The 122774-nt window shown below is 31.5% G+C and overlaps 13 protein-coding genes, 2 long non-coding RNA genes and 2 pseudogenes across 23 annotated transcripts in view; 13 read left to right on the top strand and 4 right to left on the bottom strand.

Annotated features, from left to right (window-relative positions):
• Positions 1–4343: 4343 nt before the first annotated feature.
• On the bottom strand, positions 4344–7926 carry LOC100796699 (L-ascorbate oxidase homolog). 4 transcript variants are annotated; one of them, XM_003537320.5, is made up of 9 exons: positions 7699–7926; positions 7405–7544; positions 7211–7320; positions 6307–6577; positions 6040–6136; positions 5578–5929; positions 5114–5479; positions 4934–5012; positions 4344–4800 (listed from the first exon to the last, which is right to left on the bottom strand). In XM_003537320.5, the coding sequence occupies exons 2-9, from the start codon at positions 7537–7539 to the stop codon at positions 4597–4599; spliced, it is 1614 nt and encodes a 537-aa protein (XP_003537368.1). In that variant the 5' UTR covers positions 7540–7544; positions 7699–7926; the 3' UTR covers positions 4344–4596. The 4 variants fall into 4 exon arrangements, with proteins under 4 accessions (XP_003537368.1, XP_006590664.1, XP_040862544.1 ...); XM_006590601.4 differs by having other exon boundaries at positions 7405–7547; positions 7699–7923; XM_041006610.1 differs by having other exon boundaries at positions 7731–7749.
• Positions 7927–14112: 6186 nt separating this feature from the next.
• On the top strand, positions 14113–15484 carry LOC547494 (24 kDa seed maturation protein). Its single transcript, NM_001250373.2, has 4 exons — positions 14113–14218; positions 14329–14527; positions 14838–15049; positions 15130–15484. Exons 1-4 carry the CDS (start codon positions 14161–14163, stop codon positions 15297–15299), a joined length of 639 nt encoding a protein of 212 aa, NP_001237302.1. The 5' UTR covers positions 14113–14160; the 3' UTR covers positions 15300–15484.
• A 1688-nt stretch (positions 15485–17172) lies between these two features.
• On the top strand, positions 17173–21804 carry LOC100818393 (probable disease resistance protein At5g66900; annotated as a pseudogene).
• Positions 21805–24510: 2706 nt separating this feature from the next.
• LOC100817860 (probable disease resistance protein At5g66900) lies at positions 24511–29437 on the top strand. Its single transcript, XM_006590600.4, has 6 exons — positions 24511–24698; positions 24799–25467; positions 26070–26473; positions 26625–26995; positions 27913–28184; positions 28433–29437. The coding sequence occupies exons 2-6, from the start codon at positions 24843–24845 to the stop codon at positions 29266–29268; spliced, it is 2508 nt and encodes an 835-aa protein (XP_006590663.1). The 5' UTR covers positions 24511–24698; positions 24799–24842; the 3' UTR covers positions 29269–29437.
• Positions 29438–30139: 702 nt separating this feature from the next.
• On the bottom strand, positions 30140–36956 carry LOC100788440 (serine/threonine-protein kinase SRK2I). Of its 2 annotated transcripts, none has more exons than XM_003537314.5 (9): positions 36462–36956; positions 35210–35284; positions 35021–35122; positions 34887–34940; positions 34649–34741; positions 32666–32758; positions 31929–32033; positions 31743–31841; positions 30140–31151 (listed from the first exon to the last, which is right to left on the bottom strand). In XM_003537314.5, exons 1-9 carry the CDS (start codon positions 36630–36632, stop codon positions 30864–30866), a joined length of 1080 nt encoding a protein of 359 aa, XP_003537362.1. In that variant the 5' UTR covers positions 36633–36956; the 3' UTR covers positions 30140–30863. The 2 variants fall into 2 exon arrangements, with proteins under 2 accessions (XP_003537362.1, XP_014619344.1); XM_014763858.3 differs by having other exon boundaries at positions 30140–30398; positions 36462–36945.
• A 1214-nt stretch (positions 36957–38170) lies between these two features.
• Positions 38171–43607, top strand: LOC100786835 (upstream activation factor subunit spp27). Its single transcript, XM_003537312.5, has 6 exons — positions 38171–38788; positions 40149–40266; positions 40434–40608; positions 41047–41103; positions 41468–41646; positions 43125–43607. The coding sequence occupies exons 1-6, from the start codon at positions 38403–38405 to the stop codon at positions 43248–43250; spliced, it is 1041 nt and encodes a 346-aa protein (XP_003537360.1). The 5' UTR covers positions 38171–38402; the 3' UTR covers positions 43251–43607.
• An 11632-nt stretch (positions 43608–55239) lies between these two features.
• Positions 55240–57347, top strand: LOC100817326 (transcription factor HHO5). The gene is made up of 5 exons (XM_003538775.5): positions 55240–55545; positions 55638–55789; positions 55906–56215; positions 56490–56566; positions 56795–57347. Exons 1-5 carry the CDS (start codon positions 55356–55358, stop codon positions 57092–57094), a joined length of 1029 nt encoding a protein of 342 aa, XP_003538823.1. The 5' UTR covers positions 55240–55355; the 3' UTR covers positions 57095–57347.
• A 1570-nt stretch (positions 57348–58917) lies between these two features.
• LOC100782046 (protein misato homolog 1) lies at positions 58918–65908 on the top strand. Of its 4 annotated transcripts, none has more exons than XM_041006601.1 (11): positions 58919–59335; positions 59406–59486; positions 59864–59965; positions 60353–60398; positions 61163–61238; positions 61767–62130; positions 62499–62748; positions 63060–63302; positions 63376–63495; positions 64521–65009; positions 65743–65908. In XM_041006601.1, exons 2-10 carry the CDS (start codon positions 59415–59417, stop codon positions 64964–64966), a joined length of 1719 nt encoding a protein of 572 aa, XP_040862535.1. In that variant the 5' UTR covers positions 58919–59335; positions 59406–59414; the 3' UTR covers positions 64967–65009; positions 65743–65908. The 4 variants fall into 4 exon arrangements, with proteins under 4 accessions (XP_014619343.1, XP_040862535.1, XP_014619342.1 ...); XM_014763856.3 differs by lacking the exon at positions 65743–65908 and adding an exon at positions 65156–65285; XM_014763857.3 differs by lacking the exon at positions 65743–65908 and having other exon boundaries at positions 58918–59335; positions 59864–59951; positions 64521–65285.
• Positions 65909–69350: 3442 nt separating this feature from the next.
• LOC100816778 (LOB domain-containing protein 36) lies at positions 69351–73088 on the bottom strand. The gene is made up of 4 exons (XM_003538774.5): positions 72844–73088; positions 72217–72230; positions 71036–72079; positions 69351–69664 (listed from the first exon to the last, which is right to left on the bottom strand). The coding sequence occupies exon 3, from the start codon at positions 72020–72022 to the stop codon at positions 71096–71098; it is 927 nt and encodes a 308-aa protein (XP_003538822.1). The 5' UTR covers positions 72023–72079; positions 72217–72230; positions 72844–73088; the 3' UTR covers positions 69351–69664; positions 71036–71095.
• A 12266-nt stretch (positions 73089–85354) lies between these two features.
• Positions 85355–86023, top strand: LOC121173044 (uncharacterized). The gene is made up of 2 exons (XM_041006782.1): positions 85355–85806; positions 85969–86023. Exons 1-2 carry the CDS (start codon positions 85397–85399, stop codon positions 86021–86023), a joined length of 465 nt encoding a protein of 154 aa, XP_040862716.1. The 5' UTR covers positions 85355–85396.
• A 149-nt stretch (positions 86024–86172) lies between these two features.
• LOC100816259 (mitogen-activated protein kinase kinase kinase 5) lies at positions 86173–90149 on the top strand. The gene is made up of 11 exons (XM_041006781.1): positions 86173–86210; positions 86333–86929; positions 87034–87121; positions 87322–87384; positions 87481–87644; positions 87799–87874; positions 88351–88410; positions 88494–88619; positions 89170–89379; positions 89461–89555; positions 89703–90149. Exons 1-10 carry the CDS (start codon positions 86173–86175, stop codon positions 89536–89538), a joined length of 1500 nt encoding a protein of 499 aa, XP_040862715.1. The 3' UTR covers positions 89539–89555; positions 89703–90149.
• A 1940-nt stretch (positions 90150–92089) lies between these two features.
• On the top strand, positions 92090–92761 carry LOC106795160 (uncharacterized). Its single transcript, XR_001383438.3, has 2 exons — positions 92090–92406; positions 92501–92761. It is a non-coding gene; the product is annotated as an uncharacterized lncRNA (long non-coding RNA).
• A 3660-nt stretch (positions 92762–96421) lies between these two features.
• On the top strand, positions 96422–98633 carry LOC100815708 (peroxidase 10). The gene is made up of 4 exons (XM_003537297.5): positions 96422–97131; positions 97230–97421; positions 97796–97958; positions 98066–98633. The coding sequence occupies exons 1-4, from the start codon at positions 96913–96915 to the stop codon at positions 98473–98475; spliced, it is 984 nt and encodes a 327-aa protein (XP_003537345.2). The 5' UTR covers positions 96422–96912; the 3' UTR covers positions 98476–98633.
• An 8184-nt stretch (positions 98634–106817) lies between these two features.
• Positions 106818–112338, top strand: LOC100815721 (CDPK-related kinase 5). Its single transcript, XM_041006600.1, has 11 exons — positions 106818–107636; positions 108624–108754; positions 108927–108968; positions 109111–109219; positions 109726–109804; positions 109888–110184; positions 110254–110363; positions 110977–111084; positions 111164–111226; positions 111313–111480; positions 111704–112338. Exons 1-11 carry the CDS (start codon positions 107124–107126, stop codon positions 111839–111841), a joined length of 1758 nt encoding a protein of 585 aa, XP_040862534.1. The 5' UTR covers positions 106818–107123; the 3' UTR covers positions 111842–112338.
• A 602-nt stretch (positions 112339–112940) lies between these two features.
• On the top strand, positions 112941–115791 carry LOC100809286 (zinc finger CCCH domain-containing protein 62-like; annotated as a pseudogene). Its single transcript, XR_001383437.3, has 8 exons — positions 112941–113153; positions 113239–113356; positions 113704–113765; positions 113850–113901; positions 113991–114096; positions 114559–114657; positions 114751–114874; positions 114967–115791. The product of XR_001383437.3 is annotated as a zinc finger CCCH domain-containing protein 62-like (transcript).
• Positions 115792–118683: 2892 nt separating this feature from the next.
• Positions 118684–120973, bottom strand: LOC100815193 (very-long-chain 3-oxoacyl-CoA reductase). Its single transcript, XM_003538772.5, has 5 exons — positions 120461–120973; positions 120122–120390; positions 119608–119701; positions 119367–119481; positions 118684–119127 (listed from the first exon to the last, which is right to left on the bottom strand). Exons 1-5 carry the CDS (start codon positions 120600–120602, stop codon positions 118950–118952), a joined length of 798 nt encoding a protein of 265 aa, XP_003538820.1. The 5' UTR covers positions 120603–120973; the 3' UTR covers positions 118684–118949.
• Positions 120974–122694: 1721 nt separating this feature from the next.
• Positions 122695–122774, top strand: part of LOC106795159 (uncharacterized) — a 2246-nt gene continuing 2166 nt past the window's right edge. Inside the window, exon 1 of the long non-coding RNA XR_001383436.3 lies at positions 122695–122774. This exon is cut by the window's right edge and continues 330 nt beyond it. This is a non-coding gene — a long non-coding RNA (uncharacterized lncRNA).

The following is a 122774-nucleotide window of genomic DNA, read 5'->3' as shown; positions in this document are numbered from 1 at the left end:
CAAAATAAATTTTAATTAAGAAAAACTATATAACATGTGAAGGATGTCGATAACATATACCAAAAGTTCATGTGGAATTGTTAGGTAGAGGTATATATTCATAAACTAAGAGCGTACTTTTCTCGAAGTAATTTTTACCGGGTTCTTAAGCATAAAAATGAGTTTTTATCTGGATTCCAAGTTAAGGGAGACGACTGAGTCATAAGTCGTGGTATAAGAACCAATTTTTAATATTAAAATATATTTTTAGCACTATTCAAAGTCTGAATAGTGAGTAATACAAGAGATTCATTTTAAGTTTTTAAGTGGTTTCATTGTTGGAATAAAAAGTTGTTATGATCCTCAAATCTGATATGATATAATAAGACCAGCGAAAATGAAATAGGAATCAAAGAGGAAGTGCTTTGAAAATGTTCCAAGGGTAATCATAAATATATATATTTGTTTTTTTTTCTTTCTACCTCATTTTTTCTTCTTATCTCTCACTTCCTTATTCGGACTTGTTACATTTTTAGTTCCCTCTCTCTCTCTTACCTTTTCTTTATATCTCTTTCTTTCATCCACGTACATATCAATACAATGCAAATCACAAGTATTGAAGAACAAAAAACTATTTGAAAAAAACTATAAAAAAAATGAAAAAACCAAATTTTTATTATTAGACTGGATATTGAATTTTAGATATAATTTTGAAAAAATGATCTTAATTCTTATCCAATTTAAACTGACATTATGAATATGTATATAATTGTATTTGCGAATTTAACTTCTCATTAATACTTACAATATAATTATATATCTTATTATTTTAATATATTTATTAGTTTGGATAATATAAAGTTGCTCGATCTTGTGACTATTTTTTTATATAAATTTTCTGTTTAATATAATAATAAATTTGAATTAAAAAAGTGTGGACAAGATAATAAAATTGAATAAACATTTATCCGATTCCCTTCTAACTAAATTAATAAAAACAAAGATAAAAAAATTGAATAATCTAATTCAGTCTAAATTGCTTTTAATTAAATATTAAATCGATTGGATTGTATAATGTATTCAAAACAATTTAAAATAAAGCACGCTGTATTTTCATGATTGAATGAAATGATTTTTTTTAATCTAAAAAGCAGTTCAAATTAAACTACGAGCATCCATAATATTATGATATTGAAAAAAGAATAACAAGGTTTTGGCACGCCTGTGAGTGCATGCACTGGTGATGCACCCCATTAGAAAATAGAATAACAGAAAGAAAGAAAACGTTAATAAACGTGATTAATAATACAATAATAAAAAATAAATGAAAAATATAAAATAAATGTAAAGAATAGACGGTAAAACAATTATTAGGATTACCATGCAAGACTCACAATCGAGATTATTCTAAAATGAGATTTTCCGGGTCTAAAAGGCATAATCTATCAGTCTATACACACACACAACGGTTGATAGGTCAACCCAATTAAATTAACAAAAAAAAAAATCATCCGTTATATATGAAGTGTCGACCTGATTTACTCAGTTTAAAATTGAACAAAAATAACAAGTTACACCATTTAAATACCTGATTAACTCAAACTCGTTATTAAGGTATATGTGCAAGGTCTTGGCTATAAGTTTTGAGTTCTTAGACAAATCTTTTTAATTTATTTTAATTCCATTTTAATATGACTCATTAATTTTTTTTTAATCTTTTAATTTTATGAATTATATTTGCTCACTAAAATTTAAATTTACAGATGTGCACATATATATGATTAAACATTGCTAATTTTTATAATTTTTATTATATACAGAATTATATTATAATTAAAATTCTTATCAATTTTTTAAAAACATATAATTATATTATTATATCAAGTTATTTTTAATTATTAATAATTCATTTAAAAAATATTTGAATTCAACATAAAAACAAAGATGAAAAAGATGGATTATGCAATAAATATAATTAATTATTACTTTTTGTTAATTTTTGTTTTCTTTGAATCTATTTTTTCATTGTGCACCAATGAAAAAATTACAATGAAAGAGGAAAAAATTAACAAAAAAATTCCAAGAAAATTTCTTTAAAATGTTCTTATTAAAGAATAATTCTTAAAAATATTCTCCTTTAATATAATTATTCTACTTTATATTTAGAGATAGAGAATTTTTTTTATTATTTTCTAATAAGAAATTAAATATAAATAATATATAAAATTTATTATATAATAATTTAAAAATATTTTAAAATATATAAATAATCAAGAACTTAAAAAGGGTCTAAGATGATTATCTCATTGACCTTGTGCTAGTCAAGTTCCTGAACATATGACAACTAAAAGAATTTTTAAAAATGACCTAAAAGGATTGTCTGAAAAAATAGACCTAAAAGTTACTAACTCGTAATAACATGCAATTGAGTCATGTTATGCAGTAAATATCCATTATTAGTTTAGTTAGGATGGAATTATTGTTAGTCTAATTTTGGCGTATGAGTTAACCAAATTGTATTACAGATTATTTTTCATAAAATTTACGGAAAAAGTAGGGGATAAGTTAAGAGGAAAAAGAGATATTTTAGAAATATTAAAAAAAAAAGGGATGTAAAGAGGAAAAATTGTGACTAGATTGGGCCTAAGTGGGTGACTCATTCTGTGTAGTTGGAAGCCTGAAGCAGTACTTGATTGGCCCACGTGAACAACAAGAGACTCCTACATTTCTTGCAAAGTATGAACTGCTTCTATTAATTTGAACGAGCTTCATACTGATAAAAATAATAATAACTAGATTAATTCCCGTGGCACGGTAGACAATTCAATTTTTATGATAATAAAAGATATAAATGCAAAATAAAAAAAATTGAATGCTATAAAAAAAATCGTGAGAGACAGAGGAGTGCGTCCGTGTAATAAGCTTTTTAGTGTTTACACGGTAAAAGTTTACAGTTACATTAAAAAAAAAAAAAGTTACTATTCAGTGTCCAGCAACCAACACGTGGCAAAACACTGGATAATTTTAAAAAATATATAAGCAATAGACCTTCCAAGAATTATTAAAAAATTGGAGCCAGAAGAGTGAAAAATAGAAGCGTTTGAAATAGGAAATGACGTGTTTAATATCGGTGGAGCTGCATGATTAATTAGTAATTCTCCATGTAAATACAGCTTAATCTTTTTAGGCGCTTATGAGAAGAACATCAGGTACAGGAAGTGTACAGTATATAGTTGCCTTAGGACCTGCAAATCAAATTTGCAAATGTGTTAAGAATAATTCTTTCCCATCTATAGATGATAATATAAATCACTTGACTGCTGCTGACCTTGTCGCTTGAAATGTTTTATTTACACGTTAATAAACTTCTTTGCAAGAAGAAAATTAAAAGCTAAAATGAATTGATTTTTTTTTTATAAAATGATCTTATTCAAAAAAAATTGTAAAATAATATTTAAATAAACTCTTTTTTACAATCAGCTTTAGAAAATGAAAATAAGGTAAAATATATATATAAAAAATTATCCATAGAAAAAAAAAACTTTGTGGTTGGTCATGTACCAATCACCAATAAGAAGGGTGTAATATTCTCCTGCCGGGTTAGGATATGTGGATGGATTATGGATACGAGTATATGACTGACCCAAGGCCAATGTTGAGTCCCCTGAAACACAACAGAATTTGATTATATGCGAAAATTCTAACGTGATCTTTCTGCTGATGTTGGGAGGGATATGGGTATTGGTTCCCAAAGTTCCATCTTGCCATGAAGTTTATGAATGTTTATTTACGACGAAAAATGTAAATCTGAGGAATAGAACCACTAACCAACCATGTGATGAGTCCATCCATTTTGTTAATAACATTCACATGGATATTAATTGTCCTTAGTGACGGCCTCAATTGACGATTCTATGAAAGGTAGGTAATCTAAGCAACAGAATAAAAAAAAAAACAAAATAACCAACCTCTTGAGGAACACCAATAGAAATTGTTCCGTTTGTAAAACAAACAAGGGTCTTCTGCAAATGAATAATTACTAATAGTAATAAGGTTCTCCCAAACCAAATCAGCATAAAATCTCCTAATCCAATGATTGTGATTTCTCAATGTGCCAATTCAATTACAATAGTAGGAATTAGTTTAAGTATCACAAGATGGATCTGGCAACCTGACCTCCCATTTTATATTTTACTTTTAAGTATCACCAGAAGGTGTTTTTACAGGACTAGTTTCTGTTCAAATATACTACAAGTTAACCATGATTATAAGGTACTCGAATCTTAATATTGAACGTAGCATTCGGCCATGTCAAACTCAATTTGCTGGTTGATCAAGTTTTAAACGAATGAAACGTAACCTGGTTTCTTCACAACTTATAGCTATAAATAAATTAAGTATGAAATCAATTGTTAATACACAAACGAGCAATGAAAAATTAATAAAAATACTTTTTTTTTTCTCAAATATACTCGAGTCTATCCGAAATTTGGAGAAAGTAGCTTCTCATTGTCCTTTTTCATTTTTAAGAAAAAGGAAAAGGAATTCTAGTTGTAGTCAAGCCCTCATGACCAGAAAATACACCGATAAATAGGAGGCTGATAGTTGATATATGTTCTAAGGGTGATGCCCAACAGCTTTGCCGCAAAGCAGAACATTGTTGGGAATGTCATATTCATTAGCAAGGCTTTTCTGTGCATCCCACACTCTGAGATAGAACTGTTGCCCAAGATATTGCCTTTCCCATATTGCAGACCTCAAGTTCCACATGCCTTGGTTATCCAAAGACACCAATATAGTAGTCCAGGATTTTGGATACACCTACATTCATTTGAAGCACACCAGCTATGCATGTCAGAAACAAACAAACAAATAGCCACATTCTATTAATTATTATAAGGGTCTCTAAAGAAAACTCAAAATAAGGAATAGGGAACTTTCATGTTAAGTTTACCTGTGTAGTGTGTCTAGTCAGGGCATCCACTAGATTATATGTTTTCCTGCTGGCATCTGTCCACTGGCCGAAACCATGACTGCAATTGTGGCAATGATCAATCATTAAAACTTTCCTAAGCTAATTCTAAATTGTTTTGATAATAGAAACAAAACTTATAATTCAAGGAAGCTGACATACCCAATGACCCAAAAATCATAACCATCAAGATGCCAAGATTGCATGGTGTTTTCGTTGTTCTGGAAAATAACCTCAATAAAATCATGGAGAGAAGTTTGCAACACTGAGGTGCCTATGTATCCTGGACCATTTGAGGGAGAGTTTTGGAGTAAATTCACACTGAAGATTCCGGGAATGTTGAAGTAATCAGCAAGCTTGAGAGGGGTGTCAGGGTTAACATAGGAGACACTGTTAACAGCATAACGGAGCTTTCCATTGATCAAAGGTGCTGAATTGGCCAACTTAATTACTTTTGTAGGAGTAATCTTCCCATAATGGAATGACCCTTGTGGGTTAGGCCTAGCAGCATTTGCTGTCAGATTCCATCTGCAGGAATAATTCATTTTAAACAGATTAGAATTTATCAATAAATTAAAACAACTCAGGAAGTCTTTTTTTTTACTTTGTTTTTTTAGTGACCTTACCTGTAGGTTCTAGCTTGCTTCATGGACCAGTCAAAGTCATATTTATCAACAGGGGGAGCAGGCACGGGTCCCAATGCAGAGGAAAAAGAGTTTGCATAGTGTAGTACAGCAGTTGTAGTGAGAGGTGTCTCTGTAAATCTTGTTGAGGCAACAATATAGTAGTCCTTTGGAGGCTGGTTTAAGGTTACTAACACAGCAACCGATTGGCCAACATGGACATCAAGTGAATCGTAAAGGTTCTGAACAGTGTGTGATCCTTCAACCTCAACTAATTTTAGGGTGTGACCCTGAATTCTGAAGTTAATTGAGGTTGAAAAGCCTACATTTGAGATTCTGAACATATAGGTTTTCCCTGAAAGAAAAGTGCAAATACTGTTGGCAAAAACAATTTTAACAAAGTTGAACGTATGGCTTAAACTTTGTGCATATTTGAACTATATCCTTTAAAAAACACAGGCTTACCCGGGTTACCAGTGAAGGTTGAATGAGCCTGACCATTAATAAGGAGGCCATCAGGAAATGCAAGAGGTTTTCCAGATTCTAAAGTTTGCCTTAGCGTCTGTAAACAAGATGACAAAATGAATGAAGATAACTTGACAGGAAACATTACAATAGTGATTTTAATTTTCACTAAAATCTCAGATTTTTGGACGGAGGCAAACTTGTAAGTATCAAGGAATATTTTGCAATAGTATGTTTATGAGAGAGGGTATAAAAAATCTTATTTACCTTGTGGTTGGTTTTGTACCAATCACCAACGAGTAAAGTAAAATCTCCATCAGGGTTTGGATAAGGGATTGGGATGACAGATCTATGATAAACATTCAGTGCTCCAAACCCTCCAGCTGCTTTATGCAGTTGAGTTGATGGAAAGTATGTATATGTACCAATCTGATCCTTGGCCTGAAACTTGTATGTGTAATTTGAGTTTGGAGGAATGGGACAGTTGGTTCCCAAAACTCCATCTTGCCATGAATTCTTCCTTTGTTTAATACCGTTCCTGTTTTATGACAACAATGTTAAACCATGTTCTCAAAAGAAAATCTCACAACAAGATAACATTAACAAGAACAAAAAAAATCCAATCTGGTTGTTATGCTATTACCCTGTATTTTGAAGCAAGGCGAGAATTTTAAGAGCAAGAAAATAAAAACACAAAGATTAATAGATTACGACAACTATACTGGAAATCTAGTAGACAACAGAGCATCTCTTCTGGCTCCTTTAGGTAAATGTGTCTTCGCTTTTTTATAAATCTTGGGATATACCGTCAACATAGAGAATGTCATCAAAATCAAAATTATGAGAATGTGACTTTTGCCAAGTTAAAACCGCTATTGCGACAAAAAGGTGAACCAATGTAGCAATATTTGTGGAAGTTAAAACAGTAAGTGACAACAAAAATGACACCCTTTTTGTCCAACTCCGTTCATCCAAAATTTTGAAATAATAACAAGACCTACTACCACAATTAAGCAGCTAGAGACCACAGATTCCCTTCAGTTTCAAGCGGACAAATGAAAATCCATAAAAAGAAAACAAAAGTTGATGTATGTACAGAAGGGAATCAATGCAGAACATAAAGCACACAGATTTGAGTCAAGCAAGAGACACATAGAAAATAGAACCATACCAAGTGAGTAAAAATGGCTCGTCCAGCTTGTTGATAAGGTTGAGAATTACATTCTCATTAGTCACCAAGTCAAGTCTAGGCCCAGGAAACTGACCATTGATAAGAATAACCTTAAGAAAAAAGAAGCACCAAAAAGGTCAGAATCATAGTTCCAAAGATATCTTAGATCCAACAAAAACAGATTGGTTACACACCTGCTGGGGACTACCCAATGGAGAAATAGTTCCATAAGTCACCGTCCATGTGTAATACTTATACGCATCTTCTGCTTGCACACTTACTAAAGCAATGACAAGGCATAACAAATGTAACAAGCCAGTTCTTCGCATATTGTCTGCTGAAAATGACGACAGAGAAAAAAAAACACTGTTATTATTTCACAGCTCAAACATCACTCAAGAGAAAATAAAAAGGAATACTTGGAACTATGAACTCAAAATGAAACATTATCGTTCAGTTTCTATAAAAGGAAGCAATTTGTAAACTACCAGATCTGGGTTATGCAAGAAGAGTGACTCACTCCCAAGACTGACTTACACCCACTTGGGTCTGTGCCGCCTTAATATATACAAAAAATAAAATTAAACTAAAGAGTAAAGAGAGTAGAAAGCATGATTGGACTATAGCTAAGGTGAGAGTTATTTTAATAAAAAAAGTAAATTTTGTTTGTTTTATAAGGTGGCATATTGATCATCATATTCGGCGCGGTTAACGCGTTTCCGCGTTAGTTAGTAATAGTTGCTTCCAGCTAAAGAAAGAAAATACCATGCCTCCTAAGAATTTGTGTTTGATATATTTATCCCATTGTTAAATTAAATGAAACTTTCTCTCTTCCTTACTCCCTCTCTCTTTTCTTGTGGTGGTTTTTCACTCGCTAACGTGTGTAGTAGCTGCATTTTCTTCATCGTTCAGTTTGAACTTTGAACCCTGTCCTAAACTCGGTGCCTTCCTATCTACAAACTTGTAACAAATCATTTTTTTTAGTGATAATGTCAGACAAATAATATTATAATGTGAAAAAAAATTGTGTAGGTGTCAGAAGGAATACAACTTAAGGTAATCCACGCGGTTCTATCCTTGGGAACATAGACGAGTGTCCAAAAATTTCTTCCACAAATTTCTATCGAGTTTATACATACCCAAAAAAATGAAAAATAAACCATTCCATTAATTAAATACTTCCTCCATTTTTATATATAAGACTTAATTACATAATTTATTAAGATTATCAAAATAATTAATTTAATTGATAATAATAAATTTATTTTAAATTTATAATTTTTTTTAAAATTATCTTTGTTATCAATATATTTTTTTCTAATAAATTGTCGATATATTTTTTTTCTTTTCTTATTAAAACATATTTCTAGTCTAAAAATAAATAATATAAAAAATATTATAATTAAGTCTTATAAAAAAAAACAATAAGTATCATTTTAAACTTCTTATAAATAGGAACGAAGAAGTATAGACAAGTGATAATATAGATTTCTTGTAGTTAATGTAATTAACTAATCGTCAAAAGGAAAAGAAAAAGCAGCACCGACAAGACCATTAGTTTGAATTTCGTTCGGTGTGGTTTGACGAAAATGAATTTTATTTACAGTATTTAATAAATATACCAAACGTCCAAGTGAAGTTCGTAAAGGGTACAAAGAGCTTTAATGAGATATAAATTTTTTTAGCAACTTGAATTTAAAATGAAAAGAAAATATAAAAAATTAGGTTAAAACCACAAACAAAAACAACCAAAATGAAGAAAAACGAGCAATTATTTAGATATTACATATTTGATTTATTTTAAATCCTCAAGTTTGAACTTTAATTGATTTTTTATAGAAAACAAAATGTATCTTCAGTCGGTCTAGACCAGAAATTGAAGAGATACCATATCATGCTCGTGAGTGCAATTGCACTGTGAACTAACCAAGAGGCTAATAACACTTCAATCAAATTATGAACTATGCTTTTCCTTTTTAACTAAAAATGGACATTTTGGAAATTTATTTTAAAAATATAAAAAAAACATTATTTATCATTTTGAGATACATTTATCATGATTTTACTATTTTTCTTCTTGTCAAGTGTTTTCCATCATTGTAACCAAACTTAAAAAATAATTGTAAAATTTGTCTATCATGTGAGAATATATACTAAGTCAAGCACATTAAATAAGAAATTGTTCTACTCTAGCATGTATGTGACCCTAACTAATGTCAAAAAAAGGGGTGAGAGTTGATATTGTTGCTTTGAGATCGTTTGCAAAAGTGATGACTGTATGTAAATTGGACTGCACCAACAGAAAGTGAGAGAAATATTTTGTACTTTAAATAAGAGAGTGATATATAAGATTTTTTTAGTCAATATGTGATGCGTTTTTTGCTCTAAAAAATTAATAATAAATATTTTTTTATTAATGAATCTAAAGTTTAAGTTTTTATTGTTTTATCCTTAAATTTTGCATATAGGGCGTATATGCAAAGACTAAAAGGCCTAAGTCAGTAAATTGGTAGAGTGAATGGGTAGTTGTGGAGTAAGAATGTATTCAAAGAGGAAAGACAATGATACAAGAGTATGAGGGGTAGCATTAGAAAATCAAAGAGAATTAAAAAAATTAATTTGTCATTAAAGAAATGTGTCATGGGGTAAGGCTTCACAATACGCTGAATGCTTCCTACATACAAACAAGACTCATGTCTATTGTGAGAGGCAGTGAGGTTGTAGGTTGAAGGGATAAGGGGAGAAAGATATGGAAAATTTGAATTTCTTCCGTTAATAATAATTAATATTTACCCATTAAAAAATCCATGACCCAAGAAAATAGTATAGATTCTGGGATGGTGATCAACAAGTCAAAAAGTTTAGGGACGTGATCGTCTCAAAGCCACTATGGATAAGCATGGGATATGTATATAACATAAGTTGATTGCTCCGAATTTCGATGAGTGGAGGACTCAGCTTTTTTGGAGTGACTAAGGAACTCCCTCTCCTATTTATAAGCACAAATTTAAAAAGTTAAACAGTCGCAAGTGCGTCCATTGCTTGACATGTTGTAAGCGCTAATATTTTCTTTTTCATTGAGCCTTTAATTTGTTTTAATCTATTATGTCATTTCCTCTAGTTATAAAGTACAAAAGTAGATTCTAAAAGTGTTATATGTGTGTAACTATAGGTGTAAAAATGAGTATTTTTTCTAAAACGTAAATATTATGAAAGTTATTTAAATTTTACTTGTGCGTGGAGATCTAGGAACTCGGAGGCATTTGGAGATACAGTTTGGACTCTCTGGTTCACTATATCTGAGATTAAGTCCACTTTTGATATCATTCGAAACCTCTCTAAGAGGCAAGTGGGAGAATTCCTTCAAGCATGTTTTGAGGGAGGGTAACCAATGTGCGGTCTGGTTAGCTAAATTTGGGGTCTCTACACCTCACTCTTTGTTTTTGTGGGATACTTTTCTAATTTCTGTTTCTGCATCTTTATTAGTGGATGCAGTGGGTATTTTCTTTGCTTAGGAGTTAGTCTTTTCTAGCTTTCTGAATCATAAATAAAAAATTAAAAATATAGTTTGTGTCGTCCCTATCATTCATAGTGTTCAAGTTAGTAGTTAGTGATGAAATGTTGTTTCTATGACCATATGAACTTATTATTATTAATAAATACAGTTGTGTATTATTAAAATTTAAATTTATGCATTATGATATATTTAACTACATTTTTTATATATGCTGTAAATATGAAGAACTTATAAAAGAGTATTTTATTTAATTTTAATAAATATTATAGAATTATAATAGTACTATTTTGACGGCATTCAACCAAAATTTAATCATTAAACTTTAAAGCAGTGCCTAGATGAGTCGAATGGCCAGTACACTTTAAAAACACTGGGTTGCATGTTCTGAGCTCTATCGCTACGCTGCCTTCAAATAACAGTATGACGGAAAATTTAGAAAAAGTATGGAACATAGGTGGGTCAGGGACAGCTATGGATGGCACTCATACGATGAGACATAAGACATTGGAGAAAATTATTTTTGCACCATTTTTTTTTTTTACTATTTGCATACTTTTTTACACTATTTAAAACAAATTAATTTTAGAAGAACATTTAATATGTTTTAAAAAAATTAAAGGGAAATATTTTTGCACATTTTTTTACTATTCTTTTTTTCTGAGTTATTATTTTTTTTTTTACTATTCTCAACATTCTTTTATATTACTTTGATATTTTAAATATTAGAAGGGTATTTAACTTTTTTATGAAAATTTAATTCTGAAATGTAATAACTATTTTTTAATTTTTTTTAAAGATGATTTATAAATATTTTTTAAAAATAAGATAGAGTATTTAAGATATTTCTAAATTAAATTTTAAAAATATAAAAAAGTGATATGACTAGAAAAGATAATACAGGAGGTAATATTCAATATTGAAGTGTAAGTCACATCAACGAACAGGGCGAAAAGCCCATGTGCTGTATTTTTCAACTAAGCAATCATCAAATATTTTTTAATAATGTTACATATTATTCATATATATCAATATTTATTTTATTTTATTATTATCCCATCATATTATTTATTATATTCATATCTTCTTTCTTTGGGTCCATAGAGTATTTTCTTATATTTCTAGAGAGAGGTGAAAATATATTAAAAATGCTTATAGTGTATTTTGACTAGGAATAAAATAAAAAATATATATTATTTAAATGAATAAAAATTAAAAAAGTGGAAAATTTTTCTCTATTTATTTAAATGAGTAAAAAATATTTTGTTCTAATTAAAAATATTTTTAACAAAATTATTTTTTATATTATAATTTTTCAAATTTTTTACTTTAAAAAAAGAGAGATCACTCTGCCTATCCCATTTTATGTCAATTTGGAGGGAGAGAAAGGTTTTTCCACGGAGGTCTTAAAGATGGAAAATCCCCTTCTTTCATATTGTTCTTGTCAAACAAATTATGGAATCTGATATTGTTATCTTATCTTTAATTCCTTGTTTCAATTTCCTTTTTTTTATTTCTAAAGAAAAAAACATATATAGAGTTAGAGATGAGAAACCATTAAACTTATTTGAACCTGAATTAAAATTATAAATAATTTATTTTTTGAATTTAATGTTTTCGCCTAATTAACAGTCCACCAATTACCTACTGAGGCAGAGTAGTATAATATTTGGGATAAAATTTAAATACAGTTCTATAACAATTTACAGTAAATGTTAGTCCAGATTATCAAAGTGAAATTGTAATGTTGACTAGTATAACACCCAAAAATAAATCTTTATAGAAATGCGCATCAGTCTAAGTTTTGTCCTTCGATAAAAATAATTGTCCTAATATTTGACATAATGTTTTTTAAGTAATTTTTTTTATAAAAATTAATAAATTTATTATATATGTAATTGGATGCTAATGTTAGTACTTTGTACTCATTATTTATTAAAATGAAAATTAAACACTAAAGCTTACTAGATTTTCACTGTATAAAGTATAAACAAACATTAAATACATGTTTAAATATTATGAAACTTTTTCTTCCCTGATATTTTAAAGGTAAAATATATTTCGACACATCTAAAATTTTAAAAATATTAATTTTATCTTCATAATTTTTTTTATTAATTTGATCATGTAAAAATATAACTTTATTAGATACTTTTATGATGTAACTAACAAACTTAATTTGTTTCATTTTCTCTCTTAATCTCATCAGAAAATATGAAAAAATCACTTAAAAAATAAAATATGTAATTTTAGGAATATTTTCCCGTAAAAAGTTATTTAGTTCATTTGAGAATTTTAACCATCACAAATTATTTTATTCATTTGTAATCAAATTATAAAGTTAATCAATTCAAATTATCGTCTAATAAAATTATACTAAAAGTCAATAAAAATATATTTTACTTTTTAAAAACAAATTTATAAAAAAATTATAAAAATAAAATTAATACTTTTCAATTTTAGTATACTCCAAACCTATTTTACTTTTTTTAGATGAATTACAGTACATTGGATACTCAATTTCAACTATCTCGTACAATTTTTGTGCTTTCATTTTTTTGCAGTATAGTAGTACACATGTAAAATAATAAATATCATGTTTAATTCTCATGAAATGCCCTGGGTGACATTTAAAATCGTAATATTGCTCGCTCTGAATAATGGATCTTAACAGAAATATATATATATATATATATATATATATATATATATATATATATATATATATATATATATATATATATATATATGCAGATAAATATATGGCATATATACAACTGTTTACTGGAACAATGATCAAATTCTGCAAAGGATGCTATTGGGATGAAAGAACATACCATGTGACAATATTTCAAGTACTACTAGTTCGGCATGGCATTTAGTTCAACGTGTGGGGACATATATATGGCTGTAGATATGGTGCATAGCTTCAGATTGGTCAACTGTTAGAAACTTGTATATTCACACTTTGCCCATGTAATTGTAATTGTATGAATAATTGAATATGTGTAAATAACAAGGTTATAGCTACATCATTCCAACTGAACCAATAATAGTTTTTTCTTCTTCTTTTTTTTCCGCTGAATATCTGCTCACAAAGTTATACATTACTGATTACACCTTATGCATTATTATTGCTCAATTGTTGTTTTTTTTATTATTCTTGCTACACTAATCCTTTACCTACTTGCTATTTGTGCTTATCTCTACCAGTTTAATTAAAACGGCAACGTTACCCAAAAGAATGTTAAAGTAGATGGAAGTGCCACGAATGCTACAAGGTTTCCACGTCTCCTCAGAATCCTACACGTGTAAGTCAGACACAGAGTCACCCTGTTGGCTATCACCGAAACACCACTATATATTTGAAAATGTAAGTGGCTTTGCTTCCAAACACTTGAACATCATCTACATTTCATCACAATCTTCCTCAATCATGTCTTCAGAAACAAAAGCAGAAACACAAACTTTGACCACCCCCTCTTACTCCTCAGGTATAATTTATTTGATCATGCTCTATAATTATAAGCTTTACGTTGTGATGGTATCTAGAGATGGAAATTTAAAGCCCTTTTAACTTTGCACTTTGATTTTTGTGGTGTAGATGTTGACAATGGTATAGTGAAGGATGTAGTCCTATGGAGAAGAAAGAAAATAAATATAAGCGTTCTTGTTGCGGCAACAGCGGCATGGGTGTTGATGGAAGTGTTTGAATTCAACTTCCTCACTCTCATATCATGGGTGGCCATACTCGGTCTTGCTTCAATATTCCTCTATGCCAATATGCTTAGACTTTTGGGCAAGTGAGCACCCTTCTCTACATGCTCTTCTTCTAATGCAGAATTTTGTCTCATGGAAGATTCGTCATCATTACTTACACATAGTAACTAGCTTCTTTTGTTTTTTGTGTTTTCCCTTGTGATGATAAATTGATACATGGTCTATATATAGCACTACTCTTTACTTGTGACGCGTGATTGAATATTATTAATTTTTTCTTATAAACTACAAAAGTAATAATTAATTCTTTCTTATAAATTAAAAATCTTGTTTATACGCAGGTGGTTTAGAGCTATGTAATAATTGTTTCCTTGTGATTTTTATGAAATTTAGGGAACCACCGAACTTGTTGGGGTTGGAAGTGAGTGAAAAAACAACAACGAGAATAGCACACACAGTTCGAGCATGGATTGAAGAAGGAATAAGGTGGTTGTTCCTTGTGGGCGCAGAGAAAGAGTGGCCCGTGTTTGTGGGGGCTGTGGCTGGATTGTTATCACTATCTTATTTAGGAAGTTGCATGGACCTCCTAACACTAGTTTATATGGGTACGTACGTGGTTAAGTTATTTTACGAATCGTTTCTTTCTCGATCTCACTATTTGTTTAATTTTAATTTTGATGTGTAGGTACGTTAGTGGGAATGGCAGTTCCATTAACTTATGTGAAGAACGAGGACAAGATTAAGAGGTTTGTGGAGTGGTTGAGGGAGAAACACAAGAGATATTATCAGATTATTGACGAGAAGACCATTCAGAAGATTAAAAGCAGAATCGTAAAGGAGAAGAAAACAGAGTAATTAGCTTTTTAAGAGAAATGTGCACGGTTATGCTGTATTATTTAATGAATATTAAGAGTCTATTATTTGTTTCGTTATATTTCGGTAATGTTATGAATAGATTAGTATAACGTAAGAATTGTAACTTCGCCCTGAAAAGTTAAACTCTTAAGTTAATATTATTATTACGAGTGTTCATCAGCAAATGTGGACTATTACGAGTGTTAATCATCAGCAAATGTGGATCCGAGGCTCAATTGTAGTGGGTCTGACTCCAGATCAGAAGATTGCGTGTTAGATTCGCGGTCGGGTTCAATTCCCAAATTTTTGTCTTTTTTTTCGGTAGAGATAATCTAATCTCTAATTAGTTAGATAATAAATTGATATATCCAGATTCTTAGACTCACAGTTTTAGCATTCCAAATTCCAAATGGGTGTGTTATGGTGTTGCGAATCTCAAAATATCATTAAAAGACTAAGCATTTGTATGAGTTATATACCGGAATATAAAAATGATTAAGTTTTACGTTTATTCCTTCACTCTAAACTCTTTCACTTACTTGTTACTACATCCTGTTCTAGTAATTTATTGTTAAAAGTAGTTTCTATTTTTGTAAAAACAAAGAGAAATTTATTTATAGTAGCTTAGTTCTGTTTGGCTCCATTAAAATACGTCACTAAATTTATCATAAGATACTGTTATAAAAAATCATCATAAAAACAAACAAAAAAATCTAATGTGATAAAAGTGTGCGCCATACAATAATTTGTTGTCATTGTTAAGAGTTCTCGGTTATTCAAATTATACCTAGCAATTTAATCATTTAAGAGGTAAAGTCCCAGTCTCTTAGTCTTTTTTTTTTTAATTATAAAAAAGGTGAATTTAAATTACTTCACTTGGATTTCATGTAAGATTTTATTTATCGGAAACTGAAGCAGCTTGTTAAAAAATAGGTGAACCAAAAACACTATGTTGGCCCATGGATTAGGGTGATCAATTAAAAAAATCACTTTACTACCATAATGCATATATAGATTATAGATATATCATATATTTTATCCTTAATTATTTCATGATTATTTCTACAATTACAAATGACGCAACATTAGTTTAAATTTAAATGTTTAATTATTATAATATTTTGTTAGAGAAAAAATAAAATAATATTTCTATTTTTTTTAATTCCAGTGAGTCAACCTGATTAACTTGCAAATTAAACTAACTCACCTTTTAAACAACCCAAAATGAGCCAATTCAAGTGAGCCTCCAATTTTGACTACTAATGTTTCCTATTACTAGGAGTCCAAATATGCAAGGAAACAATTATTTTCACTACTTAAATTATTGGCACTTCTAGTCACACAGTAATTTGACAAATCTGTTTTTTTTTTTTTTTTCTACACCCCCAACCCTTTGCTCTCTCATTTTCCTATTCTTCTTTCACAACACACCAACCCTTCTCCACCTCTTCTCTTCTCTCTTGTTTCTATCAAATCACCCAACTTGGTATTTTTTTTTTACACAACAAAATCATAATTTCATATTTTTGTTTAATTTTTGTTTTGTAAAGTGCATAAAAAAAATATAACAATGAAAATATGTTTGTTATACATTGATAGTTACACAATAAAAATAAAAATATATTCCCGTTGTGAATATGAGAATGGCAAAAAAATTTCAAAAGCACACTTCCATTGTGTAACTATTAATGTACAATGGAAAAATATTCCCCTTTTGAAAATGGGGGTGTAAACAAATTAAAATGGAATCATAATTTTGATAGTTATTTTTTTTTTCTACCCCCATTTGCATAACCATGAAAAGGCAATTTTGGAATTACAAGTGTACAACAAAATTATAATGAATTATGGCAGGGGACAATTTTGGAATAGCATGAAAAGACAGCCACGTGGGTGGGTAGTGCCAATAGCAATATCCATCCTAGAATGTTGTAATTCTAACGTCTTGGGTTTGATTCACAGGACAAGGACAAGTCTGGGGATAGGAGTGAACACATTGACTATACTTGAGCCATGCATGGCCTACACAAAAGCGTACGTGTAGGTAGCGAGTCTGCATATTGGTCGGGAAACTAGAGAGAGGAATTGTTCAGCAAAGACATTTTTTGTGTAGACAGAATATATTAGTGTATGCATTAGCAGTGAAGAGAATAAAGTAAGATAACAGAAAGACCAAGTACCCATTAATCGTCAAAGGAAAAAACGCGGGTTCGGTGCGTGTTGTGAGTTGCACATACTACATATTTGATATTCCTCCCATTTGATTACAAATTCGTTTGTTCTCCGAGACAAGTCAATCTTGTGGTCATTCGCAAGGTTTGCGAGTTCAAAGCCACCCACGAAAGAAGCAGAGAAACCTTCAAGTCTCTGAGTCCAGAAGTAGAAAAGATTAAACAGTTGAGCTGGTAAAGAGCTTGTAGACAAGTACTCCAAAATTACTTGGTGGAGATTTTTCTGCTTCCCTTGTTACCAGTGCAAGGTTGAGGCCAATGCGGTTGATCTGACGAGACACACGACTACGATTGAGCCTGTTCACATTAGGCGCAACATCATGGAGATCCAGTCCGACATCAGAATCATGAAGGAGAAGGAGAATGCATGCGGAGCAATCGAAGAACCAGAGTGCATTGGAATGGATCAACATTTGAAGCAGTTGAAAATTGACCTGCTCAAGGATGGTGTGTCGGTCCTTGTCTTGACAGGTTTGGGTGAATCCGGCAAAACCACACTCGCTAAGAAGATCTGTTGGAACCCTCAAATTAAACGTAAACTTTCTTTTATTTTTTAGTATAAACTCGAGTTTAGAGCGATTCATTCATTCTCGTTGGTTTAGAAATAGAAAGCTACTGTATTATATATATATATATATATATATATATATATATATATATATATATATATATATATATTTACTTGTAGGCAAGTTCGGGGCAAACATCTTCTTTGTCACCGTCTCTGAAACGCCCAACTTGAAGAGCATTGTAGGGACAGTGTTTGAAGGCTGTGGACCTCCGGTGCCGGAGTTTCAAAGCGATGACGATGCAACAAGCCGATTGAGAGCTCTGCTGCGGAGTGTGGGGGAAAATGATTAAAAAACCAATGTTGTTGGTCTTGGATGATGTTTGGCCTGGCTCAGAAGCCCTTGTTGAGAAGGTTAAAATAGACATACCTGATTATAAGATCTTGGTAACTTCAAGGATTGAATATCCAAGATTTGGCACCAAGATCTTGTTGGGTCAACTTGATCACAATCAAGCAGTAGCCCTTTTCACTCATTATGCTAAACTAAATGAAAACAGCTTATACAGGCCTGAAGAAGATCTTTTACACGTGGTGCTTCTTCAAAAATCATTCACACTAGTGAGACAGAAATTTATGTTTGTTTGTCAGGGCTTATTCACTGATTTTACTATGTTGCTCTGAAACTAATATTAATTGCAGATTGTGAGACTTTTTGTATGGGTTCACCATTGGCGCTTAAGGTCACTGCTGATCACTCTGGGCAGCCTTTTGAGATGTGGGAAAAAAAAAAAAAGAAGGATCGTTTACAGAGTCAATCCATTCTGGATTTTTGTCATATTGGTTTGCTTCGTCATCTTCAAGAAAGTTAAGATACGTTGGAGGATGAACTCCCCACCAACGGAAAGGTGTGCTTCATGGATCTAGGGCTTTTCCCTCAAGACCAAAGGATCCATGTTCCTGCACTCATTGATATGTGGCCAGAACTGCATAACCTTAATAGTGATGGTAGCAACGCAATGGCCATCGTCCGTGATTTAACCACCAGGAATTTGATTAATTTCCTAGTTACAAGGAATGGAATATTTTCTTACTATAATATAATATGACTTCAAACATATGAATCAATCAAACTAAGAACTAGACACTTTTCTTTAAAAAAAAAAAAAACTAAAAACTAAAAACTTTAGTGAATGTGAAATAAATGAGGCATCTCGACTCATTTAATAAAGTGAGATAAATTTAATATTTAATCTTTGTTTGTTCAATTGATTTATAATTTAATTATCAATCTCTTTTTTAATTTTTTTTAACTTTATTTAGTAGGTACCTTTAGGCTAGAAAATAAGGTAAATAGAATTAAAAGGGCTTTTTGTTGCACTCTCATTAAACAAAAGTTTATGACCACCACTCAAAAAAAAATTGTGACCAAATAATAATAATAATAATATTTTTTTCAATATTTATTTATTAATCATCTTAATACTTTCTAAAAAATGTTCAATGAAAAAATAAATATATTTAATATCTTAAAAACATTTAATGCTTTAATTTTATACGAAGGAATAGCCAATAAAAAGCTTAGAAAAATATTAAAATAACTTTAACAAATATTTCAATTTGAACGTTATTATTATTTTAATTAAAACATCCTAAACTTTTGATTAGTTATGCTACTAGATAGGTACCATCATCATGCAAAAATTACTTCGGGATAAGCATGAAAATATTATAGGAGGATTTAGAATAATTTAAAAAATAATTCAAATTAAGCAAACTTCACTCCAAAAAACATGTATAAACATAGAAATAATACTGCCAAAAACTAATTATATCAGTGGCCTTATTGGTGAATTCACTAAATTGATCTTCTATGAAGGGGGTGTAAAACAAATGGTCTGAAAAAATTGAGTTGGATCAAATACCATATATATGTGTGGGCGAACGCTGAGATAAAATTAGTGGTCTAAGATTTAAATTAAATAAGTAAAGAATGTATGCATGGATATATATGAAACAAAAAAGTAAAATTGTTCATCTTGTTGACATTTTGGTTCTTCCCTGATTGTCTAGGAAAGTTGCAAAGGATGAAGACATGTACTACAATAACCACTTCGTTATTCTACATGATCTCCTTAGAGAGCTAGCAATCCGTCAAAGCAAAGAGAAACCATTTGAACAGAGAGAAAGACTGATTATTGACTCGAAGGGAGATGATCGTCCTAATAAATGGTAGGTAGGAGAAAATCTGCAAGGAATCATCGACCGAATATTCTCATTTTTCCCCAGAATGATAACACATAAACACTTAAAGGTTGGGTATTTCAGCTGGTATGTTTCTCTCTCTCCAAATTATGCATACGGATGCACATACGTACACAAACGAGAGAGGCTACTCCCATTTTCAAAAAAATTGTCTTCTAGGGCATGGCTGAAGTCGGGTTACGTAATGTTTAATAAAATAAACAAAAGATTATGAATTGGGTTTATGTTATCTTTCAGTTTATTTCTTTTATTTAAAAAAAAAATCATCAAATTGAATTTTTTTATTAGAAATGAAAATTTGCTCTTTTAAAGGAATATAAGTTCATTTGACTGCATTATCCTACCCTTGGAGTTTTTACGCAATGATTAAAAATAATTAACTATTCCCTATTTTAAAGGAATATAAGTTCATTTGACTGCATTATCCTTTTGCTCTGTTAATGATTTAAGGTGCTCTCATTCTACTTAATTGAGATTGAGATACAAGAGTAAAAGGTGGAAATTGGAAAAAAGTAATTAACGCCTTCTTAGTTGTATATAGTGACATATTTAGAATATAAAAAAAAAACTTTTTAAAGTCTCAATTATTTTGAAAAGGAGGGACAAATAAGAAATACACTTTGTTGTGTCACACTTCATCTTCCATTGTTGATGTCAAATATGATGCTTTTGCAGATGAAACGTTTAATTCAGATTGGATTGACATGAAACCTTTCAACACTGAGGTTCTGATTTTAAACCTTCAATGCCAATACACATTACCGCGGTTCACAAAGAAGATGAAAAAACTTAAAGTTCTGATAGTCACAAATTATGGTTTTGATCGTTCTGAGATAAAGAAGTTTGAGTTGCTTGGTTCTTTATCTAACTTGAAAAGAATCAGATTGGAAAAGGTTTCAGTCCCTTCCCTGTGCATATTGAAGAATTTGCAAAAATTGTCCCTTCGTATGTGTAATACAAGGCAAGCTTTTGAAAACTGTTCTATCCAAATATCAAATGCAATGCCAAATCTTGTGGAAATGAGCATTGACTATTGCAAGGATCTGATAACATTACCTGATGCACTGTGTAAGATTACCCCATTGAAGAAGCTTAGTATCACTAACTGCCACAACCTTTCTGTACTCCCACAAGATATTGGAAAACTTGAGAATCTGGAAGTTCTAAGGCTATGTTCCTGCTCTGATTTGGTAGAGATGCCAAATTCTGTTAAAGGGCTCAACAAGCTAAGCTGTCTTGACATCTCAGACTGTGTAAGTCTTACCAAATTACCAGATGATATTGGTGAGTTGAAGAAACTTAAGAAGCTGGTCATGAAGGGTTCAAAATTGAATTGCCATACTTCGTCGATAATTTTGTACAATTAAAACATAAAATAAATGTGATCTGTGACGAAGAAACGGCAACCTTATGGGAAAATTTTCGTGCCTTTCCCAATTTGAAGATAGAGATATTTAGAGGGGAGATTGACTTGAAATGGCTTCATGGAGTTCATTCCTGATACTTTGTTTCCTGAAACTGATTGTGACTCAGAAATATGTTGGGATTGGAGAACAATGTTCATGTAGTGAAGAGAACACGACTTTGTGTTATTTTATAATTAACTTTGGCATATATCTGCAGAACCTTACCAAAGTCTTTATTTTATAAAAAAATAAAAATGACATAATCTGATGGTCATGATTGCATGATACACCAGGTAAAGTCCTCAATGAGGTTATTAAGGGCAGAGTTTACATTTTGTTACCTGCAAGTTTTCAGATCTATTATTGCATTTCAACATCACTGGGAGAATATTAAATAAAAAAGATTAAATTGAAATTTTGGTTTTTTAATTTGTAATTTGTAATTTTTGTTCATTTATTTTTATTTTTATTTTTTATTTTATTTCTCATATTTAAAAAAACATAATTTTCTTTCAATCGTTAATTTTATATACATTTTTTTTAATTAATTAAATTATTTTTTGATGATACTTCAAATAAATATGTTAGGTCTAGGATTTGATTTGATCAAAATGAAAAAATATAACTTTTTTAAAATTTGAAAATTATGAATAAAATTAATTGAAAACTTAAAAATTATCTTACTAAATTAAAAGAATTTAGTAAGACTTAAATAGTTGAAAAGTATAAAATAACAGAAAAATAATAAAATCATTATTCATTTAAAAAGGTGACAAGGAAAATAAATAAATATAATAAAGATAAAAGTGTAAGAAAAAGTTAGAAGGTAGGTTTAAAAAAATGTTATTTCAAATAACATTTAAAAATAACGTTAGAAATTATTAAAAAAAATTACTTACAAAATAGTCAAGTGAATTTTTCAATTAGAAAAAAGATTAGAAACTAGTTGAAATATTTTGTCAAACATAACTATAATAGCAAAAGAAGATAAACGATAATATAAAATTATTTTATTTTATTATCACTGTATATGATAAGTTTGTTAACTTTTATAATAATAATTATTTTTAATTTATAATAGTCGTCTTAAAAATTATTTCAATTGTGATTAGATTGAAATATAAAATTTCATAATTTTTTCTCATAAATTTAATCACCATAAACTCATCATCGTTGTTAAAGTTATCGGTTTTTCAAGTTATAATTAAGGTAAATTTAAATTTTTGATAGAAATATTTTAAGACCAATTTTAGTGGATCACACTATAATTGATCATCCATCCTAATTTAGAAATTTAGATAGTCTTTGAGTTTCATATTTCTACTATCTACTTTAGTTTAAATATTTTATATATTTTTATCTTAATTTATTTTCACACTTATTTCATTGATTTAAATCAAAACTGATCGTTGAAATTACAAACTTTTATCCAAAGTAGTAATTTAGTGACTTAAGGGGGGCAAACAATAAAGTCTTGGTCTGGTTATTTTTTATTGGTTAAATTACTCATTTGGTTATAATTTCATGATTCTTACCTTTTTAGCTATTATAGTTTGAAAGTGATTTTTTTAGTCCTATAGGTTTACCTTTTAATTATCTTTTAGTTCCTATAATTTAAAAGTGTTCTTTTTAGTTCTTATAGTTCTTATAGTTTGTATTTTAATTCTCTTTTAGTCCATATAGTTTGAAAGTAATATTTTTAGTCCCTATAATTTGTATTTTAAATACCTTATAGTTCTTACTACAAAAAATATATAAAAATAATTAGTTACAAATTAGTTATAAATTATCAATTATTTTTTATTACAAATTATCTTGCTATAAATTAGTTACAAATTACTTGTTAATATTTTTGTAGTTAATTGTAATTGATAATAAGTTAAATTACTCATTTGGTCCCTATAGTTTCACAATTCTTACATTTTTAGTCCTTATAATTTGAAAGTGATTTTTTTAGTCCTTATAATTTATATTTTAATTCTCTTTTAGTCCTTATAGTTTAAAAGTGTTATTTTTTGTCCTAATATTTTATATTTTAATTGTTAGTCCTTATAGTTTGAAAGTGATCTTTTTAGTCCCTATAATTATATTTTAATTACCTTTTAGTCCTTACTACAAAAAAATATATAAAAGTAATTAACTATAAATTAATTATAAATTATCAACTATTTTTATGTTACAAATTATCTTGTGATAATTTAGTTACGGATTACTTGTTAATATTTTTGTAGTTAATTGTAATTGATAATATTACTCATATTTTGATGATAAGGACTAAAAAGAAATTAAAATATAAATTATAGGAACTAAAAAAATTAATTTCAAAAACTAGAATTAAAATGTAAACGATAGGAACTAAAAAAATCATTTTAAAATTATAAAGACAACAAAGGTAAGAATTGTGAAACTAGTAATTTAACCTATCTTATTTATGTAAAGCTTTGGTGAATAATTAAATTTGCTATTGAAAATGTTAAACGTTGATAAATTCATTATTAAAAGATAAAAATTTTCAATTTAATTCTTAAATGTAAAATAAAAATGTTATAAAATTAGTTTTAAACTTTAGAATTTACTATTAAATTAGTCATTAAAAATATTTTTTTCTTGTCAAATTAGTGATTAATTTAATAATAAAATAATCTTACAAATGTAAGAGTAATTTATCCTACTTTTCCTATATTCATAAACTAAATTTTTATTTTTTATTTTTCAATAATCAATTTATTATAATATCATTCTACAAATTTAACTATTTACTCTTGAAGTTTTTATTCTAGTTTATTCCTAACGAGAGTGATTCATTCAAACACTAAAATCCTTCCTTTCCTATTTCCTGTAAGTTGCTGGGCAAAGAGGTCGAAGACGTGAATTTGGTTTAGCCAAAGTTAATCATACTATAAAATTAAACACAGCGAGAGACCAAAAGCAACAACGAAAAATCGCGTTTGGCGATCGATAGCACCATCCTCACACTTCATTCAACTTGGTTTGGTTCTTATCTCAGACAACTGTTATCGTTTTCATCGTTTTCGTTTTCATTTGACAACAATTGTTGCATCTGTTGCGGTGTTTGACTTCGATTCCAGAGAGGAAAAAAGTTGAAAATTTTGTCATCTGGGTGTGGTTAGTGATGGCAGATCTGTTCAGTGGAGGTGCCGTGGGGGCAGTGATGGGGGAGTTGCTGAAAGGGGCAATTGCGACCATAAACAAAGGTCGAGACTTCGGACCCACCCTCGAGAGCAACATAGAAACCTTAAACTCTCTGGCTCCTCAAGTGGAGGAGATGAAGCGTTACAACAAGATGTTGGATCGCCCCATAGAGGAGATAGCGAGGTTGGAGTCTCAAATGCAAGCTGGCGAAGAGCTGGTTCGCAAGTGCTCCAAATTCGGTCGCTGGAGAATGCTCTCTTTCCCTTATTACCAGAGCAAGCTTAAGAGCAACGACGCGAATTTGAAGAGGCACTTTTCGGTCAACGTTCCGGCGGAGAACAAGAGGGACTTGATGGAGGTGGTGGCCAGTGTGAGACAGATTCTGGAAATTCTATCCAAGAAGGAGGATTTCAGGCACTCGTTCCATTTAAGGGGTCTAAGTGGGGCTCCCCAAGAACCTGAGTGCGTGGGAATGGATGTGCCTTTGAGCAAGTTGAGGATTGACTTGCTCAAGGATGGTGTTTCTGTTCTTGTCTTGACTGGTTTGGGGGGATCGGGGAAAAGCACGCTTGCTAAGAAGATCTGTTGGGACCCTCAAGTCAAAGGTAACTCTCTTCCCTCTCTTCTCATTCATCCGCATAAGACTTTGTTTGAATTGGTAGATTACATGGCTTTAAATTGCGGTCACGGTTGCTGTGGTGAACCAGAAAACCTTTATACTGCAGCTGATGCGGCCATATTTGTGGTCGCTGTGTGGTTGCATAGATTCAAAATACCTTGACGTTGTTGTCGCAATTGCGGTTGTGGACCGCTATTTAAAACCATCTGGAAGGTTTAATTGCTCATCTAGGTGCATAATCTTTACGCTTTAGTCTCTACACTAGTCGTTTTAGTCTTTACATATATACTTTTTAACTCAGTTTTAGTTCCTACACATGTACTTTTTAATCCATTTTAGTTACGGTAAAGACCAAAATAGACTAACGAGTAATTTCTAAATGTAGAAACTAAAACATAAAGATTGTACAAGTATAGCAACCAAACGAGTAATTAATTATCTTGATCATCTTATGAGGTGTTATTGATCTAAATTATTACTCTCCTGGTGAAATCACTAGCTCGTGTAGTGAGTGATGATGTATGGCATGCATTGTGGAATTGTATCTCAAATTCTCGTTGGTTTAGAAAGCTGTTTTGTTTTGAATAGGAAAGTTTGAGGGAAACATCTTCTTTGTCACCGTCTCAAAAACACCAAACTTGAAGTACATTGTAGAGACACTGTTTGAACACTGTGGTTGTCCGGTGCCTAAGTTTCAAAGTGACGAAGATGCAATCAACCGACTGGGAGTTCTGCTGAGGCTTGTTGGGAAAAATCCAATATTGTTGGTCTTGGATGATGTTTGGCCTAGCTCAGAAGCCCTTGTTGAGAAGTTTAAAATAGACATACCTGATTACAAGATCTTGGTGACTTCAAGGGTTTCATTTCCAAGATTTGGCACACCATGCCAATTGGATAAACTTGATCATGATCATGCGGTCGCCCTTTTCTGTCACTTTGCACAGCTGAATGGCAAGAGCTCATACATGCCTGATGAAAAACTTGTCGACGAGGTACATCTTTTACTTCTCCATAATACAGAAAATTTATGTTTGTTACTTTGTCATGTTCATCCTTGTGCATTAGGATATGAACAGCCTAGTTACCTGAGCCTTTTATCTTCATGTTCACTGATTTTACTATGTTGCGCTGAAAATAATGCAGATTGTGAGAGGTTGCAAGGGTTCACCGTTGGCGCTTAAGGTCACTGCAGGATCACTCTGTCAGCAGCCTTATGAGGTGTGGCAAAATATGAAGGATCGTTTGCAAAGTCAATCCATTCTGCTGGAGTCTAGTAGTTCTGATTTGCTTTTTCGTCTTCAACAAAGTTTGGATATATTGGAGGATAAGTTCAAAATCAACGAAAAGGTGTGCTTCATGGATCTGGGACTATTTCCTGAAGACCAAAGGATTCCTGTTGCTGCCCTTATTGATATGTGGGCAGAACTGCATAACCTTGATGAAAATGGTAGGAATGCAATGACCATCATCCATGATTTAACCATCAGGAATTTGATTAATGTCATAGTCACAAGGTATATATGGCTTCTCCCTGTTGGTCACTTCTAATGCTTGATTTAATTTAATTATAGCCTATATGGCTTGAAATAGGGATGCATATGAATCCATCAAGCTAATAACTTAGGTTTCACTGGTGGAAAACATGAGGCAACTCAAACCATTTAATTGAACAAGATAAATTTAAAATTTGAGCTTTGTTTGTTTAGTTGATTTATAATTTGATTATTTTCATTTTCTTTATCAATGATTTTTGAACTATTTTTTAAAGTTTATTTGGTATACATCTTTAGGCTAGAAAAATAAAGTAAAAATAGAAGTAGTAGAGCTTTTTTTCATCTCACTACGCAAAAGTTTATGACCAAATAATAATAATAATGATGATAATATATTCCCCTATAATATCTTTTTTACAAATTATCTCAATACTTTATAGAAAGTATTAAATAAAAAAGTAAAGTATTTAATATATTGAAGACTTCAAAAACATTTATAATCTTGACCATTCATCTATAGTTATATAGTTCAGATTTATAGTTCTCATTTTTTTACAGTAATGATTTCAAAGACTGTTCTTAAAGAACCTACAATGGGCCTTTACACCTATAAAGGATATAACCATCATTGGTTCAATATCTTAATCCATTTGTTTTAAAAAAATATGATGGAATAATAGTAATTGTTGATCCAATGCATTAATTGGGCGGATTATTAAGCATTTATGCATGGACAAATTGGTTGGTTAGTGGATGAAGTAATATAAGTTTAAATTGTTACGACTTCAGCATAATTGAAAAACTTAGTACATGCATAACAGCATAAGACGTTTTGGGATGAATTTAGTAGTTTAAATTCAAGAAGAATGGATGGATATATGTAACTTTTTGCTTGTCATTATGAAGCAAAGACATAAATTGTTCATCTTGTTGTCCAGGAAAGTAGCAAAGGATGCAGACATGTACTACAATAACCACTTTGTTATGCTGCATGATCTCCTTAGAGAGCTATCAATCTGTCAAAGCAAAGAGAAACCATTTGAACAGAGGGAAAGACTGATTATTGACTTAAATGGAGATAATCGTCCTGAATGGTGGATAGGACAGGATGAGCAAGGAGTCATTGGCCGGATGTCCTCATTCTTCCTCAGAATGTTGTATAGACAGAAACAGCTAAGAGTTGCTGCACGCATATTGTCTATTTCAACTGGTATGTTTCTCTTTGTCCAAATTTTAGGGAGTGCAAATACACAATGATTAAAAAAGTCATTATTGAGATATCAACAGATAAGAATAAAGGTAGTAAATAATTAATGCATGCTTAGTTGTATTAAGGTGACACATACTTTGGGGGGGGAATCGCAACTGTTTTGAAAATGTATGGACTAATAAGAAATACTCCTGCGATGTGCCATACTTCATCTTCCATTATTGATGTCAAATACGTTGCTTCTGCAGATGAAACATTTACTTCAGATTGGTGTGACATGCTACCTGATGAAGCTGAGGTTCTGGTTTTAAATCTCAACTCTAGCCAGTACTCATTACCAGAGTTCACAGAAAAGATGAGTAAACTTAGAGTTCTGTTAGTCACAAATTATGGTTTCCATCGTTCAGAATTAAACAAGTTTGAGCTACTTGGTTCTTTATTTAACTTGAAAAGAATTAGATTGGAAAAGGTTTCAGTCCCTTCCTTGTGCATATTGAAGAATCTGCAAAAATTGTCCCTTCATATGTGTAATACAAGGCAGGCTTTTGAAAACTGTTCTATCCAAATCTCAGATGCAATGCCAAATCTTGTGGAGATGAGCATTGACTATTGTAATGATCTGGTTAAATTGCCTGATGGGATGAGTAACATCACCCCGTTGAAGAAGCTTAGTATCACTAACTGTCACAGGCTATCTACACTGCCACAAGATATTGCAAAGCTCGAGAATTTGGAAGTTCTAAGGTTATGTTCTTGCTCTGGTTTGGTAGAGATGCCAGATTCTGTTAAAGGGCTTTACAAGCTAAGTTGTCTTGACATCTCAGATTGTGTAAGTCTGTCCAGATTACCAGACGACATTGGTGAGTTGAAGAAGCTTGAGAAGCTCTACTTGAAGGGTTGCTCAAAACTGAGTGAATTTCCGTACTCTGTCGTTAATTTTGGAAATTTAGAGCATGAAATATATGTGATCTGTGACGAAGAAATAGCTGCCTTGTGGGAAAACTTCCCCACCATGCCCAAGTTGAAGATAGAGATATCTACAATGGAGATTAACTTGAATTGGCTTCCAGGAGTTCATTCCTGAAACTTGTTTCCTGAAATTGATAGTGACTTAGAATCATGTTGAAATTGGACAATGATGTTCATGTAGATGTAATGAATAAAGTAGGAGTTTGTGTTAGTGATTTTGTAGATATAACACATCAATTTGGCTTGAAAGAACACTTTATGTGTAATTTTAGCATGTTCATTTATATTTGTGGCCAACTACGCAATATATTCTTATTTATTTGAAGAAAAAAAAGGAGATTGCCTTTAATTAATTTTGGTAGATATTCGCGAAACCAAAGTCTTTTATATATAATAAATAAATAAATGACATGGTCATGATAACATGATACACCAGGTAAGGGATACCTAAATGTGGTTATCAATGTTATATATATTATGTGTTTTGTTGCTTTTGCAAGAGTTATCGAGATCTATTCTTCCATTGCAGCTTCACTAATCGGCCACAAAATTGCATAAATATTACTGGATGAGTTGAATTTGCAATTGGCTTGCACACTAATGTGGAGCAAGTCCTTCTCATTTTTGTGTTGGAAAGCTAATATATTCACCGCATTTGAAAGGAGATGAATAACGGTTCTTCAATATAATTGTTCGCAGAGAGGAAGATTCATTGGAAAAAGTTTCAAACTAATCATCACAATTACAAATTAAACGTTACAAAAACATAATAATGAAAATAGACCAAGGAAACATTTCAAATAGTTTATTTAAGTTTATGAAAAGTAACATATGGTTCTTTATTAAGTTCTAATTAACTTATTTTAACAAGTTTCACTATCAAATTTATGAATAAAGTTTTATTTGATAAAAAAATTATTAAATATATACTTAATTAAACTGGTTAGATACTGTACCCGAAATTATTCCATGCGTAAAGCAAGAGATTGAATGAAAACATTTTATCATACACATAAAAATACCATTCCGAAGAAGGCAATTCAAGGAACAAAAAGATCAAAATATATATACCCCACATACAACGAGATGAATCACATTATTGTAGAATCCTAAGGCCGTCCACCCCATTCTAGTATTGTATAATCTTATCACATCCTTTTTAGTAGCATTCACAGCTTCGTGACTTGCATTGCAGCATAGAAGAGGACGAGGTACAACAATGTTCCATCGGAAATATGCAAAAAACTGAAATGGTGAACAGGAATGAGATGCTCTAGATCACAAGATAAACGCAAGAACTCCTAGAGGAATGGTAACAAGGAGTATGTGTACAAAACTACAAAAGCAGGTATATGCAAACAAGAATCCTGGCACTAATATAACTGACAGGAGACAACAAAAAGCCTAATGTGTGTATATATATATATATATATATAACAAGTATTCAACAGGAGAAGAGGGAAGGGTAGTTATGATTTCTAAGCCACCAAGCCTTCTAGAGAGTAAGAATCATGTTCCCTTCCTCGGCAGTTCCAAGAAGCATACAACATACAAATTAACATGATGAACTTTGTGTATCATCCAATCTTACAGGAAATACGATCTCCACAAATTTCTTTTTCCATGATTAAATTAAGGGAGATCGTCGTGTTGAATATTAAGATGCTGTACTTTCATTATGCTGTCTCTAAAATGCAGACGATGATTAAATTATATGGCATACACTATCTCCCCACTGCTATCTACATCAAGCTCAAAGTCGGAGTCTAATTCATCCATGTCATCATCTATTATGTTATCAGCCATAAACTGGTCTAAAGAATAGGTCCCTGCAGCGGGTATGGTAGCTTCTGAAATTATCTGCATGATCGTATCAATGCTCTGCATGGGCTGATCTGACTCTACAAATTGGTTACCCATGATCTTTTCATCCATCAAGTAAGGAGGAAGATTCTTCAGAAACCATTCATTTTGCAATATTTCAGGAATAGTGATTCTCTGTCAAATTAATGTCCAAAGGCATAAGGAATAAATCAATAAACTAGTGAGAGTGGAAGTTAATCCCTACCTTATACAATCAAGAGGTTTGATTCATAATATGCTATGAGCAATTTTCCTTGCTGTCTATGATCACAATTTCTTATTTTATATAGTATTGAATGTAGCTGTGCCTACAATATTCTTATCAATGCTAGATTTACAATATAAGCAGCGCAGGACCAAGAAAATGAAAGGTATAATATTAAGATGTGTCATAATGGTAGACATTCCTATTTGATGCTAGATATAAAACTTAAGTGGCTCAGGACCTAGAAAATGTGAAAGGCTATTTTATTTATTTCCATATATATATATATATAATATTATTTGTATTAAGAAAGATGCCAAACATGAAAGTTATCCTTCAAGAATCCAGATCATATAGTGCTTGAACTCGGGGGGGGGGGGGGGGGGGGGGGGGGAACTTCTACCAACACTTTCAAGTGGGAGGAAGGTAGTGGTAGTGTATAAAAATGCATCTACAGAACAAAACTCCTCAGGAATTGTATATACACAGAAGTAGTTGATTTATTAGAAAATAAAAATTACCTCTGCAGGGTCAAAAACAAAGATCCTTGAGATAAGGTGGCGACACTCAGGAGAAACTTGAACATTGTCTGGAATGGAATACTGGACACTGAGAACCCTCTGCAAGGAACCAACCAAAACAGGTTGTGCTCACGCAACCAGAGGCTTGTAAAGAAAACATGCAAATATCTTAAATATTAGATCAACCTGAATTGTCTTCCGGAAATCCTTTGGATCATTAGGATCTTCAAAAGGATATGATCCCACTAGCATCACAAACAAGGTTACTCCACATGACCAGACATCTGCAATCTGATATTAAGTGCATGACAACATAAAAAAATCCATTTAAGATACCCAACGTACACACTAGAAAAACAAAAAAATTTAAATGTTTGATCAAAGTGCAATCCAATTTCATCACATGGTTGAGACTCAAGAATGCACACTTATCTGTAGGTGCTTCATTAGTGTATGCACATTAAAAATATGAGAAATCCTACAATAACAATAACAACCACAAGTTCACAACAACAAAGCCATTTCCCATTAGGTGAGGTTAGTTACACGAATCAATTGACACCATAATGTTGCAATGTGAATCATGCTATGGCACAAATATTAGAACCAACAATTATCTGCTATTTTATAATTAATAAAACTAGAGATTTAAATAAATACTGTAAATTAAGTTGAGAAGTTCAATTAGTGCCAAGAAGACATGAACTATGTATAGAAGACAACCAGAATAACAACAATCTTTATCTAGAGAGCAGGCAAAAATTACAACTGGAGTCAGTGATGGCATATAGATTATCAAAAAAAAAATATTGCTTTAGCTCCTTATTCCAGGGTTTATAAGTCAATATAACTCACTAGCACACAAATTATCATGAGATTAATACAGAAAAAGAGCAAGACTATGAAACTAAAGAGTACTCTACCTTGCCATCATACTCTTGCTTCAGCAATACTTCTGGAGCAATATATGCTGGAGTTCCCACAGTTGACTTAGGTTGTGAATGAAGCACCGAAGACTGCCAATAACAAAATCTATTAGATTTGTAGGATATAGTAATTGATCAACTATTAATGGACCTTGATGTGTCATTACTTGTACATGGATGACCTCTATTTTAATTACAATATACCATAAAATATACAACACAGATACAAGTTGAATTATCTTAATTAACACTGCAAAGGTGTGCAACAACTAAATGATTAGATGCCTCAAGAACATCAGGAAACATTTCAGTTTTTTGTTGTCCTCCTGTACGTGAAACATTGAAACATAAATACAAGAAGAAAGTTCAAAGATCAGAACAGAGCAAGGGAATGCCAATGATCAACTTAAATTCAAATTTGGCTACTTTTAAATGGATTATCACCTTCACAAATGTAAATAAATCTTGTCAGAAAAACAATAACAAACAGCAGATCCACCTCTACAAATTCTTGAATCTTCTACTTTATACCAATCCAATATACATTACACAATATCCTTCTATGCATATTCATTCCTCAAGAACCCAAAATGTCCACCCATAGGAGTGAAATGGAATTCTTTCAAAAGTGAAGGGGGAAAAACAGAAGCTGAGGAATAAGGTGTTTCCAACCTGCCCTTAAGCAATAAAACATCCGTGTAAACTTAAGTACTGAACCCAAGTCTAGTGTTACAATCATCCAGTAAATTCTCAATAATTTGCTTCATCTCCAGATCAGCTGTACTTCATATTAGAGCTCTTTGCCTTGTTCGCATATTGGTGAAGAAATCAACACCAAGAATTCCCCTTCCTCGTGAATGCAGCACAAGGCATCTTCTTTGGTCTCCTTCAACAAATTAAACAAGTAGATGGTAGCACCATCCATGCTTAGCTTAGCCAACTTAACTTCAACGTCATCCAACGTAATTTGAACTTTGAAATAAGTCTCCACCCTAGTTATTCACCCAACAGGATCCATACCATCGATTAGGGGAAGTTCAACCTTATAAACCGCCATATGATACTCATCAATGGGGTCTTACACCAGAAACGAAGTTCCTCCTCCACTACCAAGGGTCACACCAACACCCCTATTGCTTCCACTACCTTGTTCATCATACGAGTATGGATCCAACATCTTTGAAGAAGTCATTGCTTAAATTACCATTGGAAACTTCATTGAATCCTCAAATACAACAACTTTGGCTTCCAACACTTCTACTTTATCCACCATCTTTGGGGGCATCAGTCAGCCTTCCACAAATGGAGTCTGAGCCATTTACAGCTTGCAGAGCATCAACTCCCAAGAGATTAAGAGATTTTCTCTATCTAAAACAAAACAAATATGCAAATCTAACTTCCACAGTTCCTCCATTTCCCTATATTCACCCCACACCCCAACCAACCAGCCAACTTAATGAACTTATCATTCTCCTAATCCTCTTCTCACTAGTTTTTCTCTTCTTATAAACATACACTTTCCAAATCCTGAGTGTTTCAGAATTCAAGCTTACATTCTGGTCTAGCACTCTATCACTTAGACTTGGGATAGGCCCAATTCTAATGAATGGATCAAGCACAAACTTAATTAATAATTCAGATAATCAAAATTCGCAATCATAGTTATGCACAATTGTCCCTTCCAATAACAAAAATGAATAAAATCACCTTTTAGTAACTCAAGGAGATAGTTACCCAAGTTCAATACAGTAGTCTATATTAGTAGAACAGAATAGCTTCATAAGAAAACTAAAGAACAACCTTATGGAGAAAGTAATTTGCAGATATGCTAGTTTTCGAAGGAGCCTGAGCTGCTATTAGAAAGGTGCAATTAAATATATGACAAAAATATCATTTAAAGGTAAACTTACTGAAACAGAGCTTACACATCCAGTAAAATATATAAGCATGGAACCCACACTATGAAGAAGAAACACTTACCTTGGAGTATCCAAAATCACATATCTTCAAATGAAGTGCCGGGCTTCCATCCAACAAAGTGTTTTCCAACTTCAGGTCCCGGTGACACACTTCCTTCATGAGGAGACATATTATGATACATAAGACTCATACATCACATCAGACATAATACTCAAGATTGACACATTGCCTATACTACATTCTGGCATAGGTTAAATACAATTTATATTAGATAGTGAGGGAGAAAGAGATCAGTTACCATTGCATGACAGTAGCTGACCCCAGATATGAGTTGTTGAAAGAAGAAACGAGCCTGTGACATATCAATGGGTTAATAGTTACACAGGAAATAGAAACCTAGCACAAGAAAAAGTAAACAAATTGTATAAGAACCTCATCCTCATTAAAATGCCCTGCATTGCAGATTTTCTCAAATAGCTCTCCACCAGATGCATATTCCATTACAATGGCCAGATGAGTAGGTGTTAAAATGACCTGAGTGAAATTTCAAAGAACATTTTCCCTGAATACGATTATTCCACCTCTGAACATAAAAATATATAAATATAAAAATATACCAACCTCCTTAAACCTGATAATGTTAGGATGTCTTAGAGACCTGTGATTAATGATTTCTCTTTTAACATTTTCATCAATCTGTGACACACAACGAATGATAGGGAAGAGATAAGTCTACTGCTTCATCAACAAGAAAAAGAAACTGGCAACAAATAAAAGTTGATCTTTGATCATACTTGAATCAAAATTATGATTTAGAATACCCAAAAAAAATTCCTTGTTTCACTATTTCTTTTGTGAATCTGTAAACCTAAAATTTACTTAAATCACATGATCTGGATTCACCACCTGAAGCAGTCCAACATTTGACTACACACCTCCTCACACAAAAACCCTTCTTGGCTTGAAGCATAGACACCCACTTTACCTTGCGCAGAAATTTATCTTTTATTTAGAAGAATGGGGTAATAAGGACCAACTACAGACCATATGATATAGAAGTTTCAATGCTATGTCATGAACCAACTATTCCAAAAGCTCGAGCTAATTGGTGAAAGCACATGAATGGCTTTATATCTAACATTATCCCAACAACTCAAGCTCACACAAGAATGATTTTATCAATTTATGTCTCACAGTCCATAAACTGCACTCTTAATCTAGTGCACAACAACAACAATCAAAAACAAGCCAGACAAACAATAAGCACCAGATCCCCACTTAAACTTTATAGCATCATTCCCTTATTTCTTCAGCAGCCTCTCCTCGTCAATGAAACTTATCTATCATCCATTAAGTCAGTTCAAAACATACATATATAAGATTTTATTTTATTTTTTCAAAAAATAATGACAAGAGAAAAATTTGTAATTAGAAAAAAGTTGGAAGATAAACTGAATTGCCACATGGATGACACTTCAATCACCAGTACCCAATTAGAAACCCGAAAAAGTGCATGATTAATTGATTATTAGCATTCTCTCTTTCCGTTTTCCCTACGCATCATTAACTGGCTCCAGTAGCCAGCTGAGCTACGCAAATTTCCCATATTCAGCAACCATATCCCTAGCAAACGTCACCCAAACTAACGAAACAGCCCCAAATAAATTAACGGCACAAAAAAAAAAATTCACAAGCACCGAAACAAAAATAGAAACCCAAACCATCTTACTACGAGGTAGCATCATACGTCGGCATCAATATCCAACCGACCACAATAAAAGAAAAACGAACATGTGAATTTTTTTTTCTTTCCTTTTCTCCTTTCACCCCAAAAAATAAAACCCTTTATTTTTTTTTGCTGATTAGCACTAACCTTATCTCCGCGTTCAATATACTTAACAGCAACAAGCTCTTGCGTCTGCTTATCCCTCATAAGCCTTGCGACGCCGAAATTCCCGGAGCCGATATCGCGAACGAAATCGTAGCGGTCGCTATCGTGCATGATCGGCATGTCCACGCCAGGTCCGGTCGCCGGCCGATCCATCGGTTGAAGAATCAAAGGCGGATACGGCGGAGGTTGCGGATGCGGAGAAAGATTCGGCGACCGGCGAGAGAGAGAGGGTGCAAGTGGGAAGGAAGACTTGTGACTTGTGAGAGACAGTGACGACGTCGTTTTGTGGATGACGCCGGTTAAGGTGGTTGCCTCGTAAGCAGCATTTTCGTGTTTGCCAGTATTATTTATTATATTGCGGAAATGCTGTGCCAACAATTTTCTTTACTGTGCCGTTTATTTTATTTAGTAGCAGTAAATGTTGCCTTGTCTCTTACTTCACTTGTAGTAATGTAATGTAAAGTGAAATTGTGCATTTATCTATCTGATCTAAATCTAGCAATGGATATTAATGGGATATAAACACTTAATCAAGTAGAATTTGTGAATGTTGAAATTTTTTTATATCAGTAGTTGATTTTATTTTTCTTTCTTTTTTTTTTGAAAAATGGGACAAAAGTATTCCCAAGTCCGTCTTGAGTTCCTAAATTTACTGATATCATGTTTAATTTTTATGGATAAAAAAAATCTAGCAATGGATGCGGGCTATTTTGTTGGGTTATTTCATGAAGCTATTTTGTTGATAAAATTGGGCTGGTTGAGTGTTGTTGTCAGGCCGCGGCCACAAAAGTGACAGCGGGGTCCCTTCATTGGATTGGATCAAGTCCATGTGGCACGGTCCATTCTCTTTGCTTTCGTGATTCTCACCAACTCAATTGTTATTGTTTTTTTCCTCACACTTCTTTCTTTTTTTAATTACTGCGGCTATCTGTCCAAATACACCTTTCAACGTAAATTTATAATTAAATTATAATATAAATAATACTTTTTCCGTTACTGCATACAAGACTCCATTACATAATCCATCATAATTAAAAAAAATGGTTAACAATAAATTTATCTTAAATTTATAAATTTTTTTAAAATTATTATTGTTATTAATATTTTTTTCTAATAATTTATTGATATATTTTCTTTCTTTTTTCTAATAAGAAATATTTTAAATTTAAAAATAATTAATATAAGAAACATTATAAATTAAACAATCATCATTTTAAATCTTATAAAAAAAACAAATCATCATTTTAATCTTGAGACTTATAAATAGGAAAGGAAAGAATATGTGTGTAACGTGGGAAGTGAACACAATGGCACACGAATGAAGGATGATCAGTAAGGTTAGTTAATTTTTTCGTATAAATTGTTAAAGGGAAATTCTAATTCAATTAAAAAACAAGGACAAAGAGTACTTGGCTTAATTTTGGTGCATAATTTCAACACTCAATATTTCAAATACTTAACTAACATATTATTTATTTATATTATTACATTGTATCACTTTTTTTTTTATCTCTTTATCGTTAGTTGTCTTATACTCCATTTTAGGTGTCCAAAACAATTACTAGTACTATTTTCCATAAAAATTGTAATAAAATATTAAGAAGAATTGGGCACGTGTGGCGCGAGCAAGTCGTAACTGCTTCCAGCTTATTCCTTAACTTAACGAGTAACGAGAAACGGGCAAGCGAGCGAAACAGAGAGAGAAAAGAGAAGTTTTAATTTATTTTATTTTATTACATTACTTGTAATTTGTTATTTCCACTTGTGTCCCCGGCTGAGGTATTCCTTTTTCTTTTCTTATTCCCTGCGGCCGAGTCATAGGTTGAGTCACCCGCTGCAAATCCAACTCGTGCATTTGAAGAAAGAAAAAAAAAAAGGGTTGGTTTTTGGTTTTGGTTTGGTTAACTCCTTCCACTTCCACCCATGGTCTCCGAATCCGAACTCATCGGCCGCCTCCGCGAGTTCCTCCGGAGCTCCGACCTCAACACCACCACCACCGCCACCGTCCGCCGCCAGTTGGAGGCCGATTTCGGAATCGACTTATCCGACCGCAAGGCATTCATTAGGGAACAGGTCGACTTGTTCCTCCAGACTGAGCACAACCAATCACAACAAGAAGAAGAAGAAAAGGAAGAAAAACACCAAAACGACCACGTAGAGGAACAAGAAGAGGATGCGCCTAATAATCCCGAACAAAGCCAACCCTCCGATTCCAAGGAAGTAACCGATGAAGACGAAGAAGAAGAAGACGAAGAAGAGGAAGAAGATAAACCTAAACACGCCAAAAAGGCCAAGAAGAATAAAGGACGGTTAGTCAGTTTTCCTTTTTCGCTTTCGATTGAAAACAAACATTTGCGTTTTTTTTCCTTTCAATTCTTCTGATTCTTTGAATTGGATTGGCGGTTACTGCGAGCGTAGATTCCATGCCATTTTGCTATCAATGGCGCCATCGCTGGATTTTCATTTTTGGGGGTTTTCCCTTTTTTCTTAAAAAAAAAAATTGACTCTTGTGTGATGTCACAGCCTCACAGGCACATGGTTTTCCGTTATTTTTAACAATTGGGGTCCACTCTCAGACTTTGCTGCGTTGCTCTCTATAAAAATTTGTGTGTTTTTCAAGTTATTGACGAGGTTACTTGCCTTGCAGGTTTACATGAACCAAAAGTGTTCAGTTTTAGTTTTTTTTTTTATGCACTTATTATGCATCTTCATGCCTTTGCTTTGCTTTGCCTAACAATCTAGTGTCCTTAAGCATGCTTTCTGCTACGGTAATGCCAATCACGGGTCAAATTTTAATTCTTTTTTGTCTCTCTTCATTTGTGAAGATTGCAATGAATAAACTTGTTCTCAATTACTGATCTATCACACTGCTATCAAATTAGCATTTCGGTGTACCTATTCCATAATTGTGGATTCGGGCCCCCATTTTTGTAATTGTTGATTGTGAAGTGATTTTTTTCTGTCATCTGACTCGTTTCCTTGGATTTAGGCAGTTCCTTTAGCAAGAAGTTCCTCAGAAACTTTTGATCATACAATGGGATGTTCCAATCCCTCTTAATATACAGTTAATCACTTTTGCTAATTGTTACTAAGGTTGGATCCCTGAAATACTGATACTCATACAATTGAATGATTGCTCGCTGGAGAATTGATCCATAGGTGGCCTTTTTAAGTTGTACCATCACCAAGTCAAATTCTTTCCCTTCCCCAAACTATAAATTTTTAAAAAAGTATGTAAAGCATTATTATATATTTGTCATTAATTAATACTTTGCTTATCTCCTAATATTTTTTAAGCAAACATGATCTGAATGCTGGTGTAACTCTATCAAGACCATTGGCCTTGGTTGTCTTTAGTCCAAAAGTAAGAAATATAGACTTGAACTGCAGTACAGTGTTTTTCTTGAACTATTATCTGCAAGCAACTATTAATTTTTATAGCTCTGGAGCCATGACAGTAAACCATTCTCAAAAAAAGGTTTCTAAATCACTCATGACAATTTTCTCTACAGAAAGTATCAAGATTCTAATTCTAACATGATACTCCATGTTAATATATACAAGTACCATTGGTGTTGCTACATAAAATATAGACAAGTACCTCAGTGTAAATATTTTCCATTGGTGATGTCCTTGTTTTAACAGCTTCTGTTTCATCTTGTGCTTCAGATCGAACACGTTAGGTGATGAGGTAGTAAAGAAAAGAGGTGGTGGTTTTTGCAAATTATGTAGCCTGTCTCCACAACTTCAGGAATTCATGGGAGCTCCAGAAATGGCCAGAACTGAGGTATACATTCTTTTTTTCATTTCTTTCTGTTATTTATGTAAAAATGGTAGTTAAGATAGATTACTCCACTACTACTAGTTAAGGTTACCTACAATTTCTATAAAAGTGTGTATGTGATGTAACTCTGTTTCTGGCCTTATAGCATCTATTTAAAATGTTGTCCTTAGGTTGTTAAGCAATTATGGGCCTATATTAGGGAGAAAAATTTGCAAGACCCGAACAACAGACGGAATATAATTTGCGATGAGCGATTGCGTTCCCTTTTTAATGTCAATTCCATCAACATGTTCCAAATGAATAAAGCATTGTCAAAGCATATCTGGCCATTGGATTCAGATGATGGTATGCTACTACAACCTTACCCTTTCTTGTTATTATGTTATTTCCAAATAGGGTGTTGAATATTCTTTTAGATTGTTATTTTTCATTGAGTTTTTTAGACCTAACATCCAATCTTTTAAATTCCTCCAAGTGACCTTATTGTGATTGTAGGGATTCTAATGCCTTAACATTGTAAAGTTTTCTTTTTGAGAGTTTCTTGTCAAAGTATTTTTTTGGGTCCCAATATTAGGCATGATAAAATTATACTACTGCTTTGTGCACCAAACCCCTTTACATATTTACATTAAAAAAAAAACTTCTATCATTTTATAATATATCCATTCTACTGATTGTTAACTTTTGATGAGACTGCAGACTTTTGCTTCCCAGTTTATTCTTCTAGTCAATATTTTGTAGATAACTAAAAAAAAATTGTTTAAATTGCATCTCTTGATATAGTTGTTCAGGTGAAGTCCACACCAAAGGAAAAGCAGAAGAAGCAAGAGAGAGATGATGGTATGTATAATGAATTCGGTTAATGTTCTATATTATTTGTCTACCTGATCACAGTCACTTCCATGCAAATTATAAACTCTTTCTCCTGCTTATTTTTATCCCTGTTTACATATTTTTATTTATATTTTCATTGTTCATAATATTCCTTTTTAATTTTTTGGAAAAAAAAGAGAAATAATTTGTGTATGTATATTTATATTGGAAATCATTTGAACACATGGCAACTGGATCAACTTTATTTGTTTTAGGGATTTAGGGATATTCATGGTATGTGGTACTAGTTTTTCTGTTCCTGTTCATGCATGTTGACAAGTTAATGTAATCAAATTACTTATACCATACTGCATCATAACCTCTATGACAGATTCAGATGAACCAAAAAAAAAGGAAAAACGGCAGAAGGGAGGAGGGAAATCAGGTTTTCTTGCTCCTCTTCAGCTATCCGATGCCCTTGTAAACTTCCTTGGTACTGGAGAGAGCGAGTTAGCGAGAACTGATGTCATAAAAAGAATGTGGGATTACATTAAAGGAAACAACCTTCAGGTTTGTCCTTGCTCTAAATTGTCTTGTGCCATATAGCTCTTATTTGTCTCCCCATGTGAAAAGCTTGAAAAGTTCTATTCCATTCAAACTAGTGTACATTTTGGTCGAATAAACTAATATCAGCTACACTTATCATAGCAATTTCAGATGGTGCACCTCAAGCAATATACTTTTCAGATTATAATTAGCTTGTGTTGTATGTGGTAATGTGAAAAAGCATTCCAAGATTTACAGTTATGTTTCAAGTTAGCTGTTAACCCAATCATAAAATATCCTATTAGGAAGTCTCACATCACCTGCCTTGGTTCTTGAGGTGTAGCTTATATATCTGTTGGACAATCTCACTTAGTGCCACTTGATTTTAATCTGAAATCTAACATAGTATCAGAATCTATAGCCCATCTTAGTTCTTGCCTATTCTAATAGGCTCAAATGTTCTGACAGGCATATGTGGAGAGGAGGGGGGTGTTAGGAAATCCTGCATTGACTGCCTCAATTTTTAGAGTGCAGCTTATATATTTGTTGGACAACTTCATTTAGTGTCAATTGGTTTTAAGCTGAAATATAACATATTCAATTCCCCACAAGCAACAAGCAAGTCCATTAGCACTTTGACTTTTCTGTAAGCCTTTGCCTCCGCCACACTAACCTTTGACTTTACTGACAGATGCCCATGGTCCCCTCTGTATACATTTATGTTCTTATCTGCTTGGTCTCTTTTCTGATTTCCCTTCCAAGTTGTAAACCTTCCAACTCCCCTTGACCGAGAAAATTGGTGCTATCTAACTCTATTGTGCCTTCTACTCCTCTGTTTATGCCTTGCATAAATGTCTTCACTATCAAACAATACATTCAGAGTATATTTTGGCCGCCAGCATAGAATACATTCTCATTGCATATGAATAAAATTGTAGAATTTCATAATTTGTTCAATGGGCATACTTGTTGAAGTGAAAATAGAAGGGAAGGAGGGGATAAAGATCAAATTTAATTGACAATGGACAATCCGTGCATCATGATTAAATAAATTATGAATCTTCACCTCTTTCCTTTTTGTTTCTACTACAAGGTACTTCACACACCATAGGTTTCATATTAGATTGTCAACCTTCCACAACCAGTTCTCTTATTAACAGCTATGTATGTGCAGAAATCATAAGAGACTTAAAATTTGAAATAAGTCAAAATGTTGTCCAGGTTCTTTCTTTGATCTATGATTATTTTTTCTTGACCATAAATGGAGCTCATTTCTGATTAATGAATTTTCAATCATCAACTTTCCCAAAAGCTTTACACTATTCGGTGAAAGTTCATGTATGGCTTCATTATATTTTTACTCTGCTCTATCATGCTAGAGGCCTAGAGCCCTTTGGGTTTGAGCTACTTTTAAGCTGCGGTTCTGAGCTTAGTATGGCTTTGTTGTGTGTTGTTCATGTTATAGCTAAAACACAAGTTAAATTTCTGATTGCTTTGTGAAGGATCCTTCTGACAAGAGGAAAATAATATGTGACGAGAAGCTGAAAGAACTCTTTGATGTCGACACCTTCACTGGCTTCACTGTTACAAAACTGCTGGCTCCTCATTTTATAAAGACAGAGCAGTGAGTTGCTTGTACATTGTTATTCGGTCAAGCATGGGAAGGTTGGGGAATTTTGTTTATCAAGTTAGTTTTTTAAGGTTCTTTTTGTGTCCTGTTGGCAATAGAAATTAGCAAAATGACACATTTTCAGTAAATTTTTCTCGAAGATTTTTTATGTTATGTGACCTTTTATTTTGTTTTAAATTATCCTGTTTTGCCACTTGGCAGTTGAAAATTTTGTATATTTGGTTCCTGAAGCTGCAAGCACAATATTGACTTCATATTCTACTCTGCTGTCATTTGGCAAAATAGGAGAATACTGATATTGTATGAAGAAACCATGTATTTTACTTTTGACTCAAAGTTTTAACATGTTTTACTATTTGATGTGTGTTTTTTATTAAAAATAAAATATAAAATTGTGTAAAAAAATAGGGGAGTTTAAATATGCTCTTGTTCCGGCAAAAATTATGAATTTTATAATTCATCCCTTTTATTTTTTTCCATTTCTAGTATTTATATTTAATCAAAATAGTGTTTTAAGGCGCTCACTAAGGAGCTATTGAGGACTAAAAATAAATTAAATAAATATTTATATAACAGTCAAAAATAACTATAGAAAGAAATTATCTATGCATTTTATATTTATTTTTTACTACCATAAAATAAATTGTTTTTTAATATACACTACGATAAAGGAAATGTTATATTTCCCAAATATTTTTATTGATTTTTAATGTATTCGAACCCAAATAATATGATTTTTAATTCACATTTTTAACGGGTATTCTTAATTCGATTGATTAGAGATTAATTTTGTTTGGCTAGAGAAATTTTACACAGTAAAAATGCTTAAATTAAGCATGGATTCTCTCGCTTTTTAATTCACACTTTAAAATAGTTTTCAAAGATTAAATCAAACTAAAGAAAAATGTATTTATATTATCACCTATTAAAATACATTTTTCCACTTTTTTTTTTCTTTTTTCAGGTTGCTTTTGAAATAAAAATCATGCAATAAGATTTTTTTAAAAAGGAGACGAATGAACAATGCAACACAGCGTCATTGTAAGGAAAGGTTATTTAAAATTTTGTAAAGTTAATTAATTTTTAATGATATTATACGTATCGTCTTCGTATGTAAATAATAGAAATATGTAATATTTTTCAAAGTAATAAATATCAGTATGCAAAATAACAGTTAAAATAAAGAAAATAAATACAGTTTTTAATTAAAAATGACACGCGTAATGGATGCTCACTTTTAGGAAAACTAATTTAATTAGTTAAAATAATGATAATTATGTTACGCTTTATATTAAGAAAATTTATTAATTTAATGAAACACAGCATTTCTATGTCTCGTCACTTGTTTGCTTAGTGAGATTTTTATTTTTTTTCCCTTTTGTTGAAAAAAGTTGGACTCCAAAATTGATTCTGGAATGTTTTTGATTTTTATTTTTACATAACTGGGATGTCTATTTTTTTTTTTAAGCAAAACTGGGATGTCTATTGAAAATACTCATAATAGATACTTCGTTTGATTCTTAGTTAATTTCAATATTTATATCTACAACTTATGAATTTAATATTTATATACTAGCAATAACAATGTAAACAGTTTTATATTATTATTTAATTATAAATTATCATTTAAATTATTTTAAAAGTTAATAAATTTATCATATATATAATGAAAATGAAATAAAATAATTGTATAATTTTTTTTACATTGATAGTATTAATCATTTTTCTCATAACTTTTATATGACTTTTACATGATTTCCACTGACGGCGGTTTTATATGATATTTACATTCAAAATAAAGGTTTTTTTTTTTAAAAGTTTAGAATACATGATTGTTAATATAAAATATATTTTTTATGAGATAATTATTTACAAGATAATAAATTTATATATTTTGTAATTAAATAATAGTATATTTCTTTAATATTGTTATTGTAGATATTATTTATTTATATATATTAAAAAAATTATAAAATTCTATAATTTCATCATATATTGAAAATTCATAATTATTAAATAATGTAAAAAGAATTATAATGTCAAAAAAACATTCTAATAATTATTTTTTTCAAAAGTACATGTTCATCAACAACAAATTTTATAATTACCAAAACCTGGTGCTATGGAGAAAAAGTTAGAAAAATTTAATAAATATTTTTTATATTGTAAAACATTAAATAATTTGGAACCTTTTTCTTTTCATAAAATCCCACTTATTTCAAATTGTAGGATGTATTATTTTATTTGGTATATTATTGTATTGTTTTAGGTATTTCAATAGCACAAAAGAAAATTTATTACTGTATTATAAAGTATTTTTAGACTGTAATCTAATTAGATTTTGTTAATTGTGATAATAATTATCTTAAATTTCTTTTCTCTTTAGTGAGAGTTTAATTTTAATATATATATATATATATATATATATATATATATATATATATATATATTATTTTCTGTCATCAACAAGAATAACACATTTTTTATTTTTTATTTTAGAATATTAAAATATAAAAATGATGTTATTTTTATCATTGTATGTGCCATCTTTTAAGAATACAAAATGAAAAAAAATAATAATAATTAATAATATTTTTAAAAAAATAATCATACCAAATAAATTCATGTCATATTTACAAATACAAGTGACTCTAGCCCAGTTTTTTTAACAAAAAGAAAAACACAAACTGCATCTATGTTTTTTGTTTTTTTTTTGGTAGCCAGGTAATTTGGGTTTACTCACATAACAACCTATACATTTAGAAAATAAAAAAGGTATTTTTTAAAACTATTTTAATTATAGTTTCTTCATAAGCTATTTAAGACTTCTGATTTTCTGAAACTCAAATGAATACAGTAAAAAAATAAAATCCAGAGTAACTTTTTAAAATATATGAGTGGTTTGTTTATAAAAAAAATGATAGAGATCATTGGATCGATGTGTGCGTGTTTTTTTCTTCAAGACCACACGAGCATCTGATTATCTTAACACATAAAGGTCGAATCCAAATCTTAATTTAAAGAGAATAAAACATATACTATTTTTATGATGTGCGCATCTTAATCTACTGTCGAGTTCTTTTTATATAAAAAATCTACTGTTGAGCTGTATAATATAATAAAATTTTATATAAGTATTCAATTACATCAATGTAGGTATTAAATTAAAAATATGTTAGTAAATAAAAATTCATATAAATTAGAAGAGGAGGGATTAAATTATATAAGTTTAATGAATATTATAATATTTTATAATTTTCGACTGGATAATATTTTTTTAAAATTATTTTATTGGATTAAAAGTTTTTTTTTTACACAAAATATATATACAAAATTTTATATTAATCTAAAATTATTTATCATCTTAATATAAATATTTTAAAATATAAATTATTTGATTATCTTTTTTATAATTATTTAATTTTTATAAAATTTGACATAAACAATTTTGATAATATATAAATATAATTTAATAATTAGATGAATAAAAATTATATTTTATATTAAGTTTTTAAAATAATATAATAATTATGAAAATTATATAAATATAATTTGATATCTTCTTAAATTAGAATATGTTTTATATGCTAGTATAATATAAAGATTTTGACATGTTTAGAAAGAAATGTGGATTAGATGCTTCTTGATGTATATCCCTAGTTTCTCTCACATGAAATCTGGTTGAGTTGAGCATCATATCTATCCGGATCTGTTTCAAAGGACGAAGAATCTGTCCTATCGCCATGTACCATGTTCATGACCAATGCCAAGAAAAACGAGAAAGAAGTATTAATTCCACCACGAGACCAAAACTATATATATACACGTCATGAAATTACCAGGATTTTTTCCTAATAAGACAAATCCAAATGGCTACCCATCAACAACACATGCTATAATATCAAATAATAATAATATTAAGAATATGAGTTATAAAATTGGTTGGATTATAAATAAATAAAATCGAAGGAAGGCAAAAGTTATAATTTGATTATTTTATTAATAAAAATTAATAATTAATAAAAAAAAATATTGAGGCTAAAGTGAAGGCAGAACCAATGGCTCCCCTTAATCGTCCTCTATTGATACGAATATGGATGAAATGAATACGAAAGGAAAAAGGAAAGAAGGCATCATCCTCATTGTGTTTTGTCCTTGCATAGCATAAACTACACCAAGCAAACCACATCCTTCACGAATCCTTATCTCTAACATTGGGTAGGGTTCAGATTATTATTGTTAATATTTTTGTTAAATAATACTACATAATAATTTAATTTAAATTCAATTATAACATTGTATAAATCATTTTTCTCATAAGATATTGTTTTTGCCTTGAAAAGATAAGTTTGATTTTTTTTAATATTTTATCTATAAATTATGAAAATTCCCATCATTTACCTATTGGAATATAACAAGAAAATAAATAAAAAACGGGTTGGATGGTACAACAAGAATTTATTAAGACGAAAACATAAAATTGATTTAATATTATTTTTTCAGGTAATTTAAAGCATTTAATAGATTATTTTTTTTGAGTCATCTCAATCATTAAACTGTAAAACATAATTTGTGAATGTATTATGTATTTGTTTGATGTTATAATGCAATTTGCTACTTTCCTATTCTATTACCTCCCTCTTTTACCAATAAAAAAAAATACCTCCCTCATTCTCTCTGTCGTAAATTCTATTGCGGGTCTTCCTTTTGACAAGAAAATATATAGTCTATTTAATGTTTTTATCCGTGTATTTATGGATGGACAATAAACAACCCCGTCACGTATTATTAAATGAAATTCACAAGTCCTATTTAGTAGTAGTATAGATTTTATTGCATATTCGTAAATGCATAGTGTAAAATTTTAAACATATTCAATTAAATATTTTTTTATCTATGAGAATTAAAGACAACTATCATATGGTTTACATAACTCACACGTTATCTAACCCATTGAGCTACACACCCTTTATTTAATTAAATGTTTTGTTTTGTTTTTAAAATTTTAATAATCATCAAATTAGTTTTGTAGTTTAATATTATAAATATTTTTTAATGGAAAACTTTCTATTTTTGACCTATTTTATCATGTGTTCATATACACGTATAAATGAACATCAAATGTATGGATAAAAAACACCAATTGAATTGAGTCGATCCAAAATCGAACAAAATCAAATTTTAAAAACAAAACCGTTTTGAGAAAGAAAATCGATTTCAGCCACTTTATAGAGCGGAACGGTACAATTCAATTTGATTCTGAGGGAGAAAAACGAAACATATATGAGTATGAAATGGATAATAAAAAATAAATAAATTGAATCATTTTGAAAAAAATAATAAAATGAAACCACTTTTATGAAAGCCATTTGGGTAACTGAACCATTTTAGTTCAGTTTAATTTTTAAAAAGAAATCCAAACTGTGCACAATCTTAGTTTCAACTTAATAAAAGTATTAGGTTTGAATCTTAATTATATATTTACATTAAACACTTAAAATGAAAGTTTTATCGTTCATAATATTTTTACCTTTCGAAATGAATTGTTTCTCATGAATGATACGTAATAATTATCTATACCAAAAAAACACAACTAAATTATATTACTTAAAAATAAAATTACAAAATATTGGAAATTATGTGCAGTATATAATGTCATTAATACATTAATGTTGGGGTACCTATAAAAACTTTAGTTTTTACTCACCAAATTTTCAAGGACGTTAGTTAAAAATCAATACTAAAAGTTATTATTAAAATTAGTTTATAGATTCATTGAAAAAAAAAGACATACATTAATAATATTATTTATTAAAAATGATTTTTAACTAATTTCATTAAGACACTAATAAGCACTTGTTGAACTTTTTATTTGTAACTTTCATAATTAAATACTCTTAAAACACTTGTCCGTAGGTGTGTTCATTAAAAGACTAGTGGCAAGTGTATATTATTTTGTTTGTCAGTTAATTTTACTGATAATTATTCTTCAATTGACAATTTATCATACTATCTTTAGTGAACTATTTTTTTCAATTATATTTGTTTACATGTAAGATTCAAATTTAAATTTTTTCTTAAAATAACTGAATGCAAAATCACTCATATCAATGTTATTTATGCTCGCAAACTTACTAAGTGTAAAACAAAAGTATTAAATGATTATCATGTTTTTAAGTTATCAAATGTACGTTTTTATAATTTAATATTTTCTTTATAAAATAATAAAATATTAGTTATGGGAGAATATTGTTAAACAATATTGTATATTATTTCAAATAAAAGTGAGCTTTAAGTTATCCATTCAAACAAACTCATATAAATCTTACTTGATAATAAACAGTAGTATTTTTTTAGAGACCAAATATACTCTTTATTAAACAATATGTTATAAATAGTGTGTGAAATAATGGAAAATAATCTTATGGCATTTTTCCGAGTCTACAAGACTACATGAATGTCTTTAATTGGATATAAACTATTTGAGTTAAGAATATATATTACTACATGGGAAATTTAAGTTTCTGCCAACTCAGTCATTAACTTTTAATTGCACTTTATTTTATAAAATACATTTGATTTCCTCACCTGTGAACAAACAAATCTCACTAGTAGCATTTTGAACTATTATATGGGCATGTGGAGAATTATGAGATGCTCCTGGAAAGCTAAGAAGCTGAAATCGTAGAATCCAAACTAGAAATGGAATCCCAAGTGTTGCAATCTCACGTTTCATTACGTGGATCGATCCAATTGAAAAATGAAAAATCTAGAAGCCACGAATCTTGTACTTCCGTATATCTTCGATCTTATAAGTAAAAAAATATTTTATATTTATTAAAAATAGTAATTAATTTTATTAAATTATGATATTTTTAATTAAAGTAAATATTTTTTAAACTATCTTTCATTGAAATTTGATATAAAAAATAAAGAAGTATTTAATCTAATTAAATGAAAAATATTAATAAAGCATAAACTATTAAAATTTGTATTTATATTAAGACAAAAAAAAAAAAAGAAATTTATTGTTGGTTATGTTTAGACCGAAAGAAGTAGTGGACGATGACAACCGCAGAAGAAAAGTTATTATTCGAAGCCACGTGTTGTTATGGCGTTGGAGGTGACAAGCGTTTTTTGTTATCTGCGAGATTCTTATTTGGAAGATACACTAACCACAACAAGGACCACTTTAGGTTTAGGTCGTTCATTATAGGTGTGGTGATGGCAGAGAGAAGAGAAATAGCCCATCAATCATCATCTTGATAAACATCAAATATTTATAACGTCTAAAGAATCTTGCACGTGACACACGTATCATGCTGCTTTTCATTTTTTGGAAAATATTCTAGTGGCATATAGCCCAATTCCATATCCTTCCAAAAAACAAACTTCCTTAATTTGTTGATTAATAGGTTAAAGTAGCTCAAAATAATTTGTTATTGGAAAAACAGTAAATTAAATTAAATATGATTGGGACATGGATCAATTTCTGTATTTTTTATTATTTGTATAAATTAAACTTAAATACTAAAAATTACAACAGCTCACTTAAGTTTAATCCCTTGGTAATTTGAATTCAAGTCTTAATATACAATTTCATAAAATATTATTTCAAAAAAAGTATTAAATATTTAAAGAAAAAGTTAAATTCACATGACAATCTTATATTTCAAAAGTATATTTGGCTAAAAATTTATCCTTTATGTTTATGTTGTGTTAATAATTTCATATTAAATTTTATTACATACTTACTTTCATCAAATCATTTTAATTTTATATTAAGGTAAAAGTTTTTAATCACAAGTCGTTTTAATTAATTTTGTAAAATCAAAAATTATTTATTTAACATCAGGTTTACCCATGCTTGTTCAAACACATATCATTAAATATTAAGAAAATCTAAGTCAATTAAATAAGATGTGTGAGTGTTATAAATATTTTTTTTTATACAGTGTACAATTTTTATTTATAAACAAACACATACAATCAAATGTTATGGTTATTTTATCACGTAAACAAAAGAATACAAATTAATTAAGGGTATTAATTAGTGTAATAACATAACCAATGAATTGACGTTGATCATTCATATCGATGATAGAAATACTATGTTTCTTATTTTACGTCGAGTTTCAACTACTTGAAATGTTATTAAAAGGTAAGTTGTTCCTATTTATATATTAGGCTTAGATTTCTAGCATAAAAAAGTTTGCACTGGTCCCAGGGAATATTACTAACAAATTTAAATTCAGGACAGCAAAATAAAGAGCAAGCTTTTCATCATCTAAGAGTCAACATCCATTGATTAAACATTTTATATCATATATAATAAAATATGCAAAACGTAAAGAATAATATTTTATATAAGGATGCCCACCAAAAATATTTTATACAAGCAGGTCTAAAACTAATTTTTATAAGGAGGTCTAACTAGGATAAAGAATGGGAAGGTGGGCTTGAAGGGAATCAAGTGACTTTGATGGAATTTAAACTCAGAAATAAGTAATCTCAAAAACTAATTTAATTTGTACCATTAGAACGTCATATTGGATTTGAAGAATACACTATTAATATTTACTTGAAAAATTCATTTTGGTGTTGAAATTCCGTATTATTACCCTCTAATTGATTATTGACTTTTACAGGTAAGAATGATAAAAAAAAAAACATAGTAATAAATAATTATAAATAAAGATGCTTGTACCATTAATTTTATTTTAATTGTTACATTAATGAATTTTGACAAAATCTATTTAATGTATTAACTTTTCCCATCAAATATTTTTTTATACGCGTGAATTAAATTCATAATTATAAGAAATAGGATTATCTATTAATCATATCACACATTATTATGATTTATTATATATATATATATATATAAGAAAGATTTTGTACTTTCCCCCCTCATTTTCTCTTATATATCATATAACTTTCAAAAAACATCACTTTTTATATTTTTTTTCTTTCCTTTTAATTTCATTATTTTTTACTTTCTCTCTCAAACCAAATGCACTTCAAAGTTAGTAGATTTTTGTCTCATGCGTATACTGAGTGTATTTTTGGTTTCATGTTTGATAATTGATTTTAGATAAAATTTTAGATGTTTATTTTAAGTTGAAGAATATTTTTAAAATTAATTTTGAGTTGAAACAATTTAAAATAATTTTTGTGTTAGATAAAAGGTTTATATTAAACTTTACTCTAACTTAAATTTATAATCAAAACATCCCAGCATAAATCATATTTATTCAAAATTTTAACTAAAATTAATTTTATTAAAAAAAAAATTATAAATGCTCATCCAATTTTATAGTGAATAATTGGTGTGTACTTCGTGCATGTACAAAGTGGCAGTTTTCTGTACCCTATTTGGAACCATTTTTTATATGATTTCTCTCTCTTATGGTTGTATTGTTTTACCACATCTGATTATTTGAAAAAGCAATTGCAAGTAAAATTCTCAAACTAACACATGAAATTGATGGAATACAAGCATCATATATTTTCATAAAAATAACCAAGCCACTTTATTAAACTATGGAATATTTCTTCTAAAAAAAACTATGGAATATTAAATGCTTTTTCAATTTTTCCCGTAATCTTTAACTTTATCACATTTAATATTACTCTACATTTTTTTGGTAAGTTCTTTTCACTTATCGTATCAATAGTTACTACTATATCACTGTAGCATATTAAAATTAATATGATATTAAAAAATTAATTAAAGTGGAGAGAGAAATTTATAAAATTAGTACATTTTAAACAAGATAATTTTAATTATACTGTGGATATTTTATGTTTAAATTAAGAATGATAACTGATTTAATTTAGCAATTTTTTTATTTATGTAAATTAATTAAAAATATTTTACAATAAATAACGGAAAAGTATTAAATTATCAATGTTAGTACAAAATTCAAATTTGGATTAGGAATGGAAAAGAAAAAAATTGTCAAACATTGGGTGCGGTAAAAAACGATCAGTCCATTGATCTGTGGTCGGCTATAACTGTATTTCTTTGCTTTTCTATCTATGTTTTCATATCTAAAAATGGTATATCTGACAAGGGTTTTATTAGGGTGGCAATGAAAATATCACAAAAATTTGACCAATGTAATAATGTATAGTAGAATGGTAGAAAATTGAAAAATGTAATCATGCCAAACACGAGAGAAGAGTGAGGGTCATGGATGTGGTGCTGTAGTCCCTACTTTTGATCAATGTGTCAGGTCAACCATACCTCGCTTTTCACACCACAATCACAACTCTGTGTAGCCATCCAAACAAAGAATCTTGGCCAAAAGCAGACCAACCCCCAAATACAATTTCACACACCAACGCAAATAATAAATCACATTTTCGCCGCGTTAAGTACGGAATCCAAAGATTCCCGCATGGACACAAGTCACACAACTTTTTATTTTTATTTTTTTCGTATCCACTTTCCTCACCTTGATATTCACCTCAATACCCCTCAAAGGGAAATTTTTGAATTAGTTTAAATAATTGATTTAATTTGAATTTTAATATTTTTTTTAATATAGATTTAAATATTAGGTTTAGACAAGTAGAGTCTAAATCAACTTAAGCTTATATTATTTTAAATATTCTTATTTTGGGTAAATTGACACATTTTTTTCATTCATCTTCAAAGAGTTTGAGATGATAACAATTATTTATTTATATTATTTTCCTAAGCTTATTTACTTGTTATCACATGTTAATTTACATGTAGATTCACTTTTCTTTTTTACTTTATCCCCTCTCATTTACTGTCCATTTTATTGGATTTGCATATTCATTGTGCAAGGTAATTTGGGGACATTTTCCTTTTTTATGTTATTATGATATTGGTTTATAATATTTATGGATTTGTTAATAGTTAATTTTTGCCAAAAAAAATTATTTAGTCATTGATAATAGATTTTCTTCTTCTTTTAATTGTGTTTTTTTTATTCACATGACTTAAATTGAATAAATTACTTAAGGGATTTAACTTAATTTCACTTAAAACCATGACAAGTTGGTATTAATAAACCCAATTGGTTAATTTGATCAACTTCAAATATGAATAAATTAGATGACACCTGTGTAAAATATTTATATAATTATCAATTATTATTTTCAGTTAAAAAATCTATTTAGCCACCTATAGTAAAATTTTACTTTTTTTTATCCATATAACTCAAATTCAGACATTACTTAATGATATAAAGTTTAGTTTCACTCAAACAACTAGGCAATCTAGTCAAATTCAAATATGATTAAATTATGTTAGTTCAGGTTATTAAACAAAATTTTCAGAAAAAAAACAAACTAAACCACCTTAGGATTATTAAATTTAATCAATTTAAATTAAATATATAATAAATACAATCCGATACCAGCCTAGTTGTCTATCATTAAGCGCGTATTTGAAATCCAATCCAAAACACACATATATTAGGAAAAATCACGTCCAAATTCAGTAAATAACGCATAAACGATAAGAAGTTGCTTTGTATTGATGTGTCTTAATTTATATGGAATTCGAACCAAACATGTTGTAAAATTGTATTCTATAGTTCCTCCTATTTTACTTGACGTTTAAGATTATTATACAAAATTAAGAAATATAATTAACATTTTAAATTTTGTAAAAATTGTTATGTAATTTTCCGACATTTTTCTTATCTTTCATATTAATTAGATTTTTTCATTAACATTTTTTTCTTCTCACCCATAATAAATAATTAAAGAATAAAAAAAAATTTTATTATTACTTCATTAATAAAAGTAGTAACAATAAAAATGGAGTAGTATTTAATTAAAATAAAAAAAAAAAAAATGGAGTAGTAAATTTTGTGGAGGAGCAGTAACTGTAACACACACTCGGTGGAGTTACCGAGGGGAACAAAGACGCGACGACCCGAATGCGGGCACCGAATCTTTTTGTCCTGAATCTGAATTTCTCTTTCCTTATATATAAAATGAATCTCTATCTTCTTCCCTCTTTACGCCTCCTTCGTTATCTGGGCATGATAGTTTGCGACTTCTGGGACCATAGTCTCGCTCTGAGTTAGAGAAAAACACCAAAACCACAAATACTACCATCATGGAGCTGAGTTTGGATTTGAGTTTAGGCTTTGTTCCCAAACCTCTTTCCCTGTTTTTCGCCGACGTTTCTGCGAACAGAGACAAAGTGGCCACACTCGATGGCTTCGTGCAGAGATTGGAGGAAGAATTGAAAAAGGTCGAGGCTTTCAAACGTGAGCTTCCTCTCTGCATTCTTCTCCTAAACGATGGTGCGTGCTTACCTTTTGAATTTCAATGTTATATCATTGCTGTGTGTGTGTGTGTGTGTGTTTTAGTAACGGTTTTTGTGTTGTGTGTGCAGCTATAGCTAGATTGAAGGAGGAAAAAGTGAAGTGTTCGGGAATGCAAGATCCGCCACTGAAAACCAGTTCTGGAGGAAACAAAAATGAAAGCTCTGAGAAGATGAATTGGATGAGTTCAGCGCAGCTTTGGAGCACTCAGAAAACCAAATCGGTAATTCTAAATTAATTTACCATTCTGGAATTTTTTTATTGTGTGTGTGTGTGTTTTTTTTTTTGTTTTTGTAGAATTGAGACAAGAAGTGTTTGTTTTTTTTTTTTTAACGGCAGAGAAATGAGGAAGATGATAGGTCTGTGCCAGCGAACCCAATTAATGGGAATTCGTGTGTCCTCGAGAAGGAGGGTTCCCAAGTTCCGAGGTTTGGTTTGATGGCTCGTGCTTCTGAACTGAGTCATAGCAATTCCAAGAGTGTTGGTGGAGATATTAGTTCTGGCTCCTCTTTGCTCCGTGTTGAGGTACAGAGTCAGCCACAACCGCCGCAACATATGCAACAGAATCCGAGGAAACAACGCCGCTGCTGGTCGCCGGAGCTTCACCGCCGCTTTGTGGACGCTCTTCAACAACTTGGTGGAGCACAAGGTAGACCTAGTTGACTCTTTTGTCTCATGAATTGTTTTAAAAAATGGTCTGTGACTGCAATTTGAACAGTAAAGTTGAGGTTTTTTTGGGATGTTTCATGTTTGATACCCATTTATTTGTATTTGTCCACAATTTCTTGTAATTTAAAAAGTTGCGGTAATTTAAAACCTTTAATTAAGAGAATTTGTTGCTTCTGCCATCTGAAATTGAAACTGGGGGTCTTGTCCTTTGTGGGATCAATGCGTGTACCTAATGTGTTTATTTTGTTTTGCAGTGGCCACTCCTAAACAGATTAGAGAACTGATGCAGGTGGAAGGCCTTACAAATGATGAAGTGAAAAGCCATTTGCAAGTGAGAGTTTTTTTCATTTTTTGTTTTTATTCTTTGGTATTTGATCATATTAGACCACCCACAGCACAATTAAAGAACATATGTTGAAACCTAGGTCTCCTAGTCTTTGGCTTCTAATTGGATTCACCCAAAACACAACCCATGATTATTAATTATCACGGTTAAGTATTTTATGCCTCTGGCCATTTTTTGTTGTCAAAAACTTATATGGGTCTGTGGTTTATGCAGAAGTACAGGCTTCACGTTAGGAGATTTCCAGTTTCTTCAACTGGCCAGGCTGATAATGGGTCATGGATGTCACAAGATGAATCTGGGGATAAATCAAAGGGAAACAACATGTCACAGTCTGGTTCTCCACAAGGTCCTCTCACACCTCTGATCCTAGGAGGAGGAGGAGGAGGATCTGCTAAGGGTCTCTCAAGCCCTGGACAGAACAGTGTGGATGGAGAAGATGAGCAATCTGATTGCCGGAATTGGAAAGGAGGGCTCCACCACCACCAGCTTGAAGCTGATAATCAATGCCTCTAATATTTTGCAGATAAATTATAATACAATACATAAATGATGAAGAGTTGAAGACCCAGAATTTGACAACATAAGAATAATAGATCTAACACATAGAAGAACTATAGGGATCAAGTTTTATGCTACCATTATTTTAAACTGTTTGGTAGAGAGCAACTGAGGTTTTACAAATTTTTCGGGTTTCTTCTTTTTTAAACTCGGTATAGTTGTATGGAGCTTAACTTTTACTGGGCAATTTTCATAGATTAATCCTCAATTATGCCATGTGCTTTAATTTGTGGTTGGTTTGGCTTTTGGATGTTGAATTTTATGCCAGATGCCACAAAGGTTTATTTCAGGATATTATGAACACATGCTCAAGCTTATCTGCTAGCTTTTGCATCATTAACGATAGTGTTAAATCAGTCTCTGCCATGATCGCATGAGAATATTGATGGACACTAAGTGTGCTTTTCAGCATTTTGGCTGGATCTTATTAAGGTTGACATAAAGTGTCAGGATTTTTCCAACAGCGTATCAGTTGTCAATATTCAAGAATGGCTTTTTCATACATCCAACTTAGTGGTAATCTTTCACGCGTAAATTGTCTCTCACAAACGTGGGTACGTTTAATCTTCACCTTGCTTTCTTCTTTTTTTCTTCGCATCGTGTACTATCAAGTATCAGCAGATTTCCTTGAGATTGAAAGGCTAAACAAGGCTACTTTTTGGGTAAGAATAAATTGCGGTTATTCTTTCACGAGCATCTATCCTCGTAAGTTACTTCAAAAAAATATATGCCTTTATTATACGAGATTAGATAACAAATGTGCTTAATCAAATCTGGTTCATTCAGCATAAAAAAAAACTGGTTCATTCCAAAAAAAATAACATGGTTCCATATACTTTTATTATACAATTTTATTGAAAATGATTATATGAAATATTTATATATTAAAAAAATACTTCATATTTATTAAATAGTTATATTACAAAATTAAACCAATGCATTTTAATTGCTCATCACATCCAAACAACCATTTTCAGGCTAACATATCTTTGACTCATACAAATATTGAGCTGACAACTAAACGTGCACATCCTACATGTTCATGGTGACAGTTTTGTCCCTCATTTAAAACCATATTTTTCATGGTTTCAAATGTTCTCCTTGACCGTATTCAATTATTTGGAGAACCAATTACAAATAATTTATCAAAGTTTTCAAATATTCTATTTGGCCCTATTTAATTATGTGGAGAAACTAACAAGTACAAATAATATATATATATATATATATGTATGTATATATAGTTTAACATATAGTAATTTTTATAAACACAAGAAGTATATAATAATATAAAGTACAAAAATAGAAAAGAATACATTAAATGAATAAAGTAATTTTTTAAAATTTTAAAGTATGATAGGAGTCATAAAATAACTATAACTTTATATAACTATGTAAAAAACTTCAAAATTTTGGGATGAACCTGACCTTAATGAGTCACCCCTTAACCCCTTCCCAACCTTGGTAAGAAGAATACTCATATGTTCACTCTCATATCTCTTGATAGAACTTGTTTGGAGGGCTGTTCAAGAAGAATTAATTGAAAGATGGAACAAAATTTTCCTTCTTCGAATACATGCAGCTTTTCTCTCTCACCCATTTTGTTGTCATTTTCATTAAGTGTAACTAAATTTCTCTTATACATAATTCTACTTTTTTTTTTAATTTTTCTATAATAATCCTCTTAAAGTTTGAAAACATTATTACACTAACACATTTGAAAACATTACACTACATCTTCTCAATATTTTTCTCAAATCTTACACTAACATTCTCTATAAGGGAGATGAATGTAATGATTAAAAACACACGGAATAAGTGTTTTCGTAATTATACCAAATGTCAAGAAATGTTGCTGTAATTTACTCAAATAAAAACAGGTTTGCGTAGAGAATATTTTGGTAAAAGAAATTCATTAAAAAGTTAGGGTGAACTTAGAAAAGGGGTTAGAAGAATAAAAAATCCCAGTGTTTACTGATGAGTTGGGCCTTCTCACCCGGTTAGAACCCATCCATAAAAATGACCCGTTTGGATATCCGAGCCGAGACGGAAAGGGAAAATCGAATTCTTCCGCCGTCCGCGGTGGAGAGTAACCATTTTCATATTTCAGTTCAGTGGCTTAAATTAAAAACTGAAAATATTTAGCATCACCCAAACACCAGAAGTTACCCTTTGGCGCCAAAAACGAAACCTTAGGTACGTTTCTGACTTTACTAAACTGCTTTGAGTTTGAAGCAATTAACTCATGCGATTCTGTGACTGACAGGAAGCGAAAATGAAAGAGATTGTGACTGTCCAAGTTGGTGATTTCGCCAACTTCGTTGGTTCTCACTTCTGGAACTTTCAGGTTTCCCTGCCTATTTTTGTTCCTTTTAATTAAATATCAAATATTGATCTTCTTCTACACATTTTGCTTTGTTTATTGAGTTTATTTTTTATGCGTTGTCAATGTAGAGTTGCTATATGTCTTTTAAAGTAGTTGTTATAAAAATCAACAAACTTATCATATACAGACAATTTGTAATCAGATGAAAGTGTAATATTTCTTTATACTATCACTGCATGCACTGTTTACTCTAGTTTGTTTATTTCGAATTGAGCTAAACCTTGTTTCCTTTTTTTCCCCTGTTGAAGTTGCTTGTCTATAACTGATAGTACTGTTAATTGAGCATGTTTATTGTTTAATCATGTAATGTAACGTTTAATTTGTGTTCAATCTGTAAGGATGAGTTGCTTGGGTTGGCTGAGGATCCCTTTGCTGATTCTTTCTTCAAGAATCAGGATCTTAACATGGATGTGCTTTATCGTACTGGTGAGACACAGCAGGTGCAATTTTCTGCAGTTGAACTATAATTCTTTTTTTTAAAAAAAATAAAAATAAATATCTTGTATTTAACATTGTAACTAGAACTAGAAGTATGTCATGGAAGATAGAATGAGAGGTTGTGTTTGGACTTTTCTGGTTGGTATACTGCTATCTAGTGTCTTCAGTTCATGTGCCATTTCCACATTACCTGTTGCACCAGTTCAAAGAGTAAAGTATGGTTTAATTTGTTTGTGTTACTATTAACTGATACTCTTATTGTCTAGTTGGCATGTTTTTGGTGGTGGCAAGGGAAAATAGGAACAAATGATTGAAATCTGTACTTCAGTAGATTAGAAGGATTAGATATTATTGTTATGCTTACACCATTTTTGGTTAAATATGTGCAGGGTATCCCTTCATATACTCCTCGCCTACTTTCAATAAACTTAAGAGGTATTTAATTTTTAAGTATTTAAATTATTGAAGAAAAATATCAGTTTTGTTCCTTTTTGGATTTTGTATAGGATCTATTTGCTTCCATCACTGTTCTTTGAGTTGATGCTGCTATGTGGCAGCAAAGGATTCATGGTTATTCTTACATTCAACTGAATTCTGAAAAAAGAATACTGATTAAAAATAATTAGTTAATTACTAATATGTAGTAGTACCTGTTTAGTGAGCATATAATGTAAAGGTTCATTAGTAATTGTTTAAATTTTATGATACTACTAGTCAACCAGTCTTTTATTTTTGGACATGGAAATCAGGACAGCATATCAAGTTGATAGGAAAATTGTACACCATATATAACAGCATATGTTGGTTGTAGACAGTAGATATTCAAGATTGTTGATTTTTCATCGAGGTCAATTCTAGATGTTCAGTTTCGATGTGATTCCCACATATTAAAACTTTTTATGCAACATTATAGCCTTTCCTTTTTGCCCTTAAAGAGCTGAAGAAAACACAATATCTTGTTTATGTGGTGTTTCCTTCTTGGACTTCAATTTTTGTTTCAAGATCCTTGCTACTTCCATTTATTCCATGTTAAATATTGTCTTCTTTTGATCTCATTATGTTAGAATGTTTCAATTTAAACTTTTTTCAGCCTTAGATTAATTATATAATTTCTTATCCCTTTATTTTTCTTTTGGTGCAAGCACAATTTGTACCCATCCTACTTGTAATCTATTTGTGGGATTTTTCAAACTTTTCAGGATCCCTTGGATCTATGAGTTCACGTGGTACATTGTATACGGAGGTTGCTTCCACAACACTAGATGTTGTCACCTGGTGAGAGCTTTTAGTCTATACTTTCATAATCATGGTTGAAGAAGGTTCTCTCTGAAATGGATGATATTGGGAATGCTGATTTCTGCTGTGTGAATATTCTTTGAGTTACTAGTTTTTTAGTGGATTCATTGCTTTTCTTTTGTAAATATTAGCAATATGGAGATATCATATAAGGTCAGTTTTGAATAGTTGACATATGAAATACCTGAAAACTGTAAGAGAGAGGGCAGTTCTTTGCTACTCAGAAACATACAAGAAAACTCAGATTTAAAAGTATGCATAAATATTTAAAACGGTAAATTTCCTCAAATATTTAACTTGCAAACATTCTAATGTTCTGTTTGCATGTATCTTCTATTTTTTTTGTTGAGCGTCAACTTTAAGCCTTTTAGGGTATTCAAAATTTGAAATTGTTTTGCCTGCCTCTTTTTATTGGGCATGGAACCTACTTCATCGGTTATATCTGTCATTGTCTCATGGTTTAAATTTATGTTGAAACGGACTGAATGCCCATACACCAATGTGCAGGACGGGTGGAGTTTCCACCCAAGCCTCTGAACCTTATAAAAGAAATTTGTTCTTACAAAGTCTTTATGAAGAAGAGGAAAACTTGAATATGATAAATGAGATCCGTGGTTCAAATAATGGTTCTCAAAGTGAGTATGAGGATAAGGATATAACTGAATGCCTAGAAAATGGTGTACAGTTTTGGACAGACTACTCAAAAGTACATTATCACCCCCGGAGTCTATATGAATTAAATGGAGTTTGGGCAGATGTTGAGGAATTTGACAATTATGGAATTGGAAGGGACTCCTTTGCTTGGGCTGCGCAAGGGGAAGAAATTAGTGACAGGCTTCGATTTTTTGTTGAAGAGTGTGACCATATACAGGTAACGATTGTTTGTGGAAGAAATTAATGATTTTTTGTATGGTCCTTTTTATATATGAAAATGCATTGCATATGCCTTGACATGAGTAATTTAGTTCAGTAAATATAAACTCTATGCCAGAAGTACAGTAATCTTGATTCTCTAAAATGCTTAACTAACATAATTTTGCAATTCACAATGTTACTTTTAAGACTAGATATCTTGCCGTTTTCTTGTGCAACTTTGTAAACTTTGGTGTGTTATTTTCAGATTGATGTTATTATATCTGTAACTTCAAACATAGGGCCTTTGTCCATTAAATTCTAAAAGAAATTTAATTTTCGTTTGATGTGCCCTGTACAATCTTTAAATTTTGGCAATTTTGACAGGGATTTCAATTTGTTGTTGATGACTCTGGAGGTTTCTCTGCTGTGGCTGCTGAATTTTTAGAGAATATTGTAGATGAATATACAAACATTCCTGTCTTACTGTATGCTGTCCAAGGTTCTGGTTCACGCACAAATCTTCAGAGCAGGAAGCATACAGTCTTAGAGGATCTTCATGATGCTGTATCATTTTCAAGATTATCATCCTTCTGTAAACTTATTGTGCCTGTTGGTCTGCCCTCCTTAAGTAAAAGTAACGATCTTCATCACATACAATTTATTATCTTAGACAACACAATAGTCAATACCCTTCCTTTGATAATAGGCAGCAAGTATTGGTGTTTGACATGCTGCTACTTTACTAATTTAAATGGCTGGATATCATTGATGGCATTGAATTGTGTTGTACTTTATTGTAATATTGATACAATTTCCCTTACTGATGTTAAATGTATTTGTGTTGGCCGGCAGATGTACAAATTATAGATTCCAATACTCTTATTCAATTTTACTAAAATTTCTTTTGATGTCATTGTAAGTTTCTTTTTTCATGTAATTTCATAGGTAAAGCTTCCAGATTCCTCCACATTGAAGATGCGAAGCATTACCACTCAAGTGCAGTTTATGCTGCAGCACTGCACTCCATTAGTCTACCTTTTCGAATGGTTCCAGTTGGGCCTACTTCAGATGCTTGTTCTGTTTCTGGTGCTGTAGATGTTCACGGAGTCGTACAAATGCTATCAGGACAAGGAAGGCAGAATATGGTGTCAGTTCTGGATGTTGCCATGCCAGCACCAGCTTTAACTGGTAAATGTGAATAATTCTTTTGGGTAAATCTTGATAAGAGATGTATTTGATTGGTCTTTCTCTTGAAATTCAGGGGTACAGAATGAATTGTCTCTGTTAGAGATTTTGCAGCCGTTGACCCCACAAATAGCAGAGGATGTTGAAGACATGCAGGCTATTGAACACATGACTGTCCATGGAGCTCTTGCATCAGGTATTGGCTACAGAGATTTAGCGATTACTATTTTTTTCATGTATGTTTTGCTTGTCTTTAAGGGGAGCCTTGTCTCAAAGTTAGAATTGTTGCCATGTGTGACTAGGAGGTCACAGGTTTGATTCGTTGAGTCAGCTTCTTGCAAATGCAAGATAAGGCTGCGTATAATTGATCCATAATGGGTCCATTCCCTCGACCGTGCCATTCTGGGAGTCTTCTAGCACCTGGTTGCCCTTTACGTTGTGCTTGTCTTAGTCTTCTAAACTTAATCAAACAGTCTCTCCACTTCAATGTTTTTGGTCCATATCTAATAAGCATATTGGTTTAATTTAGTGTATAGTATATTTTCTAAATTTCAACTTCACCATTGTGTAAGACTTATCATGAAAACAACAGATTTTGGGGTATCTATCTTTTATTAGTTATTGAATTATTGGAGGCAGCAAAGCAACATGTCTGTCCTAAAGATAAAATAAAAATATATACAAATACATGTTTCGTGGATGCAAAAGAACTCAAATATGTTAATAGAGGTTTGAAATGAAGACAACTACCAAATTTCTATCATGAAATGTTTGATAATACCATTGATTATATCTCTCTATTAATTCTGAATGAACCAAGTGATAAATTACTATATAGTTTTATGTTGTAGCATTATAGCATAGTATAACAAGTGATATTTGGTCCTCGGTTTTTGCTCTTTTATGAATCCACTATTTTTTTTTTTGTTATGGAACTCTCTTAAGTTAAATCGACATAGATTCATCAATACTTGTATTTAATTAGACAGATAAGCTCACTTATATTTTGAAGTTAAAAAAATGTGTTTCTTAGGTACTCAACCATTGGTTAGTTTAGGTAGGTTAGTGGGATGAAATAATTTAAGAAAGGTATGTTGCTTATCAACATGATTTGTTTTCCTTATTTAGCCTATTTTTCTATTCTGTTTCTTTCCTAAGTTCACTCCTTTGCATGATTGTTTTTGTCTCAAGTCTTAACCGTTCGCTGTTTTGGTTCTATAGAAGGTCATCGCGCTTCAGTTGGTCAGGTAAAGGATACCGTTGATGCTGCTTTTCTATGTGCCGATACAAGGCCAATGTTCTGCCATCTATCTGTTGCTCTTAGTCCCTTGCCAATCCCCTTGCCTTTTCCATCAATCTTTGGGAACAATGTTGGCCAGCACGGTGAATTAATGAGTGGTCAAATTACTAATTCTTCACCAAAAGGATCCCTTGTCATCCATTCCATTCCCATGGCTGCCAGATTACGATCTAGCAGTATTGTGTTACCATTCTTGGAGAGTAAGCTGCGAAATCTTCACCAGTATGGAATCCAACGACGAGCAGCGGGGGCAGAGTTACTTAGGACTTGGGGCTTTGGCCAGGAAGAATTGGTGGAAATGGAAGAGGTGTTGTCTAAAATGGTTGCGGCATTACATTCTCCTCATTTGTCATCAGATTCAGATTAGAATATATGCGTTGTTCTTCCCAAAAAAATAAAAATGAAGCCAGGTAAAAATTTGTAAGGTTACTACTTGTAACAAATTTGAAATTTGCACTGTGGTGCGCTGGCTGTTCATGTCTTTTGGCATTGTATGGGTTTCATGCTTTTTGTTGGTAAATTCCTCGAAGCCACATAGTTGATTTTTTCTTTACAGGTATAAGAAGTGGTATAAAAAATGACATCTGTGGTTTTGTTTCTTCTCATTCTTGGTAACTTGGGTGCTTGCCCGTGGTTTGAATATTCATCATGTAGTTATTGAAGTTGATTCGTGCGGTGGCTTTCTACTTCTTCCAATCTGGTTGCGACTCATGCCTTACTTTTTACCAAGACATTATTTACCCTAGATTGCTGATACTCAAGTTTTCTAGAATCTAGAGTTAGTCGTTAGTGTTGTTTTTTGGTCTTTGACCTGGTTTTGCATCACAAAACGTTTAGTTTTAATTATTATGATGCACAATGGTTTTCTATCTCCAAATTTAAATTGAATTAAATCCACTTTAAAAATGTAACGGGAAAAAATAGGTGTAAAGTTTTTATTTCTTGACGCATTAAAGAAAACCTTATTTCTTGAACGTGAAAATAAAAATTATTTTCGGCTGATGCGGGGTATAGAAAAGGAAAAAAAACTAAAAAAATCAACAGTGTGAATAACAAATAATGGTGTAAAAAGTATTAGCCTAATATTTACGTGAGTGTTGATTTCAGTTCTGTTTATTTAAGCCCTCATCTTTATGCTGGCAGGGGGAGCTTATTTAAAATGAACAATACACTAGACCTAGAGGCTATCTTCTGCATTTCGAGGAGTTATCAGCCTTCACACGATGTTTTATGTCTTTTATTTTAGAACTTATTGTATAGTTTGAGATTATGTAATTTTAACCAATTTCTATGGGACGCATTTTTTTTATTATTTAAAATATGATCATGTATAATATTGAGATTGATTGAGATAACGTAATTTCTCTAGGCCAAGCTATTTGTAACACAAAGTGGAAAAGTAGTGTTCGTTTTCTTTTTTGTTGGTTTGTTCTCCTCTCCTTCCAAACTTATAGTCTAGTACTTCAAGGATGAATAATGTATAAATATATATATAAGGAGCTAAAAATAATATCGGTGTCAGATCATGAGACCCCACGAAAAATGCTTTTGACAACTTTGATCGATCCACCTTGTGTTGTGTAAACGTGTAAGCTGTTATATATATATATATATATATATATATATATATATATATAATAATAATAATAATAATAATAATAATATGTAGTACTTATCACTCGAACCTGCCGAAGATTCCCAACACCAAGGCTATTCTTGATGCATAGGATATGAGTCTATGACCCTTGAGGTTGTGGGGCTACACTGTCAACGTACATGTTAGTGTTATGTTATTGTTATCATAAGGAATTTTATCATTCTTATATTTTTCACTCTTCAATCAAATTCATCCCTTTGACTATAGAATAAGACAATACATCAATCCGGAAACATAAGATCCCCCACTATTGTTTCCTTTATCCTATTATGCCATTCTCCCCAATTTGTTGACATCAGAATTCCCCTGGCAGAACCTCATAAGTCAACACGACGTCACCGTGTTCAGATTTTACAACAATATATAGTATATGATTTGGGTTTAATGGTGTAGTTCATCACTTACTATTTACCATTAATAAATTTATTCCCGTCATTCGATTTGCGTTTCTCTTGGCCAAACAAAAGCATGATAATATTTCATTGTAATTTCAGTACAATAACAGTTTGGTGAAATGAAAATTGAAAAGAACAATGCTATGAAATGCTTATGCAGTAGGGTATCCACTGCTTTATAATGCTATTTTTATTACTTTTATTAACATACGCTACTCTAAACCTTGTTCCAAGGGAAATCATTAAGGAGTTAAAAAATAAAGAACTTGTTTTTTTTTTTTATCAAAATTATGGGGGAAATGTATTAGTAACATTAAGTGTTATACTGTTTAGTGGATTTTTTTATTAAACCTTTTTAAATAATAATCTTAAATAAACCGTTTAAATATAATAAATTTTAGCTAATTTCATCATATTTAATGAAATTATATTAAAAGTATATTCTTGTATTCAAAATTTAATTCCAATAACTCCTTTGATTTTCCGTGATCTACTACATGACTTTCAAAATGCAGAAAGAGTATTCATGTTTGAAAAAACTCTTCTAAAATTGCAGTCTTTCATCAATTCACATGAAGGATAGTCTAGGGGATGAAATTCATTTTTTAATGAGATTAAGAAAACTAAATCAATTTATCTGAATTCTTAATTAGCATGAAATAGTTTTCTCACTCTTTATATTCAAGCCTAGAGTCGTATTTATTTTATAAAACCAGTATCAAATATTTTCTTTTCTATTTTCAATTTTTATAAAACTTTTTTAAGAAAAGTTTTTTCTCTCAACTAACTAATGTGTTAAAACACAAACTAACATTATAACAATCACACACTTCAAAAAAATTCAATTAAGTAGCATTTATATGTATCGTTTCCGTGTATTCATACAATCGGTTTTCATAAAAGATTCTATAAGTTCACCTTTTTTCTCCATTACATCATCATTTATCTTGTCACCCACTTTTCTTTCTTCTATTCCTATCTTTCTCCCTTGTTTAGAATTTATTGTAATACTTTGATGTACAAACAATATCACTCTTGTATTTTTTGGGCCCCAAGCGCATGCCGCATCAAAGTCAATTAACGAAATCGGTGAGCAGCAACCCACGGTACGTTGAGTGATACTTAACATATTGCAACACAGTATGAACAATATAAGTGGACTATTATATTGGACAAGAAGACACTTATTAATTGACTTCATGCAATCTTTGTGAAAAGAAGAACAAAAATCTATAATCTTTGTTTGGTCAACTTACCACGAAAACTTTCATCGCGAAAATTGTCGGTTGTGTACTAATCACTCCATTAATGTTGCGCATGCCGTGAAGCTGTATTTCTTTGAAGCGTTTATATCATTATATGTGCCATTTTTTACTTTATGATCTATTTATGAGCAATAATAATAATAATAAAATGTTTCCCGAAACCGTCGAAGATGCAGCAAAAGATTGCCATGACGAAATGAAATTAGAAATGTGGATTTTACAATACTTACAAAATTCGAATCCTGCACCAGAACTCTACATATATATTCCAGTGTGAAGACAGTACTGGTAATTATTTATAGCGTCTAAGCATATTTCTTGTGGGAGCTGAATACTTCTGCAAAACCTTAAGAAAGTTACGTGTTAGGGTGTTGTTTATTATTCTCTAACGTGACATTTTATGCCACTATCAGTCTTTATGTACAATATTTTTATTGCTAATTTACGAGTCGGTTGATGAACTTATACAGAATAATTTGCCGCACATGTCGTTTATATAATGTAATGGTGACGGCAGTAAATACTCTCGATCGCTTCTAGGTTTGAGTTTTAAATATAATGAAATATTATTGAGATACACACACGTTAATTTATGATAAAAAAGATAAATTAAAACCCATAGATAATACAAGCAACTGCTCAATGGGAAGAGCTTAGAATAACACTCGCTAATCTAATTCTGAAAATAGTTATTTTGCATGCAGAATCTTCTGAAAATTATAATACAGTGAAATTTGGAATAGTTAAAATCGGACCGGTCAGTGACATAAAGATGTAAAGTTTCTAAACATTCTTTTAAAAGTAAAAAAATTTAAGAAATTTAGAGAAAACCGATAAAAAAATGAGCTAGGTTGGATGAATTCAAAGCTTATTAAGTCTGTTTTTTTTTTTTTTTACCAAACTCAATCCGTTTTTATATTAATGCCTATCCAAACTAATGTTCAGCTCTACTGTTAATTCTTAGATGTAAAATTAACAATTTTTAAGGTTGGTTACGAATTAGAAATGGTAAAACTTAATTATTTATAATTCTAGAAAATCGTTATGAAATTATAATTTTAAATATACAATTTATAATTAATTAATGGAATGATTTTATTTTTTAAATTCTAATTACATGATGAATTCCAGACATCAAACAAACAGTTATATATATTTTTTCCAATACATTATTTGTTAGAGAATGAACTCGATAAATATATCATGAAACGCATTGCATAATGCAAAATAGGCAAATTTTACTCAAACGTATGGCATAGCTAGTGTGTTACAAATCTTTCTTCCACACCGAAACGACAATAATAGCGTATTTGGATTTTTATCCAGCTTTGAAGTAAATCACAAAGAAAAAATTAGTTGCTATATTGGTGTACCGTGATGTAAAATTTTGATCAAATGTAAATCACATATACTAATCTAAACACGGATGAATTGACAAACACGACAGATTTAAGGGTTTTAAAAGCATTCTGAATTCTGATTTACAATTTAGTTTTTGACGAAAAGAAAATAGGTAAAATGTAGCTACTGCTTTTAATTTTGTTTAAGAGGAAACAAAAAGGAACAGCAGATCTTCAAGATCGGTGAAGATCTTACTTTTGCAATTGTCTCTAGCTAGCTTGGTTGTCTCCTTTCAAAGCCAAGCAAACCGAAGCGGATTAATGAATCTAGCTCTCGCACGTGCGCTTCATTGACCCCTCTGTCTCTCTCTCTCTCTTTGTTATCCGTTTGTATCCGGCAGGTAAGAACTGAAGAAGAGGGCCAGAAAAGAATTATTTAGAGATGTCTAGTGTATAAAATGTTATTTGATGCCCTGCAAATTCTATTTGAGGGATTACAATTTACAATAGTCGCTGAAGACTATGCAATATAATTATAGTCAAATAGTGATGCAACAACTATTTACATGCATGTTTGAAAATCTTTTAAATCAGTGCATGGCACATAAACATTAATGTGATCTCTAATATAATCCATTTGCTCAAAAGCAATTATGGCAAATCAAGATAAACTGTTTTTCATTCTTATTATTGAAGCACTCAAGATATAAAACGCGAGTGTGTTGTGATTACTATTTAAGGATGCCAGAAAAGCAGACCAAACCTATTGCCGGGAAATAGGATGTATCTTGTATTAAATACCAACTTAATTTTCAGCTGGCATGTCGGCTTCCACAAATTACCTTTCAGAAGATTAGCTTGTAATCTCTTTCATTAGGTAAAAATCAGCAATCACAAGGAGGCTAATGCAAACAAAATGCTAGAATAGCCATTCTGATTGCAAATGCCAAGGACTTGGATTGAGAGATTGCCAAATTCCAGTAACACCCCCACAGATACCTTATAGCTTCAGAGCACAACATAGGCTTTTTGGAACATTTCCAACCTAGATATGCAAACTTTATTTTGTTATTCAGCATAATGTTTTGACCCGACCACCGTGGAACGACAAATTGAAGGTGTTGGTTGGTTGAGGAAAATATATTTTATTTTCAAAAGTTTGTATAAAAATATAATCATTTTATTATTTCATACATTTAAAAAAAAAATCATAACAAGAATATTTTTTATAATTAAAAATAAAGCATATAATACAAAAAAAGTGTTAAAGCAAATAGCTTTGACCTGAATAATTATATTTATAACTTCATTCTTTCATCTTTCATCTACTTTATTTATTTTCCTCTTATGTCTCTCCCCTCATTTTGCATCAGATTTCACGTCTATCACTATCTTTCTCATCCTTCCCCTACTTGTCTAGACTTAACATTTGCTTACTGTTCTGAGTTCTCTCATAATTGATGAACCAGATCACACGCCTCTCACTTTGAAAAGACCATTCCCCTAACCGACCCTCTGTTTCCTACCTCGAGGACTGATATTCGCTTTCTCCTGCTACCTAACTAGATTGCCCTCGTAATGAAAAAGCTAGCTAATAATTACAATCCCACACAGAAAAGCATAGAAATAATCATCATTCATAAACACATATCAGTTCACCAAAGTTATTAAAAAAAAACCCCACGTGAACGGACCTACATCAAGAGCCATAATAAATTAACAGCAGAAGAAGGGAGCTAAAAGAAACCAAAAATAGAAGAGAAGAAAAGAAAAACATACCTAGGGTGAAAATTGTTGGACTCAAAAACACAAAAGGCGCAGAGCTGCAAAATTGGAAAATCAACAAGATGGACCAACACTCCTACACTCCTCGCTCTCAGAATGTTGCCGGTGAAGGGGAAGTTGTGACTCATGATGGGTTTGTTGCTTCTGCTGCGGAGGGAGAAGTAGCTGAGCCGCAAGAGGAATGTGATGAGGATGATGATGGTGGTGAGGTTCCCCTTGCTGTGGTTGCTGTTGCATGTGGTAAGCGTTATCGAATGATCCCAAAGCCAAAGAAGGAGACAACTGATCAGCAGAACCAGCAGCTGGGGACACCTGGCTGAACCCACCAGCAGAAGAAGCCGAACCCATATCGAACCCACCACCACTGAACCGTAGAAACTCCTGCTGCTGTTGGTGTTCATAACTTCTGAACATCTCTTGCTGTTCCCTCGCCGCCACAGCAGCAGCCAACTGTTGCGCCTCCAAGATCTGCTGCTGGTGATGGTGGTGGTGGTGAGGCACCGGCTGCGCGTCGCGAATCACCAACTGCCCGCCGTGAACGGAGGCCGTCGCAGTCGGCATGTTCCCATACATGGCACCGGGAAAAGGGTTGTTAGGGTGTTGTTGGAGCATGGGAGCGGGAATTCCTTGTAGTGCTTGGGGACCAATATAATTTGCGAGTTCTTTCTTTGCATTGCTGAGTTCGACCTGGATCTGCCGGAGCTTGTGCTGGAGGACGGAGATGAGGCCCACGCAGCCGTAGACGGGGTCCCGGAGACGAGCCTCGGCCTCGTACGCGAGGGACTTAACGGCGTCGTCTCGCTGCGCCGCACTGAGCTCGTTGAGCAGCTTCGCCACGTTGCTGGCGCCGAAAACCTTGTGTACGTAAGCGAACCTCTGAGGATTGTCCGGCGGAAAGTACGGCGCGAACACGCACTCCTGTGTGCACTTTCGCCTCAGAAACTTGCACGCCGCGCACGGCGAATTCGATGATGATGACATCTTTTCCGATCTCTCTCCTTTTCTCTTTCTCTCGTCCCTCACACACCAAGGCAGCTTCTGCGATTAATTAAATCGTGAAACCATATTATATTAGATGAAATCTCTAATAAAAAAGAGTACTAGTACTATGGTTTGTTTCTCTTTCTTCGAATCAGCGATCTAATTAGTATCTAGCTTTCACAACCCTGCAGTACCTGATTTTGATTTTCTACACAAACAAACAAGAGAGAGAGTCAACAATGATAACAATAATAATTAAATCGTAATAGCTGTAAAAAAAAAAAAATAGAAGGCATGGAAATTGAGGAATCATTGAGAAAAACAAAATGGGTTATTATTCAACGAAGCTTCATGTTCCGATTTGTGATCGCAGATTTTAAAAACAGATTTCAAACGTGATATTATTAAACTAATCAAGGTCATTAAAAGCGTCTCCTAATCCTTCCTCTTTCTTTATTTTTTTCCCTCAAGAAATTAACCGACACGAAAACGATTCAATCCAGGAAGGAGAAAATAATCTGAAGCGAAAATCAATAGCATTGGCGCAACAAGAAGAAGAACGTCGAAATCTTGAAAGACGAAAACCTCAGCAGTTTTCTTTGAAAAAAAAAAGAAGAATGAAAAGTTGCACCAGTAGATCTGGATATGGCGTTGTTTGCGTGGTGGTGAAGTTTAAAGACACGAAAGACACGCCGAAGGGTTTTGCCGGAGAAAAGAGGGGATGAGATGAGATCCATCAGTGGCTCATAATCGAAATTTGTGTGATTTTGGAAACAAAAACGGTGAATATATAACAAGAGAGAGAGAGAGAGAGAACTTACTGCGATCTGTGATTAGATGGAGCGGCGCAAAGGAAGATAGAAATTGAGACGAGGCTGTGATGGCTGAGAAATGAGAGAGAGAAACAACGAAGACGAAACGAAAGAGAAGAGAGGGGAATGATATATAGAGAGGGAGGGTTTTGTTTGTTTGTTTGTTTGTTTGTTTTCTTTCTAGTTTCTTGAGCACTACTGCCACAAGCGCAAGAGCTTTCAAGACCAGCTACCCTTCCCTTCTTCATAAATCTATCTTAATAAATCCTATTTCGTCCTACCCTATATATGTCTTTTACTATCATTGTTATTTACAGTCACTATCATTATTTTCTTAACTGCCTTCTCTTTTTTAGCAATACTTCATTATTTATTTATTATATATCTTATCTTTAACAAATTTAGACTTCCACATTTAATATTTGTTAATATCACTGAGAGACCAACTCACAATAAACAAAACGCATATTTTTTACTAGGATTTTTCTGCCTTCCGCTAACATATCGTCATCAAATTCTTGATGAGATAATATAGTTCTACGAGCAAATGATTTGTAGCTTTTTGTGATGTTGATCGTATTCAAGACTTTCATATAACCTTACCTAGATCTGTTGTGGTGTTCATTGTTCAATTTTTGCGACAATTAATCGTCATGCATGTGTGTCATAAATCTTAAATGACAGTGGTGTACTAGCATAGGCATTGAATTTGTAGTTCCCAAATTTGACAAACTCAATGCATATCAGTTTGAAAATAAGATTACTGATATATATAGCTGTTGTCTTATGGTTTATATTTAGTACTACTATAACAGTTTCTTCCCAGCTCCATCTCGGCGCTTTTTTCTAATTTAGTTTAGAACGTGGAATTGACTAGTTAATCTATATTTTTTTATTCTCCTCAGGCATAGATATCAATCGGACTCAAACTCAATATCTTATAGACATTGTGATAGGACAATTAATTACTCTAAGAACCAAGGACCCCGATACTAGTAGATCTATATACATATTGTTTTGTAGAACCTTCTCTTCTTCAGATAATAATTAAGTATGAAAACAAGTGTTTTAAAGTTGCACAAAGCTTTGTTTCCCCTCAATTCTTATTTTAGAATTTTTCAATTTTTCGATTAAAATTTAGTTAAAAGGAAGAATGCCGATCCATGTCATGACTTGGTGCATTTTTCTCATACCAAATAGCACCACTTAATTTTTATATTTCATTTTGACGTTTTAACATTATGAAGACTTCAAGTGAACATACATATTAAAGAAATGTCGGTCACTGGTTGCAAGCTAAACTCTTTTTAAGTTGTGTTATGTGAAAGTTGTTTTCACAAGCCTATCAAGTGTTTGTAATTGAGTCACCCTTATTAAAAAATAATTTCTATTGTGGCCAAGTGTGTAAATGGTGAACTATAGTAGTACTGGCATTGGGTGAGAAAGAAATAAAGAAGCATTTGAATCCTAAGGTCCCGGACAATGTAAAAAAAGTGAAAAATATAGTAAAACAAAGAGTGGGGGGAGGGGGAAAGTTTGATAGTTAAGTTGAAGATCAGGCTTTTGCTGCGAAACGCAATGATGATTGTATTTTCTTTCTTTATGAACTGCAGACTGCAGCACACGTCCGTGTACCGTGCGCGTCAACCCTATTGTCACCGCTCGCTCCCGTATCCTCTCTCCACCACGCAACGCACAGGGACATTTCTGTAATCTCAAATTGAAACCCTTCCTTGCACGAGGAACGAGGGGGGTAAGGGGGGTTTGAGTGTGACCTGCTATTCCCGGTCAAATTGGATCCGTACCCAAAAAGAACAGTGGCTATTCTCCATTCCTCTCTTCCACCCCCGTTCTTGACTACTGCGCACATGCTGCACAGTCGTTTTGATTGACCTGTTACCAGCTTTTGGTATTTTCACTCATTCATTCACTTTCCTGAAGTGACTAAACCTTAAGCTTCCTCCCCCGCAAATAACTGTTCTGTTCGAACGCATTCCCCTCCCAACTCAGCCGTCACTGCTCAGGTTTTTTCCTTTTCCTTTTCAACTCTCACCATCCCCAAACATTACAGTGCAATTAGGGCATCAGCTTCAATTTAATACCACTTTAATATAAGTATTCAGCATATTAAATATCATATTCTGTACTCCAAATTATATTTGCTTTATTGCCACTTCCAAGTAAAAAAATTTCACGTACTACTACGGCCATGTGCCCATGTGTGTGAGTGTAATATAAATGTTGTTAGGTTTATATAACACAACCCATGCTCCATTTTATTCTCAAACTTTAATTGATTGTTCAAATGCCGTGCCAATGATCCAGCTTTTAATTTCGTGGTCCAACGGACACTAATTAATCTCAATAACTCGTACTCCATCCTCTCTCAATTATAAGTAAAAGAAAAAAAAAAGACATATTTCACATTTATTAAAAAAATTAATTAACTCTATTAAATTATGTTTAATATTTTTTAAAATTATCTTTTATTAAATCTTAATATCAAATATAAAAAAGTCTTTGACCTCGTTAAATAAAAATATTTTGAAAAACATGTTATTAAATAAGACATAATAATTAAAATTTACTTATATTTAAAATAATAAGATAAAAAAAATAAGAAACTATTATTGTTTATATCTGCAACAAAGAGGGAGTAACTTTTTTTTTTTCAAATGTACGTACAATAGTAATTCGCAAACTTTTGGTCGAATCACCAGCAATATTCTTGAGTGCAATTTTAATTATAGATGTGTAGACGTGTAGCTTATAATTTTAATTGTAATTTGTATTATGTGTTTTTATTTATCCGTATCAAAGACAGGTAGAAGGTTTTAAATAAATTGCTAATTCACACATTCTATTTAATCAATTGAACAATTAGATTCCTCTAATTATGTATGTATGAGAATTGATTTACGTTACTCAATAATTATATGATTTTTTTATTTAAGTTTGAAAAGAATAAATATTGAACATTAAATTATATATAAAGGGTTAAACCTATAAAAGGAATAAAATAGGCGAGTTTATAAAAAGAAAAATCTCAATAAGCATGAAACATTGAAAAAAGGAATGTAAGCAACACTTTTTCTTACATTCTCTTGCTGACATTATATCTATAATTAGATACAATTTATTGTAAATCATTAATTTGGTTGAACTAAACTTGTTATCTAATGATTTTCTCTCTTAATTTAGAAATGAAATTCACCAAAATTTATGATTTTCAATAATTTATAGTTAATCATGAAGAGAGTGTAAAAGAGAATGACACTAACATTCCTAAATTACAAAATACAAAAATAAAATGAGAGATATTGATTGACTATCTTTTCAACTTTATCCACAACATTATTCTATCAAAGACAAACTATTTGGTATTTGTTCCTTTTTTTTTTTCACAAACTACAAATGTTTTCAATGCACGGAATCAAAAATTAATTTCACTTGTGGTACCTGAAAAATGAAAGATGTTGATTGACTATCTTTTCAACTTTGCCCTCCACATTATTCTATCAAAGACAAACTACTTGGTATTTGCTCGTTATTTTTTCTGGAATAGAAATTATGAATGTTTTTCAATATATTGAGTCAAAAATTAATTTTACTCCTAATAGAAGTAAAGAAATTTTACATACTGAAAAAATACAGATTATCTCAATAATAGAATATTTTCCCATATATAAATCTAGTTATATTTTATACTATTGCATCATTCCTTTGAGTTTGTGAATTGTTTATTTAAAAACCAAAAAATAATCATTTCAAGTGACATGTGCACCAAATTAACCTTCGTATGTACAAAATGTAGTGGTGTTTTAAAAAGTCGTGTGTTTTATACACACACGAAGCGTATCACGTGGGAGGAATAAATTTTAAATGTACAATTAAAATTAATTATTAAAACTAAGATTAACTAAAATGATCCATGTATAGTTTTATAACTCTTCTCACCTTACACTCTTGCTATATATATATAACACATGTTTATAGACGTACAAATGGTACATTTCTAATTATATTATAAGAAAATTATGGGTAAGCTAATATAATGCAATAAATTGCACTTCAGCACCATGTAAGCTTGCGTTCCGTGTCTATTTGTATGCAACTTGCATTACTTAAATTACATTTTGTTTCGTACACCACCACTAGTTCAAACTTCAAACTATTCATTGTTTAAGATAACGTACACATAAAGAATATTAATTGCACACATTTGAAGAAAATCACTATGATAAAAGAATTTGGATAACAAGTTTTTATTTTTAAACCCATGAACCTATTACCCTAGCCATTGTTGCGACATTTTTTGATTTTTTAAATTATTAGTTGTATATTTATTGTATTTATTTATTTAATTATTATTCATATTTTTTAAAATAAAAGGATTTTTAATCTTTTGGACCTGATAACTCTATTGCAAATCGACACATCATTGATGGAGTTTGTTTATTTTGGATTGAATAGAAAGATGTGCAAATTCAACCCAGCTAAAACTAAAATATTTTAATTAGTTTAAGTAATGGATTTAGTCCAACTTGTCTCAAAATTAACTTGTGTACACTTGTAAAGGTATTAAATGTTTTTTCACGAATGCCTTTGGAAAAAAAACTAATTACTAATTTTTTAATGAATATGATAGAAGTATTATATTATTATATTACTAAGTTATGTTAACTTGGTGAGAAAGGAGCCTTTATTTTCTCTTTAGCTTTCCCAGGCTTGAAGTTTCAATCTTCGATCTGGTTATACGTCAGGGCCGGCGAGATCCCATATAATGCTGATATCATGCCACGTGCAAGTTACTTTATAATACCCCTTCTTGCACCTACCCATGTAATGCAGTATACTACTGCGAATATGAACATGAATATGATATCAAAGTTCATTGTTTTAACGCTTATATTGAGTGCAAATGCAATAGTAACGCAATTTATGATTATGCATAGAAATTCACGCGTAAAGAAAATGACAATGCCATCCCTATAATTTGAAAACCAACATTACTTTTTTTCAGCTTTCCCTCGTAAATCGGAATACATAACACTTCCTAATCCTGTGAATTGTGATCAACTGGTCGTTTTTTCAATACTTGTATCATAAGGTTTCGATCAATAGGTGAATTTCCGCTTGTTTGATATAATTATTTATTCATTTTATCTCATTTCTGTCTATTTCTGTTGAGAGTCCTACATCGCATATTTAACAAATTTGATGAATGTTTATATAGTTAGGTAGATTTTTTCGGATGTCTTTATTGGTTTTTAAGGAGACCTTTCGAATATCTTTGTTGTATTATAAATTTAATGCTTATATCACTTTAAAGAAAAAGTTGTTTGACTTTTTCAGTTATTTAAAATTTTAAATATCATTTAATATTAATTTTCAATTATATGTTTATTGTAGATCGAGATATAGCAGTGTATAAAATATTAATATAGTAAATAAAAAAATAATGTACTAAAAAATTAGAAATAATATTAATGAAACAAGGAGATTTATAATTCTTCTTACAAAATAATCTAGGAATACTCTTTGGTTGCAGGACTAATACGAAATTTTATTTAATAACAAAAATATTTAAGTATCATGATATTTTGTTAAAAGCTACAAAATAAAATCCATTTTGTTTTAATTTTTTTATATGTTAATTACTTTTTTATTATGTTACTGGTTTAAAATAATTATCGACTTTATTGAGTGGATTTTTTCTCTCAATTAGAATTACATTTTTTTTTCATTTGAATTAGAGATTTTATTTAATAATTCTAAGTTAAATTTCAGTCAAACTAATGATATGTTAGTTCTATATATTGTATGAATAAAATTGACTGTGGTGTGTTATCTAAAGTCTAAACACATTGTAAACGAAGGTATCAACGAACAAAAGGTAACACAATGTATAATATTGTTTAAGAAAAAGGGATAGAAGAACCGACACAACATGTGTTCTTGATTGTTAATACTTATTAGGGATACAGCAACAAAGATCGAAGTAATCATACATTTTGAACGGGGGATAAGGCCATGGTGATGTTGCTTAATTATATGTTTTGTGAGGTAATAAAGAAATATAGAAAGGAAAGAGCGATAGGTGAAAAGAAAAAAAAAAAGAAGAAGAAGAAGAAAGATCCCTGCAGGGCAGGGGGCAAAAGGGTGGGAGAATGATGGTGGTAAGTCACAGTGACTGCAGGAGCAGGATGAGCAGACCAGAGTGATGCAGTGACTCAGTGTGTTGGTGAGCAATTGCGTACAGAGGGACTCTTCTCATTAATGTATTCTCTCTCTCTCTCTCTCTCTCTCTCTCTCTCTCTCTCTCTCTCTCAGGTACATTTTTTGTTTCTTTGGTTCATACTCACTTCGGATCATTGTCTTTTCATCTTTTCCTTTCGTCCTTCTCTGTTCCCCCTCTCTTTCCTTTTCTCTTTCAGAACCCCATTAATTATGTTTTATCCACCCCACAATAATCGCCAACCTCAATCAATGTAATTACTCTAACATACAATTCAAGTGTTACTTTGTTACTACCTTAAATTCATGCCTACTTTTTATTTATTTATTATTATTATTAATTACATACAGACACATTGAAGTTTATATATCCAATTCAAAAATGGGCATTTCATGCCTATTTTTTAACTTTCTTTTGGGAGTTTCACTCAACACTCAAGACTCAAGACTCAGCTATCATATCAAAATATGGAACTGTTTTTACTGTTAATTAGGGGTATATTATGGGTTTAAATATTTTGAGTGCGAGTAAAATTAAATCTGCATCAATCATTTTTTTTTACTTATGGTCTATTTTATATAAATTTTTTAGGTTTTAAATAATGTACGGTAAAATACTTTTGTTCTTTAATGATTAATTATTTCTTTCATTTAAAGTTTAACTTTTGTACAGTTAGGAGTTATCACTTTACATATTTAATTGATTTCTTTATCAAAAATGTGGTTAAAAAATTACACCGTAAATGCGACCAAATTATGACACTTGATAAGAATTAAGATCATGGGAAGATCAAAATGAATGAAAAAGATAGAGAATATAGTTATATAATTGAGTTATCGAATTAATTCAGATTTAAAAATATAAATATAATAACAAAACCAAGTATAACTAATTTAGTTTAAATTTAAAATTTTAAAAATCGATTAATTGAACCGATCCAAACTTATTTCTTTATTTTGAATTATCGGAAGTCATGATTCGACAACACCCCGCTCCATTAAGTACAATAATTAATCAGCTACATCCACAAATGCTCTATAATGGATGCTTTTTCGATCAACAAGGTCAATCCGCGGTACACACAATTGTGTACAGGTCAGTGAAAAAAAAGCTAAATATAAGAGTTTACAAAGCAAAAAAAAGGCTGCAGAAATTTAGCTTTTTGCGTTAAATACTGTACAATATTGTTATAAAGAAGCAATAAAATATAAACATCTAAAAACTATAATTATTTAATTGATATCTCTCACTGTTTTTTCTTCTATCTTCTTTTCTTTTTGGCACATTATATCACCTATTACATTATCACTTCTTTCTCTTCTATCTTATTCCCTCTCAATGTGTAAATTAACATTGACTATCCACAAATCTTTATTCATTGTAAAGGTTTATTGGTCGGATTGGCTAAATAAAAATGATAAGTGTCCATACTTTTTAAGCTCAATATTTGAAGAGTTATGGACAAGGACAACCCAATTTGACAACAATAAGGGTTAACCCATTAGAAATATTTAGTAGAATTAACTCTAATAATATGATCTAGGGAGTAAGGCAAATACAACACTCAAGCCGAGGGCATTTCTACGCCTGTCTCAGACATGATTGAGGTGTAATAAGCAACACCCTCTCCTCACATGCGAGAAAGGTAAGATACACATTAGACCCCATGAAAAGGTGAGAATCGCTATGTATGGGCCAAATTAAAGGACACACTTCATAAATAGGCTTAATCCTGTAGACTGTAGTTACACCAACTTACGCATAATAACAAAGGCCCATTAGGGTTGTTTGAGTTCATATATCAAGCTTTAGAACTCCCTAACAAGTGTGTTCTCTAGCGTAAGCGGGTTAGTAGCTTGATGATAAAATTAAAGTAATATTTTTTCGTACAAAAATTATTGGTAAATGAGTATAATGCAATTTTTTTGAAGAAGGGTATAGTGTAATTATAGTTAGAGGAATGTTATTTTTTCATAAACGTTTGGATTTATGTTGAATTATTTAAAATTTCATTTAAACATTAAATAATGTGATTTTGATTAAATGTTCACATATTTTATACTATATGTTGATTGATGAATTGATTTTGGATCTGAAATTCATTTTGAGTTGAAATAATTTTAAAAAATATTTTGTGTTAAATAAAAAATTATATTAAATTGCATTACTAACTTACTTTTACAATAATAAAAACATTCAGATACAAAATACTTTCGTTTCAAAATCAATCACTAAAATACACATTACACCAATGATCGTTTACAAAAAAAGAATACAAAAGATAGTACTATTAATTAACCAACCGTACTAAATGAGAAATAAACATGGATAAAGGAAATGTCAGTTTCAAGTTTTAAATGTCGAGAGTACACGTTCAATTCGTCACCTCAATTTGTATATTTATATAAGGGTATAATATTATTTAAAAAATTAATTTATATTTTAAAATGATAAATAAAAAATTTGAGAAAAATATTTTCCAAAAAGAACATCATCTAAAAATGAAAAGGTAGGAAGGAAGGAGTAGATGTGATATGTGTGATGAATTAGTTGCATGAGAATTGACCAGGTGACCCTGCAGCAACATTCACTCAAAGCACTGGGTTTTGTCTCATATGGGTGGAACTCAATTATTTCCCAACCCTCCAAAACTTGAATTCTCCTTCCTTGTCATTTCCTTTTTCCTAATGCTTTTTGTCGCTGTTGACTTAGAAAATGGGAGGAGAACTGGGGAGTCCATCACGTGCATGGATTTGACATGATGGAATGAATACCAAGGAAACTTTATTGTCATTATTACTATTAAATGGATGACATGAATATTCTGATGCCATCAATAACGTCCCCTGCTCTGCTCTGCTGTGTTGTCTGATTTTACTACCTTTTTGTCCTCTCAGCCAACCAATACCCCACTCCATCTCTTTACCTATGCCCCCAAAGGGAACCCTAACCTTCTTCTTGTTGGTAACTGAGATTTTACCTTGTTTGAGAGAATCATTTTATTTTCACCGCACCGTCATGTTTTTTTTTTTCCCAATTAAATTCCTGTAAATTTATCACATTACTATAATGATGAGATTTCCTGTAGTGTCTGAACATATAAAACGCTCATACAATAAAAAAGGACATATAGAACGCCATGTTAGACTTTATGAAAGCATATTTGTCAAACATATCAATAGGGTATGGTGAGTTTGGGAAACAACTTCACTAATCATACACGCCACTAGGAAAGAGGGACCAACCAGACCCAGCAACACGTTTAAAGTCGAACAACATGTTAACAATATATAATGCAATTCTTGGCTCACAAAGCCAAAATGTTTGATAGAATCTTGAGGCGCTGCTTGCAATCATCTAAAAGTTGTACCTCTAAGAAGCGACATTTTTTTTTATGAGCACGGGAATGATCGTTAAATTTGAGCCTTCTTATAAAGTTCAATTCTACTAATAAACAACAATTTCCACTGCAAATAATGACCATCCAAGGCCTAGCCATTCAAATCCAAAAATGCATGGACCACTATTTTATTGAGATCTTATGCAATTTTAATGGAAACAACCTGTTACACGTACGGTGCAGTTAACAATTAGTTTCAACTTATAAATTAATACTAACTAGTATAAAATAATTCAGACATTACCGCATGAGTATTTATTTTCATTTGTCTTTACACTGTTGTCTTTACAGCTTTGTTTATGACTTTACCGCATTTCAGTTTATACCTTTACTTTTCGCTCTATCCATACTTTCAACTACTTTAGTCGATTAGGGAAGTTGCTTAAGAACCTACAATTAATAAAATAAACCTTCCTTAATACAATTGGCTAATTAACAAGAATTCACAATGTTTTTCTGTCAAATGATTCGTTTAACTACTTAACTGATACATTTAGCTAATAAAATAATAAAAACATTAACTGCAACAATTTTTTGTCACTGCTAATTTATTCTTCAACAAATTTAGGTGTGTTTGCTAAATTAAAATAATTTTTAAGTATTTTTTTCTTGAGGGAAAATAAATTAAGTATTTAACTATTAAGTAATTGACACTGTATATATAAATGTTTTTATTTTACAGAAACATTTATTCTATAAATGAATTTAGAATTAAAAAATATAAAAATATATTTCATTTTAGTTGATTTTTTGTCTTATTAAAATACAAGAAAAGCTTTCCAACAAAAGCACAAGAAAAAAAGAAAAAAAAAAAAAAAACACACACCGCATACCGTGGAAAAGCTCGTAGCTAAAAAAACAAAATGAAGCATCCCCAATGGCCACCAGAAAGTTATTTGGGCTGAAAGCAACTGCAGCTTAGAAGACAGAAAAAGGCATTATTAGCCTATTAGGGTAAAAAGAGCAATCGAGTTTTAAGAGGGTGGTGGGCTTTCACAGTCATTGTCAAAATGATTCCACCCTTCAAAAGTTTAAAAAGTACAAAATAATGCACACATAAGAATAAGATGTTGATATCGCACATTAGAAGGTGTTAATAGTGAAAATTATATTTATTTTTGAAAGAAAAATATTTTTAAGATAATATAGAATTTTTTATTAAATGATTCTTTTAATAAATAAATATTTAAAAGTGAGATATAAAATTTATTTTTGATTGAGTTTTTTTAGTCAGACAAACAAATTAATGATAGAGAATTATTTAATATTTAATGCAAATTACGATAATAATTTTGATAAATATATTTATTTTAGTTATAATAAAGTTGTAATTTATAAGAAAATAGAATAATTTTTTTATAATTTTAGTACCTTGATGATTTTTAAATTTTCATTTCTTACAATTAATCAATATTAAAAGATTATTTCTTAATATTTCATCGAACATCATATCTTAATAACAATATTAAGAGAAGAAAAGTAGACAAGTTAGGCCGTCCTTTTAAAAAAAAAAAAAAGAAAAACCACTCTTCCTATTTCTCTGTCTCCTTCTTTAGAGGGTCATAAACAAAAGGTCATTATTGCTCTGCAAGCAAAAGATTTTGGAGTTTTCGCATGGCACGCACGGTAGCGTGTGCGGCGGGTGCTAGTACGAAATGAATAATCGGCATTACCATTAGTGAGCATTCCACTTTTTTTTTAACACATACAGATAAACTGTAGTTCCAACATAAACCTAAGCTTTGAAACCAAGCTTTTCTTTTTGTCATTATTACCAGTTTGTTAATAAACAACAGATAAAACTACTCGAAGGAAATGTTAATTATGTGAAACCGGGCGTTACTTTAGGTCCAAGTGAGGTCCAGTTTGAAAGGCCCAAAATGATTGGCCTGGAAAATGGTGATAGTTCAAGGCCCTGGAGCCTTAAGCCCAAAATTTCTATTTATTGGACAGCCGCTGATATTATAATAAATCATAGCAAGGCTTCTTACCACAGGGTCCAAGATAGTGCAGTGGTAAATTCTTTTGCCTTTTGATTGACGTAGAAGGGCTTTTCCCCGATTTGTATTTGAAATTTTGGAGGATGCTATTTATGTAATTCATTTTGAGAAATACATGGTTCCAGTTAACTGAAATATTGATTGATTGTTATTATTTTTTTTTTATCGGTGGAATAAAAAACGAATAAAAAATTACAATAACTCATATATTTTGTTCGGTGAAGTGAAATGAACTTCCTTTGGTGATTGATTGTCCTTTATCATGTTGTATTATATGAGGATATTCAAATAAATTACTTGAGAAACATTGTTTCCTACTATTTTGTTCCGTTCTCCTTCCATTTTTCCACAAAGTTGTTTTTTGGTTTAAATGGATAAGAAGTTTCGGATGAATGCATGATTAAAGTTATGTTTAAGAAATTTTTTCGTTAGTTTTCTTCCCAGCAAAGTTAACTAATAGTTGGTAGGTATAATTGATTGGAATAAAAGTATTTTTATAAAACTAATATAAATTTTCATCATATTTATAAGTTTGTCTCTCTCCTTTGTTTTTCTTCCAAAAATGGGGTGTAAGATTTTTGGTTTTAGAATAATAATAGAGCATACAGGTATTAACATGATGCATGATGGAAAAAGAGAATAGAGTTAGAGGCCTGAATACGTATGTATTAATCTTGTGATGATGGGTCAGCATTATAGAGAGAAAAGGTAGGAAGGGTTGCACATCTGGCAGCACCCGGATTTGGCGTTGGTAAAACCGCTTCCTTGTCTGCAGAAGCATGGGCACATAACAGATTCAACAATAATAACGCAGCTGAAAGACAAATCTATCCATGATCTAATTTCTTAATTCCCTCTCCTCTGCATGCACAACAATGGCTATCATATACGCACAATGAAGCATTGTAGAATATATCCATCGCCATGCGTTGGTTCCCTACCCTCATCTTCTCCCATTCTCATTCTCAGTCTAATTCATCAACATCAACTTCGTCCTCATCTTCTTCGGCGACTCTAAAGTCTTCCCCTTCGACGTCCTCTGCCTCCGAACCCAGGAAGAACAGCCGCTCCGCCTGGTTCTTCGGGAAAAGGTCGACGTCGACGCGTTCCAGGAAGCTAACCCACATCGCCGACTTAGACGCCCTTGTCGTGCCCCCCTTGTCTCGCTCCCCCAGCACCTTCGATCGTTCCTCCACCTCATGCGTTCAGCCTCAGCCTTTGCCCTTGCCCAGAGACGCTGATTACCGTTTTCCCTCGCCCAAAGATGCCGCCGTCGACAGACCTGACGCCGCCGCCGTCGATGTCACCCTCAGCCCTGGTTTTCGAATGCGCAGGTAATATAAAATAACCTGATTCCCATTTCATTTGGTGCATGCATGATGCATGGTTTCCGGTTTCATTATGTAACTAGTAGGTCGTTATTAAAATCATTTTTCATGTTTTCGTATTTAAATGTTTATTAATTGTGCTTGTGTGCAATGTAACCAATTCTGCAGGTTTGTAGTCAAGTACTTTATTTCTCCATCCTTTCAACCAATTGGTCAATTATGAGGAAAAAAATTGGTGTACAAGACGACAAAGAAATAAATTAAGAGAGAAATATAGATCTAAAAAAGTAATATGATACTACATTAATTAGAAGAGAGACAAAAAAAAAATGTATATATATATATATATATATTTGTAATACAGAGGTATTTATGAATATTAGGATTGGTGTGGGAGGATTTGGTAGCTTGTACAAGGTTTTGAGTTAATTTATTTGAAAAGAGTATGTTTATTTCAAGGGCCATAAAGCTTTATTGTTGGTTTGAAATTATAATTTTATTGGGTGATTGGTGGGTGGATTTGTGTGTACAGTGTTTTTGCGAGGCAAGAGGCAGTGAAAAGTGTGGAGCAGGCGGAGACAAGCAGTCAAGGAGATGGGTGCTGGTTCCCTGCAAGAAGTGCTCCAACGAGTCCTTTCGCCAGTCCGAAAACTTGCATTAAGAAAAACGATGATTTTGTTCCATACCATTACGTCTCACCCAAAGGAAACCAGTTCTGGTCAGCACCAGAGATGCCCACATTCGACACTTCCCACCCACCTCCCGCTTTCTTTGATTTATCAGCATTACGCACCGATAAAATTCTTTCTCCCCACCAAAGCCCACCCGGAAAAAGCCTCGCTGCCCCACATCCAAAAAGCCCAACTGGCCCTTCTTCTTCTCTATCCATCCCCCCCAGGTTATCCCTTGACACCTCCATAGCACGTCGTGAAACCAATGCTCTTCTCACTGTTCACCCCTTACCTTTGCCTCCTTGGGCTGGGCCTGGGGCCCCCATGCTTTCCCCATCTTCTTCTACCTTTTCCCCTCCCTTGGCTAAGACTGAACCCATGCCCATGAAAAACCAGTGGCAAAAAGGGAAACTTCTTGGCCGTGGTACTTTTGGAACTGTTTATGCTGCCACCAATAGGTATGCTATGTTATCTAGTACAAGTTTCATAAGCATTAATGCTATTTCCATTCTCTCTTTCTTGGAATTGAAGCTCATTTAGGACTCCTTTTTTTTCCTCACAGAAAAACTGGAGCATTGTGTGCAATGAAGGAAGCGGAAATATTTTCTGATGATCCAAAGTCTGCAGAGTGCATAAAGCAGTTAGAGCAGGTTATTCATCTCAATAGTTAATGGAGTATATACAACTGTTTATTTATTAACTGTGTAAAATACACTAACTTCCATGTTGTATTTTTAATTAAGATTGTCTCACCTTAGCTATATGAAGTGTTTTATTTACCCAAAATTATTTCCTTTCTATAATTCACTTTATACATCCTCATTACCAATTTCTACCTTTTTTTTTCCAGGAAATTAAAGTTCTTAGCCATCTGCAACATCCAAACATTGTGCAGTATTATGGTAGCGAAATAGTAAGGAAGAATTCCTATTCATGGTGATTAGTTGCCTAAAATTATTCATTATTTATAGAACTTCTTACTAATATCTTTGGGTTGTGTTTTAACTAGGTAGAAGACAGGTTTTATATTTATTTGGAATATGTCCATCCCGGTTCAATGAATAAATATGTTCGTGAACATTGTGGTGCAATAACAGAATGTGTTGTTCGGAATTTCACGCGCCATATTCTATCAGGCTTGGCTTACTTGCATAGCAAAAAAACAATTCATAGGTACTGTTCACGTGCATGAGAAATATCTACCAGATATTTGCGTAACCATTATAAAAATTATTAGTTTTTTTTTCATTCTTTCAGATATTACTAATTCAATTTGGAACTAGAACATCTGATGTCATTATCTTTTTCATTTGTTGCATGTGTGCAGGGACATCAAAGGAGCTAACTTGCTAGTTGATTCTGCTGGTGTTGTTAAGCTTGCTGACTTTGGGATGGCCAAGCACGTGAGTTGTAGAATTCCCCTTCTAAAGATAATCATATTCATATCCCGAGAGAGAATGGTTCTCTCGTTGTACTACTATTTTGGATTTCTACGTATGATCAATATGATTATCTTTTCACTGTTAAAAAGATTCCTGAGGGAATTTGCATTACAAAATGCAGGCACTAAGTTACAAGTACCAAATTTTTTGTTTTGGAAATTTCTTATCTTAGAATTTTATTTACCCATTACAGCCATTGCGGAATATCGGGTACATCTGCTAATTTCTATTGGCTGAATATGTATCTTGTGCTTTAGTGCTTACTTGTAAATTTGTGACATGTACAAAAGTGGTGTGTCTCCAAGTTCTATATATGCATGCGTTATATAATTTGAATTTTTTTATGACATATATATAATTATGGTTTCTCCAATATACCATTGCCACTAGTAGCTTTTGTGTCCCCAATAATACTTTTGGGATGTCTATGTCCACAGCTAACTGGACATGTTGCAGATCTTTCTTTGAAGGGAAGTCCATATTGGATGGCTCCAGAGGTATATACTAATTAAGTTTATAACTCTATTACTCCACGATGTCTCATGCGTTCTCTATAGACACTTATTCCTCATACATGCAGCTTTTTCAAGCGGTTGTGCAAAAAGATAACAGCTCTGACCTTGCTTTCGCTGTTGATATTTGGAGTTTGGGTTGTACAATTATTGAAATGTTCACGGGGAAGCCTCCTTGGAGTGAGTACGAAGGAGTAAGTACCTGCAAACAAAATTTCTTGTCTTTTATCAGTCTGCTATTCAGGGCACTTCAGCCTCGTGTAACATAATTATAATTCTCTTTCTAATAGACTCTCTTCTGATATTGGTTAAAATTTATTTGAATTCCACTAGTTTAAAAGGAGATGCACCAAATGAGAAATGAGTCTCATTTAGTGAGACCTACATCAATTTCACCAAATAAAAGAGTGTGTCAAAAGGTGTTAGAGAATATAATGTTATTATTTCCTTCTCAATATTGGTATAAGAACCCCAATATTCATTAAAAGAACATTCTTGATTGTTTCAATAACTTCATATCTAGACATGGTTATACAAGCTTAAGTGAGATGCTGAAGTTTTCTAATGGATATTATAATGCACATAAACTTTTTATATTGCTAAAGTTTGGTTTAACAACCAGCTTAAAGCATATTTATACAATTTTTTTCGTTTGTTACAGCTTGTGGATTCAGTATAGATGCTATATGTATACATGTCCAATTCATTTTCTAACTAGGGGTGAATTCTCATCTAATTATGCAGGCCGCAGCTATGTTTAAGGTTATGAAGGATACCCCTCCTATACCAGAAACATTGTCAGCAGAGGGTAAAGATTTCCTAAGACTTTGCTTTATAAGAAATCCAGCAGAGCGACCAACTGCTTCAATGTTATTAGAACATCGATTTCTGAAAAACTTGCAACAGCCAGATGTTTCATCTTCCATGCAGCTGTATAATGGAACAAACTTGATGGTAATATAAATGTTGTGACTCTTATACAGTAGTATTTGTCATATTATGGTATTTGGTATTAAATTCATCTAATGTTGGCAGGATATCCATAGTCCCAGTGAGTTGTCTGAAAATAAACTTGATCAAATTTCTATTCAAAGTGCACATATTCCTAAATGAAAATTGGTCACTGAGAGGTGAGAATTTCTCACTATTTCTTCCATAGATTAGGCAAATATCTTCCTGCATATTTCATTTTAAACAATGAATTCATGATCCATCCATTTCATGTGCTGAGATTAGGCAAATATTTAATATCTAACAAAATAACTTCTATCTGACAGTGGCATTGCAGTGCCCTTCTCGCTCTACTATTGAAGTACTTCCTTTCCTCACTCTCTAAGTCTAAAAACTCGCCTGCAACACTCTCAATGAGATTTCTTTGTCTCTGTCAAATATGGCAATAGCAAAAAATGGTATTTAATTTGAAATGATTGCGCTGGGAGAAGTTCTCACACATTATGCCAATGGCTTGAGTTCATACGGACTTTGTTTTAGGTGACTTGCACTTGCACTTGCACCTGGAGATGTTGCAGGTTGTTTCCCGGAATCATCATTGATGCCCCTTTAAGTGACAGGCTTGTTCACTGTGGAGTTTACCGCACGAGAATATAGAAGCAGATTTTGTATAATATTAGAGTGATCCAGCAGCCACACGAGTCCAGTACAAAAAATTAACGACAATAACATCATTCTTTTTTCCATTAGATTGGTTCATTATTCGTTACACACTGATCGAATAACAACATTGTATTTCGTTTTTTAACAAAATTTCCGTATAAGAAAACCTAATGACACATGTAATTAGGTTTTCAATTTTCATGCATATAATGTTAAACTGAATTAGATTAACCAGGGGTTTACTTTTCTAGCTGAATTGTTTGAACAAAATGTATGAGTAGATATAAGTTCCTTAGGCTACAATTCAATTAGATTATATTGATCCCTGTTTTAAATGAGGCAAGAAATAAAAAATGGCTAATAATAAATTGAAAAAAACTGAAACTTTCCTTTCAAATAACTGTTACTACAACAAATAATCCTTAGCAACATTTTTTTGTCAAACACTTATTAAAAATATTATATAGATATAGGCTATATATAATATTTAATAAAATATCACGAAAATATATTAGTAATTTTATTTATATTTGATAATATTTTTTAAATGTTACAAAAAGCTTGTAGCAACATTTTTAATAAGTATTAGAAAAAAAATGTTACTAAAAGTCTTATGTGCAATAATGTGTGATAATCAATAGACATGTGTAAATCTTCAATAAGAATTTTTTTTTATTGTTAAAACTAATGGTGAATAAATCTTCAATATTTGTGGTTTCAGATATTCTTATAATTTTTTAGTTATAAAATAAAGAAAATATCTCTTATATTGTTCAAATATTAGGAGATTTCTAGAGAAGATAAATGTGTTTGATAAAATATTTTAGTTAGTTTTTATATTTTTTTATTTGGTATTTTAAAAAACATACGAAATATTTATGATTTAATAAAATAGAGTTTTAACTTTTAGCTACAATTAACTTTTCAATTTTCATTGATTTTCTAGCTAATTTTGTCTAATAGACATTTAAAAAAAGCATAATAAATAGGTATATTCAATGACGATTGTTCCCACTAGAAAGTATAATGTATTCTTAATCAAATCTACTTGTAATGTCAAATATTTCACGTCATAAATGGCTATTTCGGTATAAAAAAGAAAGTTTACCTAAGCAATATCTTCGATAGTTCCACAAATATACCTACACATATATCTGATCAAAGATTTTTTTTAAAAATCAATATAAGATTTTCGTCCCTTGAAGCCAAAGTATTTTAAGAATTACATGCCCTTCATTCCCTGTTTTGCGGCCTCTTGTTCAGCAGATTGTGGGATCATTATTTGGTCATAACATCAAAAGTCAAAACCACAAACTACTAGGTTTGTTTTCTCCAAATTAGTGCAACAATTTAGTAATTTATTCCTTTTTTTTTTTGGAAAATCCTATTTGTTACGCAAGCAGATTTCATAATAAGTGCACAAGTTATTCCCATAAATTTTCCTATTACATATTTTTAAATATTTTTAATCAATATTTATTTTAAAAAATCACCACCATCCATTTTTACATTCGCGTATAATTGTGATTTTTCTTTTGTAACAATTAACATATTCCCTCTGTCATGTTGATAGGCATTTGTATTAAGCTATACTAGAATGCGATTCCTCTTATGAGAAATCTGAAATCTAAATATAGACCATTAAATCATATTAAATGACTAAGACTAAAAAAATGCTCATTTTTAGGTGATTATCAATATATGATTTTGTGTTAAAAAAATCAATATATGATTGTATAATCCGAATTTAAAGGTTTCATTTATCATCATAATAAAATATTTTCATGAGAGTAGCCCCAGCTATATTATATGTCTATTTTTTTTTTACTGGAAAAGATCTCATATATGTGTCTATTCTTTTAAATATTACTAAAGTAAATTTTAAGTCATAAAACATAACTTAAATTCATATGTTTAAATGAATTTCACTTTCCAATTTGACATTAAAATAATGTATTTCATATAACATGTAAAATTGACTCTACGTACCTCTCTAAACTGGACAGACACTAATATTCTCTTAATAAACATTTTAAAAAACAGAATTAAGTAGTAAATATTAATAACACTGTATTTGTCTGGTACTATATCATAGAAATGGATTTGGGCTTGGGCATATCATTGATTAAGAATGGCATTTGATTCTTTTGTCTTTTGTAACGGCGTGACCTGGTGACAAATAGGCGTGTTCACGTGCATTTATTTCACTTTCTGTGTCCAACTTTACTTGTCAATATTCCATTAGTGCCAGAGAGAGAGAGAGAAGGTGAATTGAGCCATGGAACCTCCTCCATCACAATCCATTGAAATTTCTGGCCACGGATACCAAGCTGGGGATGATACACAAGACAAGGTCATCAATGAATGGTATTCTTCTTTTTCTTTATAAAATTTGATGTGATGTGAGATATAATATGTCTGATTATTGAAATACTTTAACTTTTGTTTTCTGGATATGTAGTTGCTCTTGTTGCTATGACTGTACACAGGGTCTCTTCGATTTCTTGTGCTGCAACTTTTGTTAGAAGTCTTTAGATTAAATTTCAGTGTTATTACTTAATACCAGCAATATGTAAAGTCATTGGGACATAGGTATATCGAGAAGTTCTTTTCCCATCCCCTTTATTACCATAGAATTGATGGATGATCAGAATTAACTAAGAAAAAGTTGTGATTTTTAGTTATTGTGACTTTTAGTATGAATATTCTTCGTTTCTCTGTCTTTTGGGATGCCTTTACTTTACCAACTGAATTTGAGTTTGATACTATCCAAACCGCGTTGGGAATTTCAGTAATTTTTTTACTAGCAGAGGACCCTTTTACCAAAAAGTAAAGTGGGCCTGCAAAACTCCTTTTCTCCTTTTACATGTTTGATGAATGAAGTTATTTTATCTGAATCACAATACGCTTTCTGGATAGTAAAAATGAACAAGTACCAAATACTCAAATAGTATAATATTAACTGTAACAATTGTTCATGGTGCTAGTGGGATTCAAGTAATGTAATTCCAAACAAATTTTTGAACTATATTCGAAGAATTAATCGGTTCACTGTAACATTTATGAATAATGGGCATTTGACGCTAAAAGAAAAGAAAAAAAAAAACATTCTCAAAGCGAATTGTGTAAAACATTTTGAATTCAGTTGTGATGCAATCTGTCAGAATGAGACCAGTTCTTATGTTTTGGGCTGAATAAGACCTACACTTCATAGTTTATTAGGCTTGGCTAAGGAGATGCTGATTCTATAATGACAAGGAACGCGTTTTGCATGTTAAGGTGTGAGGATCCTTGAAAGCGAATAAGCATATCCTTGAATTTAATTATTGGGAGTTAAGTAAAACAAAGGGATTATGTGATAAAGTATTAGAAAAAAAAATACATGACTTTAATAAATGTTATTAAATATATTTATACATCACCACCGAATATGAAAATCAAACTGATATGAAATTATTGAAACTTAACTAAAATTTTTGAGTTGAAATTATATATATATATAATTTTTAATATGCGTCAAATATTCATATTTAAAATCTTGTCCCTTAAATTTTACTTAGGAATCTACGGATGATGTGTAGCTAAAAAATTATTATTCTGGAAAGGCGTAAGTATATTTTTTATTCTTAATAAATAATTGATGTTTGTGTTTGTTTCTTAATAATTCTTTGTTTTGTGTTGAATTTAATAAAACAAAATTTTTGTTTTTTCTCTCTAATAAATTATGAAATTTTGTGTTTGTTTCCTTATAATTTTTTTCATTTGTTATTTGTTGAGTCTAAAAAAATTATTAATTTATTAAAGAATAAATGTAAAATTCATTAATTTATCAAAGACTAAAATGAAATATTAAGGACCAACAACAAAATTGTTATGTTAGTAGAGGTTGGGTGCAAAGCAAAATTTATTAAGAAACAAATAAAAAATTAAATATTTATTAGGGATCAAAAACATATTTAAGTGTTGAGTAAAAAAAATGTTATGGAAGCAATTATTGAAAATTGAAATAAACATAATGTTCAAGTGCAACAAAATCTTTTGATAACAAGGGAAGTTTGTTTCGTAAAATCTTTTTTCATTGTTAAGAATATTATTTCTAGAAATATAATATGAAAATATTATTCATGGATATTTTAAGAAAATATGTTTGATTATATTTCAATATTCTTGAGAATATCTTTTAAAATTAAAAACAATTCAAATGAAAAATACATAAAAAAATTAATAATATTTTAGGAAATAATTTTCCTTATTCCCGTGAGAATATGTCATTCTCATCTCTCATCATCATGGAAATAAAAATGTAAAAAATTATGATAAATTTATAATAAACATGGGTATATAATATTTCCATATTAAATTCTCATGAATGAACTTTTATTACGTGAAACAAGGCATTCTAAGAGAGTGGAATATTCCCTTGTGCTTGTGTGTAAAAGGGAATTTATAAAAATATAGACGAGTTTGTTGAAATAAATATTTATTTTACAATAAATATTTATTTTAATAAAATAAATATTTTTTTTGTTTTTTTAGTGTATTTATTTAAACAACTTCTGCTTAAGAAATTTAATTATTTTCTATCTATTTTAAGAAACAAATCCCATCTGTTTTATAAATAAAAACTTATATAAAAATTATTTTAAAGCTTTTGTATAATTTAAACGAACTCATTCATGATTGATAAAGATTATATACCAAAAAAATGTAACAAAAAATAAAGAATAGAAGACGGACCGTCAAGGGGCAGGCTATGAGCTGAATGTGGACTATCGACTATTGATATTCAATTTAATTAAAGGGACATCCATTCTATAAACCCCACTATTCTTCACTGGAATCCAGGTCGGAAATCAAAGATTAAAATTTCTTTTTTTAAGTGCGTCCACGATAATAAGGCGATTGGTCTAATCCAATTTAGTATCATTATCTAGTATTTTGCGTGCATGAGTTGATTAATTTATTTTATGTCAATTAGTTCAACTCGCAAGGATTATCAAACTTTGTTTTTTCAAGTGCATGGTATATATGTTTTAATTCCCCGTTGGTGAACATCCATCAAGATATCTTTGGATATTTAATGGTGAATGTATTAAAATAGATGGATAAAGCAAATTGAAGTCTAACAAAATGAAATAGAAATATATAATAGAGTTAATATTTCAATATGCTCTATCAAGCTCAAAGAGAGGAGAGTGATTACATACATATCTCGCAATTAAAGAGACTGAGGTGATCTTCCAATGGTGATTTCCTGTGCTCTGTATCAGTAGGGTATACTTGCAATGAGTTTAGCACTTAAGTCGTGGATTAGGGAAAAGAGGAAAACATATATTTATTATGTTAAACTTAACTTATTTTAAGAGCATATTTATCAGTAAGGTTTTATTGTTAAACAACCTGCTTGTGGAGTTGCACGATTGGTAATGAAGTGGCAGACAAAGAGAGTGAGGGAGAGAGTTGTTTCTATAAGCAACTGCCATATCACACAATCATCCATACATACAATTTGCAAGTGAAATAAAATTCTACAATCCAATAGCGTTTCAGAGATAAAAGTGCTCTAATTAAAAAATATTACGTTTGACTAGCTTAAACTAATTAAACAACATATATATCTCACATAATAGCAGTTACGTGAACTTGATCATGTCATTTCCCACAGAATGCATGGTTATTATTTCCTGTTTTGCTAGCTTTTATCATGACTGTACACACATAGTCCACCACATGACACACACAGTCAAATGTAACGCACTTTCGGTATATATCTATGATTTCTGCCTTCAAAATTCTCCTCCTATTCCCTCAATGCATACGACTTATCCTCAAAGTGCAAACTTCGCAGTGTTGGGACAAGTAGGAAAAAAGAAAACAAGACACACAGAGCACGCTGATAGTGATTATACTCTTTGTGGGAGAAGTATAAAGTCTCACACAATAGGTAAATAAAGACAAACATAAGTGTATATAAATATAGAGAGGTTAGGTCTAATTAGTTTGCATTTTTTGGACGATATAGCTCCTATGCTTGATACAAATTCATTCCAATTTACACAAACTCCGTTGGACCTGTGTGAAAATTCTAACATAGTATCCGAGACTAATAACAGTTCATAACAATCCTACCAAAATAAATTAAAAAGAAAAGAAAAAAAAGACTCAAAGTCTCAAGAAGCACAAGCTTAGACAAATTAAAAAAAGAACAATATGAAAAACAAGCCCAGGCAATAAAAAAGTAGCTACAACCTAACTAAAAAAAAGTAGTCCAAGGCTAAGATGGTACCTAAGTTACAACTGGGCAATAAACAAACCAACCTAATTAGACTTAAAGAAGTGTTAGAGAACTATAAAGTCACATATCGGTTAATAAAGACAATCAAAAGTCTCTATATTCCTCTCGTGCTTGATACTATTTTAGTATAGTCCACACTCACTCTGTATTGGACTTGTGTGAAAATTTGAACCCTTGCAAGGCCCCTATTTTCTTCATAGGGAGACGTAATGTGTCAACTATGCAGTGTACTTTATTGAATGTAGTCTTAAAGCTGTAAATTTTTTTTATCAGATATATATCATACTACATCATCTTGCCACTTAGAGCAATTGTTAACTTCATGAAGTGGGTCTACGCAAGTTCTTCACTCCATTAACGACTTGTTACACCAAAACAAAAATAGCAGACAATTTGGATTTGTACCAAACTAGAGTGATAGGGACATGGATAGTGGCTCTGCCACTCTCCAATAATACCAAGATAGTAAATGTTTTATTTTTTCCTATAAATGGTTTTAGTTTACAGCTTATTGTCACAAGCAATTCCAATTGAGTTGTTAGCTAATTTCTCTCGTTGTCATATTCTAGTTTCAACTTATGGAGTTTACCTCTAATAATATGCTTCCTTTTGTTTCAATGTTTTGGCTTGTGTTCCTAAGTCCTTTAGTGAACTGTCAACTTTATTATAATTTCTATGACTCAACTTGTCCAAACCTGACCGGAATTGTTCGATCCAACGTGTGGTCAGCTATGGCCAAGGATGCAAGAATTGCTGCTTCTCTCTTGCGCCTTCATTTCCATGATTGTTTTGTCATTGTAAATATATAAGCTGTCTCAATTTTAGTTATTCTTTTAGTTGGGATAATTTTATAGATTTTTTACATGTGCTGCTTCTTTCATTTTTTGTTACAAAGGGATGTGATGCATCTGTGCTACTTGATGATACGGGCACTTTAAAGGGGGAGAAAAACGCACTGCCTAATAAAAATTCACTCAGAGGATTTGAGGTCATTGACACAATCAAGTCTGCATTGGAGAAGGCTTGTCCATCCACTGTGTCATGTGCTGATATACTTGCTCTAGCGGCAAGAGAAGCTGTTAATCTTGTAAGACACCAATTTTTAACTATTTGGAATATAGTATTTAATATATGATATTAGAAATGCATGGATGCAGTTGCAACAACTTTCCTGTTTATCGTTTAAAACGTTCTATTTTGATCCTATAGTTAGAATTATTTTTACCTTTTAGTTCTACCCGTCTAATGAATGTGACACAACTCATGTAATTTGCATTCATCTCAAACAACATTAGACGGGACTAAAAGATAAAGAGGGGTAATTGTAGAGATCAAATGATAGAGTAATTAAACAAACAAAAAAAATATTTAATAGTTGGTTATTTGATTTTGGTCATAGTTTAATCATATTGAATGTATACATCAAATCAAACATATTAAAACCTTTGGTAATATTTTCAGAGTAAAGGTACATTTTGGTATGTGCCTCTGGGTCGTAGAGATGGTACAACAGCAAGTGAGAGCGAGGCAAATAACTTGCCATCACCCTTTGAACCTATAGAAAACATTACCGCCAAGTTTATATCCAAGGGTCTTGAAAAGAAGGATGTGGCAGTACTCTCAGGTTGGCTAATTAATACTTCCTTCACATTTATATTATATGCTTCAGTCTTGCAGGCTAATCATAAGACCAAGTTTACAAATATTCATGTCTATGTAACGAATGTATAGGTGCACACACTCTTGGCTTTGCTCAATGCTTCACGTTCAAGCCTAGGCTCTTCGACTTTGGTGGCTCTGGTAAATCTGATCCAGCACTTGATGTTTCACTCCTACAAAATTTAGTGAAACTGTGTCCAAATCAAGCTGACTCTGACACCAATTTGGCTCCCTTGGATCCCGTCACCACCAACACATTTGATAACATGTATTACAAAAACATTGTGAACAATTCGGGGCTGCTTCAGTCAGACCAGGCTCTTTTGGGTGACAGCACCACTGCTTCACTGGTCAACACGTATAGCAAGTGGCCTCTTATGTTCTTCAGAGACTTTGGAATATCTATGGAGAAAATGGGTCGCATAGGTGTACTCACAGGATCACAGGGGCAAATAAGAACAAACTGTAGGGCTGTTAACTAGATATATATCCGGCCATTTGCATTTGCTCTTTGTTGGCTTTTAGAAAACTTTGCAGAATGCAGACTTCTATTATATAAATGTATAATAATATGCTAGGGCCTAGGAGCATGTTTGTGTGTTTCGATAATTAATGGATGCAACTAGATTTAATTATCAAATACTGTATTTTTCTTTCTGTCGTGAAAAAGTTAAGTTTAAAGAAAAAATACCTCCTCTTATAAATCTCTCACTGATGTACAAATATTATTGTTACAACGTTATTATTTGACAGCAGAACCTAAAATAAATAAAAAAATCTGAGACTAAAATAAAAACATAAAGAATTAAAATAAAAAATATAGCAAAAAATTATGAGTAAATTGCACAGAATTCCTAAGATTATCTCATATTACACTATGATACTTTTCTATTTTATAACGATACTTTGAGCCTCTTCTTGAGTTGGTATGATATTTTTTTTATGGCCAGGAGGGTATTCAATGTAATAAAGGCTCAAAGATTAATAGTCTGTTTGGATGAAACAATTTAATAGGAGAATTCATTATTTTTTAAAGAATTTAAAATGATTCATGATAAAATAACTTGTTTGGATAGAATATTTGAAAAGAGATTTAATTTTTGATATTTTTATGAATAATTTTAATTGACTAAAACAGAGAGATTTCAAATTCTCTCAAAAAATATAGAATTTGAAATTCTTTTTTTGGATATGTTCACTCTAACTCACGTTTTTGCTCACGACTCTTTTTCGCTCAACACTCACAACTACGGGTGACTAAAGTTTTTACGGCCGATATCGACATAAGTTGTTTTTCACTGACGTTGGCCGATGTTATTTCGGTCAGAATTTTTTTGTATGATGTCAACCAAAACTATTTTTTGTTGATATCGGCTAAGTTTTTTTTAGATGATGTTGGTTAGGGTTATTTTCTCATTGACATCAGTCATGGGAAAATTTTGCTAACGTCAGCCAAGGATTTTTTGGGTCGTTATCATCCAGGTTTTTTCAGTTGATGTTGATCAATTATTTGTTTGGTTGACGTTGGCTAGATTTTTTCTATTGACATTGGTCATGACTAACTTTTGAGTAAACACCAGTTAGGATTTTTCAATCGACGTCAGTTAGGTTTTTTCAGTCAACATTAGTCAAAGCTATTTTTTAGTCAATATTGGCTAGGGTTATTTTTTAGCTGATGTTAGCTAGGATGTTTTGACTGATGTCAACTAAATTTTCTTAGCCGACGTCGGTTAAGATTTTTTTGCTGATATCGACTAGGATTTTGTATCTGACATCAACCAGAGTTATTTCTTAACCACATTAACTAGGTTTTTTTGTTGATGTTGACTAGGGTTTTTTCTACTAATACTAGCTAGGTATTTTTGATCGACATCGGACATGACTATTTTTAGTCGACATCAACTAGGTTCTTACAATCGACATCCACTAGAATTTTTTTGGTTGGCATCGGTCAGAGCTATTTTTTAGCCAACATCAGCCAAGGCTATTTTATAGCCGATGTTGAGTAGGATTTTTTGTCCGACATTGGTCAGGGCTATTTTTGAGCCGACATCGGATAAGTTCTATTGGTTGACATCGACCAAGCTATCTTGTAGTCAATATTGGATAGATTTTTTTGTCAACGTCTGCTAGGATTTTGTAGGCCGACGTTGGCTAAAAATAGTCTTGGTCAATGTCATTCGAAAAAGACCTTAGCCGGTATTATCCAAACAAACCCTAGCCGACGTTGGTAAAAAAATCTAGCCAACATCAACTTAAAAATAGACTTAACCAACGTTAGCCAAAAAATAGCCCCAACTGACATCAGCTGACAAATATTCCCGACATACTTTGACAAAAAAAATTCTATTTGACGTTGACTAAAAAATAGTCTTGGTTGATGTCGTTTTAAAAACATCACTGGTTGTGGTTAGACAAAACAACCCTAATTAAAATTATCAATATTTTGTATTTATAAACCCGCGTAAGCGTTTTCACTCAGCGCATGCCCCTCCGGATAGAAAAGAAAGCCACGAATCATATGTCTTCTTTCAAAGACTACTTGCGGGGAATATCCGTCCGCCACAAGTGCGGCCTCTATGTGCCTTTCGATTGCAAGTTGACTCCGGAATTATTAAAAATTGAAAATATTTTTTAATTAATATTTCAAAATTAGATTGTGTTTATTTTCTATAAAGTTTAATATTAAAATTTTATCTATTTAAAATGTAAAATTGAAGTTTTGCATATAGAAGAAATTAAATTGCCCTATCTAAATAAAGAATTTAAAATGAAAGAAATTTGAATTGATTTATTCAAACAAAACATTTGAAAAATAAAAAAAAATTAAAATCAAAGCAATTCAAATTCTAAATATTTTAAATTCTTTGAAATTTTAAAATTTCTTATCCAAATACAAGATAAAAGATTTTCGGTAGGATTCAAAATCGGAGAAGTATGGAATATAATAAAGGCAAATTTCAAGAGGAGTGGCTTAATTTTCTCAAAGGTCATTTAAGCCTAAATATAACATAGTTGTATTAAGGATAGTTCAATAACTTGTGGTGCACCAAAATAAATAATGAGTTGCTTTAAAGAATTACCTCTGATTTTTTAGGTTGTTCCCCGTTATTTTTTTTTATCAAATGAGGGCCATAACAGCAAATTAACTATTGCATATCCATTGGGAGGGTAAGCCCATACAATAATAATCACACCCAGAGAAAAACATGGGTTCCAACCCAGATGTCACGGGCAGCATTGGCCAACCAATCGACAACGAAAGGGCTACATCTCCCTTGTTCCTACTTTTGTTTCCTTTAAACTTCGGTACGATGCATCCTCTATGATCCATCGGACTCGAGCTAGTTTCCTTTCTTCTTTTTTGTTCCTACTTTTGTTTTACCCAGTATTAAATTAAAAACAAAGCCTTTGATGCATATGTAGTGTTTTTTAATACATTGAATTATTGGTATGTTGTAGCTCAAAAGTTAAATTCCTATTTAAGATATTTTCTGTCCCGGCCTATAGAATTAAACTCACATGTGATTTTACTTACTTTTGTGAATTTCTGACGCTGATTTATCACATGAAGGAATTGGAATTAATCGGATGAATACAAACAAAGAACTAATCTTCATTTCGCTTTCTATCTTTTCTTTACCTGCAGTTTCAAATTAATACACATTTCTTATGTTTTGGTTAGGGTAGGAATGAAGGAAAATGACCCTGACAAAGAAAGATAGATAGAAAAAATGGGCGAATATTTGTTTTTTTTTTCTTTTCTTGTTTGTTGGGGACAAGGAGGGTAAGCATGCGCATCAATAGTGGGGCTCTCTGATATGAAAATTCTGAGGTAGGTAGTCATCAATGCGTGAACCACCATGTCTTCTTCGTGCATGTTCAGCCTTTTTTTCTCACTCTCCCCATCATCATCACTACTTTCCGTTGAGGTTCCCTCTTTGACTTTCATTAAAAACTCCTTCGTGTTTCGATTCTTAGTAACATGATTACCAAACCCTTTTACTTACATGCCTCATTATTGTTTGAGGAAGTCAAACTTTCCATTGTAAATCGAATTAAACTTTAAAATTGTTTGATGCTATCCTCTCTAGACAAGTTAAACCATGTCACGAAAACGAAGAATTTGAACTTTGACAAAGTATAAAATGCATCTGAGTTTAATTTATGATGTATTATCTAGCTAGGAATCAATTACCTTAACTTCCCTTTTATGGGCATACCAAAAATCACGGATTGGTGTGTGAATGTGAATATCTGAAGTACCGATTTGTTGCAACTTTCTTTCAAGTGTAATGAAGAAAGTGATTTTTGAACAATGCAATCAATTAGTGACAAGGAAACTAGCTATCAAAATGTTGCATTAATTAGGAATGATTTGTTTTATCCATTATGTGCATCTTAAGTCATATCACATCACGATAACTGGTCTCTATTTTGTCTGTGTTAAAAAAATGAATAATTAAACTCTTAAGACAAGAGGCAAATTCTGTCATTTGTGGAAGTTGTTGATTTTTGGACGGAAGTTCTTAACACTATTCTATCCAATTTGAATTTTATCAAGATACTATAGTTCGTTTGTTTTTCTTTTTTTTGCTCGACTCCTACTTATTTCCAAAACACTGGCATACAAGGAGTGCCAATAATTACCACAGGATTTGGCGCCAAATGCCTAGCCCATTTCAGGAAGTCATCATGTCAGCTTCCAGCATCATCAATATAAAACACAAGTCAAAACAAGAAATCAAGTGCAGCAAATAACATAATCATAATAATGGACAGGATTTTAGAATTAAGTATGATAGTGTACTGTATGTGTGTTTCTAAATATATACTAGTATATGACAATTGTGTTTCAAGTGAGTCCAACTTAAATGATTCTATTCAACATAAAACACTAAAATAATCTTAATTTGGATGCCAAATACTCTAATTATATATATATATATATATATATATATATATATATATATATATATTCTTAACTAAGTTTATTTCCTGTTACAACATTGCTGAGGTGATTATCAGAAGGTAACTTGTCGCTATTAAATTTCTAATAGAAGGAATTAATGATTAGATACAGTTGACTAAGTTTCTATAAATGACGCACAGTGTTACTTCATCTTTAATTAATCAACCTCTTAATTATACTAATATCAATTAACCTCCTGTAATGACTAATCAGTGGGTGCCAAGGGAATATAGCATATAATTCAGCAAAAATGATCAGGTGCCGATAAAGAAAGTAATACTACTAGGCTACTAGCTAGCTGAATCTGATCATCAAGTGCTGAAACATAAAATACGGGTCAGGATCAGAAGTGTGGGCTATGTACTTTTCTGCTTTTAAGGCGGCAAAGTAAAATGAAGTTGCAGAGGAACATTTTACGTACGTGGGGAGCTGAATCATGTTGATGGCGTAGTGAGTGGGCAGCAAGAACAACATAATGAATCTATATTAAGTCTTCGGATGAGGTTCCAATTCAAAACCAAGACAACAGAACACAAAATATAATGATCCTAATAATAATAGGACTAAACTTCAATTAGGTGTGATGTTTATTATCAATAATACTATGAGAGTGTGGACTGTGAGAATGGAATATAACAATAGTAAACAAGAAAAATGGAATAAAACTCCATTAATAATGTTCTAAAGACAATAATTAAAGACACCTTATCGTAAGAATCTCTCGAACAGTAGTCTCTTAATATCAGTTAAATTTGAAGAGACATGTAGAAGAACTTTGTAAGGACAATAATAATACATCTTTTTTTATTTGAAAGGCCAATAATAATACATCTTATATATCCTTCAACCATATGATAAATGCAATGTTACTTTTTGGTGTGTAAATAAGCTTCTTCCATGTTTTAATTTAAATTATCTCATACTTTAAGTTTATACATATCTTCGTATATAAATAAATTAGTTATTATGAACATTTTCATCATCAAATTTGTCATTAGTATTATAGATCTAGTTACAGTTGGTATTAGACTTAGTATTATAGATCTAGTTACAGTTGGTATTAGAGTCAAAGTCGCAAGAGAGGCTTAGATATTGATATTACTAGTGTTCACGACTTCTTAGTTTCGTATATTTTAATCTTTTTTGTGTTGAGTGTAGCACATGAAGGTGTTTAATCAGGTGTAGGTAAGCTTTCTCTATCTAGTGGTCCTGGTAGAAAATCTAGAAGGATGATAAATTTATTGGTTAGATAGATTAGGAATAAAGATAGTCGATATTGTCGTATAAAATTCAGAGCTAGATTTTTTTTAATGATAAATTCAGAGAAAGATTTTAAATTTATAGATTTTATTGATCTTATATTTAATAATAATAATAATAATAATAAATAATAATAATAATTTGATTATTTTAGTAAGGGTCACCTATTTTATATGAGAAACAATTTTACTTGAGTCAATTAAAGTAATTATGAATAATAAAATTCATCATTTAATAAATTATATCCCACGTTAATTTATGCGCTTGATGATAATAATAAGAGTTAATATGTTTTTGTTTTATGTAAATTAGTGCTTTTTATTTTGGTCCCAATAAGTTTTTTTTTTTTAAATTATTCTTTATAAATTAAAGTTTTTTAATTTTGATTTCTGTAATTTTTATTATTATTTTTAATTCTTATAAGATTTTAATTTTTTCATTTATAGTCTTCATAAGTTTGCACTTACAGGAATCAATTTTTTTTTAAAAAAAACAAACTTACAAGAATTAAAAATAAATAAAATATCTTATAAAAATCAAAATCAAAAAAATACAAACTTATAAAAACTAAAATTAGAAAAACAAAACAACTAAAAAAACACTAAACTTAAAAAAAATATTTAAGCCTAATAATAAACCTAATGCGTAACCTTGTTTGATAACTTTTCTTTGTAATAAAGTAATGTTTATATTTGAAACTTTTGGAAGCATAAGTGGGATTGAATGGATTCTTCTGTTTGGGATTTATACTAAAAGGGTGATTCATTCCAAAGAATATCAGACACAAGACGACAAGATAGGTATAAATTTCATTGAAGATGTTAAGTTACACGAATGAAAGCGCTTATATGAGAAAAATCATATATATTGCATTGTTAGTAATTGTTCGAACTATTATTTTCTAAAATTTACTGATATAGTGTATTTGGTTACCTCGTTCAATAAATTTTGACCCCTAAAATTATGATAGAAAATAAAAAAAAAATTGAAGCAATTATTTGTTACTTTAAACTTGATTTTAGAAATGATTTTGACTGAAAGTTAATTCAAACACAAACTAAATTCATTAATACCATGCATGTCCTTCTTTGTATTTTTGTATGGAATATTGGTTTTTTTCACAGGAGGTAATTTTACTTAAATTGAACAACAAAATTTTCTTACCAAATATACATAATAAAATTTGTTTAACCAAAACATTCAAAGGAATGCTATAATAAAATTCCAAATTGATAAAATCAAGTAAAAAAAAGTTAAATCAGTGTAATTTTTTTTATTATACCATCTTATAATTTTTGTTATGTTAACTATTTTTTATACAAAAAATCAAAATAAAAGTAATATTTTACATAATTAAATATTTGGTAAATAAAAAAATGTTTGATACATTATAGATCTTATGTGCACTACCAAATAGTTGCAAAATATTTTTCTTCTCTATTTTAACCGTAAACTATGAAATTTATTGTGTATTTTACAGGTATTTAAATTTAAGTAAAATTAAAGATAAAACTAAAAATATTTAATAAAATTATTATTGTTCTTACATAATGGTAACATCATAAATAAAATGCAATAACCGATATTTTTTATAATATATTGGATTTTATTTTATGAAATAAGAAAAAATTAAGGAGATGAAATTTTTAGAATTGAAAAAATATTATAAAAAAATTATTTAAATTCATTTTCATATTCTAAAGTTTTTTTTACCTATAAATTTGATTTTTGTATTTAATAATTAGGCTATAGATGCATACAAAAATTAACGAAAATTAAATATTCAATAGTCAATAGATGCATACAAAACGTTGAAGGAAAACACGGGAAGATAAAAAGCATTGGTCTTTTGCTTTCTTTCTCTCGCGAGGTTAAAATATGTTCAGATTGTAATTTACAAATAATGTTCAACAGAAAAGTATTTTTTACATGAAAATTTTACATGGCCTTTTGTATATTATTGCTTTATTTTGGATTGAAATTCTTACATGGATAAAATTTGCTTACGTCAATTACTTAAGTTTGAGTTCCACCACATTGTTTAACCTTTTACTTAATAACAAAGGAAAAATCAAGGTACAGAACTAAAAGTGAAAAAAAAAGGTAATGTCCTTCCTAATTTTAATTTTTGAATTATAATTATATTAATAATAAAAATGATCAAATAGAATAGTCTAATATTGCACCAAAACTAATTATAAGAATCTAATATTAATAATATAAATTCAAAAGAAGGTCGAAAATTATTGTTTTAAAAGGCTATCTAGTTAGGATGATAAAATAGAATAATCAGATAAGATGTAAATCAGTGTGGAAATGCTGACCTTTTTTTTATTAACTATATATAAAAATTAATAATCTTTTATAATTTATTTTATTTGTATATTTTATTTAAATTTATAAATAAGTGTGTAAATCATACCATGAGGACCACTGTATTTTAACCCACCACAGCTTGCTTTTATTATTCCATTCCATGTCAGAAAATTTACGGCATCATTAATCAGACCATAAGTGTGTAATCTACGCGTTCTAAATTATTTTTTTTGGCATCATTAATTACAAAGTTTATACTCCCATCAAAGATTAATTGAAAAAGAAAACCGAAAGTTTCGGCATTTCATTTTCTTTTGTACGAAACGCACTCTCTTCTTCTTCTTCTTCCTCACACCATTGTTAAACAAACACTCCCCACGATCAACTAACCCAACCAACCTACCTTAATTCTCGCAAACTCCACATTTCAATTCCACTTAAGATCTCTGCAGGAAGAGCTTCTCACTTTTCAATTCAACCTCATCCACGATCCATTCACTAGCATTATTACTTATTGCATGCAATGCTTTGACCTTCAGCCACTGCACCAAATCACGTGTCTTAGTCGCAAAGCAAAACCGAATGGGTCTCTGCACTTCGAAACCCACTCATTACTCTCCTCAATCCGCCACTCGCTCCCCCGCGGCACCTTCTCAAAACGACGCCGTCACACTCACTCTCAGCGCCGAACCTCACGCCAATGGCGAAAACCAAAACCCTAAGGAGCCCGAGAACAGCGGTACGAGATCTCCGTTTTTCCCATTCTATAGTCCCAGTCCGGGCCGCTACGTGTTCCCGGTCTCTCCGCGGCGCTTCTTCAAGCGCCCGTTTCCGCCGCCGTCGCCTGCCAAGCATATAAAGGCGGCACTGGCGCGTCGGCACGGCTCGGTGAAGCCCAATGAGGCTGCCATACCGGAGGCCGAGGCGGTCGCCGGACTCGACAAGAACTTCGGATTCTCCAAGCATTTCGGAAATAAATATGAACTTGGAGGTGAGGTTGGGAGAGGGCATTTTGGGTACACCTGTGTTGCGAAGGTGAAGAAAGGAGAGCTGAAGGGACAGCAAGTGGCCGTTAAAGTCATTCCAAAAGCCAAGGTTTCCACCAACATTCACAATCACATGCATGGCATAATTAGTTATTAAGTTATTGTTTTATCCCGAATGATTTTCTGTTAGTTTTTGAAAATTGTGGTTGAATTGTCACTCCTAACTAAGATTTTAAATTTTGGTTGCGGTTTTGTCACTATCCTTGAGAATGGGGGAAATTGCGGACAAATACGGCCAATGCAGTTGCAATTGCAATTTTTGTTGTTCCAAAACACCCGAGTACAAATGCGGCCAATGCAGTTGCAATTGCAGTTGTAGAGTCCAGAAACCTTGATGTTGTGGCCGAAATCATAAACCTTCCTGCCAACTGTTGTTAGTTTTCTTGATGTTTGAACTGTGATTGGGAGATTTCATTTGGCTTGTTAGTATTGTGGAGTTGATTGGATGCGTTGGGCTTTCCAATTGTGCTGCACATGCATTTCTGCTTTGCAATAGGGAAAATTGTGTCATGGAACGATGATGTATCAGTTTATGCTGTCTAAAATTAAAATAGTACTGATTTCTGAACAAATATAGCAAAATGTTTAGGCAAATAAAATGACCAGCTGAAATTATCCTAATATAGTCAAGTATGGATCTGTTGTTTTGTTTCATTTGTAATTGAGTGAAGTTTTTACATTTTTGTTATGGTTGTCTTGATTTTAGTATTTTCCTTTAAGCTACTTTATTACAACACAGTTCCATTGTTGGATCTTTAATAGTACTGGATCTAGGCATGAAACAAGTGGGGCTTTATCAAATTTGTGAATATTTATGAAAAGAGAAGTAGACATAAAATCTATTACGAAAATCTAACACATTATTGTTGTCTATACCAGTATACCTTGTAATTTATTTATTTAAACCCCTCTAGCCTCTTTGAATTTTATAATAATTTTTTTTTTGAGAATAAAGCAAAGTCACATGTATTAACTTATTTATTTACTTATTAAATGTTTGCAATAATTTATTTTAATTTGTATCTATGAATTGTAGATGACCACTGCAATTGCTATCGAGGATGTGAGAAGGGAAGTAAAAATATTGAAAGCTTTGACTGGACACAAGAATCTAGTACAATTCTATGATGCATATGAAGACCACGATAATGTCTATATAGTAATGGAGTATGCTTCAATTATGTTGCTTGGTGAAGTTAAATGCTATAGTTCATTTTTTGTGGCAATTTGATTTATAATATCAAGATAATTTGTCCTTTTTTTTTGGATAATTAAGTAAGGAAAAGTGTAATGAGTTTTATAAATAACAGCTTTTCTTAAACTATTTTGCATGTTCTAGGTTGTGTGAAGGAGGAGAGCTGTTAGACAGAATATTATCAAGGTATTTATTTATTTTTAAAATATACAATGTCTGAATGTTTAAAATTTGAATGCCACTGATGGAAATTGGGGATAAATGGAAGTGACTGGAAGATGCAAAATTGTGTGCTTAACAACTATAAGATATCTCTTTGCTCTTTCAGAGGAGGGAAGTACACAGAGGAAGATGCAAAAGCTGTCCTGAGACAAATACTGAATGTAGTTGCCTTTTGCCATTTACAGGGTGTTGTGCATCGTGATCTTAAACCTGAGGTGAAGTATATGTGCAGTTTTTAGAGATTTCTTCTCCCCCAACCCACCCTATTTTTGTTTCATACTTTCATAATATTGAACTCAGCTGCTTAGCTTAAGTAGTCAGAGAGTCAAATGTTAGAAGTATCTTTTGCATTAAAGAAAGACCTTTTCCTTTTATGTTTGAAAATTTATTTATCTTTTGGGGAAAAAGGGGTAGAAAAAAACAAAATGGAAGCTATGGAAAAAATATTGTTGTCTTTAAATGGAATTTTTTACTCTTTTATTTTGTGTGTTTGGTTAAAGATTTCAACCTATGCAAAAGGGAAAAACACAATTTTTGATGTGCCATTCCCAGCTTTTGGATGGCATTTATGAGAAGGAACATACTTTTCCTTTTAATCAACATAAGTTTTTGTTCACAATCATCTAATACGAACAGGCTATAAGATGATTGTGATTTTGATTGATTTGTCTTCTAATTATTATCAAGTACAATTTTTGAAGATGGCTAGTTTTTGGATCAGAACTTCTTGTTCGCATCCAAGGATGAGAGCTCAAAGCTGAAGGCCATAGACTTTGGGTTGTCAGATTTTGTTAAACTAGGTATATTTTGATTCCTTTTACACTGTGTGCTATTTATTATCTTGGAGTTGCTTTATTTTTTTACCTTTCATTGTCCTTTACAGATGAAAGACTTAATGATATTGTTGGCAGTGCATACTACGTGGCTCCCGAAGTTCTACATAGAGCTTACAGTACAGAGGCTGATGTCTGGAGTATTGGAGTGATTGCATATATTTTATTATGTGGTAGCCGTCCCTTTTGGGCCCGAACCGAGTCTGGTATCTTTCGTGCGGTATTGAAAGCTGACCCAATTTTTGATGAACCTCCTTGGCCTTCTCTGTCAGATGAGGCAACCAATTTTGTTAAGCGATTACTAAATAAAGATCCACGGAAAAGAATGTCTGCAGCACAGGCGTTAAGTGAGTTTTCTCAGCAATGATTGCTAGCTCTTGTGCTTATATTTGTTACTTACAATTTGCATACTGCAGGTCATCCATGGATTAGAAACAAGGATGTAAAATTACCTCTGGATATTCTAATATTCAAGCTCATGAAGGCATATATGTGTTCCTCATCTCTACGAAAAGCAGCTTTAAGGGTATGTCTATCTATGTAGAATTTTGTCTGCTTTTAAAAACCTGATATTGATGGGAAAGACATTTTGATGAACTGTATGCCTTTTATCCTTTGATATCATCTCTCTTGATTTTTGCTACTACAACTGTGGTCTCCATTGGTCTCATATTCTTCAATTATTAATAGTTATGAGAAGTGCTATCAATACACTATTTGACACACTTTTAAACACTCTAATATTGCTTTAGAATTTGTTGAAAACTACAAAATTTTGAGTAAGACTCATTAAATAAGTTGTGGGTCCAACAAAGTATTTTGATCTTCAATAAATTTCTTCCATCAGTAAAGAATTGTGCTGCATTTCTCTAATAGGTATACTAAATTACTACTTATCCAATTTATTTTAAAGTAAATGTTTCTGGCTAAGTGAGCTAATTGTTGCCCAAATCATCTCAGTAGCTACTGTGTTGAATATTTTATAGTTTTTCTAACCAGGCAGACTCATGTTTGTTGTTACTGGAGCATTGGTTCTTTCTGTTATTTTGATTATTCCTGCTGCCTTTACTTTATTGATCACACTATATTTGCTTCTCAATAACTTAATGGATTTTTTTTTTTCGTGGGCATTGGGGCAGGCTCTGTCTAAGACGCTAACTGTTGATGAGCTATTTTATTTGAGGGAGCAGTTTGCACTTTTAGAGCCAAGCAAAAATGGCACCATTAACTTGGAAAATATCAAAGTGGTTGGTTTTGTTTCAATTTATTTTTATTTAAGATATTAAGAGGAAGGTGTTTGTCATCTCACAACTTTGAGCTGGTTAGGTCTTGATGGTAAATGCAACAGATGCTATGAAGGAGTCACGCATACCTGACTTTTTGGCATCAGTAAGTGTTATGATTTAACCATAGAAATTATGCAAATGGCATTTTGTACCCGTAGTGGTTATTAATACAAATAATTTGGGTGGCAGCTTAATGCATTACAATATAGAAGGATGGATTTTGACGAGTTCTGTGCAGCTGCCCTTAGTGTTCATCAACTTGAAACACTTGACCAGTGGGAGCAAAATGCACGTTGTGCCTATGACTTTTTTGAAAAGGATGGAAACAAGGCTATAGTCATTGACGAACTAGCTTCGGTATGGTTGATCTGACTGATGACTTGATGACAGTTTATGTATACATGCCTTTATAAATCTTTATACTGAGAATATTACTGTGCTGATTATTATATAAATGAAGATATCTACCCATTTTAACTTTCATGTTGTTGCATTGTGATATTAATATATTGATTTTCTTCATTATTTCATAGTGCCTAGTTACATTTCCTTATATTATTTGTTTTAACTAAATAACCAGGAGCTTGGGCTTGGTCCATCTGTCCCTGTTCATGCTGTTCTCCATGATTGGATTCGGCACACTGATGGAAAATTAAGTTTCCTTGGATTTGTCAAACTGTTGCATGGCCCATCTAGAAGTCTTGCAAAAGCTCTATAGACCTCAGAAGCTCGATAGAATATCCAAGAGTGCTTGACTAAACTATATGATGATCTATATGTGGCTTAAAAATTGCTAACAGAATCATCACAACCCTATCATCAAGTGATTGTCTTTCACATTGTGCCTCGGCGTATACGCTTTTAGAATGATCTCGTTCTTTAACAACTTGGAGCAGGAAGCAAACCTGCTACAGGAGTTTGCATTTTCCACTGTAAAGCTGTAGTGTATTAAAAGGGTACACTCAATACTGTAACATGTTAGAAGGTTCACAATTGAGGTGCATCATTCTTGTAATCTTGTCCACATGCAAATTCATTGCTTTGTAGTTTGTATCCAGAGGGTTTGGGGGCACTTTTGTGCTTTCAGGATTATTGTAGCTTTTGGGAATTTGTAATTTGATTTTTCTTGGATGATTTTCTCATCATTTAAAGGTGCTGATTATGTTGATAATTGGCCCGAGGCAGGAAATGTGAAGTATCTATATCCCACCTCAATTCTGCACAATTCTAATCCCTATTTGATTGTTGCAGTATAATTGTAGATGTTGCTAAACGTCTGGTATTTTACAAAAATCAGATAGACAATGGAAATGGAAAAAATTGCATACTAATAAGAATCTGTATTGTAAGGTTAATTTTTTATTTGAATAAAAATTTAAAAATATAAGTTAAAATAAAACTATGTACAATTACAATATTTTTTAATAATTAGTTTAAATAAAGAAGAGAATTAGTTTTGATTTAAAAGAATCTTTTTTTTATTTGAAAAGTTGATTATAAATAGTTGAGATTTTAGACCAAAAAAAATATATAAGATATTAAAAATAATTAAAGTTGATATATGAAAAAAAATTAATTAATTAAAAATAGAAAATATTTTTGCATCTACAATTTTAAAACATTTTTTAAAAAAATATATCATTTCACTTGTTTTTCTCAAAAAATATAAAATAATAGTTTTTAACTTCAAAAAAGAAAAATCTGTCGTTGAGAATTGAGATAGTTGGAAATTCGGCCCAAAAGTGTCGAGCGAGCCGAACCAAGGTCCAGCCCCGCTTTTTTCTTCTTTTCATTTAAAATTTTAGTTTCGAACATTTAAATTTGTCTGTGAACCCAATAACAGTTACAAGAAATGGATCATACGAGAAGAGGAAAGAACAAAGTGATGGTTCTCTCTTCTGAAGAAGAAGAAGAAGAAGAAGAAGAAGAAGAAGAAGAAGAAGACAGCGATTGCGATGAAGCGTACGAATCCGATGACGGCGACGTTGATGATTCCTCCCTCTCCGACAAAGTCGTCGCCCTCCTTCGAGGTTTTAATTTTACTAACGAAATTAATAATGCTGTGTTGATGATCAGTGCCGTTGAATTTCTATGTTTTTCGTTTGAATTTGCTAGAAGGAAAAGATATTGAATCTTTGAAATTAAACGAATGCAAAGCGTATCTACGGAATCACTGCTTGAGGATCGCAGGAAATAGAGATGTTTGTGTTGCCAGGATAAAGGAGCATTGGAGGTAAGGGTTTCGGATTCTAGAAGCCTATTGACTTAGAAGCGTACTTCAAGACATTGAAATTTTGTATGGAATTGAAAACCCAATAATCAATTGTAGATGTATTCATACTTACATTGTTTTTGAGAAGACATTTTAATTTAATTTTTCTTGTCAATGCGTTTTGCTTCAATTTGTTTCAACCAAAGGAATTATGTTTGTCCTATAGTTATTTCTAAGAAAAATTTGCGTCATATCCATTAAAGAGCAATATAGTGATTTTTCCTAGAGAAGATAAGGCTTGTTATCGTTGATTTTGAATGGTTGTTTTTACCTCTCAGAAGGTGTGTGTGTATATTTTAATATCTCAGGTTAAAACATGGAAGTGGCTACACGATTTACCCAAGATCGTCCTTTACCATTAATTGTACTGGTAAATTGTTTTTTTCTTTTTTTCTTTCATTTGCCTTACTCTTGTTGTTCTTTGAATAAATACTTGTTTTCTCACTTTCCTCAGGTGATGTTTGCATGGGAGATGTTGTTCTGTTCAGACAGAAGGTTTATGAAAAGTAATTTGTCTGCTCTGGTCATTTTTAATCAATGATTTTTCCTTTCAGTCCTGAATTGTTCCTTTCAAGTTAATTATACATTTCGCCAGGTTTCATAAAGTTACTCGGCATGGAAAAACTCTAGGAAACAGAACTGTTGCTGGGAGGGTTGTGAAGGAGAGTTATGGTGCAGCTAAACAACAACATACCTTTACTGTGAGTCTAAAGTTAGCTGCAATAAGTTGGTTACATGAAAAAGAGTCCTGTATTGCTCCTTGGTCTTTTATTCGGACAAACATAATTGGATTATATATATACTCTTGTAAACTGAGCAGAGCAATGGCTATCTTGGTTAGTGAAGTAGAGTTCTGGTTTCACTCTCAAGTTTGTCTTGAGAATTTCACTCTCAAGTTTATCTTGAGAATTTCACTCTGGTATTATGTTTAATTTTTTTATTGGTGTTGGTACAATTGTTTTCTAAGCCAATAACTTGTACTTGAGAATAGAGAAACAGTGAATCAGAAAACAAAAACAACATACTTGGTTTCGTAGTGGCATTTTATGCCAAAGAAATTTCTTAGCCAGAGTTTGCAGATTAATATTATACAGCTTTTTTTTACCAAATAAGGAACTCTTTACACATTAATAGAAGTCAAATTCTTCATCTATGTCTTGCAGGTTGAAGTATTGTGGAGTAGTGGGGTTAGGAAATTGCCTCCTCTTTCTCCGTTGCTTGTAAAGGGCCGGAATCTCTATAAACAGAAAACTTACCGGCAGGTATCAATTATTGCGTGCAAGCCTTTATCTCTGTTTTCTCTTCTATCCTCTGGATGTTACAGTTCCTTACTTTTGTTGTTCTTCATGCTCTAGAGATGGAAAAATGAAGCTGATAGAATTGAGGTACTTAGTGAGAAGCACAAACGTGGTGCAGCAGCGAGATCTATGAGATCATTGAAGCGAAAAAAGAAAAGTTGTTCTGCAAATGAATCTAAAGGTAATTTTGAACATTAGCGGATGCGTTTGTTGCATTATCTTACAGTTTTTCACATTATTGGTTACTTGTTACTCATCTCTTGCAATTATTAGGTTCGAAATGGCAGCATGAAATCCATAATAAAAAACGATAAAAAATAGGAAGATCAAATGTAGTAGATAAGGTTAGGCACCAAGATGGCATCAGGCACTTTCAACTTCGAGAGGTCACTTCGTCAACTCGAGCAACGCAGAAGGAGAAAGCATCTTCAAGCAACTACAAGGGGAAGTCACAATTGGGCTCAATTTGACCGTTACCAAGTTCCAGTTTATCCATTACATAGTTATCCACAAAGTACATACCAATATCAAGTAAATTCTCAAAGCAGGAATGTGCCAAGTGAATTCTTTTATCACAACAGAGGCCTAATTCCAAATATGACAGGATACCCACCTTCCAGGCTTCGTGTTGGTGAATTCACATCTCTGTCGCAACATCCGGTATCCAATGATATTCGTCATGCTTGTACAAACCTGTACGACTTTGAAATGAAGAATTATGGATGGAGAAAATACGGTATAGGATGTGAATTGTGATCTGTTTTTCATTAGGAAGACTCGAGAGTACACACAGTTTTGGTTTCGCCTTTTAACAGTGGCATGATCTGGGATCCCCATTTGCGCATTTCCAGTTTGTTCTAGTGAACGTTCGCATTCTCAATGGATGGAAATGGAATGTAAGCATTCTTTTTTCAAACGCGGTCTGGGTTAGAATGTACAGATACTTCAACATAGTTGCGGAACCGATATGCGATCATATATCAAATAAATTTGGTACTTGTGATATACTGTTGGATATTTGTAATTAGTATGATTTTTTTCATTTTTTGAAACTTTTTATCCATATAATTAAATATCAATAAAATATTGTTATGTTAATTATTTTTTAAAGTTCTAATTATTGATAAAAATTAGATGTTGCCAACTTATTCTGTGTACTATACATATTTTATTAATTGTTTAAAGATTTAAAAATAAAGTAATATGAAATATGTTTAAAAATACAGCAAATTATAGATATTCTATGAGGTTTATTGAGATTAACATTTACGGGTGTTTGATTTAAGGAGTGAATCACAACCGAAACTAATTGCAATTAATTTAGGGTGTGAGAGAAGGTGTTTGGTGAAAGGCAAAGTTTTGAAAAACATGTGGATTCCATGCTTTTCAACTTTCATTTCAAAATGAGATGAAAGAGGGTGAAAGTTGTATCTATCATGATTGCAGGGTACAATAGACAATGAGTTGCAACATCCTCTTGTTTCTTTGTATACATAATCAACTATCCTATTAGTATGATAAGTTATATAGGAATTGAAGGTTTGAAATTTGATCGAGTTGGTTTTTGTTGTTGACAGGATAATTAATTACGTAACTTACATTATTAATTGTGTATTTTTTTTTAATTTCATCTTAAGCTAAAATTGAAGTGAACATTATGACGGGATACAATGGACATTTTGATTAATCATTATTTTTCTACTTTTTTCTTTTATTATTTGCTTAACAACTTTAGTCAATTATTTTATCTGTTTTACACTTTGTTTCATTTTTATCAAATCACTTTATTTTACATTTTTTTATTTCGTTTCATCTCTTTTCATTTCTCACTACCAAACATAACCTTACAATAATTTTTTATTATTATTTTTCTATGTTTGCAACAACTCTCTCATACGAGATATTAGTATTGTGTATTTCAAAAAATTATTAGGTTAGTGTAAGAATAAAAAAAAAGGAAGGAGTATCGAAGTAATTTGATGAAACTTTAGGAATTGTCAATATAACTTTCTCCTCGCATTCCACGTAGAGTCAAACTTGACCTTGCAAACTTGTCAATATAGCAAAAGGCTATTGAAGGAACAATTAGTTTTCCATTGGTTTCCAACATCAGACTTCCGAGTCTGTGTAAATGAGATTTTTTTAATGAAGTTATAAAAGTATGCTTGGACAATAACTTTTAAACATATATAAACCCATGTCTATGAAAGGCAAATTAATTATTTCTCATTGCCACCAACAAGTGGTTCCTTAGTTGTCACCAACTACAAGGAGCTCTATGAATAGGTGTGCGAGGTCACCAATTATGTACTTCAGATTTGAACTTATGACAACATCTTGAGAATTTTTTGAGACAACAACGAAATATTTGTAGGTATTTTGTGAAATTATTCTAACTAGTGGCTGACTGGTTTAGGGATGAAAAAGAAACTACTGAAAGAATTATTAATTACATTGGCTTCCGACATTAGAGTTCTGAGTCAGGTGTAAATGAGAAAAAAATTCAATGAAACTATAAAAGTATTCTTGAACAAATTTTTTTAAGAATAAATTATGAAAATCTCTTCTAAGGTATTAAATACATTTTTTTCCTTTTTCAAAACATATAATTTTTTAAAAAAATTAAAAATTAACTAATTTTCTTAAATAACATAAAATTAATTATTTTTTAAACTGTAACATCTGTCCACCAAATATTAATTAATTTTAACTTTTTAAAGTAGTTTTATTTTTCCAGCTTTACCCTTTATACTCATCCACATTCCACACAGAACACGATGGCCAACACCAAAGCAAAGGATGGCAAGCGGCAGCAGCATTTTGAACAAGATGGTTTACATGCTTTGATAACCTTAGAAAATATACTCTTATTTTTCATCTTCATACTGGAGGAATCTTGTCTGGTGTCCTTTTATGTTTGACCAAAACGTGTAAATTAGCTTGCTGCAAAGATTATTTCAATAGGTTTCTATTAAATGGTCGTGTCGGATAACAGACAAAAATTTATGCCTCTTCCTGATGACAAATTATCCGGAAAAGAAAAGAAACAGAGGAGACGAAACATCTCTAGTCATCAACCGTGGCAACTTCAGCGGAACCCAGACTGAATGGGTGGGATCATCTGAAAGAGGGTAAGTTTGGAAAGAAAAAAGATAATAAAAAGTTAAATTAAATAAATATTTTAAATCATATCAATTGACAGGTGTTGACTTATAATTGGTTGGGAGGATTAATCATAAAGTCACCAACATTTATGACGGCTCCAATATAGTGGTATATCTCATTCAACGCGTGCTGCGTGTCACGTCCCTCTCTCTCTTTGCGGACCAAAGAAGAAAAAGATAAAAGAGAAACATCTTTTTCCATTTTTAAGCCAGTGAAATGTCAATCGAACCGAACTAGCCAAATATGGCAGGAAATGTCAGCACTGCATCTACTAGCTAAACCAGGGAAATGACAGCAACCGCTAGATCCTCTAAGATTTAATTATTTTCCTATAAATAAGTTGGATATATTAATTAATTAAAATACAAACATATAGAACAACACCTTTTATATTTTTAAAATAAGTTGAATATATTAATTAAAATATAGAGCAACTTTTATATTTTTTTACAACTCGTGTAAACTATCTAAATTTCACGCTCAGTGGATTTAATTATAGTTTTATAGGATAAGTAGTCTTTATTTTTAATTTCATGCACTAAAAATATCCATATGCATGTGATATTTAAGCAAATGCAGAATGTTTATGTGCCGTAGAAAAGAACACGAAGTCATGGTTGTGTCCATGCAACCTTGTTCTCATCCCATTCCTCTTGGCTCTCCCCTTTTCAATGCCGGGCCCATACCAACCCTTCCAATGCAACTTGCATCCATTACCGACAAATTAAGCACTTTATCACCAGTTTGCTCAATACAATATGATTGGGTTGGTGAGCAAAATCTTTGTATATCTAAATAGTAATGTATATATATATATATATATATATAATTTTCTTCCTTTATTTAGCTATATATAATTAGTGTATCACAAAACAAAATAACAACAAAGATGACTGATTACCTGATGATCAGTATAATCAAAGTTTAGTACACTGCTAAAAGCAAAATGCATGGTTTTTTAAAACATATAAAAGGAAAATCACTCGTGAATCTTGACCAATATATATATATATATTTTACATGAGAGAAGAAATTAATGATATGATAGACATCAAGTAGAGAAATAAAATATTGAAAATGGGAAAGGTGAGCTAAAAGAATGTAGCATTGTTGGAACGCAGGTCGATCTCCTGGGTCCAAGTGGTTCGGTCCTGAACGTGCAAGTGCCAATATGTTTGAGCCACTGCGTCTGGGTCCATTGTGCCCTCATGATCCTCTCCGCTGCTTATGCTTTCATCCCTAACTGAACTTGATGATGATGATCTTCTCCTATACACATGCACGTCCACAACATCATGCATGCAATTAATTAGACTTCATGTTAAATTGTACCATTAGTTAATGTGTATGTGGACCCATCTTTAGTTAATTCATGCATAGATATATTCATTGACATCTCTTTAGATTTTTTTAGATAGATTAGGACTTGAATGGAATCGGAATAAATATAAAAGGGAAGGGATAAGCAAATGCAAAGCAACAGATGAAACTAACTAAGGAAAACGAACCTCCTGGGTGGGGCAACAACACCGTCAATGATTACATGTGCTATGTGCACTCCCTGAGGTTGAAATTCCTTCGCAAGGCATTGCGCTAGTGCTCTCAACGCGAATTTCCCACAGCCTGTATATTTATATATGTCTCAATATTCAATTTATTAATTAGTAATAATCTAATCATCAGCTATATAGCTAGTTCCATTTTTTGCAGGGTGGAGAAAGTAGGAAAATAAAAATGATGATTATTTACATAGTTGGGAGTATCCGGCAATGCCATATAGTGACGCTGAACAGCCCGTGAAAAGGATTGTGCCCTTCCCTTTTTCCACCATCCCCGTCAACACCTAATTCATTCCATCCATTCAACAAACCATAAATATTCAATAACATAGCCAGAATTAATTTAATGCAGCATTTTAGTTTCTAGGGAACAATGTATGTATTTATAAGTTAAAAATCAACTCGGAGAGAAGTAATTTTGTCAGAAGTAATTTTGTTCAAATTATTTTTTTTGTCAGAAGTAATTTTGTTCAAATTGAATAGAATTACCATGACAGCTAATATATCCAAAACTGGAATATCAAAGCACTAATTAAGTTAGAATATATAACAAAGTTACACAAGTTGAAGTTGATTTAATTTGCTCGGTGTTTGAGTAAATGAATTTTAATTCAGAAGCCAGAAGTTGAACTTGTGTGATACTTTTTTGGGTAAGTATTTTATGCAAATATAGAAGGGGAAAAAAAGTGAGAGTATATAGGTACCTGTTGAGCGCAGTGGAAGGCAGCGACGGCGGAAACAGCTAGGGATTTTTGGAAAGTGTCGAGAGGTATGTTTTGGAAGGAAGTGGGGTTTGGAGAGAGGGATTGGGGTTGGTGATTAGCGTTGTAAACAAGAACCTCCACGAATCCGAGCGAGAGCACTCCTTCGAATGCATCCCTGACGCTTTTGGAGTCGGAGCAGTCGATACGTATTGCAAACACCTGTGCTTTCTCCTCCCTCGCTATCTCTTCCGCCACTCCAGACAATCTCCCTGCAACAAGACAAAATATAATAAAACAGAAACAAAAATGATTTATCGATGTATGTATGTATATACGTGCCTAGGTCTCGAGCGAGAATGGCTATGGTGTAGCCTTCGTGAGCAAACTTGCGGGCGATGGATCGACCCAGCTTGGGCCCAACACCGACTATAGCAGCAATATTGCCTCGTGAGGAGACAGAGCTTGCCATGCTTCTTATCATCTAAATGAAAACTAGCAGATTCTTAATTAAGGAAGAAGGAGGTAGTTTGGTGGAATTGAAGCTACGTACTAAGTAGGAATGAGATTTATTTATTAAGTAATGGAATGGAAGATATGGGTTGGGGATGATATGATATTATGTCGCAGTGTGTGTGCTGTCTGAATCAGTGTGTCTCCCTTGCTAGCGCCACTGCTCCTCCCCTCAGCACGTACCTTCTCTTTCTCAAGCTTCACTGAATAATTTAATTATTTTTTTACCAGACAATCCGGAACACTCTCTCACTGTTTTTTACATGCATATCTATTTTACTTGACATTTTCATTGCTAATCTCTCTTGTCTTTCTTACACACAACAACTATCCTTCCTTCCTCTACATGAGTTTGATAAGAAGACAGTCATTCTGTCGGAAAAAATCACTTAATGTTTACCTGTTGATAGAAAAATGCTTTAAAAGTCTTACATGACATATAACCATAAACAAACTAAAAGAAAGATTTATTAAAGTTTAACATTAATTAAAGATAATATTGATATAAATTATATGAGGAAGAATGAGGAGTACTTCTCATCTCATATTACACTCATAATTCATCTTTTAATAAATTCTCTTCATTAAAATTTAACACTGAGATATATCTATTTAATGCATCTCATTTTTAAATTAAATAATTTTAATGATTAAGATCTCATCTAAATGAGCATGTAAGAGAAGATTTGAACTTTAAGTAAGATGATTATAAACAACAAAATTTTATATAATTAAGATCTCATCTAAATGAACATGTAAGAGAAGATTTGAACTTTAAGTAAGATGATTATAAACAAAAAAAATTTACTTTTAAGTACTATTTATGTAATTATATATCTAAAATTTAATCAAAATTATTAGTTGAGCTGTGATAATCATGTGAAAATTAATTTTCGTAATATATATATATATATATATTAACAATTATTTTATATATTTTTGTCTCTCCATATTTTTGGAATATCTTGATGGATTTTACTATCAAAGTAGTATTTTTTCTTCTTCACTTTTTCTTTTACCATACAATTTAATTTTTTTTATTTTATACTCATTTTTCTTCTTTTCTCTCTTTCTTTTTTTCTTTTTACTTTATTTGCTTTCACTCCCCCTTCTTTAACCTAACACCATTAAGGTGTCTTTATCCTAAAAAGAAACCGATACGAAGGAGTAATAATGCAGGCCTTGTCATTTTCAACACATTCTATACTGTCATCCTCTAGGTTCTAGCTAGTAATTCACCACGTTACATTCCTTTATTGGCATTTTGAAGGGTCAACAATTCATTTAGTGTAAAGGAAAGTAGGCAAGCCGTACTTTAATGGCTGCAATTCAATGCATATGGCCCGGAACAAGAGTTTGTGGTTGCATCTAGCTGGGAGGCCGAAAAGAGAGGGGCCTTTTAACACATGCGTCTGTGATCTTTTCTAGCTTACATTAAAAATATTATTATTATTAATACAGTTTATTGTATTTTAATATACTTTTAACATAATATTTAATAAAATCCTCTGATAATTGTTTTTTTTTATTAATTTTTAAGGTACCTATTACTTAGCAAGATCTTTTTTTTTTTAACATGACTCATAACTGATAAATGAGAAGTGTACCTGTCTGTTATCCAGCGTGAGTGAGGGTTTCTGGAAGAAAGTTGGTAACCGTGAATGTTACTTTATCACGATGATGTGCATGAAGTGAATAATTGAAACACTCTTGAATTTAAGGCCTATTAATTTTAATACCTTCTTCCTACATCATAAGTGAGAAATCGAGAAAGGGCAGTGTGATTAAAAGAAACTTTGAATCATATATATGTGGAATGTATTTTCTGTTCCGGACTTCTCAATCCGGAAACATAATAGAAGGCTTTCGGATTAGCTATTCTGTAATTATGTTTGTACAATTAAGGATTGAACAATCCAGAATTTATATTTTATTTTCAATCGCTCAATTGGTAACTTTGTAACATGAATTCCAGCTGAACGCTTGATCCGTATACAATAAACTAACTGGGTTAGGAAATATGTGATCCAGAAAACAAAAAATGTAAGAAGAATGGAGTGAGAAGGAGTCAAGGAATTGGGAGAAAGAAGGTCACATAGTATGAAGTTATAATAAACAAGGGTAGTGTGGAAATATTAAAAAT

This window comes from Glycine max, chromosome 11, assembly GCF_000004515.6.
Source record: "Glycine max cultivar Williams 82 chromosome 11, Glycine_max_v4.0, whole genome shotgun sequence".
Taxonomy (NCBI): Eukaryota; Viridiplantae; Streptophyta; class Magnoliopsida; order Fabales; family Fabaceae; genus Glycine; species Glycine max.
The sequence above is the reverse complement of the archived record's forward strand: the minus strand, read 5'-3'. Positions and strand labels throughout refer to the sequence as shown.

Excerpts from the sequence above, each read along its gene's own strand:
- LOC100815193 (XM_003538772.5), bottom strand. The coding sequence starts at position 120,602 with ATGATAAGAAGCATGGCAAGCTCTGTCTCCTCACGAGGCAATATTGCT. Across the intron at positions 119,702-120,121 it reads CCTTCCACTGCGCTCAACAG|GTGTTGACGGGGATGGTGGA; the intron begins GTACCTATATAC and ends GGAATGAATTAG. Across the intron at positions 119,128-119,366 it reads GTTGTTGCCCCACCCAGGAG|GAGAAGATCATCATCATCAA; the intron begins GTTCGTTTTCCT and ends GCATGTGTATAG.
- LOC100816259 (XM_041006781.1), top strand. The coding sequence starts at position 86,173 with ATGAATATTAGGATTGGTGTGGGAGGATTTGGTAGCTT. Across the intron at positions 87,645-87,798 it reads AGCAAAAAAACAATTCATAG|GGACATCAAAGGAGCTAACT; the intron begins GTACTGTTCACG and ends GCATGTGTGCAG. Across the intron at positions 87,875-88,350 it reads ACTTTGGGATGGCCAAGCAC|CTAACTGGACATGTTGCAGA; the intron begins GTGAGTTGTAGA and ends CTATGTCCACAG.
- LOC100786835 (XM_003537312.5), top strand. The coding sequence starts at position 38,403 with ATGGTCTCCGAATCCGAACTCATCGGCCGCCTCCGCGAGTTCCTCCGG. Across the intron at positions 41,104-41,467 it reads GAAGCAAGAGAGAGATGATG|ATTCAGATGAACCAAAAAAA; the intron begins GTATGTATAATG and ends CCTCTATGACAG. Across the intron at positions 41,647-43,124 it reads TTAAAGGAAACAACCTTCAG|GATCCTTCTGACAAGAGGAA; the intron begins GTTTGTCCTTGC and ends TGCTTTGTGAAG.
- LOC100815708 (XM_003537297.5), top strand. The coding sequence starts at position 96,913 with ATGGAGTTTACCTCTAATAATATGCTTCCTTTTGTTTCAATGTTTTGG. Across the intron at positions 97,422-97,795 it reads CAAGAGAAGCTGTTAATCTT|AGTAAAGGTACATTTTGGTA; the intron begins GTAAGACACCAA and ends TAATATTTTCAG. Across the intron at positions 97,959-98,065 it reads GGATGTGGCAGTACTCTCAG|GTGCACACACTCTTGGCTTT; the intron begins GTTGGCTAATTA and ends ACGAATGTATAG.
- LOC100817326 (XM_003538775.5), top strand. The coding sequence starts at position 55,356 with ATGGAGCTGAGTTTGGATTTGAGTTTAGGCTTTGTTCCCAAACCTCTT. Across the intron at positions 55,790-55,905 it reads GCACTCAGAAAACCAAATCG|AGAAATGAGGAAGATGATAG; the intron begins GTAATTCTAAAT and ends TTTTAACGGCAG. Across the intron at positions 56,216-56,489 it reads ACAACTTGGTGGAGCACAAG|TGGCCACTCCTAAACAGATT; the intron begins GTAGACCTAGTT and ends TTTGTTTTGCAG.
- LOC100817860 (XM_006590600.4), top strand. The coding sequence starts at position 24,843 with ATGGCAGATCTGTTCAGTGGAGGTGCCGTGGGGGCAGTGATGGGGGAG. Across the intron at positions 26,996-27,912 it reads ATTAATGTCATAGTCACAAG|GAAAGTAGCAAAGGATGCAG; the intron begins GTATATATGGCT and ends CTTGTTGTCCAG. Across the intron at positions 28,185-28,432 it reads CATATTGTCTATTTCAACTG|ATGAAACATTTACTTCAGAT; the intron begins GTATGTTTCTCT and ends TTGCTTCTGCAG.
- LOC100815721 (XM_041006600.1), top strand. The coding sequence starts at position 107,124 with ATGGGTCTCTGCACTTCGAAACCCACTCATTACTCTCCTCAATCCGCC. Across the intron at positions 108,755-108,926 it reads AATGTCTATATAGTAATGGA|GTTGTGTGAAGGAGGAGAGC; the intron begins GTATGCTTCAAT and ends TGCATGTTCTAG. Across the intron at positions 111,481-111,703 it reads TCATTGACGAACTAGCTTCG|GAGCTTGGGCTTGGTCCATC; the intron begins GTATGGTTGATC and ends CTAAATAACCAG.
- LOC100788440 (XM_003537314.5), bottom strand. The coding sequence starts at position 36,632 with ATGGATCGGCCGGCGACCGGACCTGGCGTGGACATGCCGATCATGCAC. Across the intron at positions 32,034-32,665 it reads AGCAAGAGTATGATGGCAAG|ATTGCAGATGTCTGGTCATG; the intron begins GTAGAGTACTCT and ends ACTTAATATCAG. Across the intron at positions 31,842-31,928 it reads ATTTCCGGAAGACAATTCAG|AGGGTTCTCAGTGTCCAGTA; the intron begins GTTGATCTAATA and ends GGTTCCTTGCAG.
- LOC100816778 (XM_003538774.5), bottom strand. The coding sequence starts at position 72,022 with ATGTCATCATCATCGAATTCGCCGTGCGCGGCGTGCAAGTTTCTGAGG.
- LOC100782046 (XM_041006601.1), top strand. The coding sequence starts at position 59,415 with ATGAAAGAGATTGTGACTGTCCAAGTTGGTGATTTCGCCAACTTCGTT. Across the intron at positions 60,399-61,162 it reads ACTTTCAATAAACTTAAGAG|GATCCCTTGGATCTATGAGT; the intron begins GTATTTAATTTT and ends CAAACTTTTCAG. Across the intron at positions 62,131-62,498 it reads AAGAGTGTGACCATATACAG|GGATTTCAATTTGTTGTTGA; the intron begins GTAACGATTGTT and ends CAATTTTGACAG.
- LOC100796699 (XM_003537320.5), bottom strand. The coding sequence starts at position 7,539 with ATGCGAAGAACTGGCTTGTTACATTTGTTATGCCTTGTCATTGCTTTA. Across the intron at positions 5,930-6,039 it reads AACCTTCACTGGTAACCCGG|GGAAAACCTATATGTTCAGA; the intron begins GTAAGCCTGTGT and ends CTTTTCTTTCAG. Across the intron at positions 5,480-5,577 it reads AAGCAAGCTAGAACCTACAG|ATGGAATCTGACAGCAAATG; the intron begins GTAAGGTCACTA and ends TTATTCCTGCAG.
- LOC547494 (NM_001250373.2), top strand. The coding sequence starts at position 14,161 with ATGTCTTCAGAAACAAAAGCAGAAACACAAACTTTGACCACCCCCTCT. Across the intron at positions 14,219-14,328 it reads CACCCCCTCTTACTCCTCAG|ATGTTGACAATGGTATAGTG; the intron begins GTATAATTTATT and ends TTTGTGGTGTAG. Across the intron at positions 14,528-14,837 it reads ATGCTTAGACTTTTGGGCAA|GGAACCACCGAACTTGTTGG; the intron begins GTGAGCACCCTT and ends TATGAAATTTAG.
- LOC121173044 (XM_041006782.1), top strand. The coding sequence starts at position 85,397 with ATGCGTTGGTTCCCTACCCTCATCTTCTCCCATTCTCATTCTCAGTCT. Across the intron at positions 85,807-85,968 it reads CCTGGTTTTCGAATGCGCAG|GTTTGTAGTCAAGTACTTTA; the intron begins GTAATATAAAAT and ends CCAATTCTGCAG.